The 143,600-nt window shown below is 51.9% G+C and overlaps 1 protein-coding gene across 1 annotated transcript; it reads right to left on the bottom strand.

Moving 5' to 3' along the window:
* Positions 1–53,428: 53,428 nt before the first annotated feature.
* Positions 53,429–137,545, bottom strand: RTN4RL2 (reticulon 4 receptor like 2). The gene is made up of 3 exons (XM_086953365.1): positions 136,880–137,545; positions 61,901–62,388; positions 53,429–55,905 (listed from the first exon to the last, which is right to left on the bottom strand). Exons 1-3 carry the CDS (start codon positions 136,908–136,910, stop codon positions 55,081–55,083), a joined length of 1,344 nt encoding a protein of 447 aa, XP_086809491.1. The 5' UTR covers positions 136,911–137,545; the 3' UTR covers positions 53,429–55,080.
* Between the last annotated feature and the right edge of the window lie 6,055 nt (positions 137,546–143,600).

The raw sequence follows: 143,600 nt of genomic DNA, 5'->3' as shown, positions 1-143,600 counted from the left end.
TCAGTGCTAAAGTGGAATGTGTAGTGTATGAACAATAGGGGTGGGTGGAATGTTCCGTTCCGCACTTGGAATAGGCAGAATTTTGGCCACTTCACTTTACTCTTTAACACGGAGTTCTGGCCAAATTACGCCAATCGCCGTCGGGTGGAATTTTTCGCCCACGAGGCTCCAGAATATGTGAGCTAGCAAGCACGAGCGAGATTTGGTGTCCGCAGCGTGATTTTCTAACGCTGGCGGTCACTGGCGTTCGCTAGAGAGTTGTTAGTCAAGACTCGAGTAGATTTGCTGTACACTCGAGTAGATATGCTGTACTCTCGAGTAGATTTGCTGTATGCTGGAGTAGATTTTCTACTCCAGCGGCAGCAAAATGAACTCGAATGGTTGTTTGCTCTTGTGCAATGCATAGTGCCCTTCTTTTTTGAGGGGTTGATGTGTTGAGTTTGAGTGACATGACTGCTTCGGTGCAAGGGTGGTGATGAGGCTTGTGGAAGTCACATGACGCCTTCTTTTCTGAGGAGGTGATGTGCTGAGTCTGAGTGACATGACTGCTTCGGTGCAAGAGTAGTGATGAGTCGTGTGGAAGCCACATGACAGCATTGGTGCTAAGGTGGTGATGAGTTGTGTGTTCTCAATGTGACTCCTTCTATTCTGAGGGACTGATGTGTTGAGTTTAAGTGACATTACCGCAAGGTTGGTGATGAGTCATGTGGAAGTCATATGACGCCTTCTCTGCTAAGGTGGTGATGTGTTGAGTTTGAGTGATATAACGGCTTCGGTGCTCAGGTGGTGATGAGTCATGTGAAAGCCACATGACGCTTCTGTTCTGTGGTGGTGATGTGTTGAGTTTGAGAGACATGCCGGCTTCGGTGCTCAGGTGGTGGCGAGTTGTGTGTTATCCACATGACTCTTTCTATTCTGAGGGGGTGATGTGCTGAGTTTGAGTGACATGACTGCAAGGGTGGTTATGAGCCATGTGAAAGCCACATGACGCCTTGTGTTCTGAGGTAGTGATGTGTTGAGTTTGAGTGACATAACTTCTATGGTGCAAGGGTGGTGATGAGTAGTATGTAAGCCACATTACGCCTCATATTCTTAGGTGGCGATGTGGTGAGTCTGAGTGACATGACTGCCTCTGTGCTAGGGTGGGGATGAGTCACATGTAAGCCACATGACACCTTGTGTTCTGAAGTGACAATGTGTTGAGTTTGAGCGACATGACGGCTTTAGTGGTCATGTGGTGATGAGTTGTGTGTAAGCCACATGATGCCTTGTGTTCTGAGGTGGTGATGTGTTGAGTTTGGGTCACATGACAGCTTTGGTGCTAAGATGGTGGAGTCATGTGTAAGCCATATGACGCCTTGTGCTCTGAGGTGGTGATGTGTTGAGTTGGGTCACATGACTGCCTCTGGGCTAGGGTGGTAATGAGTCATGTGTATGCCATGTGACACCTTGTGCTCTGAGGTGGTGATGTGTTGAGTTGGGTCACGCGACTGCGTCTGTGCTAAGGTGGTTATGAGTTGTGTATTAGCCACATGACAGCTTTAGTTCTAAGGTGGTGATGTCTTGAGTTCAAGTGACATGACTGCTTCGGTGCAAGGGTGGTGATGAGTCGCATGTAAGCCACATGAAGCATTGTGTTCTGAGGTGGTGATGGATTGAGTTTGAGTGACATGCCTTCTTTGGTGCAGGGTGGTCATGAGTCACGTGTAAGCCACATGACACCTTGTTTTCTGAGGTGGTGATGTGTTGAGTTTGAGTTACATGACTGCTTCGGTGCAAGGGTGGTGATGAGTCACGTGTAAGCCACATGACGCCTTGTGTTCTGAGGTGGTGATGTGTTGAGTTTGAGTGACATAACTTCTATGGTGCAAGGGTTGTGATGAGTAGTATGTAAGCCACATTATGCCTCATATTCTTAGTTGTCGATGTGGTGAGTCTGAGTGACATGACTGCCTCTGTGCTAGGGTGGGGATGAGTCACATGTAAGCCACATGACACCTTGTGTTCTGAAGTGACAATGTGTTGAGTTTGAGCGACATGACAGCTTTAGTGGTCATGTGGTGATGAGTTGTGTGTAAGCCATATGACGCCTTGTGCTCTGAGGTGGTGATGTGTTGAGTTGGGTCACATGACTGCCTCGGGGCTAGGGTGGTAATGAGTCATGTGTATGCCATGTGACACCTTGTGCTCTGAGGTGGTGATGTGTTGAGTTGGATCACATGACTGCGTCTGTGCTAAGGTGGTTATGAGTTTTGTGTTAGCCACATGACGGCTTTAGTGCTAAGGTGGTGATGTCTTGAGTTCAAGTGACATGACGGCTTCGGTGCAAGGGTGGTGATGAGTCGCATGTAAGCCACATGATGCCTTGTATTCTGAGGTGGTGATGGATTGAGTTTGAGTGACATGCCTTCTTTGGTGCAGGGTGGTCATGAGTCACGTGTAAGCCACATGACGCCTTGTTTTCTGAGGTGGTGATGTGTTGAGTTTGAGTTACATGACTGCTTCGGTGCAAGGGTGGTGATGAGTCACGTGTAAGCCACATGACGCCTTGTGTTCTGAGGTGGTGATGTGTTGAGTTTGAGCGACATGCCTTCTTTGGTGCAGGGTGGTGATGAGTCACATGTAAGCCACATGACACCTCGTGTTCTGAAGTGACAATGTGTTGAGTTTGAGTGACATGACGGCTTTGGTGGTCATGTGGTGATGAGTTGTGTGTAAGCCACATGACGCTTTGTGTTCTGAGGTGGTGATGGATTGAGTTTGGGTCACTTGACAGATTTGGTGCTAAGGTGGTATTGAGTTGTGTGTTATCCACATGATTCCTTCTATTCTGAGGGGGTGATGTGCTGAGCTTGAGTGACATGACTTCAAGGGTGATAAGTAGCATGTAAGCCATGTGACTCCTTCTTTTCTAAAGTGGTGATGTGTTGAGTTCAAGTGACAGGACCGCTTCAGTGTTAAGGTGGTGAGGAGTCATGTGTAAGCCGCGTGACGCCTTCTGTTCTTTTTTTTGTTGGGTTTTTTTTGGTAAATATTTTTATTTTTATGCCATCAGGTACATCATAAAGAACAAAGAAAAAGTATTTACACTTCTGAAGTCATTTCTTACATTATATTACAATATTACCATTTATTTCTTCAAGTTCATGAACAAACTTTGAAAAAAAAAGAAAAAGAAAGCATCAAATTAAATTGTTTTCATTTTTTCCCTACAGGTAAAAACGTATAATACCCAATTCCTATTCTGTTCTGCAGCTCCCCGTGACTTTTTTTGAGCCAGTTTGTCATAGGTGCCCAGATCTTATCCCCTTTCTCTCTGGCTCGGTGACCCTTGTTCTTATAGAGAGCCATCTCCAGAGCATGTATACTCAATAGGCGATGAAGCCAGGCAGTATATATTGGTGGTTCCGAGTCTTTCCAAGCTGTGGCTATTAATAATCTTGCTACCACTATTGTAGCAAAAAGAAAGCCCTGATGTGCTGGTGCTCGCCCAATTTCTCTATTGTATCCTAATAGCATCATCGGGGAACTAATCTTGATCGCACAATTAAGTGATTCGTGCCAGAATTTTTCTATACCCTTTTTTAATGGGATCAGGAACTTGCACGCGTAAAACATATGAATGATATCAGCAGGGCTATGGCGACATCTAGGGCATTGATCACTATCTCGTTTCCCCCAACCAAAACGTTTTGCTGGAGTATAGTATAAGTTAAATAGGGTTTTATAGTGTTGTGCTTTAAGGTTTGCCAGAGATATTTTCTCACCCAGTTTTAATGACATATCTAGGTCTATATCATCATCCCCTAGTTTTGAGCCCACCTTGTCTCGGTTTTATCTAAATCTTCAGGTATGGTTTCCAATATTATTTTATAAAACTCCCCAATCCTCCCATCTCCCCGGTATACCTTGTCCATTAGTGGTAATGCTTGAAAGTTATCCTGTCTGCCAGCTAGATTCTGTAAACATCCCCTTATTTGGATATATTTCAAATATGATCTATTAAGAATCCCAAATTTCTGAAACAGTTCTGTAAAAGGCAATATTTCTGAATTGAGAATACAAAAAGGTGCTGGGCCATTCCTGGGTTAAGAAGTAAATACGAGTCACGTGATGTGTAGGATATTAGAGGGTATTGAAGATCTGCCCTTGGGCATCCATATTGTTGGATGTAATGCCCTCACACACCTTTGCAGGTGTCATGCTTCATCATTTGGGCCTGCTCCTCGTTGGGTCGGCGGTGCAATACCCAACGGGCGACACCTCAAAGAGGGGCTCTTTAGCAGAGATCTTTTTCCAACTGCTGTATAGATGAAGTGCGGGTGTGGGGCCAGAAAAATTGTAGACGTACAGGTGTGGGTTAAAATAAAGCTAGGGGTACCAAGGAACAGTTTATTCTGGTGGTCCGCTGCTCTCATTAAAATTAAGTCTGAATGGTACTCGCTGGAATGTTATGCTGCCAGTGGCGAGTATCCTTCCAGATGGTGCTATTGTTCGGTCGACATGTTTCTCGGTTGTGTCTATTAACTAGCGATTCTTCAGGACCTATGGAACTACTACAGCAAGTATCTAGGATGTTCACTGTCTACATGAATGTGTTATTTACTAGTGTATTCGGCATGTGTACAGACTAGTGCATTTCCTAACAGAAAAAATGGAGTGATTATGTGTTATCCTTTTTCCGTAGAAGTACCTGTGTTAAGCTGCAACTACCTGGTAGGGAAGAAAAGAAGCAAATCGCAACAGGTATTAGACATAGCATCAGGTGACTTCGTATGAAAAGTGTGTTGCATGCTCGTTTGTGTATTTCACGAGCCTGTACCGACACACTAAAAATAGTGCACATGCACTCTCCTCAGTGAGCCACAAAGTGGGCGTGCTCCTGTGGATAAAGAGGGTAAAATCCATTCTGGAATAAAAACAGACAAACAGCAATAATAATAAATGCAGCATTAATCGCGTTGGTGATGTAGTGTTTAACTCACCTAATCAGTGTAGTGTTCAGGTAACAACCGTATCCAGCGGGTAAAGCATCAGGTTAACTCATCCACCATTTGGCTAGTCATAGAAGGAATCCATAGTTAAAATCCTGACACGAGTCTGACCTCCTGCTGCTGGACGAAACTCCGGCAGGGGAGGCCTGGACAATAGGTTTCCTGTCCAAGGAGGTGCCAGCACCTCCCTAGACAGGCAGATGTGTATTGGGGCAGGGTAGGATGCATTCAGTCAATGCGTTCCAGACACTGCCTGGGGCACACTAGGTGCTCCATGCATTTCCCAGTTCAAACCGGTTGCTAGGTGTGAGAAGTTGGTCTGATATGTGGTGTTTCCAATTCTGGAACCACCTTGTATCAGTGCAAACAATCCCTTATGGTGTCTGGTTGTAAGTCAACCTTGTTAGACAAGCTATCCTAGTGGTAGCATGGACTAAGCAGCCTTAAAGGCTTAACTTAAGAGGTCGTGTTAAGCGAGCTGTTTTACCACATACAATCCTGTAATCAAATGAAAGGACACCACACAAGTATATATTATAAAAATATATGTGTTTATTTCTAAATTATTCCCCAGTACTCTTTATGAGCAAAGGGGCACAAGCATTAAATCAAAAGCACAGTATAACATACAAAGTTGCACAATTATGGATGAGGGCGGGTGGCCACTCAAACCATTTATTAAAAAAGTGGTATAAGAGATACCGATCGAACAGTGGTTGGGCCTAGGGCCTAGGGAATCGCTGGGAGCAGTCGGGACTAGCAATGCTGAAGTCGGGAAAAGCCCGCGGGATTCGTGTGTAGCACTTAAATTGCGGCTTGCACCAATGCAATGTCAATGGTGCGTAACTGTTACACAAATATAGTTTAAGGACACTTCCGCTGAACCTAGAAGAACCAAACTTTAGACACAGACCCTAGAGGTGTGTACCAGTGTGGGAACACCAGCGTTGCAATGTTACCTCACCCACAGGAAGCGGGTGCATAGGGTCGAAGTGGCGTCGGGTTTTGACACGCAGGCTCTTGGTGCTTGAAGCTGAAGATGCTGCAGGCGATGTGAAGGAGAAGTGTCCGGTGGATCCAAGGGTGGATCTGAAGTGGTGAAGACCTGAAAGCAGAGGGGACAATGTTCAAAGTCACTGACCAGTGACCACCGTGGAACCAGATTGGAACCAGGCAAAGTCGGGTGCAAACAGGTGAGGAGGTGTTGCTTCTCTCTGCAGCCACGTGGACACGAAGAGGTCAAGGACATCCAGGAGTCGATCACGAGTTGTCCTACAAAAGTTCTAGCTGATGGCGGTGTCGGCAACTTGATTGAAGCAAACAGGCCTTGGATAATGCAACCCATGCAGAAAGTAAAAAAGGCTTATTACTCAAACCAGCAAGGTCAGAGCAGGTGCTCCTTTCTACAGGAGCGAGGGCAAGTCTAGAGCAACTAGACCCACAGTGTAAATTGTAGGTCTTATTGTCAAGATGGCCGCCGACCACGTGGCAAGTGGCCGGGATGGCGCGTCAAGTGGCACAAAGCAAAAGGGCCCCACGCAGATCGTGGAGATGCTGGAGGGCTGATCTTTGGTGCAAATGCTGCTCAGTTACGGGGCTTCTCGAACCCCAAAGCACAGAGTCGAGGGTGCCTGGGGTGCAGAGCAGTCAGCGTCTCGGGGGCCTTCCAAGATGTCCGGTCCCACGTCTCTCGGTGCCTCCACGGGTCCCTTCTTTGCAGGGACTGTGGATCGGGCTGTGAGAAGTCTGGAAGTCTGGGTCTTGTCAGGCTCTGCACTCGGGCTCCGGCGGGAGGCGGCGGCAAAGCAGATGTCGAGGTGCTGGATGGTGCCTGTGTTCACAGGGTGGCCCCTCCTAGGCCACAAGGGAGATGCTCTTCAGTCTGCTATTCATCAGAATGTCGCAGTCCAGTCGTCTTCTTAGTTTAAAGTTGATTTCAGGATGATCTGAGTGCTTTGGCACTGCTCCCATTCTTATACCAATCTGAGGGGTGGATCTCCTGCTAGGTCCCTCCCTATGGGTGGGAACAGGAAGGGGGGCAGTTACACCCCCTTTCCTTTGTCCAGGTCACACTGGAGCTGGGGCTGGTCTGCCCCAGAACCGGCTTGACCGGATTATGCAAGGGGAAGCCTTGTGCTCCCCAGGCACTGTCTGGTTTCTTTCAAACCTCCCTGCTACAATCCACTATCTCCTGTCTGGGGTGGTGTGACACCTCCCTGCGACAGGAAAGCCTTTGTCCAGGCCTCCTCTGCTGAGTTTTGGTCAGCAGCAGGAGGTCAGACATGTGTCTGTGGCAGAAGCATCCATTTTGTGGATCTGAGGCTCTTTTAGAAATCAACCGCGTTTTAGCAAAAGTAACATGTCGTCCCCTCTAGAGGGGTGGAATGCTACCCCCGTCGCCAGGACTGGCGAGGGGGTAGTATTCCAATTCGTATGACACCTTACACGACATGTTTTGATAAAGCCAAACCAAAGTTGACAAATAACCGTGAGGATTATAATGCACTTAATAGTATATGGTTTGGCATTATCCCGGAACAGCTAAGGGAATTGGTCCTGACAGCTGCAGACAGGCTCAGCTCATGCTAGAGCACCATCTCACATTAAACCACGCACTCTGCCTTCAGGATTGTTGAGGCCTGCCATAGGAGTGGCTCACAGGTTTATATGTGTCCAGATAGGTTTAGATATAGGCATACTATATCTAAGCAAGGGGTGATTACACCACCTTGCCCCAGCTGAGTGATCAGCCAGTTGTGTCAATTTTAGATAGCCAGCCAGGGTTGGCAAAAGAAATGCTGCAGCCCCTGGTAGGCCTTGGATGCACCTATGCCCTGTGCACCTATAGTGCTCTGTACAGGGGCTGATAAGGTGACCCAAGCCAATCTAGTTATGCACCTAGGGTACATGGAATCGATTTTACAGAGAGAGCAGATAGCCTGGGGCCCTGATTAGCAGGGAACCAGGCCAAATAAGTCGAAAACCAGCTAAACACAAGGCAAAAAATCTGGGGTAACCATAGTCAGGTAGCCACCTTCCTACACTGGGGCACTCCAGCCCCAGCTCTGGCGCAAAACTGGACAAAGGGAAAGGGGTTTAACCACCCCCTCCACAGGTCCACCCATAGGAGGGACCTTAGAGTTAGTCCAACTCCTAAACGCCCTTGTGGTCAAGGAGTGACCACCCTGTTCAAACAGGCACCAACAGCCTCTGAGTCCTGCAGTATCTGCGACACAAGACACAGACTTCCCGGCATCATTTATCCCAACCTTCGCTCACAGTAAAGCTGAGACCCATGGCGGACACAAGAGATGTGGGACCGGAACTCCTGGTCATCCTGCATTTTGCTACCTGCACCTACTTTCTGAGGTATTTCAAAGTTGTGCATTGGGGTGCTTGAAGCCCCAACCCCAAGCACCATTTGCACCGAAGCCCAGAGGCCCACACTCCCGGGTGTTCCGTTGGCCCGCTTTGTGCATTTCCGCTTGACGCGTCTTCACGGTTCCTGGCCCGTTGGCTAGTGAGCCCCCAAGAAGACCAATCTTGAATCAACCTTGTTTTCCTGGTTGCTTCATGCTTGCTCCAGCTTCCCTGCAAAGGAGAAGCACCACAGACCTTGCTGGTCTGCAATGAAGCCAATCTTGACATCCTGCTTGGGTTGCGTTTGCCAAGGCTTGTTGGGTTCAATCGGATACCGACACCGTGGTCAACTAGATCCTCCGTGGGACAGCTCAAATCCAGCTCCTGGTTGTTCTCGACGCCTCCTGGACCTCGTGGCTGAAGAGACAAACTTTATATTTTCACCTGAAATCACCCGACATTGGCTGGCAGCTTTCCATCTCCATCCTGGTCACTGGCAAGTGACCCAGACTCTGTCCCTTCTGCTTTCAGGTTCTTCAGATCTTCGATCCACCCTTGGATCCACCGGACACTTTTCCTCTGGTCGCCTGCAGCACTTCTTCGCAGCTCTCCATTGGAGTCGACGACCAAACCCGACACCAAAAGACACCTATGCACCCGGCTTTCGTGGGTGAGATAACATGAGTACTCTGGTAGTCTCGAGGGTATTGGCCCTCCTAGTGTCTAAGTCTAAAAGGGTTCCATCGTAGTTCATTTAGAAGTGTCCTTAAATTGTAAATTTGTAACTTGTTCGTTTCCCTTAGAAAGTCAATGGTAACCTGCGGCTGTGTTTAGACACTGCACAAGTCTCCCATGGGCCTCCAACTTCCTAACCTTGGGCTGTTCTTAGAAGCCCCAGGGATTCCCTAGGCCCTAGGGCTACTTTCTATACCAGACGTTGTTCTTATACCACTATTTTAGTATATGGTTTGTGAGGCCCCTAGGGCATAATGTGTACTGTGCAACTTATCGTATGCTAATTAAGTTCCTTATATTGTACTTTTACCTTTGACCTCATAAAGAGTGCAGAGGGTTTGTGTTTAGAATAAATACATATATATTATATATATACCTTGTGTGGTGTGCTTTCATTTGGTACTCAAGGGATTATAATTGGTAAAACAACTAGCTTAATTCGCTCTCTGAAGTCTTAGCCTGATGACTGCTGGTCCACGCTACCCTCAGGATAGCTTTCTATAAGGTTGACTTTACAACCACCATCAATAAGGGTGGATTAGACTGGTGCAAGGTGCCCACTATAACTAGTGGACATCAAATGCCAGCATAACTTCCCACAATGAAATATTATTATATCTGTTTCCTGCCAGGACTGAGGCGGGATCCCTCCATATTGAACATCTAAAGAAAGTTCCTGAGCAGTGCGGCCGGATCACTCTGAAGGTCTCAGTTGTCGATGTGTTGTGTGAGAGGGGCATGGCGGCATTGGTGGTGGTGTGATCTTGTGTTTGATTGGTGGGGCAGTAGAGGTGCAGGTAGCTGCGACTGGAGATGTTGGGATTGTTCAACTTGAGATCTGTGCTGCCTGCAGCTTTGGTTGTGCGAGTGTGATGTTGGTGTGTCTTGTGTGTTCAGTTGAGTTCCTTGTGTTGTGAGCCTCCTTGTGTTTCTTTGACCTATTGTTTAACATTCCTGCTGTACCTAAAATGGACAACAGACAGGTGTATTCCAATGGGATGAATGGAGCACTAGGAGGAGCTGTTTGGACGTCAGTGTGCTCTATCAATGTTATTCATTCATTCACTTATCACCGTTAGACGAGAAATGATTGCAGGCGGGCCTTGGACCCTCCGGGCCCGATTCACAGAATGGACTTAAGACTCAATCCTAAACTTACTACTATTTTGGTATTCACAGAAGTTAGGATGTTGTCTTAAGTCTGTCTTAAGACAAACTTAAGACAAAATCCTAACTTCTGTGAATACCAAAAGTAGTACATTCATTCTGTGAATGCCAAAAGAGGTAAGTGCATTCTGTGAATACCAAAATAGTAGTAAGTTTAGGATTGAGTCTTAAGTTCATTCTGTGAATCGAGCCCTCGGTGTCGAAGGATGTGGAAGGCTGCAGGAAGAGAACTGCTGCTCCAAGTTCCCCCTACTTACAGAGGTCCTCCTGCCTGGACACTGGGCCGAGGGTGCGGATATGGATGATGTGAGCTCCCTCGGATGAATGAGGTCCTCCTGGGTGGACACTGGGCCGAGGGTGCAGATATAGATGCTGTGAGCTCCCTTGGATGAATGAGGTCCTCCTGGGTGGACACTGGGCCGAGGGTGCGGATATGGATGATGTGAGCTCCCTCGGATGAATGAGGTCCTCCCGGGTGGACACTGGGCCGAGGGTGCGGATATATATGCTGTGAGCTCCCTGGGATGAATGAGGTCCTCCTGCTTGGACACTGGGCCAAGGGTGCGGATATAGATGCTGTGAGCTCCCTGGGATGAATGAGGTCCTCCTGGGTGGACACTGGGCCGAGGGTGCGGATATAGATGCTGTGAGCTCCCTGGGATGAATGAGGTCCTCCTGGGTGGACACTGGGCCGAGGGTGCGGATATAGATGCTGTGAGCTCCCTGGGATGAATGAGGTCCTCCCGGGTGGACACTGGGCCGAGGGTGCGGATATAGATGCTGTGAGCTCCCTGGGATGAATGAGGTCCTCCTGCTTGGACACTGGGCCAAGGGTGCGGATATAGATGCTGTGAGCTCCCTGGGATGAATGAGGTCCTCCTGCTTGGACACTGGGCCAAGGGTGCGGATATAGATGCTGTGAGCTCCCTGGGATGAATGAGGTCCTCCTGGGTGGACACTGGGCCGAGGGTGCGGATATAGATGCTGTGAGCTCCCTGGGATGAATGAGGTCCTCCTGGGTGGACACTGGGCCGAGGGTGCGGATATAGATGCTGTGAGCTCCCTGGGATGAATGAGGTCGTCCTGGGTGGACACTGGGCCGAGGGTGCGGATATAGATGCTGTGAGCTCCCTGGGATGAATGAGGTCCTCCTGGGTGGACACTGGGCCGAGGGTGCGGATATAGATGCTGTGAGCTCCCTGGGATGAATGAGGTCCTCCTGGGTGGACACTGGGCCGAGGGTGCGGATATAGATGCTGTGAGCTCCCTGGGATGAATGAGGTCGTCCTGGGTGGACACTGGGCCGAGGGTGCGGATATAGATGCTGTGAGCTCCCTGGGATGAATAAGGTCCTCCTGGGTGGACACTGGGCCGAGGGTGCGGATATAGATGCTGTGAGCTCCCTTGGATGAATGAGGTCCTCCTGGGTGGACACTGGGCCGAGGGTGCGGATATGGATGATGTGAGCTCCCCCCGGATGAATGAGGTCCTCCCGGGTGGACACTGGGCCGAGGGTGCGGATATAGATGCTGTGATCTCCCTTGGATGAATGAGGTCCTCCTGGGTGGACACTGGGCCAAGGGTGCGGATATAGATGCTGTGAGCTCCCTGGGATGAATGAGGTCCTCCCAGGTGGACACTGGGCCGAGGGTGTGGATATAGGTGCTGTGAGCTCCCTGGGAGGAATGAGGTCCTCCCGGGTGGACACTGGGCCGAGGGTGTGGATATAGATGTTGTGAGCTCCCTTGGATGAATGAGGTCCTCCTGGGTGGACACTGGGCCGAGGGTGCGGATATGGATGATGTGAGCTCCCCCCGGATGAATGAGGTCCTCCCGGGTGGACACTGGGCCGAGGGTGCGGATATAGATGCTGTGATCTCCCTTGGATGAATGAGGTCCTCCTGGGTGGACACTGGGCCAAGGGTGCGGATATAGATGCTGTGAGCTCCCTGGGCTAAATGAGGTCCTCCTGCCTGGACACTGGGCCAAGGGTGCGGATATAGATGCTGTGAGCTCCCTGGGATGAATGAGGTCCTCCTGGGTGGACACTGGGCCGAGGGTGCGGATATAGATGCTGTGAGCTCCCTGGGATGAATGAGGTCCTCCCAGGTGGACACTGGGCCGAGGGTGCGGATATAGATGCTGTGAGCTCCCTGGGATGAATGAGGTCCTCCTGCTTGGACACTGGGCCGAGGGTGCGGATATAGATGCTGTGAGCTCCCTGGGATGAATGAGGTCCTCCTGCTTGGACACTGGGCCAAGGGTGCGGATATAGATGCTGTGAGCTCCCTTGGATGAATGAGGTCCTCCTGGGTGGACACTGGGCAGAGGGTGCGGATATAGATGCTGTGAGCTCCCTGGGATGAATGAGGTCCTCCTGCTTGGACTCTGGGCCGAGGGTGCGGATATAGATGCTGTGAGCTCCCTGGGATGAATGAGGTCCTCCTGGGTGGACACTGGGCCAAGGGTGCGGATATGGATGATGTGAGCTCCCTCGGATGAATGAGGTCCTCCCGGGTGGACACTGGGCCGAGGGTGCGGATATAGATGCTGTGAGCTCCCTGGGATGAATGAGGTCCTCCTGGGTGGACACTGGGAGCGGATATAGATGCTGTGAGCTCCCTGGGATGAATGAGGTTCTCCTGGGTGGACACTGGGCCGAGGGTGCGGATATAGATGCTGTGAGCTCCCTGGGATGAATGAGGTCCTCCCAGGTGGACACTGGGCCGAGGGTGTGGATATGGATGATGTGAGCTCCCTCGGATGAACGAGGTCCTCCCAGGTGGACACTGGGCCGAGGGTGTGGATATGGATGTTGTGAGCTAACCTGGAAAGACCGAGGTCCTCCCAGGTGGACACTGGGCTGAGGGTGTGGATATGGATGATGTGACCTCCCTGAGATGAACTAGGTCCTCCCGGGTGGACACTGGGCTGAGAGTGTGGATATAGACGATGTGAGCTCCCTCGGATGAACGAGGTCCTCCCGGGTGGACACTGGGCCGAGGGTGTGGATATGGATGATGTGAGCTCCCTGGGATGAACTAGGTCCTCCCGGTTGGACACTGGGCCGAGGGTGTGGATATAGATGCTGTGAGCTCCCTGGGATGAATGAGGTCCTCCCGGGTGGACACTGGGCCGAGGGTGCAGATATAGATGCTGTGAGCTCCCTGGGATGGACGAGGTCCTCCTGGGTGGACACTGGGCCGAGGGTGCAGATATAGATGCTGTGAGCTCCCTGGGATGGACGAGGTCCTCCCGGGTGGACACTGGGCCGAGGGTGGGGATATGGATGATGTGAGCTCCCTCGGATGAATGAGGTCCTCCCTGGTGGACACTGGGCCGAGGGTGGAGATATGGATGATGTGAGCCCCCTCGGATGAACGAGGTCCTCCTGGGTGGACACTGGGCCGAGGGTGCAGATATAGATGCTGTGAGCTCCCTGGGATGAATGAGGTCCTCCTGGGTGGACACTGGGCCGAGGGTGCGGATATAGATGCTGTGAGCTCCCTTGGATGAATGAGGTCCTCCCTGGTGGACACTGGGCCGAGGGTGGAGATATGGATGATGTGAGCCCCCTCGGATGAACGAGGTCCTCCTGGGTGGACACTGGGCCGAGGGTGCAGATATAGATGCTGTGAGCTCCCTGGGATGAATGAGGTTCTCCAGGGTGGACACTGGGCCGAGGGTGCAGATATAGATGCTGTGAGCTCCCTTGGATGAATGAGGTCCTCCTGGGTGGACACTGGGCCGAGGGTGCGGATATGGATGATGTGAGCTCCCTCGGATGAATGAGGTCCTCCCGGGTGGACACTGGGCCGAGGGTGCGGATATAGATGCTGTGAGCTCCCTGGGATGAATGAGGTCCTCCTGGGTGGACACTGGGTGCGGATATAGATGCTGTGAGCTCCCTTGAATGAATGAGGTCCTCCTGGGTGGACACTGGGCTGAGGGTGGGGATATGGATGATGTGAGCTCCCTCGGATTAATGAGGTCCTCCCAGGTGGACACCTGGCCGAGGGTGGGGATATGGATGATGTGAGCCCCCTTGGATGAACGTGGTCCTCCTGGGTGGGCACTGGGCCGAGGGTGCGGATATAGATGCTGTGAGCTCCCTTGGATGAATGAGGTCCTCCTGGGTGGGCACTGGGCCGAGGGTGCGGATATAGATGCTGTGAGCTCCCTGGGATGAATGAGGTCCTCCTGGGTGGACACTGGGCCGAGGGTGCAGCTATAGATGCTGTGAGCTCCCTGGAATGGACGAGGTCCTCCTGGGTGGACACTGGGCCGAGGGTGCGGATATAGATGTTGTGAGCTCCCTGGGATGAATGAGGTCCTCCTTGGTGGACACTGGGTCGAGGATGCGGATATAGATGCTGTGAGCTCCCTGGGATGAATGAGGTCCTCCTGAGTGGACACTGGGCCGAGGGTGCAGATATAGATGCTGTGAGCTCCCTGGGATGAATGAGGTCCTCCTGGGTGGACACTGGGCCGAGGGTGCGGATATAGATGCTGTGAGCTCCCTGGGATGAATGAGGTCGTCCTGGGTGGACACTGGGCCGAGGGTGCGGATATAGATGCTGTGAGCTCCCTGGGATGAATAAGGTCCTCCTGGGTGGACACTGGGCCGAGGGTGCGGATATAGATGCTGTGAGCTCCCTTGGAGGAATGAGGTCCTCCTGGGATGACACTGGGCCGAGGGTGTGGATATGGATGATGTGAGCTCCCCCCGGATGAATGAGGTCCTCCCGGGTGGACACTGGGCCGAGGGTGCGGATATAGATGCTGTGATCTCCCTTGGATGAATGAGGTCCTCCTGGGTGGACACTGGGCCGAGGGTGCGGATATAGATGCTGTGAGATCCCTGGGATAAATGAGGTCCTCCTGCCTGGACACTGGGCCAAGGGTGCGGATATAGATGCTGTGAGCTCCCTGGGATGAATGAGGTCCTCCCGGGTGGACACTGGGCCGCGGGTGTGGATATAGATGCTGTGAGCTCCCTGGGATGAATGAGGTCCTCCTGCTTGGTCACTGGGCCAAGGGTGCGGATATAGATGCTTTGAGCTCCCTGGGATGAATGAGGTCCTCCTGGGTGGACACTGGGCCGAGGGTGCGGATATAGATGCTGTGAGCTCCCTGGGATGAATGAGGTCCTCCTGGGTGGACACTGGGCCGAGGGTGCAGATATAGATGCTGTGAGCTCCCTTGGATGAATGAGGTCCTCCTGGGTGGACACTGGGCCGAGGGTGCGGATATAGATGCTGTGAGCTCCCTGGGATGAATGAGGTCCTCCTGGGTGGACACTGGGCCGAGGGTGCGGCTATAGATGCTGTGAGCTCCCTGGGATGGAGGAGGTCCTCCTGGGTGGACACTGGGCCGAGGGTGCGGATATAGATGCTGTGAGCTCCCTGGGATGAATGAGGTCCTCCTGGGTGGACACTGGGTCGAGGGTGCGGATATAGATGCTGTGAGCTCCCTTGGATGAATGAGGTCCTCCTGGGTGGACACTGGGCCAAGGGTGCGGATATGGATGATGTGAGCTCCCTCGGATGAATGAGGTCCTCCCAGGTGGACACTGGGCCGAGGGTGCGGATATAGATGCTGTGAGCTCCCTGGGATGAATGAGGTCCTCCTGGGTGGACACTGGGAGCGGATATAGATGCTGTGAGCTCCCTGGGATGAATGAGGTCCTCCTGGGTGGACACTGGGCCGAGGGTGTAGATATAGATGCTGTGAGCTCCCTGGGATGAATGAGGTCCTCCCGGGTGGACACTGGACCGAGGGTGCGGATATAGATGCTGTGAGCTCCCTGGGATGAATGAGGTCCTCCCATGTGGACACTGGGCCGAGGGTGTGGATATGGATGATGTGAGCTCCCTCGGATGAACAAGGTCCTCCCAGTTGGACACTGGGCCGAGGGTGTGGATATGGATGATGTGAGCTCCCCGGGATGAACGAGGTCCTCCCAGGTGGACACTGGGCCGAGGGTGTGGATATGGATGATGTGAGCTCCCTGGGATGAACTAGGTCCTCCCGGGTGGACACTGGGCTGAGAGTGTGGATATAGATGATGTGAGCTCCCTCGGATGAACGAGGTCCTCCCGGGTGGACACTGGGCCGAGGGTGTGGAAATAGATGCTGTGAGCTCCCTCGGATGAATGAGGTCCTCCCGGGAGGACACTGGGCCGAGGGTGCAGATATAGATGCTGTGAGCTCCCTGGGATGGACGAGGTCCTCCTGGGTGGACACTGGGCCGAGGGTGCGGATATAGATGCTGTGAGCTCCCTGGGATGGACGAGGTCCTCCCGGGTGGACACTGGGCCGAGGGTGGGGATATGGATGATGTGAGCTCCCTCGGATGAATGAGGTCCTCACTGGTGGACACTGGGCCTAGGGTGGGGATATGGATGATGTGAGCCCCCTCGGATGAACGAGGTCCTCCTGGGTGGACACTGGGCCGAGGGTGCAGATATAGATGCTGTGAGCTCCCTGGGATGAATGAGGTCCTCCTGGGTGGACACTGGGCCGAGGGTGCGGATATAGATGCTGTGAGCTCCCTTGGATGAATGAGGTCCTCCTGGGTGGACACTGGGCCGAGGGTGCGGATATGGATGATGTGAGCTCCCTCGGATGAATTGAGGTCCTCCCGGGTGGACACTGGGCCGAGGGTGCGGATATAGATGCTGTGAGCTCCCTGGGATGAATGAGGTCCTCCTGGGTGGACACTGGGCCGAGGGTGGGGATATGGATGATGTGAGCTCCCTCGGATGAATGTGGTCCTCCCAGGTGGACACTGGGCCGAGGGTGGGGATATGGATGATGTGATACCCCTCGGATGAACGAGGTCCTCCTGGGTGGGCACTGGGCCGAGGGTGCGGATATAGATGCTGTGAGCTCCCTGGGATGAATGAGGTCCTCCTGGGTGGACACTGGGCCGAGGGTGCGGATATAGATGCTGTGAGCTCCCTTGGATGAATGAGGTCCTCCTGGGTGGACACTGGGCCGAGGGTGCGGATATAGATGCTGTGAGCTCCCTGGGATGAATGAGGTCCTCCTGGGTGGACACTGGGTCGAGGGTGCGGATATAGATGCTGTGAGCTCCCTTGGATGAATGAGGTCCTCCTGGGTGGACACTGGGCCAAGGGTGCGGATATGGATGATGTGAGCTCCCTCGGATGAATGAGGTCCTCCCAGGTGGACACTGGGCCGAGGGTGCGGATATAGATGCTGTGAGCTCCCTGGGATGAATGAGGTCCTCCTGGGTGGACACTGGGAGCGGATATAGATGCTGTGAGCTCCCTGGGATGAATGAGGTCCTCCTGGGTGGACACTGGGCCGAGGGTGTAGATATAGATGCTGTGAGCTCCCTGGGATGAATGAGGTCCTCCCGGGTGGACACTGGACCGAGGGTGCGGATATAGATGCTGTGAGCTCCCTGGGATGAATGAGGTCCTCCCATGTGGACACTGGGCCGAGGGTGTGGATATGGATGATGTGAGCTCCCTCGGATGAACAAGGTCCTCCCAGTTGGACACTGGGCCGAGGGTGTGGATATGGATGATGTGAGCTCCCCGGGATGAACGAGGTCCTCCCAGGTGGACACTGGGCCGAGGGTGTGGATATGGATGATGTGAGCTCCCTGGGATGAACTAGGTCCTCCCGGGTGGACACTGGGCTGAGAGTGTGGATATAGATGATGTGAGCTCCCTCGGATGAACGAGGTCCTCCCGGGTGGACACTGGGCCGAGGGTGTGGAAATAGATGCTGTGAGCTCCCTCGGATGAATGAGGTCCTCCCGGGAGGACACTGGGCCGAGGGTGCAGATATAGATGCTGTGAGCTCCCTGGGATGGACGAGGTCCTCCTGGGTGGACACTGGGCCGAGGGTGCGGATATAGATGCTGTGAGCTCCCTGGGATGGACGAGGTCCTCCCGGGTGGACACTGGGCCGAGGGTGGGGATATGGATGATGTGAGCTCCCTCGGATGAATGAGGTCCTCACTGGTGGACACTGGGCCTAGGGTGGGGATATGGATGATGTGAGCCCCCTCGGATGAACGAGGTCCTCCTGGGTGGACACTGGGCCGAGGGTGCAGATATAGATGCTGTGAGCTCCCTGGGATGAATGAGGTCCTCCTGGGTGGACACTGGGCCGAGGGTGCGGATATAGATGCTGTGAGCTCCCTTGGATGAATGAGGTCCTCCTGGGTGGACACTGGGCCGAGGGTGCGGATATGGATGATGTGAGCTCCCTCGGATGAATTGAGGTCCTCCCGGGTGGACACTGGGCCGAGGGTGCGGATATAGATGCTGTGAGCTCCCTGGGATGAATGAGGTCCTCCTGGGTGGACACTGGGCCGAGGGTGGGGATATGGATGATGTGAGCTCCCTCGGATGAATGTGGTCCTCCCAGGTGGACACTGGGCCGAGGGTGGGGATATGGATGATGTGATACCCCTCGGATGAACGAGGTCCTCCTGGGTGGGCACTGGGCCGAGGGTGCGGATATAGATGCTGTGAGCTCCCTGGGATGAATGAGGTCCTCCTGGGTGGACACTGGGCCGAGGGTGCGGATATAGATGCTGTGAGCTCCCTTGGATGAATGAGGTCCTCCTGGGTGGACACTGGGCCGAGGGTGCGGATATAGATGCTGTGAGCTCCCTTGGATGAATGAGGTCCTCCTGGGTGGACACTGGGCCGAGGGTGCGGATATAGATGCTGTGAGCTCCCTGGGATGGACGAGGTCCTCCTGGGTGGACACTGGGCCGAGGGTGCGGATATAGATGCTGTGAGCTCCCTGGGATGAATGAGGTCCTCCTGGGTGGACACTGGGTCGAGGGTGCGGATATAGATGGTGTGAACTCCCTGGGATGAATGAGGTTCTCCTGGGTGGACTCTGGGCCGAGGGTGCGGATATAGATGCTGTGAGCTCCCTGGGATGAATGAGGTCCTCCTGGGTGGACACTGGGTCGAGGGTGTGGATATAGATGGATGGTGTGAGCTCCCTGGGATGAATGAGGTCCTCCCGGGTGGACACTGGGCCGAGTGTGTGGATATAGATGCTGTGAGCTCCCTGGGATGAATGAGGTCCTCCAGGTTGGACACTGGCCCGAGGGTGTGGATATGGATGATGTGAGCTCCCTGGGATGAAGGTCTCTGCAGGGTGATGCTTCCTCCATTCTGGTGTAGAATTGCAGATGCTCCTTTCAATCACCCTCCTTAAATCTCTCATGGTTTAAATCTTCTTTACTAGGGCCCCTGCTTAAGTTATTGTTAGACGGGGACCTGGAGGGTCGGCCGAGGACTAGGGCAGAGGCCTCCGGTGAGGGCCGTCTCCAGCGATCGTACAGACAAGTAACTTCACCCCCACAGATGGACACCACACAAAGATAAGGCTAACGCTCTTTATATGCAGTTCTTGAAGTAAGGTAGTACGGTACAATGAGATCAGGACACGAGGATCCTCTTAATTCTAGTCTCTGGAAGGGAAAGGGGGTAGCGGGACAGTCTTGTTACCAATCTGGTATTTGAGATGAGATGATGGGTAGCTCACAATCCTCGAGCTCGGCGTTCGGGAAGGTCGGTCCGCGGCAGCGCCAGCAGGTCCCGAGAAGGTCGTAGGTAGCAACGGGCCACGGCAGCGCCAGCAGGTCCCGACGAAGATGGTGGTTGCAAGAGGCCGCGGCAGTGCCAGCAGGTCCTCACGAGGATGCAGGTTGCAAAGGGCCGCGGCAGCGCCAGCAGGTCCCACGAGGATGAAGGTTGCAGAAGGCCGCGGCAGCGCCAGCAGGCAGGACGACAGTTCACAAGGCAGGGCTGCGGCAGCGCCAGCAGTCCGTCAAGGATGAGTTCTTCACGGTGTCTCTCGACTCCAGGATACCACTGCCTTCCTGCTCTGGAGCTGCCTCAGTTATAGGTCTGGCGCCCTTTGATGTCCGGACCCTCGCACTTGGAGGTCGGGAGGTCCGGGATGATGGAGTCCAGACACCCAGCAGGGGGGTGGAGCCAGCGCCCGGGGAGGCTGGGGGCGATCGGCACCCGGCGGGAGAGAGCCATCGACACTTCTTTCTCCCATTGACCTGCCAAGTGGTCCGTTCACCTCCTGGGTGGATGGTGGTGCCGGGATGTCGGGGCCTGGCCAGGCCCAGGGTTGGGGTCGAGCTGAGGCCACGCGGCCTCGTGGTGCAGTGTCCAAGATGGCGGCTGGGCCGGGCAATGGTGCTGACGGTGGCCCGGGCCAGTGATACAGAGATATCCGGGGGCAGGCGTCCCGTAGGGGACGGGTTGCGGGTTGCTTCTATGGGTAGCACCTGGAGAGCCGGTGTCCGGGCCCTGTCATGCGGGGAGGGAGCGAGCCCTTCATGGGGCCTGTCCAACAGTTATCAATGTGCTGTATTACGATGCTTTTGCACCCTAAGCTCGCCCGTTCAGCAGTGAACCCTGATTTTACACCTGGGTTGGCGTTGGGGTGAAGGGGTGAAGGGAGCTAGACCCCGATATCTGGCCAGTCTTGCTGATGGGAGCTGCAGGGCGGGTGCTGATGGAGTGCTGACTGCCTCGGTCTATGCTGAGAGTGTCCTGCAGACACCACTGTGATCCTCTGCAGTTTGATGATCTCATTTCTCCCAGATTCCTTCTCCAGCATCCCTGTAGCCCCCCATCCTTCACTACACGAGGGTGCTGGCTTGTCTTGGTACTCATGGCACATGCCAGAGGCTCCATCGCTTGTGGTTTAGTAAGACAGACAGCATTGGTGCCAGGTGGGCATGGTCCTGCCTTCTTTGGACCCCGGAGTCCTGCAAGTGATGTGAGCCTGTGTCTGGCCAGTGCTTGTCTGTGACAGCCTCCCCCCCCCCCCCCCAGACACAAGCAGAGTTCACTAACTGCTTCTTGGCGTGTCGTGTGCTGGTGTTCGGATCTTATTAGGCCCCCTGTGTCTTCAACAAGCCTTGGTTTCTTCAACGAGGCATCGATCCACGTGAGCAGACCTCCCCCTGCATGTTTGGCTCTCTTTGCCTTCATGCCCAAGCCAGGGTGTCTCCTGCTGTAAGTTCTTCCATCATGGGGCTGAAGAGCCTGCAAGGGCTGTCTCCACCGACCTGGGGGCCTCAGCAGCAGAGGCAAAGACACGTCTGCTGACGATATTGCAACAACTATTACAATATATTCCCACCCTGTGGTTGTACACTCATCAACGGAATCACATTAAATAAACAAATTCTAATAAACACAAAACAAATTACAATTTAGACTAAACGCCTTACCAATCTCAGCAATTATATAAACATTGCAACAAATAGAACCATTACAGCAACTCGGCTGAAATGAGCAGTTATCAGGCAAACCCTGGCCGAGTCCACAAGGCACAAGAAACATAAAGGCACCTTAACCCCTGCTGAGCACGGACTATGGCTGCCCTGGTAGGCGTCAGCCGGGGCTCAAACGAGATAAGGGTTTAACCTCCCGAGTGGGGGGACGCCATGTTCGAAAATCATTGACAACGCCATTAGGGTTCGTCTACGCAAGAGCTATTGGGTTTGTCAATGTTTGTTTAGATGTTTCACAGCTTTGAAAGTGATCTGCTGTACAAAATAGCTTAAACTTAAAAAAAACTAAAAACTATCACGCAGTCAGAGCTGGCCGCGTCATAGGGCTTTGTTTTATTGCTGAGCAACATTTAAAGAAGCACTGAAAAAGCCAATAGATCTTACATAGGTGCAACCTACTGGCTTTGACAATGCTTGTTCTATAAAAAAAATCCGGAGTTTTATATAGCACAAACTTGACCCAAAAGTATTGGGTATCAGAGCGCTTTACATAGCACCAGTTGCGTTACACAAGGTCACATTCATTTTGTTAGGCACGGGGAGACGAAGGGGCAGATTTACAAGCCTCTTGCGCCGCAATTACATCACTTTTCCCTTGTTAAAAATGACGCAAAAGTGGCGCAAGGGGCTGGTAAATCTGCCCTAAGTGATTTGCCCAGAACCACAGGATGTAGAGCGTCATTGCCGAGACTCAAACCCGGTTCTCCAGATTTGAGTTTGACCTCCCTAGCCGTTATGCCACATCCTCTTCATTTTGAAAGAGGACACTGCAAAGGATGGTTTCTCAGTCGTCAACATGGCACACAGCCCGTGGCAGATACCATCGCCAGGTAGTGGACAAGTTGACATGGTCTGGTGCCAGAGGTAGCGCAGGGCAAGGGCCGCCAAGGTAGGGGGACGATGACCAGCACGCTGAGAACAAGTCATTGAGGTCAGTACAGCGAGATCTGCAGAAGGTCAATCAATCTACAATCATGAGCATTTGTATAACGCGCTACTCACCCGGGAGGGTCTCAAGGCGCTGGGGGGGGGGGGGGGGGGGGGGTTTCTGCTACTGCTCGAAGAGCCAGATCTTGAGGAGCTTCCTGAACGAGAGATGATCCTGGGTCAGCCGGAGGTGGATCGGGAGGGAGTTCCATGTCTTGGCTGCCAGGTAGGAGAAGGATCTTCCCCCGGCGGTGGCTTTGCAGATGCGTGGTACGGCGGCGAGGGCGAGGCTGGTCGATCGTAGCTGGCGGGTGGGTGCGTAGAAGGTCAGGCGGTTGTTGAGGTACTTGGGGCCCAGGTCGTGGAGTGCCTTGTGTGCGTGGGTGAGGAGCCTGAACGTGATCCTCTTGCTGACGGGGAGCCAGTGCAGGTCTCTCAGATGGCCGGAGATGTGGATGTGTCGGGGGATGTCCAGGACGAGTTGTGCAGAGGCGATCTGGATGCGCTGGATTCTTTTCTGAAGTTTGGCTGCGGTTCCGGCGTAGAGGGTGTTTCCGTAGTCCAGTCCGCTGGTGACGAGTGCCTGGGTGACCGTCTTCCTGGTTTCGGTGTGGATGCATCGGAAGATCTTACGGAGCATGCGCAGGGTGTTGAAGCATGATGACGAGATGGCGTTGACTTGTCTGGTCATCGAGAGGGAGGAGTCCAGGATGAAGCCCAGGTTGCGTGCATGGTCCATTGGTTTGGGGGTGGTGCCCAGGGCAGGGGGCCACCAGGAGTCGTCCCAGGCGGAGGGCGATGATCTCAGGATGAGGACTTCCGTCTTGTCTGAGTTCAGTTTCAGGCGGCTGTTCTTCATTCATTCGGCGACTTCTTTCATCCCTTCGTGTAGGCTGGTTCTGGCGGCGACGGGGTCGTTGGTAAGGGAGAGGATCAGCTGGGTGTCGTCGGCGTAGGAGATGATGTTGAAGTTGTGTTTGCGTGCGATGGCTGCGAGAGGGCTCATGAAATGAAATGAAATGAAAATGTGACTTGTAGAGCGCTGCAGCTGCCCTGAGGCGTCCAGGCGCTAAACGTCATGTAGACGTTGAAGATGGTTGGGCTGAGTGATGACCCTTGTGGTATGCCGCAGATTACTTTGGTGGCCTCGGATCTGAACGGGGGAGGCGGACTCTCTGGGTTCTTCCGGCGAGGAACGAGATGATCCACTCCAGTGTCTTCTCTTGGATTCCGATGTTGCTGAGGCGCTGTACTAGGGTGCAGTGGCAGACAGTGTTGAACACTGCAGAGAGGTCCAGGAGGATGAGGGCCGCTGTTTCCCCGTTGTCGAGCAGGAATCTGATGTCGTCAGTGGCTGCGATGAGGGCGGTCTTGGTGCTGTGGTTGGCTCTGAAGCCCCCGGACTGCGAAGGGTCGAGGGATCCGTTCGTCTCAAGGAAGGCGGCAAGCTGTCTGTCTGATCTTTTTGATGACTTTGGCAGGAAAAGGGAGGAGCGAGATGGGGCGGTAGTTCTTGAGGTCGGTGGGGTACGCTGTTGGTTTCTTCAGGAGGGCGCTGAGCTCGGCGGGCTTCCAGGTCTCCGGGAAGGTAGCGGTGTTGAAGGAGGTGTTGATGATGTCCCGGAGTTGGGGTGTGATGATGGAGTCGGCCTTGTTGAAGACGTGGTGGGGCAAGGGTTGGTTGGTGATCCGGAGGGGATGGTGTTCATTGTGCGGGTGGTGTCTTCGGTGCTGATCGGGGTCCAGGCTCAGAGGGTGGTGGTGGGGGGCGTTGGTTGGGTGGTTGGGTACGTGGTTGGTGCGCCGAAGCTGTTGTGTATATCAGCGATCTTGCGGTGGAAGAACGAGGCGAGTGAGTCGCAGAGGTCTTGCGAGGAAGTGATGTTGTTGTTTCCGCCGCTGGGGTTGGAGAACTCTTTGACGATGCTGAAGAGTTCCTTGCTGTTGTGGGCGTTGTTGTCCAGTCTTTCTTTGAATGCTGTCTTCTTGGTGGTGCGGATCAGCTGGTGGTGTTTGCGGGTGGCGTGCTTGAGGGCCGTCATGTTGTCCGTGGTCTGGTCATGGCGCCAGGCTTTCTTGAGGGTGCTGCAGTTCTTCTTGGAGGTCTTGAGTTCGTCGGTGAACCAGGGGGCTTTCTTACTGCTGGGTCTGCTGGGAGGGTCCTTCAGTGGTGAGAGGTCATCTGCGCAGTTGGTGAGCCACTGTGTGAGGTTGCTGGCTGCTTCGTTGGGGTCCATTGTTCTGGTGGGAGGGTTCTGGCGGAGGCAGGTGGTGAGCTGCTCGGCGGTGATCTTGTTCCAGCTCCGGCGAGGACCCTGTTGCGGGTGGTGGTGGGTCGTGGTTTTTCTGAAGCTGAAGTGGATGCAGCTGTGGTCAGTCCAATGGAGTCCAGTGGAGTGTCTGAAGGAGATGTGCTTGCTGGAGGAGAAGACGGGATCAAGCGTGTGGCCGGCATAGTGGGTGGGGGTGTTCACCAGTTGCTTGAGTCCGAGGTTAGCGAGGTTATCCAGCAGGGTGGCGGTGTTGCGGTCCTTGTTGTTCTCCAGGTGGAAGTTGAGGTCCCCGAGGAGGATGTAGTCGGCGGAGGGGAGGGCGTGCGGGGTGATGAAGTCGGCGATGTCTTCACTGAATTGGGTGCGTGGTCCCGGGGGTCTGTAGATGAGGGTGCCTCTGAGGGTGGTCTTGGGGCCGGTGTGTATCTGGAAGTGGAGGTGTTCGGCGACGGTGAAGGTGTCATCGGGGTTGGTCGTGATGCGGATGGTGTTCCTGTGTACGATGGCGATGCCTCCTCCAGTCTGGTTTACGCGGTCCTTCCGGGTGATCTTGTATCCGTCCGGGATGGCTATGGCGATGTCAGGCGCTGAGGAGGCGTTCATCTAGGTTTCTGTGAGGAAGGCGACGTCTGGTGACGTTGTGTCGAGCAGGTTCCAGAGTTCGATGGCGTGTCTGTGGACGGAGCGGGTGTTGAGCAGGATTCACTTGAGGTGGTTGTTGTTGGTGCTCGGCTTGTCGGGTGCGGTGCAAGTCCGGAGGCAGGTGAATTTGCAGGCTTATCAGGTAAAGGGTCCATGGGAGCGTTTCGGGGTGGCTCAGTAGCAGGCGGGGTTTCGGCCGGCGTTGAGTGCGTGGAGGGTTGCGGCGTCGTAGGTCTGTCGTGTGGTCTGGCGTCGTCGGGGGCCAGGGCCCTGGCGCTGGGCGTGGTCCAGGCACGGACGGGCGCAGACGGGCTTGCCTTTGGTGCGCCTTCGGCGCACAATCGGCGCGCCCGCTGCACGTGACCGCGGACTCCTATGGAGCCCGCGCAAGATTCATGTGAACTCAGTCGTTGTTTGTGATCTCCCATGCTTTACAAACAAAAAAAGTAGGTCCAGCAACAAAAGCCGCGGATGACCACACCATAAGGAAGAGGGACTTGGTCCATGCTCCAGCAGAAACACAAACACAAACAGGTCAATGAAGGGAGACAGGAAATCAACAGGAAATGGCACACAGTAACCAATGAAGAGAAAGGAAATAAGAGTGTCAATAAAGCTAACAGATGGTGGGCGGCCTGTAAGCCCCTTTTACGTTTTTACATTTTTTTATTTATAAGACATTTCAGGCGAAACGTAAAAAGTAAAATGACTGGGGGTGGCCTTGCTCTGCCCTTTCTGTTATTGACAGGAGTAGGAAGACCTGGCCTTGGTCCCTGCTTCCTCCGGAAATGGCCCACGCGATCCTCTAGTAGCAGAAACATCAAGCGCGTTATCGTGCACAGCTGAGGGCCCGCCTCCTCCTCCTGCCCCAACTCCTCCAATCAGTAGCAAGGTTCCTGTCGCTTGTAGTCCCTGCGGCAGTCGAAAATGTCCCGCCCAGCGGGGATCGTCAAGCGCTAAGTATCAAATTAGACAGGAAACGCGACCTTGTAAATGTGGCCCGCTTTCACGCCTTACTCTGCCTGAAAGAGGCATTCCATGGGTGTTGCTGTGGGTATTGTCACACAAGACCCAGGCAATCTGATGTATTTCCAGATTTACAAGGTTTCATAAACCTGCAAATGCATCAGATTCCTATGCCGGGGATGCATAAGGAAGGCGCAATGAGGGGAAATACCTTTATTTCACCTCGTTTTTCCTTTTTCTAGGTGGGCTGCATTTCACCCCTTCCTGCACAAATACAATCACCCCTACAATGCAGATGCACTTGCACCATGCTTCCATGGTGTCTGCCCATTGTGCGCCAGCGCAGAGAAAATGGATAGGAATGCGCCGTATCTTGTACATTGAGGTGTTTCAAGTATCACTAAACAGTGATCAATTGAATTTGTGTCCAGCTAAGAAAGTGCCGATACTTAAGCGCTATAGTGTTCTGAGTCTTTAGGCGAACCCTTTAAATTAATACAAATGAGTTTGAAATGCGTTGACTGTTTACTTACATCCAAACAAGTGTATTACGTATGATGTTACTGTGGCTCTCAACCGATTGTGAAAGACTTGTGATCTCTCTCGGAGCCCAGTATGGACATTTTTTGGTTCTGGCCCATTAAAAAAGCAGCAGAATTTATTGAATAATGGAAGCTCCATGGGTTTTGTTGTAAATAACCTGAAACGACAGAACCTAGGCTCTGTGAATTGCGCCACATGCAAAATGGGATTCTTTTTGTTTGTCTTGTGTAATTTTATGTCACTCTGGGATTTGTTCTTTTCTTGTATATACTATTCATGTTTTCTCTGTGTAGTGATACATGTGTACAACTTGTTCATGTTAATTGAGAATATAAAATACTCCTAAAAAAGGTTTCAAAGAGTTAAAGAAAAAGAAAACAATGAATCCATTTCTGATGGTCATGACGTGTGTGTGATCTCAGTGGGGAATGATTGTGTGAAAAGATATCAGTACTGGCATTTGTGTTGTTTCTTTCATTAATATAGGGCCTAGCCTTACTGATTATGAACCTAACCCTGTGAGGTTTCATTGTGTCTTGTAGCTATGGCACATTCCCGCCCTTTTCTTTTGATGCACGGCAGCGCTGCAAGATTTCTCGAGGCACTGTCCAGCGCCAAACCTTGTAATTGAAGCCCAAAGTTGTTGAGTCAAAAAGAGGGTGTTAAGATTGACAGAATTATATTACCACATTCAGTCGATTGACAGTTGAGAGTAGCTGCCAGGACTGAGGACATCTCTGGTTTATCAGGGCCTTCGCCCTTCGCGATGAACCGAAAGATCTCAACGCAGGTGCTTTATCCAACCAAATGATATGAGTTTCTAGAATTACTGGCACAGTTGGATCATTGTTTATCTGAGCGTAAATCAGGAAAGACAGGAGTACTGGTAGGCCATCCGAGACAGACGAGAATATATAATATAGACACTCCTGACCCAACGTCAAGAGAGGAAGGAAGAGAATCAAAGGTGTGTGCTTCTTTTGTGCCAGGGCAGGATATTTTGTAGAAGGCTTCAAGGGTTAATCCAAGACTTTTAAAAATCAGGTGGTGTCGCTGCTGCCTAGGACAGGATACAGATGTTGGACTGACCTTAAGTCAATTCTTGGGTGGGTTGTAAACACTATGGAAACAGCTTTGGTGCACATGGTAATTCTTATGAAGATGATTTTGCCAGAAGGACTAGAAAATGTGGGTTTGGGATTCTGGAGCTCCTGGGAAACATATGGTCTTACAGTGCTCAGTCTTCACACATGTCTGCCTGTAAGAAAAAGGCCACTGAGCAAGTGAAGGCAGAGGAGGGTTTCATTTGATTTCTATGGTTTGTAAAGACTCAGCAAATGTTTTAAGAGCCTCATTTATGAAAAGTGTTGCATTGCCACGTGAAAACAGCGACCAACACTTTCCAGTTCGCCCTCCTTGCGACACCATGGATGCGTTGTATTTATTGTACGGTATACGGGTGGGCGGGGTTGACGGAGTGGCACTACATGGAATCCCACAGAGTTGCCTAAAAACTCCTTGGAATTTCACTCCACCCGATACACGCAGCAGACCTGGAGGGTGCCTGACCCCAGACTGCCCCCTGCTGTACGGCTTACCTCAGTCTGCTGTGGCGATGATCTGCAGTGTTTCCAGTCATTCCTGGGCCATAATGAAAGTGAAACTACTTTGCTGCAGGACTTGCGAGGACTGTGCATACGCACGCATGGGGAGTGGAGGCATCAACCCGGTCTCCACTCTCCATGCACATGAATGCACGGTCCTTGCGAGTCCTGCAGCGTAGGGGTTTTCCACCACTGAGGATGAGGAGACAGGAGGAGGACAGCCCGGTCAAAGAGAATGTCACGCCGAGATCCAGGTAAGGAGGACTCGGGCAGGAGCAGGGCTGTAGGGGTGGGTAGCAAAGGCAAACACTACCACATGGTGGACTCTGAGTTTTTTGCCAAACTCCGTGCTCCACTGGGAGCGCAGAGTCAGAATAACTCTGCAAATTCCACTGGCGGAGCGGAGTTCACCACCCACCCCTAGTACGATGCTCCATGTCGCAAGGATTTACAGATACGTCAGTTTTCCTGACACAGTCTGTAGGCACCAAAGTGGTGCATTGCTGGGGTTTGTATGAAAACAGATGAAACTCCAGCAATGTGTCCTTTTACATGGGCAAGCCTCATGTGAAAGGGCCTGAGTCAGCCTTACGCCTGCTGTGAAGCAAGCGTATTGATTTGACGCAGTGGTGTCCAAGGAGCGTTGCAGTGTAATCTCATATTTTTCACGGCAACACTTCTACGAGCCTTTTTTGTGGTTGAATGTCCACTCTGCATACATGATACCTGACACAGGTATAATGTAGCGCAGGGGTTTACATAGTGATACGCCTGCTTAGATGCGTCACTTTGTAAATATGTCGCAGTGTGGCACATATTTTACACTGCCGGTGAGTGACAAAAAGTGATGCACCAGCAGTACAAGGGGCTCATAAGGAAGCCCTTAAGGGGCTTATATAAAAAAAACTTGCGTCGCTGGTGCCTCACTTTTAATAAGTGAAAAAGTGATGTACGGGTGGCGCAGGGGCCATGTAAATAAGTCCCTAAGTCTTAGGTATTCTCCTCTGTTTAAGGTGATTCTGGGGTGCCATGGTTAACCCGACATCATCCTTACATTTCAAAAGGGGGTGGGGTCGCACACCACTCACTCACCAGCGGGATCGCCCCTAAGGACTATGGTCAGTGTAGTTTAGTATTCCGCGATGTATCCTTCTTCGCCATCCCTGGACACGTGTTTCGGGGTATTTACCCCTCATCAGCAGGGAATAGGCCATCTTCTTATCTTCTGGGGTTGCCGGTGGCTGCCAAATATTGCCAGGTCTAGTACCACACAGGCGCGCAGGTGCGGGGTCCCAGGCTCGTCAGCCCGACAGCTCGAGGGAGCTTTAAACATTTCAAAAGGGGGTGGGGTCGCACACCACTCACTCACCAGCGGGATCGCCCCTAAGGACTATGGTCAGTGTAGTTTAGTATTCCGCGATGTATCCTTCTTCGCCATCCCTGGACACGTGTTTCGGGGTATTTACCCCTCATCAGCAGGGAATAGGCCATCTTCTTATCTTCTGGGGTTGCCGGTGGCTGCCAAATATTGCCAGGTCTAGTACCACACAGGCGCGCAGGTGCGGGGTCCCAGGCTCGTCAGCCCGACAGCTCGAGGGAGCTTTAAACATTTCAAAAGGGGGTGGGGTCGCACACCACTCACTCACCAGCGGGATCGCCCCTAAGGACTATGGTCAGTGTAGTTTAGTATTCCGCGATGTATCCTTCTTCGCCATCCCTGGACACGTGTTTCGGGGTATTTACCCCTCATCAGCAGGGAATAGGCCATCTTCTTATCTTCTGGGGTTGCCGGTGGCTGCCAAATATTGCCAGGTCTAGTACCACACAGGCGCGCAGGTGCGGGGTCCCAGGCTCGTCAGCCCGACAGCTCGAGGTGGTACTATACCTGGCAGATATTGGCAGCCATCGGCGACCCCAGAACACTGCCTATCCCTGCTGACGAGGGTTGAAAACCCGAAACACGTGTCCAGGGATGGCGAAGACAGCGAAGATAGCAAGATCGAAAGATGATGCATCGCGAACACTCTACTACATTGACCAGAGTCCTTAGGGGCAACTTCCGCCGGTGTGTGAGTAGTGTGCGACCCCACCCCCTTTTTGTAACTTAAAGCTCCCTTGAGCAGCGGGCTGACGAGCCTGGGATCCCGCACCTACGCGCCGGAGTGGTACTATACCTGGCAGATATTGGCAGCCATCGGCGACCCCAGAACACTGCCTATCCCTGCTGACGAGGGTTGAAAACCCGAAACACGTGTCCAGGGATGGCGAAGACAGCGAAGATAGCAAGATCGAAAGATGATGCATCGCGAACACTCTACTACATTGACCAGAGTCCTTAGGGGCAACTTCCGCCGGTGTGTGAGTAGTGTGCGACCCCACCCCCTTTTTGTAATCATCCTTACATTGTTAACAAGAGTCCAGTGATGTTTTTGACTCTACTCTGCACCACGGCACTCAACGTCACTCTACTCCACACCAGTTTACACCACTGCACTCTATGCCACTGCACTTTACAACACTCTACTCTGCAACACTGCACTCTATGCCACTTTAATCTGCACTACTGCATTCTATGCCAAAGCACTCTATGTCATTGCACTGTACTCGGCATCACTCCACTCTACGCCACTAAACTCTGCAGCACTCCACACCACTGCACTCTATGCCACTGCACTTTACAACACTCTACTCTGCACCACTGCACTCTATGCCACTGTACTCTACGGCACTATATTCTACCCTGCACCACTCAACGCCACTGCACTCTATTCCACTCTACTTTTCCCTGCAGCACTGCACTCTACGTCACTGTACTCTACGCCACACTACACTACTCTGCACAACTGCACTCTGCGGCACTGTACTCTACTGTGCAACACTCTAGTCTATGCCACTGCACTCTACGCCATTGCACTCTACACCACTATACTCTGAAACACTCTACACCAATGCACTCAACACCAGTCCACTTTATGCTACTCCAATACACAAATCTTTCTGCCCCTCCACTCTACAACACTCTACTCCACCTTTCGCCATTCCACTGTACCACACTCCACGCCACTGTCCTCTATGACCCAAACATTTAGCCATGCTGAACAAAGGCGATGCTGGTGCACAACATGGCTAAAACACATTGGCAAAGTCAATAGCTCTTGCATAGGCAAGCCCTATTGGCTTGGCGAATGCTTGTTGATATTTTGCTTCAGCACATACGACAATCAAGTGTGTGCACTGAGGGCTCCCCTGTGACATGGAATGGTGCCAAGGGTGGGGCTCTTGTCTCTGGAGGGCCACGCCTTGTGCATCCATCTTTTTATGAGTGTGACAACCATGAGTTGCCGGCGGTGGAGCGCCAACAGTGGTCGCAGCAGAAAGATTGTCATTGCAGGATATGCCTTTCTTTACCTGTGCAGCCTCATGGAGAGGGCACGCTCCTGTTGAAAGGGGTTCGTCACTCCCATGCAACCAGGTCCTTCATGTCATCCAAGATGGAGATGGATGTCACGTGATGCATGTGTAGTAGGAAGAACTTGAATCATGTGTTTGGATGGCTGGTAGTTAGCACACTGGAATCCATTTTGAGTTGCATTGCGTAAGCGGAACATACGATGGATGACTGGAAGGAGCCTGCCAGACACCAGATGTAGTTGGCAGGGCTCTTCCAATGCAGTCCTGATGCCTTTGCAGTGCTCCAAATGTTAGGGTGTGGAAGGGTGGAGTCGGAGGGCCTTTCCTGATTCATCGTACCATGACAGTGCTACTTCTAACCAGTGTATACGTAGGCGTGTGGGGCAAAGTCTACCTCCTTTGTACCCTGATTTTGAGTTTCCTTTGACATGAGACTCCCAGAACCACCACACTTTCCTGTTAACACCTGAAGACAAAAACTGTGGCTAAACCAGTCTGGGAAGAATACGAAATAAGCACGAACTACACAGAGCCGGTCCCTGAATTTGACTCTTTTGTAATACCGGATGGCTAGACTAGTTTTCTTTCAAGACCTACAAATACTTGGTGAGAATGACTACAAGGAGACCTGGTAGATCTATCCACAATCAGGCAGTAGTCACAGCCCACAACAAAGGGATGAGTAGGCAAAGCCAGTTACAAGCCTCAACTATTGTCTTTACCTGTGCTTGTTTTTTTAAAGATGCTAACTTCGTTTTTACAACGTTTTAGTGTTATGGCTGTGGTAAATGTTATAGTGTTGCTTTGTGGCTCAGCTTGTGTCAGTCACACAAGCACTCCAGATCTGTAACGAGGAATAGAAAAGCCTGCGTTGTAAACGGGGTCCTGTGAGTCAAGCGGGCGGCTGGTACCCAATCCGATCCGATATACCAGTAGAGCTCCAATAACGAAGGATCAGATGTAGATCTTCATATTGAAGACTTTGCATCAGGATGAGTCAGCACAGAAGATTGCTAAGGACTGACTCATATGCAATGTATCAATCAATTATAAGAATAATTGAGCTTTGAGGAGTGTTTTATTTACCAATGAGTAGAAGCCCTGCGAAAAGGGAGCGGCAGCTCATTTAAGTTTTTCTGTAATAGGATTTTTTCTATTGCAGTACCCTTGAAGCCTCAGGCAAAGAAAAACATCAGAGACGAACATTAAAAGTTACACACCATTTTGGAAAATGTGCACAATCGCCATGTTGGAATAGTAGTACGCCCATCCATCTTGCAAAAGTAGTGCACCCGCCATGTTGGATCAGTAGTACGCCCATCCATATTGAAAAAGTACTGCACCGCCATGTTGGATCAGTATTACACCCATCCAATTTGGAAACACAGTACACCTGCCATGTTGGATTAGTTGGACACCTATCCATGTTAGATCAACATCAGACGCTTGTGCTAGATCATTGTACACTTACCGTATTGGATCAGTAGTACACCTGCCAGGATATATCAGAGGGAGATCCATCCATATTGGATAAGTAGTAAAACTGCTATATTTGATCAGTAGTACACCCATCCATGTAGGATCAGTAGTACGTCCACCATGATAGATCAGTAATACACCCACCATGATGGATCAGTAATGCACCTGCCATTTTGGATCAGTAGTACACCCGACATATGAGATGCGCAGTCAGTCAACGCCTAGCTTATACAGACAGCCGATACCATTGCCCATTTAAACCTAGGGAGGCTTCTTCCATGCTCGAGCGACAGTCTGAGCCCTGGTTCAACGAAGTATATTTTTCAAGACAAGGGGACCCCACAATTAAAGAGTCTGAGGTATATGAGGTATGTTTGTGAACAGTGCTTCAAAGACGAGCCCATGTTCATGTACATGTTCTTTTTCCATGAAAAGGAAAAACAATTAGAAATAGGTTCTGTACGTTTTTGATCTGGACTCTACAATCCACAATGTAATGGAAATGCAACACTTCATAAAGTAAAACAGTCTCCAAACAATTTAGGGGCTATTTACGAGCCCTTGCGACACTTTTGTGCGGCCAGTGCGTCACTTTTTGTGACGCACTGGAGGTGTAAAACATTTACAACGTTGCACCCTGTTTACAAGGTGGCGCATCTAGGTAGCTGAATCACTTTGTAAACCCCTGTGCTACATTATACCTGCGTCAGGTATAATATATGCAGGGTGGGCGTTCCCCCGCATCAAAACGTCGTTGAAGTGGCGCATTGAAATCTATAATATTTCAGTGCGCCACTTCTAGGACGCCATTGCCTGAAAACCTTACGCCTGCCCCATGGCAGGCGTAAGAGTGACGCTGGCCCTTTCTCATGGGACTTGCCCCATGTGAAAGGACACATTGCTGGAGTTGCGTCTGTTTTCAGACACACCCCAGCAATGCGCCACCTTTGCGCTGACAGATACATCAGGAATACTGACGTATCTGTAACTCCTTCCTCTCTCAGTCTTTCTTTCTCTCTGAATCCCTCTCACTCTTCTCACTGTCTCTCCCTCTCTCTTTCTCTCTCTCTCCCTCTCTCTCTCCATCTCTCTCTCTCCCTCTCTTTCTTTCTCTCCATCTCTGTCTTTCTCTCACTCTTCTCTCTCTCCCTCTCTCCATCTCTCTCTCTTTCTCTCTTTCCATCTCTCTGTCTTTCTCTCACTCTTCTCTCTCTCCCTCTCTCTCTCCATCTCTCTCCATCTCTCCCTCTCTCTCCATCTCTCTCTCTCCCTCTCTCTCTCTCTCTCTCGCTCACTCCCTCTCTCTCTCCATCCCTCTCACTCTCTCCCTCTCTCTCCATCTCTCTCCATCTCTCCCTCTCTCTCTTTCGCTATCTCACTCTTCTCTCTCTCTCACTCTCTCACTCTTCTCCCTCTTGTGGTACTGAAAATTTTGGACTCGTGTCATAAACATCGTTGTATCCTGACGATTTTGGTACAAGCAGACCGGTAATGACTTAAATACTATGCATAAGCATTTTCGTCATGTTCGAGTGACGAAGTCACCCTGAAATCGAAGTTTTCGTCTTGAACGCTCGGGTTCCATTTTGTGAACGGCAGCCATTTTGTGGTTGCCCTCACATAGCCAAATAACTAAGGCCGAATTCGATCTGAAGGACACGTACACCTTTGCTGACTCCTCTGTGACCTGGGCAAGCTGACTCCACTGCCTGAAGCCAAACCTGTTCGGCCAGCTCCTCTCCTTGTGGCCGAAGGAGATTAGTATCAGGGCGCAACATGTCGTAAACCATTCATCGCACACAAACTATGCCTAATCTCACACACACCTGTCCCTGTTTCTTCTTTATGACCTGCTTTACGAGGAGGAGGTGCCCGTTTTTATTGGGGGTTCGTCAATATCTGATGAAAGTTCTGGGCCTTGCCGGGTAATTGATCATGGACTGGACAAACTAAAATGTGGGCTTGTCATCATGACTCTGCTTTTTCTTTGTATTGAAAATATGTGTATGGTCAACTGTAAAATAAGGAATGTTTGCCTGAAGCATATTATTTTGTATAAAAGGAGAAGACTGGCTTTGTAATTTTGAGCAGTCTCCTGAGAACATACATGTTGTTGTACTTCTAGGATACCTGTTACTGGCTGCAGCCAATAAATACGATCTTTGACTTCACCAAGAAGACTCTGTGTTTCTGTAGTCTGAAACAGGAAGGACTCAAAGTCTTTGGGTGTTCTCCCTGGCACCGCTGGGTTCTTAAAAACCCGGTACTTCAGTTGGCGCCCAACTTGGGGCGGTATCAGCGGTACCGGTCCAAGTCAGAGGTTCGTGAGGAGCTTCGTGTGAAAATTCTGGAGGAAGGCCAGCCACTTCATCGACCCCTGCATGTCGACGTGGTCCGAAAGTCTTTGCAGCGAGGTTCCCCGCATCTTGGCGGCTACAAAGGACTGCTGCCCTGACTATCGCCCTGTTTTGGACCCTTGATGTTTGGTAGAGCGAAACGATAGACGAGTCTTCTGGTGACGTCATCGATACCTCAGTTAAGTATAAGTGGAGCGTCTCCCAGTCCTTAGTTTGGTTCTTAGTTTGGTATCCCCTTGGGATCGCTTTGATTTGGAACTTGCAAGCGCCAAAGCCGAAGGACTCGTGTATTCACGAGAATATCGTATTCGATAATCCTTTGAAGTTTGAAGCTAGACTAGAGAGCGAAGATGCCTGGTCTTAGCAGACTTGGAAACTTGTTTTGTCTAGGTTGTAATAGGGACTCCTGGTTGGAGGACTCGTGTCCGGTTCCTCCAATTGGAACTCCGACCTATGAATTATATGTGAAACATGGCGTAGGCCCTATCACATATAACGAAGTATGGATCCGATACACCAGAAAGGATGGTGTTTTAAAATAGCCCCAATATGGTAGCTTTGACACAGAGATTTTGGATAATCTAGAAGTTAAACTTTTTAAGAAGAAAGCCCGGCCGGCGATGTTTGACTCTTTCCGCTTATGGCGTAAGGAAGCCAAACAGAAGGAAATTAAATTAGCAAAGAAAAATAAGAGAGAAAGGGGTATCTCGATAATGCAAGCTGCTACCCAATTTAAGGATAATGAAGAAGAACAGGCAAGTGAGCAGTTGCACAGGCAACGTAAAATGGCGATTGATAAATGTTATCCAGTTTTGCCGCCTCTTCAGCAAGATGTAGCAAAAGAGCTTGAAAAAGATCCTTTAATGTCACACTTGTTGAGCTCGCCACCCCCTTATGCACAAAATGCTACGGCACCTCCGCCACCAGTCGTGGCCGTACAACTTCCGAATGTTGTGCCACCTGTGATTCCTCCACAACCAGCTCCTCTTCCGTTGGTTACTGTTCCTTTGGCGCAGCCTCCTCAGGGGCCGCCAACTTTGCCTTTGCCTACTACTTCTACGGCTGTTCTTAACGCTCCTCCTGCTCCAACTCTGGATTCTTCTCCGTCTTCCCTTATTCTTTCTTCTTCTCCTTCTACCAGACAGCGAATGACTGCTGCCTTTTCTGGTTTCTTTTCTCCTTGGTTGGGACAATTGGGTATGTCCCCTGCTACAGAGCGTAGACAGTCACGCAGTCAATTGCCTGATTCTAGAGAAAAGGAGATATTGGATCATTTGGCGCATAAATGGGTTACAGATCCGGTGCGATATGAGCTAGATTCTATTATGGATGTCTTCCATCAGTGGGAAGCATCGAAACAGAGATACGTTTTTGAGAAAATGTGTGTTTTCCTTTGCGAAGAATTGGAGGAAGATAATTTGGAACGCAATATGTCTGAGTTGTATCGAATACGGTTCGAGTTTGCAAAAGGCACAATTGTAGGTTCTGATGTTAAGAAAGCGGTTGCAACACTATTATCGTTTAGGAGCGAGAGTATTTCTCAGTCGTTGTTTGAGCCCGATTTTTCTGTTGAGAAGAAGGCAAGGCAATATCCCATGAGAGAAGTTCCTCCGGTGTGGAAAGAAGAGGTGCCTGCTGGTGTAGGTATTAATCCGCCACTTGTACCGGCTCAATTTCAGCGCGTCTGGGTGCATGTCCCATGGAAGCATGCTGAAGTTTTAGCTATCAAGCAGTCTTTACCTGATCCACGCAAAAATCCAGCAGGGTACTATAAAGAACTGACTCAGACTGTGGGTTCGTGTATTATGAATTTAGCGGACATTGACATGTTGTTTGGTAATGTTGTTCCACAACCTATTTGGAGTAAGATTCGTCATACGGATCATGTGGTTGAATTGGGTGATACATGGGTTAATCTTAGAGACGCCGATAATAGACAAGTAGGCGGTGCTAAGCCTGAGAATCTGATTACTAAACTCCCTGATAAGATTAGTACGTATATGATGACTTTAATGCCCGAATTGCGTGTTAATTGGGACAAGTTGTCTGTGCGCAAACAGAAGAAAGATGAGACTGTGTCTGACTTTTTCACGCGGTTTGAGGAAACCTTCGTCGATCATAGTGGTCAGGATATGTCTACGGATGGTGGCCAGAGATTGTTTGTTGACAAATTTGTACATAATTTGCACACTGAACTGTGTAATAAGTTGAAGGATTCAGAGAGTGCTTCGGCTGTTTCCACGTCAGCACAGATTTTAGCTACGGCCCAGCACTATGCAAATAGGAGCAAAGATGAGTTAGAGAAAGCGGATAAAAAGACTAAGGAATTGAAGACTAAAGTTCTTTTACAGCAAGCTTATCCACCACTTACTAATAATAAGAGCGATTATCAGCAACCTCAGCAATATTCGAGAAACTCGAAAAGAAACGAGTCTTATCAACAACGCTTACCGTATGGACCCAATCAGTGTGCGTATTGCAAAGAAGAGGGTCATATCAAAAGTAGTTGTCCGGTTTTGTTACAGCGTACGAATGGTGCTTCTGGTGCAAGAGGTCGAGGAGTTCAACAAGCTCCTAGAGGTAGGGGTCGTGGAAATTTCCCCCAGAACGCTCGTTCCTTCCCGCCTCAGAATTCGATGAATAGTTTTGACCAGCAGAATAACGTGTTTGCTAGGACGACTCAGTACTGCGCTGATGACTACTATGCAGAAAATGAGAATATGGAAGGTGATGTTTGCTAGGACAGCCATGGACAGAGAGAGGGAGTTGTTTCAGTTCCAGTAGATCAGAGTGGACCTTATGTTGAGGTGATTACATCAGGTGTGTCAGAGCCTTTTCTGTTGGATACTGGTGCTACAAAGAGTTCTATTATGCACTCCAAACTCCCGGGCGCACCTTTGTCTGGCAAAATGAACGTTTCAGTAGGTTTTTCTGGCGCCCCAGTTAGGAACCCGATTTCTAGTCCTATGTCCCTTTTTTGTTGGACCTTGCGAATTCGAAGCACCCCTTATTCTTACAACAGGTTGTGGTGAAAACTTGTTGGGATTGGATCTGCTGAAAAGATTATATGCAACTTTGTACTGTTCTCCTTCGGGAGTACAACTTACACTGGGTAAGAAAGTGGTTTCTCCGATGTATTTGTCGAAGGATAAACTTCCGACAGAATTGTCTTCTCTTCCGGATATTCTTTGGGCTACTGGTCCTAATGATGTGGGTCTCTTGGAAATAGCGCCATATGTTGTGACATTGAAAGCCAACGCGAGTATGCCGCGTATTCCCCAATATAAGATCTCTAGCGAAGGTGAAAAGGCGTTGTTAGCGATCATTTATCATCTGATTGAAAAAGATGTAATTGAAGAGACAAGAGGCAACGTTTGTAATAGTCCTGTTCTGCCGGTTTTGAAGCTTACTGATCCTTCCCAGCCACCTGTTTACAGGTTTGTGATTGATCTTAGGGAGATCAATAAAATAGTTGTGCCACAGTTTCCAGTTGTCCCTGATATCACTGCCCTATTGACTATGATTCCAGCTTCAGCCACTTGGTTCTCAGTGATTGACTTGAAGAATGCTTTCTTCAGCATCCCGATTGCAGAGGAGAGCAGGGATATTTATGGCTTCAGTTTAGGAGGCCGAAGTTTCCGCTTCAAACGCGCTCCTCAAGGCTACTGAGAAAGTCCATCAATATATAGTCAAGCTTTAAAAACACAGCTTGATACAATTGTTTTACCTGACGGCGCTACCCTTGTTCAGTACGCTGATGATTTGCTAATCGCTGCAGATACTGAGGAGATTTGTAAAGAAGCCACATTGTCGTTGTTGCGTCATTTGTGTGATCTACACCACAAAGTCTCTATTTCAAAATTGCAATATTGTCAACAAAAAGTGACCTTCTTAGGTCATCTCTTATTGAAGAAGGGAAGGAAACTGACCCCAGAAAGAATTCAGGCAATTGCAAAATTGAGTGTCCCAAGGACACAGAGAGAAGTGCGTGCTTTCTTGGGCATTACATCATATTGCAGACAATGGATACCGATTTTTTCCATATTGGCCAAACCTTTGGTGGCATTAACTTGTAAAGATACACCGAATCCCATTCCATGGTCTGAAGAGTGTCAGAAAAGTTTTTCCGAATTGCGTGGTGCATTGTGTTCGGCTCCTGTGTTGGGTACCCCCGACTACACTAAGCCCTTTACATTGTATGTCCATGAGAAAGAAGGTTGCGCATTGTCAGTTCTGACACAGTCTTTTGGGGACAAACAGCGTCCATGCGCGTATTTTTCGGCGACTTTAGATCCGGTGGCTAAAGCGTTGCCAAGTTGCTTGAGAGGCACTGCAGCAGCAGCTGTTTCTATCCGACAGTCTGCTGGGTTAGTGATGAATAACATGTTAATTGTAATGGTTCCACATGCAGTAGATATTCTGTTAAACAGAACAAAGACACAGCACTTAACTAGTGCTCGATTGTCAGGTTATGAGCTGACACTGCTAGCAAGTCATGTGCACATTAAGAGGTGCACAGCGCTGAATCCAGCCACGTTATTGCCAATTTCAGTAGAAACAGATGAGGCCGAAGAGCATGATTGCTGTCTTAGGACAGAAGAAGAAACGAAAGGGAGAATAGATCTTAGGGACACCCCTCTTCCAGAATGTGATGGTACTTTGTGGGTTGATGGTTCGTGTTTCAAGTTGCCGAATGGTGATACGACTGCAGCATATGCTGTGACGACTTTGCATACGATTGTTGAAGCTGCACGTATCCCACACAATTCAGCGCAAGCAGCAGAGTTGATTGCACTTGCAAGAGCGTGTGTGTTGACGAAAGGAAAACGAGTGAATGTGTACACGGACAGCCAGTATGCATTTGGTGTGGCTCACAGTTTTGGACGATTGTGGAAAGAACGTGGGTTCCTGACTTCGCATGGTGCTAAGATCCAGCATGGTCAGTTGGTGAATGAGCTTCTTGAGTCCCTGACCTTGCCGTTACAAGTTGCGATCGTGAAATGCAGTGCGCACAAAAAGGTTACTGATGATGTTGGTCGCGGAAATGCGTTTGCGGATGAAGTTGCGAAAGAAACTGCAAGGAATGTAATGAGTCGAATGTATGTTGCAGGCCCTGCAAGATGGATTGGTGACGTTGGTATGTGTGAAGATACGATTGAGAGCGTGAAATCCATTTAAGCTGAAGCCACAGAGAAGGAGTTGAGTGAATGGAGAGAGAGTACGGGTAAATTGGATGCGAATGGTTGTTGGGTTGAATTGTCAGAGCATCAGCGATGGTTGTTACCCGATGCGTATGTGCTTGCAGTGGTGACAAAGGCTCATGGAATGGCTCACATCAGTGTGAAAGGGATCTGTAAGTTGCTAGCTCCAGTATGGCAGAATGGTGGGATCCCTAAATGTGCAGAGAATGTGGTCAAGAATTGTATGGTTTGTCTGAAATACAATCCTGGTAGGGGAACCCCAACTCCAGCTGGTCATTTTGCGCCTCCAACGAATCCGTTCGAGGTTTTGCAGCTAGATTTCATCCACATGGAAAGGTGCAACAATTTGAAATACGTACTCGTTGTTGTTTGTGCCTTTTCAAGATGGGTAGAAGCATATCCCCTTAAGGATAATACTGCCTTGTCCACAGCTAAAGCCCTTGTCAAATAATTTTTCCTCAGATTTGGAATGCCGAGAATGGTTTGGAGTGATAATGGGAGTGAATTTGTGGGTCAAGTGATGAAGAAAGTGTGTGAAGAGCTAGGTATACAGCAAAAGTTCCACGCTGCAAATCACCCCCAATCAGCTGGACTAGTAGAGTGCTATAATGGCACGCTAAAACTGAAACTGGCCAAGATTCAAGCGAGCACAGGCCTTAATTGGCCTGACGCCCTGCCCTTGGCACTCCTATCAACGAGAATGACTGTTCACTCAAGAGTGGGACTTAGTCCTTATGAAATAGTGTTCGGTCGCCCGGCCAACATATGGGGAGTGCCAAGGCCAACTAGGTTTAGCGAGATTGAATACCCTGTACTACTTGACTATCTGTATGAATTGACGGCTAAATTGCGTGTTTTACACCAACAGGTCCACAACACTCTGCCTCAAGCCTCTGAAGCTCCAGGACATCCGATCGATCCTGGATCCTGGGTGCTGATTAGGAATTTTCAGCGAACAAAGAATGACCAGCCCCGGTGGACTGGCCCTCATCTAGTCATTCTCTCAACAAGATCAGCTGTTCGAGTGGAAGGAAAGAAACACTGGATCCACAGCATCCATTGTAAAAGGGTCCCACTGCCTCTTCCGTACGACCGGTGGGCCTAGGAGGGGATCGCTGACTCTGAAACTGAGACTGTACCTCGATTCCTACCTTTTAGTGATGCGCGTGTAAAATGAACAATTTCTGAAAAGGAAAGCGACAACGTCTTGCAAGAAGCTGTGCCTCTGTCAATTCGATTGAACACCACAGAGCCTGAACTCTTGTTCCAAGATCACACAGCACCTGGAAGAAACCGTTACAATTTGAGGCCGTGAACTTTGACTATGGACAAATAAAATATTTCTTTTTACTTTTTGTACAGCTCTCTCATCTGAGAAACTTGCTCATTTTTTGATTTTTCGAACCGCCATCCGGTTCTGCTGCTAGGGTCGCGGTTGCCCAAGTCTTTGGAGTGCAGCTGAAGATGGTTAGGTCGACAGTTCTGGTCGGTCTAAGGGAGTTGCCCTGGACTGACAGAAGCATTCTTTAGCAGAAACACCCTACCACCGCGGGTAGCAAATTAGAGAGGATGGACTTTTTCAAGATGGAGAGACCTGCCAAACAAATGAACTTTAAAGCCAGAATTTGTATACTTATGACGAAGAAAAGATTTTTGATATCATGTATTTGCATGTTACTTGGTGTGATGACGTTTTTAGTAGGATATGTTTTATTCACTTTTCAAGTGACATTTGCACCCACTGCACAGCCCCATACCTCCTCCTACTGGTTCCTCGCACTCTTTTCACCCTCTGCCTGAACATGAGTCCTCTAGAAGATTAGAGTTTATTAATAACTCTTTCATTCAACTTTTACACCAACACCAACTAGTAGTAAACACAACTAACTGCTGGGTGTGTGGTCTTATGCCGCATACGACAGATAAGGGCATCCCATACTTGGTCTTACCATTTAGCTACAATGGTTCTTTGTGGGCATTTCAAACGATGTTCATATTTGCCATCGAACCATATTCCCCACTTTCCACGAAAAGTAACTCAAGCAACAAAGCATTGGTAGTAGGAATTGCAAATATGAGCAGAACAATTGACTCGTACAGAACGATTCCTAGAGATGAGTTGCAAGCTTATCTTAAATGGAATATAACAAAATATGGAGTTGCTTTGAGTGAGAACCAGCGAGCAAAGAGATCCTCCTCGATTTGGATTGTACCCCATCAGGGTCACCTATGTCTGCAAAGTAATGGCAAAAATCTCAGGGCTCAGTTGGGAAAGAGCGTCTGCACTGAAACATATGTTTTTGCATCTCGGACTTCCCCTTCGTTCCTAGCAGCTAAGGGTACCTATTTCATCTGCCATGATAGAGCCTATACATGGTTGCCCCCTGACTTCTCGGGCACATGTTTTGTCTCGTTCCTGTTGCCTCCCACCTACACGGCCGCAGCAGATTACCATAAGACAAGGATAGTTAGAGGTGTCATCAGTAAAGAGGACACTGCAGGACAAGAATTTGGAGATTTTGTAAAGGGTTTTCTGCCGTTTTGGGGGCCTATGGTGAACAGCGGGAACATAAGGCAATTGACAAGGGTGGTTGAGTCCACTATAATTGAAACTGCCGGTGCCCTTAGTAATTTGACTGCTGAGCTCCAGTCGGATCGCCTTATGACTCTTCAGAACAGGGTCGCGTTAGATGTCATACTTGCAGACCCGAGTTGCAGTGGCGTCACTAGGGTTGGTGTCACCCAGTGCGGGTAACTCATGGTGTCACCCCCTCACGACTTACCCCATGAATCCATGATGGACCTCCTCGAGGAGATGTATTCATCTGTGCAGCACCCACGGAGGAGGTCCTTCTTCTTCTGGGGCCTTTCCAAGCCCACTCCTCTACACCGGGGTCTAAAGTACTGCAGAGGTGTTACCCTTACGCCTGCCCCATTCCAATGTGTGGCGCTTCGCATCATGCTCACCAGACCTGACTGGAGTTTACTTAAAAACAGTAGCTCTGCACCTGTCAACGGTTACAACGCCAATTGTCTTACCAGGCACTGTGTAATTGCTATTCATTCTGCTCAAGACATCACTCAACCACTTTCTTTAACAAGGAAGACGAGAGGGCAAAAATATTGCCAAATAAATAATACAGGGCACAAGTAAATTGTTTGAGAGCCTGTAAATCTATTAACTAATTGGTTTCCATCACCAAAGAAAGTTACAAGATAAAAATGTATGCTACTTTTTTATTTATATTCAGAAGTGCAGAGCCAGTGTTCACCTTTCCACTCTTCCTTTTCAGTGCATTATTTCTCACGCACTGAGCAGCAGTGCCACTCGTCTTGACACAGGGGTGCAGGTGTATGTGGTTTGCGTGAGTGAAAGTTCATTGCACTCTGTCACGATATGGTAAACTAGTGTAAGAAAGGGGACGCATTTGAGGAAAGGTCGGTAACTCTAGCGCCTTACACCCGGACTTTCCTGGCGCTTGTCATTTAGAAGACAACTCTGTGCAGTTCACATACATCAACGCGTCTGGCGGGTTTTCAGTTGAGTCTCTCCTAAATGTAGCAGCGCCTTCAAGCAACACTCTGAGCGCTATCCAAACCCCAGCAATGCACATGCTACATTTGCACAAACCATCAAAGTGCAATAGAGCTCGAGCACCGAAGCGCTTTAATTAAGGTAGATTGCTGAAAGTTGCAGCAGTTTAATTGAGCCACACAAACCGCAGTGGCAGACAGGATACCCCTTTGAATCACAGTCACAGCGCTCAGCCCAGTCAGAGATACAATATAGAGAAGTCACTCATGCAATAATATATCGGATTGCCAATCAACAGGTCTGAGCGTGAACTGTTTTTAAACTTAAAGCGCGCTCACTACAGTGCACAGGTTATCCTAGGACTGTGTTCCTACATCTCACACCGAAGGAGCAGGACACACATAATATACTTTTTCAGAATGGGCAGCGCCCAGCCCCGGTACGTATGCATCACTTTGTGCTGTAGTGCAAATAAAATAATGTATTCGAATTCCACAATTACCCAGAAACAAATCTTCAACACCACTTTATTCCCACATGTACCTACCTCTAAACTCATTTGCAATATCAAAGTATCTGTGCGGCGGTGCATTTGCTGCAGTGACCTCGATTTAAACTCAGGTTTTTCTTTCTACAGTGAAATACGAGATACTCTATAGCCCTCTATTACATATGGTGCTTAAACACAAGCTGGACGCCACATGCATGCCAGGCGGACATGCAATCAGCACTTGGGGGCAGCAGTATCGAACTGGCAGCCACGGTTGCTGGATCTAAAGAACTCAAAAGTACAACCAAAAACAAAGAGAGAACGTAAACAAAAACAGAGCCAGAATTCCCAGTGGGAAAATGGGGAACATATTTAACATACAGCTGCCCCTGACAGGGCAGAGTGATTAGGACGGAGTCACTCTAAAAACAGGGTGAAATGAGTTGCATGAGGAGGGAAGGCTGGGGCAGAGTCAGTTAATCCCTTCCCCTTTACCATTAAGAAGCATATAAAGCGCAGCGACTGTGCTCTAGGCGCTTTCTGGCATCAGCAGCCACATGTGAGACCACTGTCTCTGCCCCAGCTGGATGGGCCTTTCCAATGCATGGCCTTAGCAAAAGTGCCCTCCCCCTCCCATGAACCAATCTGCATCTTTCGGGCAGCACAAAGAGTAGCGAGGCCTGCTAACCTGCCAGGCTGTTTTAATAGTCCACCTCGATGCACTCCACAATCTGCCTCTGCTCGGCGGTCAGAGCCCCAGAGGGGGCCCCTCCGGGCTGGGGCAGCAGCAGCCTGTGAAATTTGCCCTGTGAAATTTGGGGAAGGCAGAGGCACATACTGTAACTTTAGGAAAGCTGTGTGTTAAAAGATGCTGTTTGCGGCACGACGTTGTACCCGTTTTTCCGGCTCCCAGTTCAAAGGGCATACTTCTAACACACACAGAGAAGGGAAGAATGGGGGTGCCACTTACCAGCTGAAGACAAGCGTGCACCTGGCGCTGCAATTGCAAAACCCCACGGGCATTGATGAACACGGCGGGACGGGAGCTACATCACACGAGAGTGACGTTTACGAACGTCGTTGACGTCCTTACGTCTATGCCTTAGCCTAATTGGACAATAATCTTGGCCGGCGGCCGGGTAACGTTCGGCAGACAGTAATATTATTTTGCATTTTGATGTGCAAAATAATATTACTGTCTGTCGAACCTTACCTGACCGCCGGCCAAGATTATTGTCGACACGGACCACGGTGTCACCCCAGGGGAAGGTGTCACCCGGTGCGGTCCGCACCCCCCGCACCCCACTAGTGACGCCACTGCCGAGTTGCTGCTTATTCATCCCAGACAACGCTCCAACAGTATACCAAGCCATCTCCAAACTGCATAAGATCTCTGAATCCATTCATGTGGATGAAGGAGACTGGTCCTTGATGGGGTGGTTCTGGGAACTGATATCTGCCTGGGGATGGAAGATTCTGTTAGTCGTTGGGATGATCTTAGCCATTCTTTTCCTGTTCTGTCTGTGTGTACAGTGTGCTGCTGCAGTATGTGGCCTCTGTGCTGCATCATGTGTAAGGAAACCTGTATCAAGAAACGAACTAAGTAATAGGATGATGCTACAGCAACATCTCAATGACTTTATGAATATAGACCTGGACTCAGATTAGCGTGAGTATAGGTTATTGCCTATGTAAGGGCAAAAGGACTGGACTAAAGCCGCCATCTAGCTCGCCCTCTGCCATTCACGACTAGGCCATCAGGATGTTTCAGCGCCATGATGCTCCCTCCGGAGCGACCGTTGCGCTCTATAAATACCCCTTCCAAATTCCAAAAGGAGGGTCTGTGGTACTGAAAATTTTGGACTCGTGTCATAAACATCGTCGTATCCTGACGATTTTGGTACAAGCAGACCGGTAATGACTTAAATACTATGCATAAGCATTTTCGTCATGTTCGAGTGACGAAGTCACCCTGAAATCAAAGTTTTCGTCTTGAACCCTCGGGTTCCATTTTGTGAACGGCAGCCATTTTGTGGTTGCCCTCACATAGCCAAATAACTAAGGCCGAATTCGATCTGAAGGACACGTACACCTTTGCTGACTCCTCTGTGACCTGGGCAAGCTGACTCCACTGCCTGAAGCCAAACCTGTTCGGCCAGCTCCTCTCCTTGTGGCCGAAGGAGATTAGTATCAGGGCGCAACATGTCGTAAACTGTTCATCGCACACAAACTATGCCTAATCTCACACACACCTGTCCCTGTTTCTTCTTTATGACCTGCTTTACGAGGAGGAGGTGCACGTTTGTATTGGGGGTCCGTCAATATCTGATGAAAGTTCTGGGCCTTGCCGGGTAATTGATCATGGACTGGGCAAACTAAAATGTGGGCTTGTCATCATGACTCTGCTTTTTCTTTGTATTGAAAATATGTGTATGGTCAACTGTAAAATAAGGAATGTTTGCCTGAAGCATATTATTTTGTATAAAAGGAGAAGACTGGCTTTGTAATTTTGAGCAGTCTCCTGAGAACATACATGTTGTTGTACTTCTAGGATACCTGTTACTGGCTGCAGCCAATAAATACGATCTTTGACTTCACCAAGAAGACTCTGTGTTTCTGTAGTCTGAAACAGGAAGGACTCGAAGTCTTTGGGTGTTCTCCCTGGCACCGCTGGGTTCTTAAAAACCCAGTACTTCACTCTCTCGCTCTCTCACTCCTCTATCACGCTCTCTCACTCTTCTCTCTCTCTTTCTCTTTCCATTTCTCTGTCTCTGTCTCTGTCTCACTCTCACTCTTCTCTCTGTCTCTCCCACTCTCTCCCTCTCTCTCCCTTTTTTCTCCTTCTCTCTCTCTCTCTCCCTCTCTCTCCATCTCTCTATGCCTCTTTCACTCTCTCTCTTTCTCTGTCTCTCTCTCAATTTCTCTCCATCTCTCTCAGTCTTTCTTTCTCTCTGACTCCCTCTGATTCTTCTCACTGTTTCTCCCTCTCTCTTTCTCTCTCTCCCTCTCTCTCCATCTCTCTCTCCCTCTCTTTCTTTCTCTCCAACTCTCTGTCTTTCTCTGACTCTTCTCTCTCTCTCCCTCTCTCTCTCTCTCTTTCTTCCCATCTCTCTGTCTTTCTCTCACTCTTCTCTCTCTCCCTCTCCATCTCTCTCCATCTCTCCCTCTCTCTCTCTCTCTTTCCTTTCTTCTCTCTCACTCTCTCTCTCCCTCCTACTCTCTCTCTCTTTTCTCTCTCTTCACTCTCTCTCCGTCTTTCCTTCTCTTTCTCTCTCTCTCTCTCTCTCTCTCTCTCTCTCTCTCTCTCTCTCTCTTTCTCTCTCTCTTTCTTTTCTTCTCTCTCACTCTTTCTCTCTCTCTCTTTTCTCTCTTTTTTCTCTCTCCGTCTTTCCTTCTGTTTCCATCTCTCTCTCTCCTTCTTTTTCCATCTCTCTCTCTCCCTCTCTCTCCTTCCCTTCTTATGCTCTTTTTATTGCCTGGGTCCTTCAAAGCCCCTTTTTCTACTCATATCTTCACTCAAGCGACGGCTGTCATTGGCCATGAAGTTGAGTCTCTCAGTAACACTCCTTCGCTGAAGCTCCTGTCCCCTGTCAATGGAAGGACGTCCCACTTCCGGTGACCCTCGGGGACCCAGCACCTTTGCCCAATATCTCTTGTGCCCTTTCCACCTAAGATACCTGGAGGGAAGGAAGTGAATAAGCAGCTGCCAGGTGTCCTTCTTGCTGAAGCTCAGGGTGTTTGGTCCTTTGCACCGCACTGGGGGGAGGGTGCCCTAAAGGCAGAGGCTGCTGGCCACAGGGGGAGGGGCTCTGGCACTGGTGGTCTTCAGGCTCTGGACACTGCTCTGGTTCTCACCCCACTCTACTCCACAGTTCACACTCTCGATCCCTGCTGAGGGGGGTCCTGTTGGCCTTTGTTCTTCTTTTTGAGCATTTCATGAGATGTGTTTTACTCCCTCCGTTCTGGCCCTCTCCGGAGGCCTCTTACCTCTGCCCCCACCGGGTGCATCCCTCAGCCCTGTGCTCCAGGTGCCCTGATGCATGGATTTGGTTTCTCCTTCATGTCAAATGTGGATGATACTCATTATATCAGATATTTCTCAGAAAGCTCCATTGTTGCCTCCACCAGCTGCGCCTGGATGTCTTACTGTGCGAAGGGCCTGGGTGGAGACCGAAGCCCCTGAACCCAACAGCGAGAAGATTGAGGGGTCGGTCTTTGGGGGTCCCTCCTCTCTCAAGTCTCGCTTCTGGTGGCTTCGACTTGGACTGATTTGAACCGCACCAGTAAACATGTATTACAACGCAGACATTACAACGTAGTGCCTTTACAGCGCAGTCAGTACCACCAATGTGACGTTACTACGAGTTCCATTGCAACGCAAGTCAATACAGAGACTTGCTTTACGAAATGTGGCGTTGGACTGGGGTTGGATATGAAGTCCTACACCTTCCCTACTCATAAACCAACTGGAGTTGGAATAGTCATTTAAACTATTCTAAGTCCAGCTCTTCCCTAAAGCAAGATCTTGTAACGACTTGTGTTGTGATGGAACTCATGGTAACGACACAGTCATGGTATTGACTGCGTTGTAAAAGCCACGCGTGGTTTTGCCACGCGTGGTAACAGATACTATTCAGTTGCACCTCTACCCATGGACTCAGCAGAAGGTTTGGCCATCGTGTGTGACTCCCGGCTCACCCTCACCCAGCAGCTCAACTCTTTGACACTGTCTTGCGTTTCCCATCAGCGAATCACCCAACTCTTGCCTGCAGCACGTCGTGAATTTGTAGTTAAGGCAACTCTCCTCCTACGTCTAGACGACAGCCTTTGCTTATACCGTGATCTTCTTAAATGTGACTCCAGTGGAGTCAACCTCTCCCAACCCTTCTTGGGTTGCATCTTGGTTCCTCCTCAGAGCCCAGGGCTGGCACGCGGGCTCTGCTCTCAAACCTCCTTGTATCTCCAGCTGAATGCTGGCCAAGGGTCCGAATGTACTCTCATTGATTTAGGAGCACACAAGGACTCATCTTGTGCCCCTTTATGGGAGTACAGTTTGCAATTTGTGGATAGTTTGACTTCCCCCTGTCCTGAGATTGACTTGGAATCTCATGTTCTGTTTACTTGCAGCATTTACCACAGCCTGTCAATGTAAAGAAGAAATAACATGAGGGTGTTTCACTTGGTATTATGTATTAAGTAGAAGTGAGACGAGTAAGAAGAAGTACATACAATAATAAACAGGTTAGCTTTGTCAGGTGGCCTTTTCCGCAGGACAAGAAACCCTTCCAGTAGCCTATATATAAACAAAAAAAAAAAACTGGGAAAATTGCCATCCGTAAAAGCCGAGGGTTAGAAAGTACGTTGTAAGTTAATATTCTCTGCATGTTGGGATAGATTTGTAGGCAGTCACAATTGACAATATTTTTTCTCTTTGTATTCTGTAAAATTAGATATTTCTTTTTGGGCCAGTGTGCATATATTAAGGGTGGGCTGCCCAGTGAACTCGATTGCCGATTAATAAAACAGAAACTTCACATACCTTTGATTATATAGTCATCTCACAAAAGTGAAAATGAAATACAGAAAGCAGTGAGAGAGGTGATGATTTTGGGATCCTCCCTAACCTGGGCAGAGAACCAAGCAGATGCCTTGAACACAAAGAGCACATCATGCTGAGCGATTCAGTGATGGTCCCATCCGCCTAGGACCACCCCATGCACAGTTATGGGCAAAAATACAATCCCAACCAAAGGCCCTGCAAAGAATTATGGGACGAAGTGAATATTATAGTATCCAATATCAAAACACTCCTCAAGGGGCAGGCTCTCCCGGCTCAGCTGAGAGTTAATACTATAATATTCACTGCACTCTAGAATCTCATCCCATAATGCATTGCTGGGCCTTTGGTTGGGATTTTATTTTTGCAAATAACTTTGCTTGGGGTGGTCCTAGGAGGATGGGACCACCACCGAATCGTTCAGCATGATGTGCTCTTTGTGTTCAAGGCATCTGCTTGGTCCTCACCCTAGGTTAGGGGTGACCCCAAAAACATCACCTCCCTCTCATTGCCTAATATTTCCAAAGTTCACTCTTGTGAATTGGTTATGTGCTTTTTTTAGCATGTAAAGGTTACGTTGTTTTATCAAAGAGTTGTGGGTACAGTAGCTACCTTTGCTATTAAGACTGCCAGTGCCTAAATCTCTCCCTGTAAATTTTGTGAAAAAGTGGAGAAGGCCTTGCTTCTTCCAGAAAATAAAATATCATGGTGCCTCTTCATTGTTTGCTGAACTGCTGGGAATAGCTAGCCAATTATTCAAATAGTTGCATATAAAAAGTTTCAAACAGGGGTGCTCGATAAAGGCAAGGAGCATGCTAATGGCAGTCTTGATATTAACCAGGGTGTATGTGATTTTAATTTATTGAACTGTATTTAATTGTACCTGCCTGCATGGGCTAAACATGTGGATAGATACTGCCTGCATGGGTTGAACATGTGGATAGATTCTGCCTGCATGGGCCGAACATGTGGATAGATTCTGCTTGCATGAGCAAGTGTTGAACACCTCTTGTTTAAAGTGAGAATCCATTGATAGATCATATGGAGGTTTTAGGAATGATATTAGGTATTTGTACAAATCACAAAGACATTTTCTTTCTGGAAGGCAGCCTAGTGTCTGCTAAGCATGGGTGAAGTTCGTGGAGATCCGCTGTGAAGTGTAAAAAAAACTCTGCCGTGCCACGCGGAGCTCCGCAAGCGGCAGAGTGGGTTGGATAAATGCAGTTTGTGGTGATTTTCAGTGCCAGGTGCTTGTCCGCACCATGCACATCACAAGTGAGTGCAGCTTCCTTTCTGTCTCTTGAGTCAAACAGACAATTTCTCAACGTGAGCTGTTGCGATCATAAGCGACCTGTACCAATGAGAAATCTGACCGCCCGCAATGAGAAATCTTGGTGGGAGGTTGATTTTCCATGCTCTTGCTGACCAACTTGATGTTGACAATCGCGAACGAGGAAAAATGTCGCCTGTAGGTGAATTTTCCTCGCTCACGCTCAACTTGACATTGACGAGCGCGAGCGAGGAAAAAAGTAAGCTCCCTGCAAGCTCCACATAATGCGGGGTGCGGAAAACTCTGCAAACTCCGCGGGTGGAGCGGAGTTCACCGCCCAGACTTAGTTTCTACAGCAGAAATCATGGAAGCATGTCAACAAACAGCTTCTTGAAAACAGCAGCACAATTAAACATTAACTCCAACAGAAACAGTGGTGTTAATTAAACACGCCACAAACAGACCTGCAAACATATCACCTTTTAATAGGTCTTCAGTCCTCACAAATACGTTAGACAGCAGTCTATATTCGTTTTGCATGAAAGTGAAGAATGAATGTGATAATGTCTGTAGCACGCTCCCAGCTCCTCATTAAAGCCAATATGTGTTTGTCCTTGGCTCGGATATCCACAGGACTCCAGTGGAGGTCTTCAGGCCACCGCAGCTCTATGTAAAGCCCCCAAAGTTCATCAATATACAAAGTTTGTGGGGCAGACTTTCTGAATTTTGCGATAGGTTGCTTGGAGAAGCATGTAAGGTGATTATAGCCCTCTTCAGTGATGAAAGAAAGATGCTTATGGTATTACAAAAAGAGTTTGATTCATTTTGTTATAGATGCCCCTCTTTACACACAGGATCATGTTTTAAACCAAACACCCCTGGATAAATCTCTCATATTCAGCACCGCTTTATTCCAGGAGAATGTTATGATGCTCCGTTCCTTCTTCGCGCCCCATGTTCTCCTCATTGGAGCAGTGTCACTGTCCATTGCATCGCTTTTACTGTTTACAAAATGGGTTCCTCCTCAGCAGCCACTGATCACATCCTCAGCACACTCCTCTTTGAAAACTTATCTGTATAAGTTATCGATGACCAATGACTGACCGGCAGCCTGAAGTTCAGTCCGCCCAGGAACTGAATGGGATCATGTGATCCTAAACTTGATGAGAGTAATAAGTATTTTGTAAAGCGCTTTAATCCCAATGGCTAACACGTTACTGTCATCCTACTGACTGGTACTTACATACATGCCAATTTTGGCAGAGATCTCAAGACTCACTCATTGCGAGTGAGACTCACACATTGGAGCCTAGATTCAATTCTCACTGATAGCAGTTTATGTCATGTCATACCAATGCCATACCTGGTGGAATGGCTAGAAATGGAACTCTACAAGTAGAGCTGGACAGAGTTGCATGCACAAAAGCTTCCGGGGATGAAACGGCTACAGGAAGCACCACAGGGGAGCCCTGCGGCTGACCTCTTCTATGGATAGGAAGAGAAGATTTTGACACATCAGAGTGGTGCTCGACTGCCTTTGGAAGCCTTGACTCTACTAAAGTGAGGTTTGATGATATTCAATTTTTTATATATATTTTTATTTTATTTTTTATTTCTCTGATGTCACTTCCAGTCTTGTCAATAATGTCCACACTTTTGTTCTATTATTGTGTATAATGTTAAGTATGCTAATTAATATGTGTCACTCTTAAACACTTTAAAACTCACGAGCTCTGAATTTGAGAACGTATAACTGATATATGTAGAAAGAAAATTGGGAAAATTTTATTTTCGCATTAACTGGCATTTAGATCAAGGTGGAGAACTTAAACTACTGTCCTTTTCACAAAAACAATTGTGTGTTTCCTGCCTAAACTGTATGCCTTGGGATTTGTGTACTCTTTTTTTTGAAGCTCAGAAAGTGAAACCCTGAGTAAGGAGCACAACAATTTGTGTGAGATCTTACGCAAAGATGTGTGATGGGGCAACAGAGCTTTGAATCTTCACCAAGTTGAGTCGCCAATTGTTGTTGTTAATAAACCTCTGCGGGCTGCTGTTTGCCTTTACTGACAGTGCTCCTCAGACACTTGTTCCACTCACACTGCCCTTTGTGCAAACTTTAGTCAAGGTGAAATGTCAAAACGCAGCATGCTTCTGTGGCGGCCATCTTGCCATGGAGAAGCGGGGAGGATTCTGGGATACCATTGGAAGCCAAGATGTCTGTTAGCCCTTATAAAGGCACAATGCGGGGCATGATCGCTAAGAATGGCTCGAAATGTGGATAGCAAGGCAGCCATTTTGGGCAACGTGCTTCTACATTGACGCAACACGAGTGGGTCAGGTACGCAAAGAAGAAACAGAAATGTCTTCTTTATATGACTAGCTAATGAGTGTTTTGAAAAAATATAGCTGCTATTTCTTAGTATTTGAAAAGAATGTAAGGAAGTTCCAAAGTGACTTCATCTTTTTAAAAGGTTAGTAATTACTACTTGTTTAATGGAATCTGAAAATAAATACTGCTTCATAGAGCTGGAGCATCCCAAGGTTTTCCGCTAAAATAACAATTCAATATTTAGAAAAATACTATGTTCCACAATGGCGGCTAGATAACCTTCAATGGAGTCTAAAAATAGACCACAGAGTCAAGTTGAACTCTCAACCACTTGTAAGCTGCGCCATCTTGTAATGGCTTAGATCCCTTACAAACCAATGTGCACCTCTGAGATTAAAAAACATATTAATTTAATGAAAAGGTCATCTTCAACCATTAAACATTCCTATTTCTGTAAGATCCATTACTACCACTAGTGCCATTAAATGTGATGTAACAGAAGGCCACAGTTCACTCTAAGTTTCTATAGCAGCTTCTCGTTGACGGGAGAGTTTCAAATAGCAGCTTCTCGCTGACGGGAGATGTTTTGACGACAGAGGTAAAACGGAGTACGCATTTATGTCCTGAATTCAAAGTTTCTAGAGAATAGACTTCAAAAAGGCAGTTCTTGAATATGGAAAATCAGTTTCCTTGACAAATTTGGTCCATTTTCTATTTAAAAAAACAGCTCTTTATATGTAAGACTCTCTCTTGCTTTGGGTTTGCTTGTGCCAGCCCAGTCTCTCTTCCTCCTGCAGACCAAGTCGCAGAAAGGGCAGGCCGATTCATGCCCTTTGGCCTCTCCCACCGCAGGGGTCCGGCCTGTACCCAGAGTTCCAAAGGTGCAGGGCAGCCGGGACTGATCCCAGGTTGGATCAAAGCTCTCGTCGGTTCAGTACCAGGAGGCAGAGGTGAAGCAAGATGATGAGTTGCACGGTCCAGGCGCTCGCTTGGGAAAGGCTTAAGCTACCGTCAATGGGACAGTCCAGCCCAATGCAGTTCTGCAGTTCTCCCTCACTCCCGTAGCCCGCCCAGTAGTCCTCCTCCGTAGGGCCATCATACTTTGGGCTGTAGATGTCATTGGATGGAAGATCCTTGTAGAGAGTCGACGGGTTTGGAACACTGCCATCAGCTCTCCCATCCCCCAGCCCGTAGAGGTTGTTGGATGAACCATTGACCCTTGTGCCGCCATTTGCAGTTTGAGCACCGCCGTTGCCATTAATGACCTTGGGCTTCCACTTGGCCTTCACACCATTCTTACCTTGGCCGGTGGTTGACCCTGGACAGGAGACAAAGTCCTCCTCTGATAGGAAGCGAAGATCCATTCCGCGGCGCTCAGGTGGCGACACGCAGAGAACATCAGAGCTGGAGATGCGGAATTGGCGGTACCAGGTCCAGAGCGAGCGTGCACGGCAGTCGCAGGCCCAGGGGTTGCCGTTGAGACGCAGAAACTCCAGCGACGGCAGGTCCGCCATGGTATCGCCAGATAGGTTGGTCAGGCTGTTGTTGAAGAGGTAAAGAATGGTGACTTTGTAGAGATCGCGGAAGGCCCAGCGGTGGATGACGTGCAGCCGGTTCATGTGCAGAAGCAGGCGGTCCAGGCTCATCAGTCCACGGAACACATTCTCGGAGAGTACCCGCAGCCGGTTCCCATGCAGGAAGAGATGAGTAAGGTTTGAGTTATCAATGAAGAGATCGTCCTGTTACCAAGAGAAAAGAAGAAAGAGTTTGAGAAAGGTGCACCTAGAGGAGAAGACACAACTTTGGTCATAGCAGAGCTACTTCCATCAGACCTAGTGTTTGCGTTTGCTATGTTACAAGTGTATGTGGGAGCTCTATTGGTCTGACCCCTGGATTTTCCAAACCACTTCCGTACACATGAACTCCCTGGGTTCCTTGAACCCAGAGCAGTAAACAAGTCTGACCATTGGCAACTGGCAGAAACAGGGTGAAAGGTGCAAGGTCTATGTGAACATAGTGACATGAAAGATGAGGCTTTACAAAAAATGCCCCCAGAATCTGGTGGGCCCCTCCTTATGCTATACTCCTCAACCTTTTGACTTGTGGGGATCCCCAAGTAATCATTACTGGAACCCGGGGTCCCCCAAGCTTTAGAATCTGGGGACCCCCCCACTGACTCATTACTGGTAGCCGGGGGCCCCCTCCTAAGCAAAGTCGATGATTTGAACCGCTAAACAATACACAAAAAATGCAGAAAAAACATTTATCAAACAAATACACAAATCATGACATTTCATTTAATTTGTAAACACATATAAATAAATAAAAATCAACATTTTCATTTTAATTGAAAGGTTGGAGCTTTTCAAGATTCAATTGAGGAACTTCATCCTCCATGTGATATTGTATTGGATGCGCGTGCACTGCTCCCACAAATCAATCTGAGACATTTAATTTAATTTGTAGCCTCTAGTTTCAAATTCCTACACATTTACAGGACGTTTTCAATTTTCAATTGTACATTTAGGTTCTTCATTTATATACGCTTCATTAATCTGTTAATAATATTTAATTTTCCAAGTAGTCGCTGACTCCCTGGGGAGGCTCCGGAGACCATCAGGGGCCCCTGAACCACAGGTTGGGAGCCACTGTGATATAGTATAAAGGTCATTTTTCAGTTCTTTTGTTACATTTGGTGCCCACCTAGGGGGAACCCTAGGCCTGCTACCTTACATCACCTTAAAGAAGCGCCAGACTGGGAATGTAGGGACTATAGCCCGGGCCAGATCAGGTCAGCCGACCCTGAAGCAAGGGGCGCCAGGATAATACTAGGACTGCCCACCGTCCACCACATGAGGAGGTTTTGTGTGGACCCTTGCGGACATCACTGGTAAGATCCACAGAGCTATGAGAGCAGTGAAGAGTTAAGCAGCACTGCAGACAGGTCAGACATGTTTCCTTTCTTCTAAGAGAGGGTTTACACAGACTCTATACCCTGCTGGTGGCTTACCAGCTGCACCATGGTGGCCTTCCTGAACATCTCAGCGGCAGTAAGGTTAAAGGGAGGCTTTCAGTGGCATATTTACAGAAAAGTCACTCGGCGCAGCAAGTCAGCATACTGCGATGCGCTGCGTGACAGGGAAAAGGCAGGAATGTGCTGTATTTAAAGAATTTGATACATTCCTGTTGTTGTCCCTGTGCTGGTGCCATTTTGGCAGCCAAGTGCCAGCATAGGCACCCTCGCACCATGGTGTAAGGGTGCCTGCGTTGCAGACAGGGTTGTTTTTATGCAGGAAGTAATGCCTTCCTGCACAAACACAATCCACAGAGGCGTTTTCCTCTTTCAGGGGAAGTAACAAGGAGAAATGAAGATATTTGAGTACATCAAGGCCGCTATTTGCGCTGATTTACCTTGCTCAAGATTTGCGAGGCCACTCAAAGCCAACGCAATATTGGGTTCATAAATCTGACTCGAGCCTTGCGTCATGCACGTACCACTTTGTGTGGTACAAACGCGACACAAGGCTCATAAATATGTCTCACTGTATTGTGCAATTGTGCACGACATGGAGGCACGTGCAACTTTACATGAGATAAAGGAACCCTAAGGGCATCATTTATTGGGTTTTGGCGTAGGGCAGCCCAGCAAGTCTCCTTGCTCTGCTGCCCTGCGTCAAAGTGAAAGAGCAGCTATGCACCGTATTTATCTAACATGGAGCATTGCTGTCCTTTTCCCTGCTCTGGTGCCGTTTCGGCAGCCTAGCGCCATCGCAGGCATCCTTGCACCATGGTGCAAGGGTGCCTGAGTTGTCAGCAGGGTTATTTAAGTGCACGAAGGGGCACTGCTTGCACCGCCCATGGTTCCACTCGTGCCAAGCATGCCCCAGCCCCCTCCTTTCTGCTGCACCCAGTAATGGGGCGATAAGTGGGAGCACTGACTGTTCAGATGTGTTTATGCTTCTGGTGAAAATCTAATTAAACGCTTCTAATCCAATCTGAACAGACCCCGTGAAAGTGATCCCGCCTGGAGCCGAGACAGCAGATAACTGTGTGTGGTGAGCCCCGGACAGTGGAGGAGTCAGGGGAGGCGGGGATGAGAGAGGCTTCTCTGAAAAGGAGGAGTCTGCTCTACTTTTATCATTTCAGGAAGGATTGGAAGAGAGGAGCAAAGCAGCCTGATTAGAAGCACTGTTTGGTTAAAGGGGGTACCTCGTACTGGGGTCCAGCTCTGTCTGCAGTGGGCCAGGCCAGGACCACCACAGTGACATAGGCCCCCACATAGGCCACGCCCTCCACCCCTCCAGCAAGGAGCTCAACCGCAACCTCCCTGCCAATGAGTGATCCTCTGCATCCCTCAACACGAACACATCACCCAACACCTGCGAGACCTCCACTGGCTCCCCGTCGAGAAGAGAGTCACCTTCAAGCTTCTCACCCATGCCTACAAATCCCTCCACAACATCGGACCCAAATACCTCAACGAGAGAGTCGCCTTCAACGTACCCAAAAGAAACCTCAGCCACGCTGATCTCTCCTTGGCAGAGACCCCCGCATACACAGAAACAGAACTGGCGGGAGAGCCTTCTCCTACATCGTGGCAAAGGCCTGAAACAAGCTCCCGCTCAACATCGGACGCTCCCCAATCCTGCACACCTTCAGAACTGGCTGTTCGACTGATCCTGAGCCGCACCCCCCCACCCCAGATCCTTGAGACCCTTACGGTTGACTAGCGTGCTTTACAAACCCCCTGGTTGAGTGATTGATATTAAATGTGGCATGACAAGACATTAAACTCCAGAAATCACTCGCAATGCTTGACAAGATGGAGAAAGCTGCAATCAACAATTTCAAGACGATATACCTCATAATTTCTCCAGCAAAAAGATTTAAACCCAACACCCGGGAAGACTTTCCAGGCACCTCTTTGCTGATAAATATGATAGTGGCCGATATGGAAAGAATGAATCTGACCTTGGCTTCTTTACAAGCAACACTACCTCCTGGTCCAGCATTCCACAACAGACTCAATGCGAGATCTTGTACTCACACATCATGGCCGCAAGCTTCACGACTCCCCCTGCTCCGTGGACCACCAGTGTCTCCGCCTACAGTGAGGAGGAGGTTTGGAGTTCATCCACACATCTGCACTTTTCACTCTTTGACCACGTTCTTTCCCCGCTCTCCCCAGTACCCTACTAGAGGCTTCCTCCATCACACCCTGACTCCCCTCAAATGCCATCTTACCCCACACGCTTGACTCAACCCACACTCCAACCCCCCACCAATCCAAAAACAGTGCTCTTGATACCTGCCCCTAACAGGGTACCTCGATTCTCCTAACCATACTGCAAACATCCAACTACTCTCCCCCAAAATTACTCCGGGCCCGATTCACAGAATGAACTTAAGACTCAATCCTAAACTTACTACTATTTTGGTATTCACAGAATGAACTTACTACTTTTGGTATTCAAAGAAGTTAGGATTTTGTCTTAAGTCTGTCTTAAGTCTGTCTTAAGTCTGTTTTAAGACAAACTTAAGACAAAATCCTAACTTCTGTGAATACCAAAAGTAGTAAGTGCATTCTGTGAATGCCAAAATTGTAGTAAGTTTAGGATTGAGTCTTAAGTTCATTCTGTGAATCGGGCCCTCCATTCCCTACTCCCTCCTGTTTACCCAATCATGTACTTCTCCTCAACGCCTCACAACTAGTAGCAGCCCACCAACTAGAGCCCATTGGCATGACCCCTCCAGCCGGGTCACACACAGACCAGCCCATCCTACCATACTCCACACTCTCATGTCCATGTACACTCCCACTCACCTTGCACACACACACCTCATCTGATGACTCCTGCTCACAATAGCCCACCTCATGTTATATTTCACAAGAATTCTCCCCCTACACTGAACCCACACATTTACAACCACACCCCTGGCTTACCTCGCTGCCACCCGCTGACAGGATCAATCAACCTCTCCTGAATCTACTGGTCCGTTCATATGTCTCCTGTAAGGAGACACAGGACAGGGTGCATCCCCTCAATCATTTCTAATGTGGGGGGCTACAGCGGCGGGCTCTCCTGTAGAGACAGGCACTGTATGCTGGGTGAGGTACGAGAACTATGATTTTTAAATATCCGCCTATAGTGGTACTGACTCCTAGATAAGACGCAAATGTGACGTCAGAAAAATAATGCACATATGTGACGTAAGAAGAGTGACTCTACCTGCACCTACACATGGCTACCTTGATGATATTGTGCAGTGGGTCTGTTCTTTCAGCTTGGCATTTTATATTCCATATATTGAAATACAAGCTCAGGATGCAAATATCTCTCGCTAGTGGGGACAGTGAGACTATGGTCCCATGACCCCTTGCCTGCTTCCCTCTATAGATCATTCCTAGGGGTGACTGGTGGCTTTTACCTGTAGATAGCTCAGCAGGTTCTCACAGGCTGCTCAGGTCTTCTGTAATGTGATACAGTGAAACTCGGGTCCTATGACCCCTTGCCCCCTTCCCTCTATAGATCATTCCTAGGGGTGACTGGTGGCTTTTACCTGTAGATAGCTCAGCAGGTTACCACAGGATGCTGAGGTCTTCTCTAATGTGATACAGTGAAACTCGGGTCCTATGACCCCTTGCCCCCTTCCCTCTACAGATCATTCCTAAGGGTGACTGGTGGCTTTTACCTGTAGATAGCTCAGCAGGTTACCACAGGATGCTGAGGTCTTCTGTAATGTGATACAGTAAAACTCAGGTCCTATGACCCCTTGCCCCCTTCCGTCTACAGGTCCTATGCACCATGACTCATTGCCCCCTTCTGTCTATAGGTCCTATGCACCATGACTCATTGCCCCTTCCGTCTATAGGTCCTATGCACCATGACTCATTGCCCCCTTCCGTCTATAGGTCCTATGCACCATGACTCATTGCCCCCTTCTGTCTATTTGTCCTATGCACCATGACTCATTGCCCCCTTCTGTCTATAGGTCCTATGCACCATGACTCATTGCCCCTTCCGTCTATAGGTCCTATGCACCATGACTCATTGCCCCCTTCCGTCTATAGGTCCTATGCACCATGACTCATTGCCTCCTTCCGTCTACAGATCCTATGCACCATGACTCATGCCCCCTTCCGTCTATAGGTCCTATGCACCATGACTCATTGCCCCCTTCTGTCTATAGGTCCTATGCACCATGACTCATTGCCCCCTTCCGTCTATAGGTCCTATGCACCATGACGCATTGCCCCCTTCTGTCTATAGGTCCTATGCACCATGACTCATTGCCCCTTCTGTCTATAGGTCCTATGCACCATGACTCATTGCCCCCTTCTGTCTATAGGTCCTATGCACCATGTCTCATTGCCCCCTTCTGTCTATAGGTCCTATGCACCATGACTCATTGCCCCCTTCTGGTTCCCCAATCCCCAGTTGGCCTCCTGTATAGGTGTCTGGAACCCCTCTAACCTGCAGGCACTACTAACTTTATTGTACTGCAACATGTACTTAGGGCTTACCCCGCCTATGTGGGGTGCTGAAGCACACGCTACACTGTGTAGTGTGTGTGTTTGGAAGTGTGTTGTCTTTGTTTTGATCCTACATGGGAAGTGTTGCGATGCCGTCCATGCTAGAGGCCTCCTTGAAGGTGGCACAGTAAAACTCAGGTCCCAAGTCCCCAAACTCTATGACACTATGTCTCCCCCATTGACCTCCTGAATGAGCTCACCTGCAGGTACAGGAGTAGGTTATCCTGTAGATAGAGGTACTGCAGACTGTACAACCTCCTGAAGATCAGGCTGGGTAGGCTGGTCAGCTGGCAGCGGTACAGGTGCAGCGACTGAAGCCTGGACAGACCCCGGAAGGTGTCGGCGTCCAGCGCCCTCAGGTGGCGGTTGTCGCCCAGGTCCAGCTCCTGCAGGCTGCGCAGGTCCCAGAAGGCCCCGGTCTGGATGTTGGTCACGTTGTTGGAGTAGAGCCAGAGTTTGACGGTGTGGGGGCCGAAGACGCCCACCCGCAGGTCACTGATGAGGTTGTTCTGAAGAAAGATGCGCTGGGCGTTGGGCGGGATGCCCAGGGGCACCTTGGAGAAGTTATGGGACTGGCAGCTGACGGTGGGGGGTGAGAAGTAGCAGGTGCAGAGGCTGGGGCAGGTGGGCAGGACAGGGTGGCAGGCCAAGAGGAGCAGCAGGATGTGGACAGTGGCGCGAACTGGGCCTGGAATGGACAGAAAGAGAGAGAGAGATATTAATCAATGAATCAATCAACATTTGTATAGCAAAGCACTGTCACCCGTAGGGGTATCTGGGCACTTTCATCAGTCTGCCTTCCAGTCAAACAGGCCCTGGCTCTCAGACACAGGTTGTTATGGACACTCAGTACTCACTGCATGCTCTCTGCAGGCCATGCTGCACTACTTCACATGTCAAAGGTCAAACAGAAACTCTGAGCTACAACAAGACATGGGCCATCTAAGGCAAGATGGACATCTGTGTCTCACAACTGTCTAGTGATGCCAACCTGGGCACATAGGCTCCTAAAGTGAGTGGAAGGCAAAACAAGATGCACGGCCCTCGGCCATGCCCTCAGTACGCACCCCAAGTAGAATACAAAGAGACTCACTCATCCCATTAAAACGGGATACTTGTCTCGTCTGTTGCCTTCCGCGTCTCCCGCCCATGACAAAGATGGGGAAGGCGGCCTCCTCTGCGTCCCCTACCCATAATAAAAATGGAGGATGGGGATAAGGTCCGCGCCCCCATCCATGACAAAGTTGGAGGACGGCAGCCTCCTCTGCGTCCCTTACCCATAATATAAATGGAGGATGGTGGTAAGGTCCGCGGCCCCATCCATGAAAAAGATGGAGGACGGCGGCCTCCTCTGCGTACCCCACCCATGACAAAGATGGAGGACGGAGGCCTCCTCCGCGTGCCCAGCCCATGACAAAATGGAGGACGGGGGTAAGGTCCGCGGCCACCATCCATGACAAAGATGGAGGACGGCGGCCTCCTCTGCTTCCCCCACCCATGACAAAGATGGAGAACTGGTTGTGCCACCTGTAGGAAGGTGGATACCTGACTATGGTTACCCCAGATTTTTTGCCTAGTGTTTAGCTGGTTTTCGACTTAGTAGGTCTGGGATCCTGCTAATTAGGGCTCCAGGCTATCTGCTCTCACTTTAAAATGGACTCCTTGTATGTTAGGTACATCTCCAATTGGATATTGGGTCACCTTATGAGCCCCTGTACAGTGCACTATAGGTACCCAGGGCATAGGTGAACCCAAGGCCTACCAGGGGCTGCAGCATGTATTGTGCCACCCCTGGCTGGCCATCCAAACTGACACAACTGGCTGATCACTCAGCTGGGGCAAGGTCGTGTAATCACCCCTTGCTTAGGTATAGTATTCCTTTACCTACTAATATATAGACACATTATTTATTTATTTATTTATTGAGTTTATAAAGCGCGACAGCTCCCCGAAAGGGTTTCCCGACGCTGAGAAATGACAACTAGCAGTAGGCACATGAGGAGGCACAGTTATTGGTTAAAAAGCCAGGTCTTCACTGTTTTACGGAAGCGAGCATGAGAGTGCTCAGAGCGAATGTCTAGCGGAAGAGAGTTCCATAACTTAGGCCCTAAAAAAGCAAACGATCGTCCGCCCATTCTGGACAGTCTAAACTTAGGTACAGAAAACAGAATTTGAGAGGAAGAACGAAGAGAACGGGCAGGGAGTACATGTGAACAAGGGTCTGCAAGTAGCTAGGAGCAGTTCTCATCTTAATCTTATGCATATAACTGAGCGCTTTAAACTTCACTCGGCTGTCCACCCTCAGCCAGTGAAGGTCACGAAGACGTCCAGCTATAAGATCAGTCTTACGACTAACACTAAGCAGACGCGCTGCGGCATTCTGCACTAATTGAAGACGTCTAGTGACTGCCCCGGTCGCCCCCAGGTAGAGTATGTTACCATAGTCCAAGCGGGAGGTGACCAGGGCATTCACCACAGACCACCGAGTGTCGCTAGGCAGCATCCATATGATTTTCTTCAGCCAACGCAGGATGGTAAAGCAGGTAGAAGCAACTTTATTGGCCTGACAATGCAATGTCAGGCCACTGTCAATGAGCACTCCCAGATTGCGCACATGCTCAGCTGGAACCGGAAGCGGGCCCAAATCAGAAGGCCCTATAGTAACCTATAAGTCCCTCCTATGGCAGGCCTTAACAATCCTGGAGGCAGAGTGCTTGGTTATGTGTGAGATGGTGCTCTACCATGAGCTGAGCCTGTCTGCAGCTTTCGGAACCATGTCCTTATAGCTGTTCTATGATATTGCCATACCATATACTCTTAAGTGCATTATAATCATCGGGGTTAAATGCTAACATTGGTTTGGCTTTATCCAAACATGTCGTGTAAGGTGTCATACGCTTTGGAATACTACCCCCTCGCCAATTCTGGTGACAGGGTAGCATTCCACCCTTCTAGAGGGAGAAGACATGTTATTGCTACTATCCCGGTTAAAGTTAACCAGAGCCCCAGCGTCACAAAATGGACGCTGCTGCCACTGACACAAGTCTGACCTCCTGCTGCTGGGAGTCCTTCCAGTCATGGAGGTTTGGACAGTAGGTTTCCTGCCTGGGGAGGTGTGAGCACCACCCCAGACAGGACTTTGTGTATTGGGACAGGGAGGGCTGAATTGAATGAGACACTGCCTGGGGCGCACTAGGTGCTCCTTGCATACCCCAGTTCAAACCAGTTGCTGGGGCACTCCAGCCCCAGCTCTGGCATGAAACTGGACAAAGGAGAGGGGGTGTAACCACCCCCCTTCCTGGTCCCACCCACAGGAGGGACCTAGTCAGTAATCCAGCCCCTTTTAGTTGTATAAAGGTAGGAGCTGAGTCCTGAGACTTTAGATTAGATCCTGACTGAAACCCGAAACAAAACTCTGGACCTTCGATGTTCTGCTGAAGCTGAAGACTGAAGAATCTCCCTTGTGGCCAAGGAGTGACCACCCTGGGCAACCAGGCACCATCCAGCAAATATACGGCTTGCTTTGTCGACGTTCCCACCGGAACCCGAGCACAGAGCCTGACAAGACCCAGACTTCCAGACCTCTCTGACCCTCTCTTCACGACTGCAGCATAGCTGAGATCTGTGGAGGCGATGAGACACGTGGGACCGGACATCTTGAAAAGCCTGCAACTTGCTACCTGTGCAGCTCCTGAGGCACCCTCGAAGCTGTGAACTGGGGATTGAGAAGCCCCTATCCCTAGCTCCATCTGTGATGAAGATCAGACCACCACACCCCACGAGTCCTGCGTGGGGCCCTTCTGCATTTGTTCTGCTCGACACGTTGTCCGGTTGCTGGCCCGTTGGCTAGTAGCCTCTGTGACAACAATCCTTTTGAACCACCTTGCTGGTCTGGTTGCTCCAGACTGGCCCTTGCTTCCCTGCAAAGGTGACGCACCTCATACCTTGCTGGTCTGCACCAGAAGCCTTTGTTGTATCCTGCGTGAGTTGCCTTTGCCAAGGCTTGTCGACTCCAATCCAGAAGTCAACCCCTCAATCTGCGAGAACCTTTGTGGGACAGCCCGTCTCCAGCACCTGGTTGTCGTCGACGCCTCCTGGTCCACGTGGCTGCCAAGACAAGCTTCAAGACAGCATCTGAATGCTCCTCGACGTCGTCTGGTTCCTTCCTGGTTCCACCCGGACACTGGTAGTGACCCAGACTCTGTCCCCTCTGCTTTCAGGTCCTCTTTGTCCTCGATCCACCCTTGGATCCACCCAGACATCTTCCTCCTGGTCGCCTGCAGCATCTTTACTCCAGGTCTCCATAGGATCCAACGACGAAACCCGACATATCTTCACACCTATGCACCCGCCGTCCGTGGGTGAGGTAACGCGAGTACTTCAGTGCTCCCAAGGATATTGACTATCCAAGTGTCTAAGTCTCTAGTTGTTTCCTCCTAGCTCAACCGGAAGTGTCCTAAATCCTTCTATATCTAACTTCTAAGTTCCCATTTACTTTGCATTGAATCCCGTTTGTGTGTAAAGACACTGCATGCGCCGCCTGTGGGCCTCCTACTTCTAACCTAAGGTTCAGATAGTGTAGCCCCAGCGATTCCCTAGGCCCTAGGCCTTTCCTTTTCTCGTGACGTGGTACTTATACCACTTTGTTAATATATGGTTTGCTTCGCCCCTAGGGCCTAACCGTAAATTGTGCAACTTAACGTATACTAACTAAGTGTCTTGTTATGTGCTTTGGCCTCTGAACTCATAAAGAGTTCAGAGCAGTGTGTTAGAAATAAATACATATATATTTTATATATATCCTGTGTGGTGTCCTTTTATTTGGTATTCAAGGGGTCACATATGGTAAAACAGCTGGCTTTACACGCCCTCAAGAGTCTTTTAGCCTAAGACTGTTCTGTCCATGCTACCACTAGGATAGTTGGTCTATAAGGTTGACTTGCAACCATCACCATAAGGGTTGTTTGGACTGGTGCAAGTTGATCACTAGAATAGTGAACACCATATACCAGGCCAACTTCTCACACCACCCACAGAAGTAGATGATACAATATTGCTCATGCCTACCATTGCAGAGCCTGTGTGCAGCCTGGGGCTGCCATGTCAACTTGTCAAGTGCACACACTTGCCAGTCCCTAAACTTTCCCTTTTCTACATGTTAATCACCCCTAAGGTAGGCCCAATTGAGGGTGCATTGTATGTAAGAGGTAGGACATGCCCTAATGTGTGTGGCATGTCCTTATAGTGAATTACAGCCTATTTCATGTTTCACTATGGCAAGTCTATCTGTTCCCATAGGCCAGAATGGGAAGTTTGATTATAACATCTTATAATTATAACTGACCCTAGGAACAAGATAAGAAAATAAAGTTTAGTATGCCTGAACTCAGAATGTTAAACTACATTTTTTGTTGTGGGTGATTTTTACATTCTGTGTTTGAAAATACCACTTTTAGAAAGTCTATATTTTCCTGCCTAGCCATCCAGCATGCCTCTGCTGGGTTTGCGTATTCCATGTCTAGTTTGTGAGTGACAGGGGCCTGGAGAGAGCCTTGGCTCCAGCAGTCTGATGGGTCAGGGCTAGGCTGAATAGGACCTGCATTGATTAGAGAGGGAGGGTGGAGATCTATTTTCACTGACCTGAGCTCTCATAAAATAGAAAGTTGGGGGAGGAGATTTCCTTTAAGCTACCTGGGCCAGGTCTGCTTACAACAATGCTGTCTCCACCTACTGCCAGGAAGCTGCACAGAACTTGTTTTGGCTGGGCACAGGCACCCTCTGCCTTTAGAGGACAAATGATTTACTGGTATAAATATTGGGGGCCAGACCCCAGAACTTTAGATCACTTCAGGGAATCAAGACAAACCTTTGCCATGGAGAAGAACCAAGGAAGCTGAAGGAGGAGATTGCCCATGTGCTGTTTTGCTATTTCTGGGGTTGGCCTGCAGTGGTGACTTTATTGCCAAGGAAAGGAGAAAATGAACTTTGTGCGTACTTTTACTATCTTGAGGAAGAACTCCAAGGGCTTGAAGCTGAGCTTGTCTCCTGTTCTGAAGTCTCAGGGACACAAAGATTTCCCCATCAGCTCCCCTGAATTTTCTTGCTGGGAATTCTACTTGCAGAGAAATGAAATGAAAAAGAAATGTATAAAGCGTAAAACATTCACCCAAGGGTGTCAAGGGGCTAGCTCATCAGACAAAAGATACCGGACAGATTTTACCACATCAGAGATTAAAAAGCCACATTTTGTATGCCTTTCTGAAGGCCAACAGATGTTAGTTTTTTTTAGCCTTAGTGGAAGTGAGTTCGAAAGTCGGGTAGTACCGACCAGGAAGCTTCTTCCTCCCCAACAATATTTTTTGAACCTGGGAACTACCAGATTATGAGCATAAGCTGAGCGGAGACGACGGCCTGGGATGTAAGGTTGCAAATTCTATTTTAAAAAGGCAGGTCCGATGTCATGAATAGCTTTAAAAGCTATGCAGAGGACCTTAAATTTGACCTGTATCTTCACTGGCAACCAGTGTAGCTCTTTAAGCGTCATAGAGACAGATTTGTGTTTTGAGATGTTCAACAGTAGACGTGCTGCTGCGTTTTGCACAATCTGTAACCTTGTCAGACATTTATTCTGAAGGCTGATAAAAAGGCCACTACAGTAGTCGGCTTTGGATAAAACAAGAGCCGAAACCACTAATTTCCGCAGATTGGCCAGACTAAATGGAAGAATCCTTCTAAGTAATTTTAGAGTGTAGAAGGATGTTGACGTAACCTGGTTCACTTGACCCTCAAAAGAAAGCATAGAATCAAACATGATTCCTAAATTCTTTACTTTATTCACTGGACTAGGTCGGGAGCCCAGCTCCAAGGGCCACAATGCAGGAGACCAAAAATGTGTGTGGCTGCCAAAAAGTAGCACTTCGATCTTCCCGGAGTTCAATTTCCGACAGTTCGCTGACATTCAGTCCCCGACTTGACGAAGACAGGTGTGGAACTGCGCTGCCGTGTCTGATGGTGAACCTGTCACTGACACCACAATCTGGGTACCATCGGCATAGGAGATAGCAGAGACGCGCCCAGAGATCGAATAAGCCTTACGAACTGAGCAAAATAAATATTAAAAAGAGTGGGGCTTAACGAAGAGCCTTGGGGTACTCCACAGTGCAATGTAAAGCTAGGTGACTTAAAATCTGAAAGAGCCACAAACTGTTCCCGCTCCGCCAGGAACGACTTGAGCAAAGCAAAAGCTTTCCCTTTAATACCGATCCTATCTAAAGCTTCCAATAATTTTTGATGATTCACAGTATCAAAAGCGGCCGAGGGGTCAAGCAGCACTAGTGCTGCACTGCCTGCCGTATCAACTGTCTGCTTAATCAACTCGGACGATGAAATCAATGCCAACTCAGTACTATGATGCTTTCTAAAGCCAAACTGAGTGGTATCCAAAAAGGAATGCTTTTCAATATAGTCCGATAAAACGTAATTCATGGATTTTTCAACCATTTTTACAGGCAGAGGGAATCTTGAGATAGGGCGGAAGTTACTAGGATCCGTCCCATCAAGGTTTGCTTTCATTAGGAGGGAAAGAACAGATGCCAGTTTCCAATTAGTCTGGAACATGGGTACTCACAAACTTTCTCTCGGGGGCCAAATTGAAAGTGTGGTTTGTGGCCGAGGGCCGCACCAGTGGGGCGGGGTCAGTGGGGGCGGGGCTAGAAATGGGGGAAAAAAATTGCTGCCGTTTCAAAACCTTACTAGACAATGCTGTATTTCCAAAGCAGTTGTAACTACATGGAGCACATGTTTATAACATGTTTTTATTAGCAGACAATAGCAATCTTAAGTGGGATTGCATGGCAATTTGCAGTAACAGGGTGATGGAAATGAAGCTGGTCTTGGAGATGGAGGCAGATGTGGTGATAGAGCTGCTGCTAGCCAAATCCAAGTGGCGAAGACTCAGGCAGAGAAGTGGCTTTGGGGCGAGAAGACGCTGCAGTGGATGATTAGAAGCATTAAAGCAGAAATGGAAAGACATAGGACACGCCCCTTTCAGAGGCCCTTTTGGGTTTTTTATCCCCCTTAAAGCCCTGAACTTGAGTACAAGACACAACACACACGACTTCCAAGTAAACAATACTCGCCATACATCACCTATGCTTGCTCACATTAATGCTAACAAACAGGTCCTCTGGCAAACACGGGTGTAAGAATGCAGTTTGTTGTTCTAGAAAAGATCATGCCACAGACAGACAGTTTTGGATGGCTCATGACAGACATTTTCACTCTGCAACATTTGCAGTCACTTCTTGCATTTTGGTAAAAACTTGCTGTTTTTCAGGGACAGAACATCAGTCACAGAAATACAAACCTTTTCAGATAACCGTCTTCTACATCAGTAGAGCTAAAGCAATTGTTTTGCAATGTAGCAGGGTTTTCAAAATGCATTTGCAGGGAAACAAAGGTAATGCGTCAATGTCCTTTTCATGTAAGGAATGAGGAAAGGAGCATTAACCGCTAAAAACGCCATATCTGTCCTCAATGATGATTTCAACATTTCAACATGAAAAAGAGTAGAAGTTAATCTAATATTCAGCTGCATATGGCAGGCGCCTTAGAATTTTCCTCACTGCAGACATTGAACAACATAATATGCTCCTATTCTTAATGCGGTCTGCCATTTGAGGACATATCAGTCTGCAAATCATTTGGCAATTGGCGGGCATAGAAACACAAACAAACATATGCCCCTCAAACAGCAGAGCCAGTGCACATTGAGGATAACGAAGGTATGTGTGGCTTATATTTAGGGAAAAACTAGCTGGCAAGCAACTGAGGGATGTCTCTTTACCGCCTTTTCACTGTTCTCTCTTCTTCCCTCTTCTTCATCTTTATCCACCTCTCTTATTCTCTCCTGTTCCCTTTTCTCTCAACTAATCACCTCTTTCACATTCCCTCCCTTGCTCTCCTAATCCCTTCTTCTCTCCCTTATTCCTTTCTTCTCTCTCGTGTTCCCTCCCTTTCCCTGCTATTCCCCAATTACCTTTGGTGTTCCCTCATTTTTACTCTGTTTCCCCCTTCCACCTCGAGCTGTTTTCTCTTCACCCTTGCTTCTTCTCTATTCTGTTTGCATCCTTTCTTTTCCCTCATGTTGTGTCTCCTGTTCTTGCCAGGACAATTGTTCATATAGATTGCTATCGCATGCAAACACTGCGTGTGTGTCGTGCTCTGGCAGGCTGGGATGGGTTTAGCAGCGGCTGCGGACAGGATTCATGAAGCACTGCGTGTAGTAGAGTTTAAAACAGCTCCATAACTGCTGCCGCTCGTTTCGTGTTGCGACTAGAAATAAATAGAAATGAAAAAGCAAAGGGGGTCGTCAACAAAACTCCCCCCCCCCCCCCCACCACCACCACTCCCCTACCCTACCCCCCCTCCCGCCTGCGGGAGGAAAGCAAAGGTGTGCTGAATCATGAAATTGAGTTTCAATTCACCTAGGGATGGCGTGAAAATGCAGCCATTCGTCTCCCGCCAACATTAAATATTTTACATTACAAACGCCCGGGACTTCTGGAACTAACTGCACATACAATTTGTGGCCGCTCGTGGACGGCGGCACGTGCCTCTCACCACAAGACTTTGCATTAACACGGTGCAGGTTATCTCCTGTCCTTTAAAAGTCAGCTGTAACAGCGCTAGTTACAGCTGACTTTTAAAGGGTCTGTGCTTCGCGCCGTGTGTGACGTCTCTGAAGCTCAGGCCAATCGGAGGCAAGCATAAACAGAGAAGATGGTCGCAGGAGCAAACGTTGTGAATACGTATTGAATACGTATGCTCCTGCGTTCGGCCATCTTCTCTGTTTACTTTACAGGTACATATGACTCGCATGGCAAAGAGGTCCGCGGGCCGCCAGTGAAGGCCAGGCGGGCCGCAACTGGCCCGCGGGCCGTACTATGAGTATCCCTGGTCTGGAAGATACCAGAGCGAAACATTTGATTAAAAATAAAAGGCAGATGAGACACAAAGGTTTCTGGAAGTAGATGGAACATCTTGAGTGGGCATGGATCCAGTGGAGAGCCATATTTGGTAGACAGCAGAAGGTTATTGACCTCATCAACAGAAAATGGAGGGAAAACAGTTAATTCAGGAGGGTCACCAATATCCGAAGTAACTGGCGGCAATTCCCTTTCCACCCAAGGTTTTGTTCCGGTCTTTGAAGAGGATAATCTCTCTTGGGACAACAGTTGGGAGAAGCCACTATAAACTGCACTAACTTTGTCTTGGAAAAACGTGACCAGTGAGTTACAGAAGGTCTGATTCATTTGTTAATCTATCACCTCCGGGTATTTGGCTAATTTTTTCACTGTGGAAAATAGTTCCTTGGTAGAGTTTTTTGCAGTTTTTTGCAGTTGTAATCCTAAGCCATTTCTCAAATGAGGCAGCAGACCCATTTGGATCCTCTATGAGGATAGGAGGGTTCTGGGACAAGGAATTTTCGAAAGTATCAATTGCAATCTCGTTCCAAGTCGAACCCTTCTTGGCTGATTATTTTTCAATTTTGCTGTCTGCAAATTTTGGAGGGAGAGAGAGAACATAACAGCTCTATGATCTGACCAGAGAGGTGCCAACTGTTCTTTGGGCCCTCTGAGAAGACTGCGTGTCGCTGGGAGCTGGAAGGGCGACCCAATGAGGAGAAGCATGTCGCTGCCGCAGAGGTCACCGTCGGGCGTGCACCCATTGCATCCAACGTTATTGTATCGCATCAAAGGCCCCATTTTGTCGCATTGCACCGGATTGTCACATCGCACCGAGACACCATCTTGTCGCATCGTAACCGTAACGCAGTAAGAAACAGAGGCATCACCTCTTCTCCAGTAAGGAGCCAACGCATCACCTCCCCTGCGACCCTCTTGTTTGTAGTGCGTGACGCATCCAAGGTACTTTGAGAGTAAAGTGTTGCATCTACTATCTACATTGAACTAAGCTATTTCTACCATCTGAAAGGAATATTTTTGAATACTGTGGATTTTTGTCGTTTGGTCTTGTGTTAAGTCTAGTAAAGATTACTTATTCTTCTAAACCTGTGTGGTGCCCATTTGTAATGTTTTCACTGTATTACTGTATGTGTTCACAAATGCTTAACACACTGCCTCTGAGATAAGCCTGTCTGCTCGTGCCAAGCTACCAAGGGGGTGAGCAGGGGTTATACAGGAGTGTACCCCCCTTTCCTTGACTAGAAGCAAGGGTCCCTATTTGGGCAAAGGTACCTATCTCTGCCAAATAGAGACCCTCCGTTCTAACACTTGTGATAGGTTAGACTAGGAATGCATTCTAGCCTACGGTACATGTAGTGGGATAGACGATGCATCTGTTATGTTCACATGTATGTACTCTGTCCACCAAATCTAAAGCAGACCCATGGTCTTGTTAAGTTGATAGTTCCTTTCACGCCCTTAGCGCCTAGACGCCCTTGGGCATTCGAGCGCGATATAAATCATAAATTCATTCAAGAAGGGTCTCTTGTAAAAACCCAATATTATAGAATCTTGTTATTGTACTTAGGAATTAACCAAATCACACACGCCTGCTCAGCGCCAGCGGGGGATTAACCAACCTACCCTAGGCGGGGGCAGGCTCAGTGCCAGGATACCCCCGCCCATCAGCCCCCATCGACGGTAGGAAAGGACGAGGGAGGCCTCCAGTGGGGGGCCCTCGCACCGTGCGGCCCCCACTCGCCCTTTGCCTGCTCTCCCACCCTGCAGATTGCCCCCCAAACCCCCACAGTGGTGTCCACAGAAACAGCATGAACCTCAGAGCGACAAGATACAAAATAAAACAACTGAGGAGGAAAGCGCACAGCGCCTCGAGGACTGGCTTGAAAGTATGGGCGCCACAAAGGACGCCCCGTCTGATGTTGGATGACATATATTATTATTAGCATATGGAACTCCAATTCATTATTTTGTTTCCAATATGGCTCAGGGCTTCCGGCCTGGCGCTTTCCCTCTCAAACGTGTCGGTGTTTGTATCGTTGATGGCGGCGCCGGGGCCGTAAAATGGGCTCTATAAAAATAAAATTAAAATTAATTAAAATATTCATATGAGTGGCTTGTTTTTTGACGCCGCTCGCTGGCACCTGGACGGTGAAGCATGGTGACTGGTACAAGTGGGAAAGGATGCGGTGGCACGGGGGCAGCGCCTCGTGCCACCGGGAGCTGGGGTGGCGCTAGTGACGTCAGTCAGTCCACTCCAGGGCTGGCATCAGGCGTGAATGAACACCCGTTTCCAGGCGCTTTCTCACACATGGGGGCGGGCCCTGCACCTCAGCAGGTGAGAAGCTGTCACCACAGCCCACTGCGTCTCGTGAAAGCTCTCACCACTGGCAGCGCACGGGGAGGGGGGCACCGGAAGAGGGGGGCACCGGAAGAGGGGCATGCCACGACATCCCTGCAGGTCACGCCAGGCTAGTGACGGATGGGCTCGCGCTGCCTGGCCAGTAGTGGTACGCAACAAAAGAAATGGATGGATGGCGGGGTCTAGACGAATTGCTAATACTGCATTCCATTCCATGGTAGATATGTCTTATCGGTGCCATCATGCAGTGGACCACCCACGTGAAAGCCAGTCCTGCCCCTACCCCTGGCTTCCTTTTGTTTGTGGCATGTCTGGCAGTCCAGACTGGACTCTACATTTTGGGATAGAGGCTTCTATAATTTGGATAGACAACATTAAAATAATGGAAGAGAATGCTACAGAGAGGACTTCATGGTGGTTTACAAGTGCTGGCTTCCATGTTTACATTTTGGAAAAGTGCCGCCGTATAGTCGATGCATTTACAGTGCCTCGCACCCCTGACGAGGCCTCGAAGCGCACTTTGCTGGGTGGTTCCCACTCCGCCGAACTGTGGAGCGAGCGAAGACGAGGCTGACTGACAGATCGGCGGAAGGATAGGATACTCCGAGAGCCCCTCTGCCGTGAGGGTCACCTCGCCCTGGACCCTCTCCCATCTCCCCCACACACACGTGCTGTCCCCCCGCCTGCCTTCTCTGTCCCTCCCCCCCCCTCCCAGCCCTCAGATTGCCAGCTCTGCCCCTCTTCTGACCTACATAAAGCGCGCAGATGCTGTAATGTTATGTTATGTTACTATTTGTTTTGTAGAGCGCTCAGCTGCTCCAGAGAGCGTCCCGGCGCTAAAGATCAGCATCACCAAATACCAGCAACTAACATAAAGCCATTACAGCGCCAAAAATAACCATAACAGCATTACAGGGCGAAAAGATAAGTTTTAAGTCCCTTCCTAAAAACAGAGAGATTGGTGCACGTCCGCAACGTCAGGGGCAGTGTGTTCCAGAGACGGGGTGCAAGGTAACTAAAGGAACGACCTCCACAGCGAGCACGCTTCACTGTGGGGACGATAGCCTTGGCCTGGGCAGCAGATCTCAGAGCTCTAGATGGGAGATAGAAATGGACCCTTCTCTGCAGATATTCAACGCCAAAATTGTGAAGCGCCCTAAAAGCTGTAGTTAAGGTCTTGAAGGAGATGCGCTTACGAATCGGCAGCCAATGCAGAGAGACAAGGAGATTGCTGGCCCTAGCTCTTCTGGTTAGACCAAAGATTGCCCTGGCTGCTGAACTTTGAACTATCTGCAGACGAGTCAGCAGATATTCAGGAAGACCTAAGTAAAGGATGTTGGCGTAGTCTAGGCGCGAGCCTATTAATGCTTGTAAGCAACTGCTTTGAGGGCGGCGCTATATACCGTCACATATCAATTGGGAACTGTTGGACAGGCCACATGACGGGCCGCTCTCCCCCGGCTCGACCAGGCCCGAGCCCAGTCACGCAAGCACCACACACCACCATTGCACGTCCTACGTCCCCTCAGGGACACCTGCCCTCGAACATGATAACCTCGTGGGTCCGATCCACTGCCGACCCATGCGCCCAGCCTGGGCCGCCATCTTGGACACTTCGCCACGAGGCCGCCTGGCCCCCGATCGACCTCAACCCTGGGCCTAGCCCGGCCTCAGACATTCCGGCACCACCCTCCACCCAGGAGGTGAGCGAGCTACTTGGCAAATCAATGGGAGAAAGAGGTGTCGATGGCTCTCCCCCGGCCAGTGCCGCTCGCCCATCGCCTCCCCGGACGCTGGCTCCACCCCCCTGCTGGGTGTCTGGACTCCCTCATCCCGGACCTCCCGACCTCCAAGTGCGAGGGTCCGGACATCAAAGCACGCCAGCCCTAACTGGGGCAGCTCCAGAGCAGGAAGGCAGTTGTATCTTGGAGTCGAGAGACGAAAGAAGAACTCATCCTGGACGGACTACTGGCGCTGCCGTAGCTCTGTCCTGTGCACCATCGTCCTGCCTGTTGGCGCTGCCACAGCCGTCGTAACCTTCATCCTTCACCGTCGTCCGGATCTGCTGGCAAGGCCGCGGACCGTTGTAACCGTCATCTGCATCGGGACCTGCTTGGCTTCTCCACGGCCCGTCGACCATCCTTCATCCATCTCGGGACCTGCTTGGCTTCTCCACGGCCCGTCGACCATCCTTCATCCATCTCGGGACCTGCTTGGCTTCTCCACGGCCCGTCGACCATCCTTCATCCATCTCGGGACCTGCTTGGCTTCTCCACGGCCCGTCGACCATCCTTCATCCATCTCGGGACCTGCTTGGCTTCTCCACGGCCCGTCGACCATCCTTCATCCATCTCGGGACCTGCTTGGCTCCTCCACTGCCCGATCAGCAAACACGCCGAGCTCGAGGATTGAGAGCTATTTAACTCATTGGTAACTAAGACTGTCCCGCTACCCTTTTCCTCAACCAGAGATCAGAACCGAGGGGACCCCTGAGTCCAGACCTCCTTGTATTATATCAACGTAACCTAAGAATTGCATATAAAGTCTCGTTAACCTTCAATCTTGTGTGGTGTCCGTCTGTGGGGGGGGAAGTTACTTATCTGTACAGTCGTTGGAGACGGCTCTCCCTGGAGACCTCTCCCCGTAATCTCGGCCGACCCTCCCGGTCCGTCTAACATTGGTGGCCAGCGGCGCGATCCGAATCACCGCATAACGTACAGAGAGTAGCTCACCCCACAACGAACAACAATGTCGACTAAAGAGAGCGGATCAACTGAGAAGTTCCAAATGGAAAAACTAGAGGAATACAGCCATCGTGAACTAAAGCAGTTCTGCATCGAACTAGGTATCGCTACCACCGGACTGAGTACCAAGGACGATTTTAAGCATGCCCTAGAATCTTGGGCAGAGACCGGGGATGTCGAAGCCCCTGAGCAAAGCACCGCGAAAAATACCAACACGGCCCCTGAGGGGCAAAGAACCAGTCTCTCGCAAGACGAGATCCAAGAAAGAGAAAAAGCCCGACTACACGAACTCGAAATGGCCCGACTCAAGATGGACATAGAACTCAAATTGGCCGAGCAAAAAATAAACTTAGAGCACCTTCGCCTCCGAGAAGAAAGAGAAGAGAAACAGAGGCAAAGGGAGCTCGAGGAAAAAAGACTAACGTACGAGCACGAGCGGAACCTAGCCGAGATCAACCTGCGCAAACAGAATAAAGAGTTAGGGGTGCCCGACAGACCGTCCACCCCAGGGACCACGGAGAAAAAAGTGCACATCCCCAAGGATGTGGTCCGAGAGTATTTTCGAGAAGTCGTCAGTGACAGAGGCACGAACTTTATTTCCAAATATATGAAGTCCCTCTGGCAACAGTGTGGGGTCACCTACCGCTTCACGACCCCCTATCACCCCCAAGGAAACGGACTCGTTGAGCGGTTCAATCGCACACTAAAAGGGATGATCGGGGGATTGGAAGAGCCCCTCCGTCGCCAGTGGGACGTGCTGCTGCCGTGCCTCCTCTTCGCCTACCGGGAGGTCCCACAGAAGTCCCTAGGCTTCAGCCCATTCGAGCTGCTCTATGGGCACCCAGTACGGGGGCCACTCAGCCTGATCAAAGAAGGCTGGGAGATGCCTCCGGCCAAGAGTCCTCCAGATGTCTTCCGGTACCTCCTCACCCTCCGCAACCAGTCCCGGCGGTTCAGAGACCTAGCAAAAGCCAACCTAGAGGCCAGTCAAGAGGACATGAAGAAATGGTATGACCAGAACGCCTCATCTATTGAATTCGAGCCGGGGCAACAGGTCTGGGTAATGTCCCCCACAGAACCGTGCGCTCTCCAAGACAAATGGACGGGACCCTTCAAGGTAATCGAGCGCAAGGGTCCTGCCACCTATCTGATCGATATGGAGGCCGCCCGGAATCCGCTCCGAGTCCTCCACACCAACAGACTGAAACCCCACTTTGCACGAACAGAACTCAGCCTCTTGATGGCCACAGACAATGGGGTTGAAGACGACTCCGAGCCTCTCCCTGACCTCTTGCGGACCCAGGAGCAAGACGGCTCCGTGGATGGGGTCCGACTCTCGGAGACCCTCACCCGAGAACAACGCCAAGAGTGCCAAGCCCTCCTATCACGATTTGCCAGTCTGTTCTCCCTCACCCCAGGTGTCACTTCCTGGTGTGTGCACGATGTGGACACCGGAGACAGCCCTCCTATCCGCCACCGGGCCTACCGCGTACCTGATCGGGTACGGGCCTGCATCCAGGCGGAAGTAGCTAAGATGCTCACGCTCGGGGTCATCGAGCCCTCAGACAGTCCATGGGCCAGCCCGGTCGTACTGGTCCCCAAAGCAGCCGCCCCCGGAACCACACCCGAACTCCGGTTCTGTGTCGACTACCGGGGCCTGAATGAAGTCACCAGAACGGACGCACACCCCATCCCCCGGGCAGATGAACTGGTCGACCGAATGGGCGCTGCCCGCTACCTCAGCATCTTCGACCTGACGGCAGGCTATTGGCAGATCGGCCTCACACCCCGAGCACAAGAACGTTCTGCCTTCTCCACCCCCGATGGCCACTATCATTTTACGGTCATGCCCTTCGGCATGAAAAATGCCCCAGCGACTTTCCAACGGCTCGTCAATCAGGTCCTGGCGGGGCTCGAAGAGTTCAGCGCCGCCTACCTGGACGACATCGCTGTGTACAGCCACCATTGGACCGAGCACCTCCACCACCTCCAAGCAGTGCTGCAAGCCCTTCAGCGAGCTGGCCTCACGATCAAGGCCAGCAAATGTCAAATTGGACAAGGGTCGGTGACCTACCTCGGACACCAGGTGGGAAGCGGCCTAGTGGCCCCTCTACAGCTGAAAATTGCCGCCATCCAGAACTGGCAACCCCCTATCACTCAAACTGAGGTGCGAGCCTTCCTGGGCCTCACGGGCTACTACCGAAGGTTCGTGAAAGACTATGGTACCATCATGGGGCCTCTCACCGAACTCACGTCAAAAAATCAGCCCAAGAAGGTGAACTGGACCCCAGAGTGTCAAGCGGCATTCGAACAGTTAAAGGCCGCCATGTGTTCCGCTCCTGTGCTCCAGGCCCCAGACTACAGCCGGGAGTTCGTCGTCCAGACGGACGCCTCCGACCAGGGCATTGGGGCGGTCCTGTCCCAAGTGAACACCGAAGGCCTTGATCAACCAGTGGCCTTCATCAGCCGGAGACTCCTACCACGGGAACAACGCTGGAGCACCATAGAGAGGGAAGCCTTCGCTGTGGTATGGGCCCTCAAGAAGCTCCGACCCTACCTTTTTGGCACCCACTTTCGGGTGCAGACTGACCACCGACCCCTGCAGTGGTTGATGCATATGCGGGGGGAAAACCCAAAACTGCTACGCTGGTCCATCTCCTTGCAAGGTATGGACTTCACCGTTGAACACCGGCCTGGGTCCGACCACGCCAACGCGGATGGCCTGTCCCGGTTTTTCCGCCTCGACGAAGAGAGTCCCCAAGAGGATGGGTAACTCTCCCCGCCTTCAGCTGGGGGGGACGCATGTTGGACAGGCCACATGACGGGCCGCTCTCCCCCGGCTCGACCAGGCCCGAGCCCAGTCACGCAAGCACCACACACCACCATTGCACGTCCTACGTCCCCTCAGGGACACCTGCCCTCGAACATGATAACCTCGTGGGTCCGATCCACTGCCGACCCATGCGCCCAGCCTGGGCCGCCATCTTGGACACTTCGCCACGAGGCCGCCTGGCCCCCGATCGACCTCAACCCTGGGCCTAGCCCGGCCTCAGACATTCCGGCACCACCCTCCACCCAGGAGGTGAGCGAGCTACTTGGCAAATCAATGGGAGAAAGAGGTGTCGATGGCTCTCCCCCGGCCAGTGCCGCTCGCCCATCGCCTCCCCGGACGCTGGCTCCACCCCCCTGCTGGGTGTCTGGACTCCCTCATCCCGGACCTCCCGACCTCCAAGTGCGAGGGTCCGGACATCAAAGCACGCCAGCCCTATAACTGGGGCAGCTCCAGAGCAGGAAGGCAGTTGTATCTTGGAGTCGAGAGACGAAAGAAGAACTCATCCTGGACGGACTACTGGCGCTGCCGTAGCTCTGTCCTGTGCACCATCGTCCTGCCTGTTGGCGCTGCCACAGCCGTCGTAACCTTCATCCTTCACCGTCGTCCGGATCTGCTGGCAAGGCCGCGGACCGTTGTAACCGTCATCTGCATCGGGACCTGCTTGGCTTCTCCACGGCCCGTCGACCATCCTTCATCCATCTCGGGACCTGCTTGGCTTCTCCACGGCCCGTCGACCATCCTTCATCCATCTCGGGACCTGCTTGGCTTCTCCACGGCCCGTCGACCATCCTTCATCCATCTCGGGACCTGCTTGGCTTCTCCACGGCCCGTCGACCATCCTTCATCCATCTCGGGACCTGCTTGGCTTCTCCACGGCCCGTCGACCATCCTTCATCCATCTCGGGACCTGCTTGGCTCCTCCACTGCCCGATCAGCAAACACGCCGAGCTCGAGGATTGAGAGCTATTTAACTCATTGGTAACTAAGACTGTCCCGCTACCCTTTTCCTCAACCAGAGATCAGAACCGAGGGGACCCCTGAGTCCAGACCTCCTTGTATTATATCAACGTAACCTAAGAATTGCATATAAAGTCTCGTTAACCTTCAATCTTGTGTGGTGTCCGTCTGTGGGGGGGGAAGTTACTTATCTGTACAGTCGTTGGAGACGGCTCTCCCTGGAGACCTCTCCCCGTAATCTCGGCCGACCCTCCCGGTCCGTCTAACAGGAACAGATAGCGCCTCTCTCTCTCCTTGAGGAGCACTTCAGGGACTGCCTGCCCTCGTACCAGTGCTGTAGCATCCATGGTACCTCAAGGTATATTTATGGCATTGGGGGGAGAGGATGTAGAGTTTGGGCCAGAGCTGCTTCTGTGGAACTGAGGAACGGTTGGAGTCCCGGCGTCAGCTCAACATCCTGTGATTCTGGACAAATCACTTAGGAGGCCATGCGTCAGTTTTGCGCTTCCGATGCGTCACTTTTTGTGACACATTGGCGGCGTAAAACATGCCTCCTGTTGCGCACTATTTACAAAGTCAAATGTCAAATGTCAAATGTCATAGGCTTTTATATAGCGCAACAAATCACCAAAAGAGGTCTCAGGGCGCTTCGCAAAAAGAAGGCAACAACCCTGAGGGAATATAGAGCGTGACGAAGCATTAATTAGGGAAGAGCCAGGTCTTCAAGCTCTTACGGAAAGCTTGGTGATTGGAGAGAGACCAGAGATGCGCAGGTAACGTATTCCACAATTGCGGAGCTAAGTACGAAAAACCTCCACCATTTCTGGAAGTGCGAGCTTTAGGCTGGGAAAGTAGAGACTTCGAGTTGGAGCGCAAGGTTCTGGCGGGTCTAAACCAGACTAGTTTTTTTGCAAGGTATATGGGGCCTGTGCCACGAAGACATTTATGAGTGAGGCTCAGGATCTTAAATTGGCATCTCTGGCGCACAGGAAGCCAGTGCAATTTTTTGAGAGTAGGAATGGATGCAGAGCGTGGAGGTAGGCCCAGTACCAGTCTTGCGGCCGTGTTCTGAACAATTTGTAATTTGGTCAATAGGCCCTCATTAATCAAAACGAACATAGCGTTTCCATAGTCTAAACGGCTAATGATAAGCCCCCGAACCAGAGGCTTTCTTGCCTCTAAAGGAAGCCATTTAAAGATTTTGCGTAACTGTCTAAGAATTCCATAACAGATTCCAGAGACTTGTTTGACATGAGCTTTCATGGAGAGAGCGCTGTCAAGCATAATGCCCAAATCGCGTACCACTTCTTAAGGTTCTGGGCACAGGCCCAGTTCCTGAGGCCACCATTCATGAGACCAGATAGTTTTGGCCTTACCAAATAGCAAAATTTCAGTCTTGCTATAATTGAGTTGGAGCTTAATATCACTCATCCAATTACTAATGTGAATCATGCATTGCTTGAACCTTACACAGGTGTCAAACGACTGAGAACTGCAGGTGATTAACACCTGCGTATCATCAGCATATGATACTGTAGAAAAGCCATAAGATTTTATAATGTTGGCTAAAGGGGTCAAATACAAGTTGAACAACAGGGGGCTGAGAATCGACCCCTGAGGCACCCCCACGGTAAGAGGGATGTTCTTGGATGCCAGGGTGTTCATCTTGAGATAGGTGTAGCGTCCAGTAAGATAATCCCTGAACCAGGCTAGGGCATTGCCCCTGACACCAATCTCCCACAGCCGATGTATCAAAATGCTGTGGGAGATGGTGTCAAAGGCCGCCGATAGATCTAACAGGACCAAAATGGCAGACTCCCCTCTATCCAGGGAGAGTCGGATGTTATCAACTACCTCAATTACTGCAATCTCCGTTCCATGGGCGGCCCGAAACCCCAACTGTGAAGAATCAAACAGTGCATGTGTTTCAACATAGGTGGAGACACGTTTGTCTAAGCAGATGCGTCACTTTGTAAACACCTGCGCTACATTATACCTGCGTCAGATATAATGTATACAGGGGGGGGCGTTGCCCGGCAAGAAGCCTGGTAGAAGTGATGCAGTGAAATCTATGAGATTTCACTGCGTCACTTCTAGGACGCCATTGGGTCAAAATCTTACGCCTGCCTCACACGTAAAACTGACGCAGGCCCTTTCACATTGCTGGAGTTGCGTCACTTTTGCGCCATACAGATACGTCAGAAATACTGACCTATCTGTAACTCCTTGCGGCATGACGCGTCATACAGTAAATATGATGCATCAGGAATGTGGCAAGGAGTGCGCACTGAGAAGTAACGCATCGCTGCTTTCACACAGCGATGCGTCTTTTCTCATAAATGAGGTCCTTAATCTCCCCTGTCTACGAAAACGAAACGTGTCCTTATGTAATGTAATAGGTGTAAAGCGCTCGATTACCTTCAGGACAAGTTCCCGCCATGTAAAAGTGCAAAAAGTAAAATAAATAATAGTAGCTCCTAACCCTTAGGGGGCAGGTTCAAGTCGGAGTTGTGTTGCCCTTGCGCCGGGGAGGGAGGGGGGGGGAGGGGGCAAGAGAGACGCAACTCCGAATTTTGATCTAGTGGCCTTGCGTGGCTTGATAAGTCTAGAGTAATGCAACACCGCACTAGCAGTTGCACTGCGCTGCCCCAGGGCGGCGTTGCAAGGGTGGAGCGGGGGTGTTCCCACGCACCCACCCATGGATTTTTGTCGCATTCCCAGATGTATCGTCAGTGGTGAACCCGGGAATGCATTAAAATGCTGCCCCTCCCCAGCTGAGGCGTGACGAGGAGAAACGGAAACCTTTCCTTCCCGCGGCTGATATCAAAGCAGCGAGTCAGTCACTTGTGATTTCGAAATTAGACTATGACAGCGCAATCTCGTGCGCCGTCCAGAAATCTATCCCGCTCCTCTGCAGGCGACCTCGGAGGCAGCAGCAAGACTCATCACGGGTTCAAATAAAGGGAGCATATCACCTCTGACCTCTGTTCTCTAAAAGGGCGGCTACCCTACCCTTGTGGAGAAGTGTGGCTCAATGGTTAGAGCGGCAGACCCTGATGCAGAGGTCTAGCCCGGGACCAGGGTTCAATTCCCGCCTCAGCGGGTCTTGGACTCAATTCTGGCCTCGGTGCCTATTCTAATCATGGGTCCCACTCTGTGACTCTGGGCAATAGCTTGCTTAATCTCCACAACGGCCCCAGCAGCGCTCGGATGCCTGGCTTCACCATGGGGGTGCCCAGGAGTGGATATCTCACAGGAAAGCCAGGAAGGGTTCCACAGCGGTATGAATACAGTGCTACAAGACCTCTGGGTAGAAGGCGCTATATAAATACAAACACATTTACATTTACCCTACAAGGCTATAGCCCAACTCAAAATGGCACATGTAACCCACAGAGCGCAACACCACAGCACCCCGTCCTACCCGACCCAGACTCCGACCCTGCCTGGCAGCGCACCGCCACCACAAGGTCCTGTTTCTTACTTCTTAAGACAAAAAAATTTAACAAACCTAAACCTACAGGAGATTCTTCTCTGGTGTGGCCCTGAAATCTGGAACTCCAGCGATTAGATGCAGCCCGTCCTCATTCAGTTACAGGAAGGAAGTAATAAATCTAGGATCCGACTGACTTTGCTAAACCACCCATCATCACTTTGTTACCATCAAGTCTCACCTTTTCTACTTAGCCTGGTGCCGACTCGGCTGCTCCCCAGCCACTACTACGCTCTAAGTGGACTCAGTGACTTTCGGACTGTGTTTTTTTTGTACTGTCTTTATTTCGTTGTCTTATACTATGCATATATATATTACTATTATAACTTGTATTTGTACCTACCTCTGATATTCCTGTAAAGCGCTCTGTCACCCTCCCGGGTCATGTTCGCACTATATAAAACTCTAAATAAATACATATCTTTATTTCTCCTTGTTGCTTCCTCTTTCTACATGTGCTGCGTTCTGCAGCACAGACCGACAGGTGACTACGCCTCAGGGGATTGGTTTTGTGCATCGCCAACCAACTCGTTTAAAGGCTTCAAACGACTGCGAAAGCTGTTGCCAGACTCATCCTGGACACCCCCACATCGCTCACATCACCCCTCGCCTCGCAGAGCTCCACTGGCTACCCATACAGGACCAACGCCCCTTCAAGCTACTCAACCACGTCTACGAAGCCTTCAACAACGCCGGACCTGCATACCTCAACAGCCGTTCTCACTCCTACCGACCTTCCAGACGACTAAGCTCAGCACCTCACTCTCTAACACGAGTTCCCACATCCACAAAAGCCGTTCTGGTGGACAGTCTTTCTCCTACATCGCAGCTAAGCCCTGGGACGACCTCTTGCAGCCATTAGGATGTCCCGTCCCTTCCTGGCCTTCGGAGCTAAGGATATGGCTGTTCGCCTAGGAGGTCAGTAAGGCCTACACTACTTCTTAGAGCCTGGATACCCTCATGTGTGATTAGCTGCACTTTACAATTTGTATTAACAGCATATAACAGAGCTTGTCTATTGATGGCTGGGTATCAGAGGTTGGTTCAAAGTTAGATTAGGACAGCGGTATGTTCTACAGGGAGACTAAAAGCTGAACCCCCAAAGCTGGCCTGTACCTCAGTTTTCAGTAACGCGATGTGAAGCATCTGTGTGTCCCGTCAGTGAACAGCAAGGATTGGCCTCAGAAAAACTGATGCTTCACAGGTGTAGGCAGGGCCGGATTGGCCGCAGCGGACACCAGGCATTTCCCTGGTGGGCCGCCAGGGCTGGGGCCGGTTTTGGGCCCCAGGGGGGGCGATTATGTTGCAGGGCCGTTTTTGCAGCATAGCTGTAAAATCAGCCGCAGTAACAAAATCGGCTAAAACCGGCCCTAGTAAACTGCTCTGCCTCACCCCCCACCCCCTAGGGGGCCGGCCAAGCACTTTGCCAGGGCCGGTTTTGGTTCCCAGTCCGGCCCTAGGTGTAAGGTTAGGACAGGGTGATAATCAGCCAGATCGGCCCTGAGCAGGTGAAACATCCCTCCACCTGGCTCAGCTGTGAGTTTCCATGTTGTTGATAAACTTGGCAGTGAGAGGGAATAGCTGACTATATCTCGGGCCCTAAAGATGCTGGAGCCTCACACTGTGGATTGGGTGCACAGCACAACCAATCACAGCCCTCCTAGGCGGTCCAGCCTTTCAGTGACAGACCAATCCAGAGCCTCCGGCATTGAAGGGGAAATGCACCGATGAGGTCTCCAGCTCGTGCTGCCGTCACCAGAATACTGAAGGCCCGATACACAAAGGTAAACACACACTTTTGTGTAACTTTACTACATCCCTACATTCACAAAGGTAAACACACACTTTTGTGTATCTTTACTACTTCCCTACATTCACAAAGGTAAACACACACTTTTGTGTAACTTTACTACTTTTCTATATTCACAATGGTACACTTAGACCAAAAGTCTAACTTTACCACTTTTCGGTATTCACAAACGTAAACTTACACTTTTGTGTACGGTTACTTCTTTTCTGTTTTCACGGAGTTAACTTAGACCAAAAGTCTAGCTTTACTAGTTGTAACTTACCTTTGTGAATACTGAAAAGTAATAATAATAATAATAATAAATCTTTATTCGGTTTTTAGCGAAGCAAAACCATAAAAGTTATCACAACATACAAAATTCATGAGTATTTATATAAAAGCAGTTATTACACAATTTAAAAAAAAAAAAATATGATCAGATTCCGTGCAAATTGAGTAAAAGATAAGACAATGGTAACCCTCTGAGTTTTTTCTTCTATTTTTCAAAGGTTATTCCTATGTCTCATAATGCACTTTAGGAAGTTGAGTACGTGGTAACAGGTACGTTCAGAATCCAACGTCTGTAGTGCTAACATGGCTGGGCGACACTGTCTATAACCCCAATTTTTTAATAAAGGGATTAGCCAGATTTTTCTATGGGTGTGAAAAAATTTGCAAAACAAAATTGTATGAATGGTTGACTGTTGAGACAAATCGTCACATGGACAAGGGGCCAAGTTTATGTTCCAATTGTTTTTTTCTGGAAAAGTCACTAATCTATAAAAGAGATTCAGTCTGAACCTTGTTAGGAGCATCTTATCATATGTTGTAAATTCTAGAGTCAGATAAAGCTGGATTTTCGGTGAGTGCTGTATCATATTCGCATGGGTCACAGATTTTTTGGTCGACAGCAAAGTCAGTCTCAAGGACTCTAGATGGCTCAGCGCAGTTTGTTTCAAGTCTTTCTTAGATATTTCATTTAGTTTTTCTGGGCTGAAATAATACTTTTGTAGTCCCAGGTCGGAAAAGAAGTGTCTGATATAGGAGAGCCATGCTATTTTATGTACATGATCCAATTCCATGGAGTCCTGTAAGATGCTTTTGGTCAGCAGGTTTTTGTCCGACAACCAGACGCGCCTCCAGAGTAAAAGTGGTTGGATCTTTATTAAGTCTTCGATATATGGGATTCCCAATTCTATATGAGAGGCATAGATGGAAGAGCCTTTCGGCGTGGACAAGAGGAATCTCATGAAAATATTTTCTTCTTTTTGCAGTGAACCAGTGGCTGTGTGTCCCCAAATCCCTGCCCCGTATAGTGCGATGGCCTGGCATTTTGCAGCATAAATCTTTAACAGTTCGACTGGTGGTCTCTTTCCAAGTCTTTTTGAGAAGTTCATCAGTGCTAGAATTGCTCTTTTGAACAGATGTCTCCTGGCCTCAACAGCAGCCTTCCAGTTTAGGCTTTCATCAATCATGATGCCCAAGTAAGGATACTGTGAGGTCTTTTCAATTTTTTGATCTTTTAGATAGATGGTCTTTGTGGCTTTTCGTTGCCCACCCGCTACCATAACAAATGTTTTTTTTACATTAATATGTAAGTCCAGGGCACCCATGAAATCAGCGTACTTGGATAAAGATTTCTGGAGCTCGATAGGAGTGCGTGCTAAAATAACTGCGTCGTCCGCATAGAGCAGTGCGGGGATCAGGCGATGTTTCAGTCTGGGCAGGTCCTGCCCCCCCCTCAACATAGTCTCCTCCAGTCCGTTGGTATACAGGGAGAAGAGGAAGGGGGCTAGGACACATCCCTGCCTTACTCCTCTCTCTACCCTAAATGGTGCAGTTAGCTCTCCTTTTGTTCCATATCTCACTCTTGCGGAGGCTTCGCCGTATAGCTCCCTTAGAAAATCCAGGAGGGGAGGAAAAGTAGTAAAGTTAGACAAAAGTGTAAGTGAGGTCTTAGGTGAGGTCTTAATATCTGATGTCTGCCTCCTGAGGTGAACAGCCAAGGTTCCCACGGAGGCTGATGTTTAGTTTGTGATCACTTCGGAAGCTGCGCAGAGGGTGAAGGCGAGGTTTAATCACACTGGGCTCGCTCGGTTGCCCCCTGGCTCCTTTTTACCCTGTTTTGCTCTAGACACCTCCTGGCCAAGGAGGAGTGGTCCCCAGGTGGAGTAACCTTTGAAGGGGCGGTAGCCTCCGAGGCAGCCGGTTGGCTTGGTCTTCAGCAAACTTGCAGCAGTTTGTCAAACTTCGGGCACGAGCCCGGCGAATCAGCTCCGCCAATCATGAAGCAACCTCCGAAGCACTCCCTGTCCGGAGTAAATACATCTGGAGCAGGGCACAAGTCCAAAAAAAAGAGAAATGGGAGTCCTAACCAGGCTAGGCAGTATGCACGTGAAATCTGGACACATGCCATCACAGCGTATGATGTCACTAAGCAACACTGCACGTGACATCACAAGGAAGTGCCCTCACTGGAAGTGACATCACAAGAAGCGACATCAGATTTTAAGTAATGTCATGATAAAGACACTATTGGCCTAATTTAGATCTTGGCGGACGGGTTCCTCAGTCACATCAGTGATGACTCTGCCGTCCGCCTAAATATAAATCCCATTATATCATTTGGGGTTTACATTGCGGGTGACGGGATATCTGTCTCCCTTGTGGCAGAGTTACCCGTCCGCCAAGATCTACATCGGGCCCTAAGACAGACGTATTTGTTGTGATAAGTATCCGTGAACGTCACTCGGCTCTTAAGGGTGGATTGTTTAGTGTATACGCATAACTAAAACCTGCCGATAGGTATTTTGTTAAATACTGTCTCACAGATTCCCACAGCAGGCACTGGTTTTGGTGGCGGTTACCCCTCCTAGTCGAGATAGTATTTGCTTCGTTGATTGTGAATGTGTGTGCCTCTCTTGCTTTATGACTGCGTATCTGGTTGCCTCGCTGACTGTGAATGTGTGCGCCTCTGTTACTTTATGACTGCGTATCTGGTTGCCTCGCTGACTGTGAATGTGTGTGCCTCTCTAGCTTTAAGACTGTGCATCTGGTTGCTTCGCTGACTGTGAATGTGTGTGCCTCTCTAGCTTTATGACTGCGCGTCTGGTGGTTGCTTCGCTGACTGTGAAGGTGTGTGCCTCTCTAGCTTTATGACCGCACGTCTGGTGGTTGCTTCTCTGACTGTGAATGTGTGTGCCTCTCTAGCTTTATGACTGCGCGTCTGGTGGTTGCTTCGCTGACTGTGAATGTGCGCGCCTCTCTAGCTTTATGACTGCGCGTCTGGTGGTTGCTTCGCTGACTGTGAATGTGCGCGCCTCTCTAGCTTTATGACCGCGCGTCTGGTGTTTGCTTCGCTGACTGTGAATGTGTGTGCCTCTCTAGCTTTATGACAGCGCGTCTGGTGGTTGCTTCGCTGACTGTGAATGTGTGTGCCTCTCTAGCTTTATGACCGCACGTCTGGTGGTTGCTTCGCTGACTGTGAATGTGTGTGCCTCTCTAGCTTCATGACAGCGCGTCTGGTGGTTGCTTCGCTGACTGTGAATGTGTGTGCCTCTCTAGCTTCATGACAGCGCGTCTGGTGGTTGCTTCGCTGACTGTGAATGTGTGTGCCTCTCTAGCGTCATGACCGCACGTCTGGTGTTTGCTTCGCTGACTGTGAATGTGTGTGCCTCTCTAGCTTTATGACCGTGCGTCTGGTGTTTGCTTCGCTGACTGTGAATGTGTGTGCCTCTCTAGCTTTATGACCGCGCGTCTGGTGGTTGCTTCGCTGACTGTGAATGTGTGTGCCTCTCTAGCTTTATGACCGCACGTCTGGTGGTTGCTTCGCTGACTGTGAATGTGTGTGCCTCTCTAGCTTTATGACCGTGCGTCTGGTGGTTGCTTCGCTGACTGTGAATGTGTGTGCCTCTCTAGCTTCATGACAGCGCGTCTGGTGGTTGCTTCGCTGACTGTGAATGTGTGTGCCTCTCTAGCTTCATGACAGCGCGTCTGGTGGTTGCTTCGCTGACTGTGAATGTGTGTGCCTCTCTAGCTTCATGACCGCACGTCTGGTGTTTGCTTCGCTGACTGTGAATGTGTGTGCCTCTCTAGCTTTATGACCGTGCGTCTGGTGTTTGCTTCGCTGACTGTGAATGTGTGTGCCTCTCTAGCTTTATGACCGTGCGTCTGGTGGTTGCTTCGCTGACTGTGAATGTGTGTGCCTCTCTAGCTTTATGACCGTGCGTCTGGTGGTTGCTTCGCTGACTGTGAATGTGTGTGCCTCTCTAGCTTTATGACCGTGCGTCTGGTGGTTGCTTCGTTGATTGTGAATGTGTGCGCCTCTCTTGCTTTATGACCGTGCGTCTAGTGGTTGCTTCGCTGACTGTGAATGTAAGTGCCTGTCGAGCTTTATGACCGGGCATCTGGTGGTTGCCTCACTGACTGTTAATATGTGTGCCTCTATAGCTTTATGACTGCGCGTCTGGTTGCTTTGTTGACTGTGAATGTGTGTGCCTCTGTAGCCTTACAACCGCGCATCTGGTTGCTTCGCTGACTGTGAATGTGTGCGCCTCTCTTGCTTTATGACCGTGCGTCTGGTGGTTGCTTCGCTGACTGTGAATGTGTGCGCCTCTCTTGCTTTATGACCGTGCGTCTGGTGGTTGCTTCGCTGACTGTGATTGTGTGCGCCTCTCTTGCTTTATGACATCCGTCTAGTGGTTGCTTTGCTGACTGTGAATGTGAGTGCCTGTCGAGCTTTATGACCGGGCATCTGGTGGTTGCCTCACTGACTGTTAATATGTGTGCCTCTATAGCTTTATGACTGCGCGTCTGGTTGCTTTGTTGACTGTGAATGTGTGTGCCTCTGTAGCCTTACAACCGCGCATCTGGTTGCTTCGCTGACTGTGAATGTGTGCGCCTCTCTTGCTTTATGACCGTGCGTCTGGTGGTTGCTTCGCTGACTGTGAATGTGTGCGCCTCTCTTGCTTTATGACCGTGCGTCTGGTGGTTGCTTCGCTGACTGTGATTGTGTGCGCCTCTCTTGCTTTATGACATCCGTCTAGTGGTTGCTTCGCTGACTGTGAATGTGAGTGCCTGTCGAGCTTTATGACCGGGCATCTGGTGGTTGCCTCACTGACTGTTAATATGTGTGCCTCTATAGCTTTATGACTGCGCGTCTGGTTGCTTTGTTGACTGTGAATGTGTGTGCCTCTGTAGCCTTACAACCGCGCATCTGGTTGCTTCGCTGACTGTGAATGTGTGCGCCTCTCTTGCTTTATGACCGTGCGTCTGGTGGTTGCTTCGCTGACTGTGAATGTGTGCGCCTCTCTTGCTTTATGACCGTGCGTCTGGTGGTTGCTTCGCTGACTGTGAATGTGTGTGCCTCTCTAGCTTTAAGACTGTGCGTCTGGTTGCTTCGCTGACTGTGAATGTGAGTGCCTGTCGAGCTTTATGACCGGGCATCTGGTGGTTGCCTCACTGACTGTTAATATGTGTGCCTCTATAGCTTTATGACTGCGCGTCTGGTTGCTTTGTTGACTGTGAATGTGTGTGCCTCTCTAGCTTTATGACTGCGCGTCTGGTTGCTTTGTTGACTGTGAATGTGTGTGCCTCTCTAGCTTTATGACTGCGCGTCTGGTTGCTTTGTTGACTGTGAATGCCTCTCTTGCTTTATGACTGCGTGTCTGGTTGCCTCGCTGACTGTGAATGTGTGCGCCTCTCTTGCTTTAGACTGCGCGTCTGGTTGCCTTGTTGACTGTGAATATGTGTGCCTCTCTAGCTTTATGACTGCGCGTCTGGTTGCCTCGCTGACTGTGAATGTGTGCGCCTCTCTTGCTTTATGACTGCGCGTCTGGTTGCCTTGTTGACTGTGAATATGTGTGCTTCTCTAGCTTTATGACTGCGCGTCTGGTGGTTGCCTTGCTGACTGTGAATCTGCACGCCTCTCTAGCTTTATGACTGCGCGTCTGGTGGTTGCCTCGCTGACTGTGAATGTGTGCACCTCTCTTGCTTTATGACCGTGCGTCTGGTTGCCTCGCTGACTGTGAATGTGTGGGCCTCTCTAGCTTTATGACAGCGCGTCTGGTTGCCTCACTGACTGTGAATGTGTGTGTCTCTCTAGCTTTATTTCGGCATATAGGAAGGTGGAATCTGACTCTATGGTTACCCCAACTGTTTTTTGGGTGTTTTGCTGGGTTTCGACTGCTATTCAGGGCCCCAGACTATCTGCTTTCTCTATAAAATGGTACATACCAGATTGGTTACTGGGTCACTCTTGTGAGCCCCTGTTTAGTGTAACATAGGTACCCAGGGCATAGGTGTACCCTAGTCCTACCAGGGGCTGCAGCATGTATTGTGCCACCCCTGGTTTGCCTTCCAAACTGACACCACAGGTCTGTTCACCCAGCCTGGGTAAGGTGGTGTAATCACCCCTTACTTAGATATAGTATACCTATATCTACCTTATATATATACACATATGCACCTATAAGTCACTCCTATGGTAGGCCTCGACAATCCTGGAGGCAGAGTGCTTGGTTTTATGTGAGAGGGTGCCCTGGCATGAGCTGAGCCCCTCTGCAGCTTTCGGAACCATCTCCTTATAGCTGTTCTATGATATAGCCATGCCATATACTCTAAAGTGCATTATAACCCTCGCGGTTAATGCTAACTTTGGTTTGGCTTTATCAAAACATGTTGTGTAAGGTGTCAAACACTTTGGAATACTACCCCCTACCAATTCTGGTGGTGGGGTTAGCATTCCACCCTTCTAGAGGGAAAAAACATGTAAGTTGCTGCTTTACCCGGTTAAAGTTAAACAGAGCCTCAGCATCACAAAATGGATGCTGCTGCCTCAGACCCGAGTCTGACCTCCTTCTGCTGGACGAAACTCCAGCAGGGGATGGCCTCGACAATAGGTTTCCTGTCCAGGGAGGTGCTGGCACCTCCCGAGACAGGGGTTTTGTGTATTGGGACAGGGAGGGTTGCATTCAGAGAATGCATCTAGACACTGCCTGGGGCACACAAGGTGCTCCGTGCATAGCCCGGTTCAAACCAGTTGCTGGGGCACTCCAGCCTCAGCTCTGGCATGAAACTGGACAAAGGGAAAGGGGTGTAACCACCCCCTTCTCAGGTCCACCCATAGGAGAGATCTAGGCTGGTAATCCAGTCCCCATCCTTAGTATAAGTATAGGAGCTGTGTCCCCAGGACTTCAGATTATCCTGAACGAAACTTTGATACAGAACTCTTGGACCTTCGACATTCCATTCTGACTAGAAGACGGAAGACATCTCCCTTGTGGTCAAGAAGTGACCACCCTGTTCAAACAGGCACCAACAGCAACTTTACTGGTCTGTTTCAAGGCTCCCTTTGGAACCCGAAGACTCTGCGACTCAAGAACTTGACTTCCTGACTTCTCTGACCCCGACCCACATCCACAGCAAAGCTGAGACCTGTGGCGGACACGAGAGATGTGGGACAGGACATCTTGGACATCCTGCATTTTGCTACCTGCACTCCTTTTCTGAAGCCTCAGTAAGTTGTGCATTGGGGTACGAGAAGCCCCAGCCCGAGCCTCATTTGCCCTGAAGCCCAGGCCCCCACACTCCGCGAGTGTCCCGTGGGCCCTGCCTTCACATTTGTGCTCAATATGTCTTCCCAGTTACTTGCTCATTGGTTAGTGAGCCCCCTGAACACACCATCTTGAATCTAACTTGCGATCCTGGTTGCTCCAGGCTCGCACCAGCTTCCCTGCAAAGGAGAAGCACCACAGACCTTGCTGGTCTGCAACAGAGCCAATCTTGACATTCTGTATGGGTTGCGGTTGCCAAAGCTTGTTGGGTCTAATCTGGATACTAATGCTGCAGTCATCTAGATTCATCATGGGACAGCTAGAATCCAGCTCCTGGTCATCGTCGATGCCTCCTGGACCTCGTGGCTGAAGAGACAAACTCACCTTCTTCACCTTCAAGCACGCAACATCGCCTGGTTCCTTCCTGGTTCCTTCCTGGTCACTGGCTAGTGACCCAGACTCTGTCCCCTCTGCTTTCAGGTTCTTCTCATCTCCGATCCACCCTTGGATCCACCCGGACACTTTTCCTCTGGTCGCCTGCAGCACTTCTTTGCAGCTCTCCATAGAAAACGACGACAAAACCCGACATCACAAGACACCTATGCACCTTGCTTCCGTGGGTGAGGTAACACGAGTACTCTGGTAGTCTCTAGGGTATTGGCCATCCTAGTGTCTAAGTCTAAAAGGGTTCCGTCCTAGTCTATCCGGAAGTGTCCTTAACTTGTAACTTTGTAACTTTTACGAACTCCATAGAAAGTCAATGGCAGCCTGCGCCTGTGTTTAGACACTGCACGCGACTCCCGTGGGACTCCTACTTCTTAATCTTTGTGCGCCTCTCTAGCTTTATGACTGCGGTCTGGTTGCCTCGCTGACTGTGAATGTGTGTGCCTCTCTAGCTTTATGTTGTGCGTTTGGAGGTTGCTTCGCTAGCTGTGAAGGTGTGTGCCTCTCTAGCTTTATGACTGCGTGTCTGGTTGCCTCACTGACTGTGAATGTGTTTGCCTCTCTAGCTTTATGACCGCATGTCTGGTGGTTGCTTCGCTGACTGTGAATGTGTGTGCCTCTCGAGCTTTACGACCGAGCGTCTGGTGGTTGCTTCGCTGACTGTGAATGTGTGTGCCTCTCGAGCTTTACGACCGAGCGTCTGGTGGTTGCTTCGCTGACTGTGAATGTGTGTGCCTCTCGAGCTTTATGACTGCGCATCTGGTGGTTGCCTCGCTGACTGTTAATATGTGTGCCTCTATATCTTTATGACTGCGCCTCTGGTTGCCTCGCTGACTGTGAATGTGTGTGCCTCTATAGCTTTATGATGGTGCGTCTGGTTGCCTCGCTGACTGTGAATGTGTGCCTCTCGCGCTTTATGACCGCTCATCGAGTGGTTGCTTCGCTGACTGTGAATGTGTGTGCCTCTCAAGCTTTATGACTGCACGTCTGGTGGTTGCTTCGCTGACTGTGAAGGTGTGCGCCTCTCTAGCTTTATGTTCGCGTGTCTGGTGGTTACTTCGCTGACTGTGAATGTGTGTGCCTCTCTAGCTTTATGACCGCACGTCTGGTGGTTGCTTCGCTGACTGTGAATGTGTGTGCCTCTCTAGCTTTATGACCGCACGTCTGGTGGTTGCTTCGCTGACTGTGAATGTGTGTGCCTCTCTAGCTTTATGACCGCATGTCTGGTGGTTGCTTCCCTGACTGTGAATGTGTGTGCCTCTATCGCTTTAAGATGGCCCGTCTGGTTGCCTCGCTGACTGTGAATGTGTGTGCCTCTCTAGCTTTATGATGGCGCGTCTCGTTGCCTCGCTGACTGAATGTGTGTGCCTCTATCGCTTTATGATGGCCCGTCTGGTTGTCTCGCTGACTGTGAATGTGTGTGCCTCTCTAGCTTTATGATGCGCGTCTGGTTGCCTCGCTGACTGTGAATGTGTGTGCCTCTCTAGCTTTATGACAGCACGTCTGGTGGTTGCTTCTCTGACTGTGAATGTGTGTGCCTCTCTAGCTTTATGACCGTGCGTCTGGTGGTTGCTTCGCTGACTGTGAATGTGTGTGCCTCTCTAGCTTTATGACCGTGCTTCTGGTGGTTGCTTCGCTGACTGTGAATGTGTGTGCATCTCTAGCTTTATGACCGTGCGTCTGGTGGTTGCTTCGCTGACTGTGAATGTGTGTGCCTCTCTAGCTTTAAGACCGTGTGTCTGGTGGTTGCTTCACTGACTGTGAATGTGTGTGCCTCTATAGCTTTATGACTGTGCGTCTGGTGGTTGCTTCGCTGACTGTGAATGTGTGTGCCTCTCTAGCTTTATGACCGTGCGTCTGGTGGTTGCTTCGCTGACTGTGAGTGTGTATGCCTCTATAGCTTTATGACCGTGCGTCTGGTGGTTGCTTCGCTGACTGTGAATGTGTGTGCCTCTCTAGCTTTATGAACGTGCGTCTGGTGGTTGCTTCGCTGACTGTGAATGTGTGTGCCTCTCTAGCTTTATGACCGCGCGTCTGGTGGTTGCTTCGCTGACTGTGAATGTGTGTGCCTCTCTAGCTTTATGACCGCACGTCTGGTGGTTACTTCGCTGACTGCGAATGTGTGTGCCTCTCTAGCTTTATGACCGCGCGTCCGGTGGTTGCTTCGCTGACTGTGAATGTGTGTGCCTCTCTAGCTTTATGACTGCGCGTCTGGTGGTTGCATCGCTGACTGTGAATGTGTGTGCCTCTCTAGCTTTATGACCGCGCGTCTGGTGGTTGCTTCGCTGACTGTGAATGTGTGTGCCTCTCTAGCTTTATGACCGCACGTCTGGTGGTTGCTACGCTGACTGTGAAGGTGTGCGCCTCTCTAGCTTTAAGACTGTGCGTCTGGTTGCTTCGATGACTGTGAATGTGTGTGCCTCTCTAGCTTTATGACCGCGTGTCTGGTGGTTGCTTCGCTGACTGTGAATGTGCGCGCCTCTCTAGCTTTAAGACTGTGCATCTGGTTGCTTCGCTGACTGTGAATGTGTGTGCCTCTCTAACTTTATGACCGCGCGTCTGGTGGTTGCTTCGCTGACTGTGAATGTGTGTGCCTCTCTAGCTTTATGACCGTGCGTCTGGTGGTTGCTTCGCTGACTGTGAATGTGTGTGCCTCTATAGCTTTATGACCGTGCGTCTGGTGGTTGCTTCGCTGACTGTGAATGTGTGTGCCTCTCTAGCTTTATGAACGTACGTCTGGTGGTTGCTTCGCTGACTGTGAATGTGTGTGCCTCTCTAGCTTTATGACCGCACGTCTGGTGGTTGCTTCGCTGACTGCGAATGTGTGTGCCTCTCTTGCTTTATGACCGTGCGTCTGGTGGTTGCTTCGCTGATTGTGAATGTGTGTGCCTCTCTAGCTTTATGACCGTGCGTCTGGTGGTTGCTTCGATGACTGAGAATGTGCGCGCCTCTCTAGCTTTTTGTCCGCGCGTCTGGTGCTTGCTTCGCTGACTGTGAATGTGTGTGCCTCTCTAGCTTTATGTCCGCGCGTCTGGTGGTTGCTTCGCTGACTGTGAATGTGTGTGCCTCTCTAGCTTCATGACCGCGCGTCTGGTGGTTGCTTCGCTGACTGTGAATGTGTGTGCCTCTCTAGCTTTATGACCGCACGTCTGGTGTTTGCTTCGCTGACTGTGAATGTGTGCGCCTCTCTAGCTTTATGTTGGCGTGCCTGGTGGTTGCCTTGTGGACGTCTACTCTAAGGCTTCCGTGGTTATTGTGACAATCCAGTGCTGAAGGCTACAGACCTATTGTTATATTGTAATGCTATGATGATGGCACGAGGCCTGGTGTAGTGATTGTGAAAAGGTGGAGTTATATGTCAAATTCAACAGGCATTTAAGGGTGGATTGTTATTTCTCTGTCTTAAAGTGATCACATAGATAAGTTGTGAAATGAAATGTCACAGATTACCTTTGTAGGGAGTGGGGATTGATTTTGGATCCCACCTCTGCAAACCCTAGGGGGAAAAGATTTACACTATAATAATTCTTGCTAGAATTCCATCTTAGCTGTCTGCCTGGATCTTGCAAAAAAGTTAATTATTAAATAATATATCCCTCCCGTCAATGCTGCTTCTGTTCACCAGCTCAGTCAGCGCCGGTTCCGTGAGGCCAGACACAGAGTGCTGGTTCTGTCTGTGAGTCCAGCCAGCACGGGTACTGTCCATCAGTCCAGTCAGTGCTGGCTCTTTCTGTGAGTCCAGTGAGAGCTGGTTCCGTGAGTCCAGTCAGTGCTGGTTCTGTGAGGCCAGACAGACAGACCTAGTTATGTGAGTCCAATGAGTGCTGGATATGTATGTGAGTGCAGTAGTGGTGGTTCTGTGAGCTAGGACAGACAGACAGTGCAGACTCTGTCTGTGTTTCCGGTGTGTGCTGGTTGTGTCTGTGAGTCCAGTCAGTGCTCGTTCTGTGAGTCCAGTTAGTACTGGTTTTGTGAGTCCAGACAGACAGCGCTGGTTCTGTGAGTCCAAACAGCGCTGGTTCTGAGTCCAGTTAGAACTGGTGCTTCGAGCCCAGAGATGCAGAGCCTGGTCTGTCCGTGATTCCAGCCAGTGCTGGTTCTGTAGGCCGGCTCTGCTCTCATGGCTGTAACCTGACTCCTCCTTTCATCATACATAATGCAGTCTGTGGTCGGACGTGGTGCGGAGCTGACAGCGTCCAAGGCTATGAATAGGCCAGAGAGGGAGGGGGAGCGGGGGAGGGGGGGAGGGATGGAGGGTGGGGGGGCAGAGGAAGAGATCGACAGAGGGGGGCAGAGGAGACAGAAGCCGACAAAAGGAGTGATGCTTGCATGGGGTGAAATGTGTGTCCATGCCCAGGAATGTGTCCGTGTGTATTTGTGTGCATGGCTTGGAATCAGTGTGGGCATCTGGGCTGAGGGTCCCTGTGGTGCTGGGGCCCGGGGCCCTGGGGTGGACAGGACCCCCATGCAAGAGTCCTCTGTCCAGAGGGCCGGGGTGAGGGCTCTGCTTGGACCAGGGGCCCTCCGCCCTGAGGTGGGTGGGCGCCTCGTGTCCGGAGCCAGCACCAGTGGGGTCTGCTGTGACGCGTGTGCACCACTCGCGGGGGCTCCCGGCGGCGCCTGGAGAAAGTGCGGTGGTCCATGCACGAAACTGGGGGCCGGAGGTATCTCAACCATAACCAATCAGAGCCGGGGGTGGGGGTCCCTGTTGCGACCACAAATATGGGAGGCACCTCGCTCAGACACCACTCCCTAAAGCCAGGGGTGCCGAGCTCTCTCAGGCACCAGGGCCCGGCCTGTGCGTCACGCATCTTCAAAAGAATGAAAACAAAGAGAATCATCTACAAAGCCATCCAGACTGGCACCCCTGCTGGCAGGCCAGGACCCCTGCTGCCAGGTTGGCACCCCTGCTGCCAGGCTGACACCCATTGCGGCCAGGTTGGCACTCCTGCTGCCAGGGTGACACCCCGGCTGCCAGGCTGACACCCATTGCTGCCAGGTTGACACCCCTGCTGCTAGGTTGGCACCCCTGCTGCTAGGCTGGCAAGCACCCCATCTCTGTTGACTCTTGGCAGACCCGCAGCGGGCACCATCACCTGGAGACCAAGTGTAAAAACACAAGACAGCAGGACTTCTGCGCCCTGCACCCATAGTCTGGCCCGCCCTCACCCCATCCACGGATCGCCCCAATCCTGCTGCCAAAGACGCGCCCTTTCACCCAGGCTCTGCCCTGCTGGGACCCAGAAACCGCCCTATAACCTCTGTTCACAAGGGGTCCGTAGAGACGGGACGGAAATCTGTGCAGCCAGCAGCATCTCTGCAGCAGGTGCACACCGACCCGCCGGGCTGCCTCCACCAGACAAGTGGCAGAGCAGTGACACCAGCACACGTCACACCGAGAAGGTAGGGGGTGTATCACAGCGAGCGACCCGTCCCAGGGGTGTACTCGCCAGACCGTGTACTCCCCTCGCCGACTTCGGAAGGACGAACGGCTGAGCCAGCCTTGCCCAGATATCAACGTACGCCGCCGCAGCCAGCGCATGGACCCGCCGTGCTGTCCGAGGAGCCGCACGTGCCTCCTGCGGGGGAGGGCTGTCACGTGTCGTCTTGCTGTCGGAGAGAGGAAATTACTGAACAGATTTCTCTCAAACTTGGCATCAAAATCCCGGTCTGTCCGTAATCCGAGTGTGGGCAGCCTTGAGAGACTGGGCCAAGGGGTGGGGGAGGGGTGGACGGGGACTGAGGGCAGAGGGAGACAAGGAACCGTGGGGGGGGGGGGGCGGCAAGGAGCCCTGGGGGGGGGCATGGAGTGGGTGGAGACTAGGGTGGAGGTCTTAGATGGGTGGAGACAAGGAGTGGGTGGAGGGACATGGGGTGGATGGAGACAGGGGCAAGGAGAAGGGATGGGCGGAGGGGCATGGGCCGGACGCGGGTCTTGCTTTGGTGGGCGAGCCGGGCCCTCGCCCAGGGCGCCCTTCTTCAGAGGGGCGCACGGAGCTGTCCGCATGAGAGTGGTGCAGACATCAGCCCCCTCTTGACTCCAGTGATGGAGACTGAACCACTTTTCATCCTTTCCACCTGCTGCAGCCAGGGGCCGCTTTCCACCCCATGAGCCCCCTCCCTTCTCCTCTCGCCCCCTGCTGGCACACCTCAGGGCCGCCATTCGCACCTCCAACAACGTGGCACCGGCGTGACCCAGCTACACTGCGAGGAACCCGGAGATTTGGGGGGATCCGAGAGGTGTGCGCTCAGAGGCCATGGACTGCAGTGATGGGTGAATGACGTGACACAAAATGGACCCCCTTCCCCCCCATCCCCCTTCATTATTTCACAGGGCCCAAGTGTGCTTCCGCCCAGGGCGCTTTCTTTAGAAGGTTCTAGAATAGGGAGGAGGGGGGGGGGGGGGCATGGGAGACAATGGAGCAGGGGGGCCTTCAAGGGAAGGGTGAAGGGATAGGAGGGGGGGCAACCATGGACATCATATAGGGGTCACCAGGGGTCGCGGCTCCTGGCAGTGCCTTTGCGACCCCTGGCCACAGAGGTGGCAAACTCAGTGCCCGGAACACAGTGGCAGCCTGCCCTTATGGACGTCGGATGGGTGGAAACAAGGCCAGGGTGAAGGGATGGTGGAGGCCATCTGATGGGTGGAGACAGCGGGAGGATGGAGGGGTGGGGAGACAAGGGGCAGGGATGGGTGGAGAGACAGGGTCAACCTATGGGAGGAGAGACAAGGGCCAGGGATGGGTGGAGAGACAGGGTCCACCTATGGGAGGAGAGACACAGGCCAGGAGTGTGTGCCTAGAGAACCAATGGATGGGAGGAGACGCAGTCTAGGAATGGGTGGAGAGACAGAGCCAATTGGAGGAGAGACACGTTCTAGTGATGGGTGGAGAGAGAGCCAATGGATACGAGTAGAGACGCAATCCAGGAACGGGTGGGAAGACAGGGCCAATGGATGGGCAGAGACTCATGGTCCAGGTATGGGTGGAAAGACTAGGGCCAGGGATGGGAGGAGAGGAACGGGTGGAGAGACAGAGCCAGCAGTGGACGGATGGAGTGACACGTGCCAGGGATGGGTGGGCAGACAGAGCCCATAGCCGGCCAGAGACAGAGCTTCAGAAGCTCAGAGATCTGACGGGGGCGACGAGGCACCAACATCAATTTCCTTCAATTGCGAGGCAACCTCCGACCTCCTCCCTTCTCTTTATAATTGTATTTATATAGCGCTTACTACCCCTGACGAGGCGTCAAAGCGCTTTTCGGCAGCTGCTCTGGAACGCAAAAGGATCAGGGGTGGGTTAGTATAGGGAAACCCGAGTGCAGTGTCAGTAGGGGGAGGCAAGAGTTCACCTGAGCCGGGACACCGGAGTCTGTTGGTTGCATTGAATGGGGGGATGGAAGAGGAAAGAACACCGGAAGTGTGAGCCGGGAGACCAAGCAGTAAGATGAGGCCGGGGAGGAGTAAAGGAGAGAGGGAGGAGGGGGGGCCTGTAGAAGGAGATTAGAGAGAAAGAGAATCAGAGTAGCAACATTTGGGGCCCGATTCACAGAAGTAACTTAAGACAAAATCCTAAACTTACTACCAGTTATCATTTTGGTACTCACAGAAGGCACTTACTCATCAATGAGTAAGTGCCTTCTGTGAATACCGAAATGAGTAAGTGCTTCTGTGAATACCAAAATGAGTAAGTGCTTCTGTGAATACCAAAATGAATAAGTGCCTTCTGTGAATACCGAAATGAGTAAGTTCATTCTGTGGGTACCGAAATGAGTAAGCATGGGCGGAAAATCCGTTCCGCTCACGGATTTTGCGGATTTTCGGTAAATTCGCAATCCGCGAACGCTCGCGAATTTACCGAAAATCCGCAAATTCGCACGCAGCGGATTTTTTTTTCTTGGTGATACAATTTTGCGGCGTGCGGTGTAAGTTCGCAATTGTGAACATGTAGGTGCGGCGGGCAGCAACAATTTCGCACTCGCGAAATTACAAAAATTGCAATTCTGCACAAGAAATCCACTAGCAAGCAGCATAGACCTTCTGAAAATGATGATTTTTATCAGAATAACTCCTCAGGTTGACATTTGCCTGCACTTTTTTGGATTTGAGGCCTTTTGACTTTCTTTGGATCACGTTTGGATTAGAAATCAACTTTCTCATATAAGCTTGTTTGGGGCATTACAGTTGCTGTAATGCTGTTCTGCAGAAAAACGAGTTTTGCAAAAGTGAAAGCATTCAGCAGGTGCAAAAGTTCAAACTCATCATTAGTAACCATTCCCTGTAGTGTTACCTGACTGGGGCCCCTCCAGAGTTCAGTTGCTAGTTGCAACAATTGTATGACCCTGCTCTGACCCTCACAGCCTCCTACAAGTAGACCACAAAGGTCCTGGAAAAAAAAATGCACTGCAACAGAAAGCAAATTACAGATAAGGAAGCAGGTGCCAGACTGGAATTTTAAAACAGTGACACATTAATAAATCAACCCCAAATTAATTCATGTCAGTTGAACCTGGTGTGCTTGCTTTTTCCCCCCATAATCTACAGTGATAATGAACCAGAGTGTGGCATTGATGTACCAGAGGGTGGCATGGGTGAAACAGAGGGTGGCAGGGGTGAAACAGAGGGTGCTGGGAACCTGTGATGATGAACCAGACGTAGAAACAACATAATCGCGACCGTTGCGAGCCGACATGTAAGTTCGCAAATGCGAACTGGTACAAAACCCTCGCGAACTGGCAGAAATCCTTGCGAACACAAAAAAAAAATCCGCAAATTCGCAGTTCAGTTGCTAGTTGCAACAATTGTATGACCCTGCTCTGACCCTCACAGCAGGCTCATAGAATAGCTACAAGTAGGCCACAAAGGTCCTGGAAAAAAAAATTGCACTGCAACAGAAAGCAAATTACAGATAAGGAAGCAGGTGCCAGACTGGAATTTTAAAACAGTGACACATTAATAAATCAACCCCAAATTAATTCAGGTTAGTTGAAGCAGGACAGGTGTGCTTGCTTTTTCCCCCCATAATCTACAGTGATGATGAACCAGAGGGTGGCATTGATGTACCAGAGGGTGGCATGGGTGAAACAGAGGGTAGCAGGGGTGAAACAGAGGGTGCTGGGAACCTGTGATGATGAACCAGACGTAGCAACAACATAATCGCGACCGTTGCGAGCCGACATGTAAGTTCGCAATTGCGAACTGGTACAAAACCCTCGCTAACTGGCAGAAATCCTTGCGAACACAAAAAAAATCCGCAAATTCGTGAGAATTCGTGGATGTTGCGGATTGCGAGTTCGCAAATTCGCAAAATTCGCGAACGCCAGATTCGCAAAATTCGCCCATGCTTAGAAATGAGTACGTTCATTCTGTGGGTACCGAAATGAGTAAATGCCTTCTGTGAATACCAAAATGAGTAAGTGCCTTCTGTGAATACCAAAATGGTAGTAAGTTTAGTATTTTGTCTTGAGTTAGTTCTGTGAATCAGGCCCAAGGTGTGGGATCAGTCAAAGAAGAGGTAACATGTGGGAAAAGTTAGTCAGGCTGTTTGGGAGATCAAAGTAGTAAACAGATGTTTGGGGGGAGCCAAGGTGGGACAGAGGAGGGGAGTGTAGGACCGGTTATTTTGGGGAATCCTAGAAGTATCAGGGGTTCAGGATGAGAGAGAGTGAAGCGAGAGGATACATTGATAGAGGTGCAGAGTGATTGGAGGGCAGAGCAACGCTTTCCAGAGAGTGCTCGCTTTTCTTCTTCTTTCACAATAGAACTAAAATAATACAAATAAAGACACATTGTAAGGGAATATATGTGTAGAGAATAATATTGATCGCGATGTGTGTGTTTTGTTTTTGTGGAGTAGTGAGAGCAGATATTGGTGCAGTGGTTTTCTGTGACAGGTTTGTGTGTGACGTGCTTCTGGTGAGTGGTTTGTGAATAGTATGGGGGTGAAGTGCTTTGGAGAAGAGTATGTGGTGTATAGGAGGGATGGACAGAAGTTATGAGCGTTTGTCTTAGGTTTGATCACAGGAATGGGTAATGTGTGTGGTGGAGTGGGTGCAAGGATTGTATGATTGTGTGTGATTGGTAAAAAGAGGAGGCAGTGTTGGTGGATGGTGTGATGGAGACTGAGTGTAGGCTTTGTCGTGATAAAAGGGGATTTATTACGAGCAAGCAGGGGATAGAGCTGGTGTTTTGTTTGACCAAGAAGTGTGTGTCTGGATGCATTAAAGTTGTGCATTACGTGACTTTATGATGTGTTGGTGATGTGTTAGCAGGGTAGGACAGAGTTGTGTATTATGTGAGAATGCAGGTGCCATAGTGTTGTAACTGGGGTAGAATTGTGTGTAGGTGTGGGTTGTGAGGTGTTGCCCCTGTCCTCTCTGTCAAGCCCAAACAGGCAACTGCCCTAGTCCTCTCTGCCCAGCCCAGACAGGCATCTGCCCTTGTCCTCTCCATCCACTCAGCCCAAACAGGCACCTGCCGTCGTCCTCTCTGTCCATCCAAACAGGCAACTGCCCTCGTCTTCTCTGACAAGCCCAAACAGGCAACTGCCCTAGTCCTCTCTGTCCAGCCCAGACAGGCAACTGCCCTAGTCCTCTCCATCCACTTAGCCCAAACAGGCACCTGCCCTAGTCCTCTCTGTCCACCCAAACAGGCAACTGCCCTCGTCTTCCCTGACAAGCCCAAACAGGCAACTGCCCAGGTCATCTCTGCCCAGCCCAAACAGGCAACTGCCCTAGTCCTCTCTGTCCAGCCCAAACAGGCAACTGCCCTTGTCCTCTCTGTCCAGCCCAAACTGGCAATTGCCCAGGTCCTCTCTGTCCAGCCCAAAATGCCAACTGCCATAGTCCTCTCTGTACAGTTCGAACAGGCAACTGCCCTTGTCCTCTCTGTCCACCCAAACAGGCAACTGCCCTCGTCTTCTCTGACAAGCCCAAACAGGCAACTGCCCAGGTCCTCCCTGTCCAGCCCAAAATGCCAACTGCCATAGTCCTCTCTGTACAGTTCTAACAGGCAACTGCCCTTGTCCTCTCTGTCCAGACCAAACAGGCAACAGCCCAGGTCCTCTCTGTCCAGGCAACTGCCCTCGTCCTCTCTGTCCAGCCCAGACAGGCAACTGCCCTCGTCCTCTCTGTCCAGCCCAGACAGGCAACTGCCCTTGTCCTCTCTGTACAGACCAAACAGGCAACAGCCCAGGTCCTCTCTGTCCAGGCAACTGCACTTGTCCTCTCTGTCCAGCCCAGACAGGCAACTGCCCTCGTCCTCTCTGTCCAGCCCAAACAGGCAACTGCCCTAGTCCTCTCTGTCCAGCCCAGACAGGCAACTGCCCTAGTCCTCTCCATCCACTCAGCTCAAACAGGCACCTGCCCTAGTCCTCTCTTTCCACCCAAACAGGCAACTGCCCTGGTCTTCTCTGACAAGCCCAAACAGGCAACTGCCCTAGTCCTCTCTGTCCAGCCCAAACAGGCAACTGCCCAGGTCCTCTCTGTCCAGCCCAAAAAGGCAACTGCCCTAGTCCTCTCTGTCCAGCCCAAACAGGCAACTGCCCTAGTCCTCTCTGTCCAGCCCAAACAGGCAACTGCCCCTGTCCTCTCTGTCCAGCCCAAACAGGTAATTGCCCAGGTCCTCTCTGTCCAGCCCAAAAAGGCAACTGCCCAGGTCCTCTCTGCCCAGCCCAAACAGGCAACTGCCCTAGTCCTCTCTGTCCAGCCCAAACAGGCAACTGCCCCTGTCCTCTCTGTCCAGCCCAAACAGGAAATTGCCCAGGTCCTCTCTGTCCAGCCCAAACAGGCACCTGCCCTCGTCCTCTCTGTCCAGCCCAAACAGGCAACTGCCCTCATCCTCTCTGTCCAGCCCAGCAGGCAACTTCCCCAGTCCTCTCCACCCAGCCCAACAGCCTTTCCAGCAACCCCTGTGACAACAAGAACCACCTAGAACCACACTTAGCCCCTGTAGAGCACACAGCACCATGCTTTTGCAAGCACTACATAGATCAGAGCGGAAGTTAAAAAGTCGTAGAGTTCTTACATGCTAGTACTTTGGGACCTGCCCTGCTCCTTACCCAAGGCGTGAACGACTGGGAAGCAGACTTGGCTCCCAGTGCCCCCCAGCCCGCCCCATCTCTCCTCTCTCTCTCCCCTCCGCACGGTTACCTAGCTCTGCCCCAGGCACCTGATCTCCCCCGGGTCCCTCCCTTCTCTCCTGTTTCTCAAACTCAGCAACAATCCCAGGCACAGAGCAGGACAAACAGCATCTGGTGCAGAGACACCAAGTCCTGCTCTCCCATGTCTCCACCGAGAGGTCAGACCCCTCTCTCTATGGAGGTCAGACACCAGCCTCTGCTCGGTGCAGAGGTCAGACACCAGTCTCTGGTCTAAGCAGCGGTCAGACACCAGCCTCTGGTCTAAGCAGCGGTCAGACACCAACCTCTGGTCTAAGAGCAGAGGTCAGACACCAGCCTCTGGTCTAAGCAGAGGTCAGACACCAACCTCTGGTCTAAGTAGAGGTCAGAAACCAGCCTCTGGTCTAAGCAGAGGTCAGACACCAGCCTCTGGTTGGTGCAGAGGTCAGACACCAGCCTCTGGTTGGTGCAGAGGTCAGACACCAGCCTCTGGTCTAAGCAGAGGTCAGACACCAGCCTCTGCTCGGTGCCGAGATCAGACACCAACCTCTGGTCTAAGCAGAGGTCAGACACCAGCCTCTGGTCTAAGCAGAGGTCAGACACCAGCCTCTGGTCTAAGCAGAGGTCAGACACCAGCCTCTGCTCGGTGCAGACGTCAGACACCAGCCTCCGGTCTAAGCAGAGGTCAGACACCAGGCTCTGCTCAGTGCAGAGATCAGACACCAGCCTCTGGTCTAAGCAGAGGTCAGACACCATCCTCTGGTCTAAGCAGAGGTCAGACACCAGCCTCTGCTCGGTGCAGACGTCAGACACCAGCCTCCGGTCTAAGCAGAGGTCAGACACCAGGCTCTGCTACGTGCAGAGATCAGACACCAGCCTCTGGTCTAAGCAGAGGTCAGACACCAGCCTCTGCTCGGTGCAGAGGTCAGACACCAACCTCTGGTCTAAGCAGAGGTCAGACACCAGCCTCTGGTCTAAGCAGAGGTCAGACACCAGCCTCTGGTCTAAGCAGAGGTCAGACACCAGCCTCTGGTCTAAGCAGAGGTCAGACACCAACCTATGGTCTAAGCAGAGGTCAGACACCCGCCTCTGGTCTAAGCAGAGGTCAGACACCAGTCTCTGGTCTAAGCAGAGGTCAGACACCAGCCTCTGGTCTAAGCAGAGGTCAGACACCAACATATGGTCTAAGCAGAGGTCAGACTCCAGCCTCTGGTCTAAGCAGAGGTCAGACACCAGCCTCTGGTCTAAGCAGAGGTCAGACACCAGCCTCTGGTCTAAGCAGAGGCCAGACACCAGCCTCTGGTCTAAGCAGAGGTCAGACCCCAGCCTCTGGTCTAAGCAGAGGTCAGACACCAACCTCTGGTCTAAGCAGAGGTCAGACACCAGCCTCTGGTCTAAGCAGAGGTCAGACACCAGCCTCTGGTCTAAGCCGAGGTCAGACAACAGCCTCTGGTCTAAGCAGAGGTCAGACACCAGCCTTTGGTCTAAGCAGAGGTCAGACACCAACCTCTGGTCTAAGCAGAGGTCAGACACCAGCCTCTGGTCTAAGCAGAGGTCAGACACCAGCCTCTGGTCTAAGCAGAGGCCAGACCCCAGCCTCTGGTCTAAGCAGAGGTCAGACACCAGCCTCTGGTCTAAACAGAGGCCAGACACCAGCCTCTGGTCTAAGCAGAGGTCAGACACCAGCCTCTGGTCTAAGCAGAGGTCAGACACCAGCCTCTGGTCTAAGCAGAGGTCAGACACCACTCTATGGTCTAAGCAGAGGTCAGACTCCAGCCTCTGGTCTAAGCAGAGGTCAGACACCAGCCTCTGGTCTAAGCAGAGGTCAGACACCCGCCTCTGGTCTAAACAGAGGTCAGACACCAGCCTCTGGTCTAAGCAGAGGTCAGACACCAGCCTCTGGTCTAAGCAGAGGTCAGACACCAACCTATGGTCCAAGCAGAGGTCAGACTCTTGCTTCTGGTCTAAGCAGAGGTCAGACACCAACCTCTGGTCTAGGCAGAGGTCAGACACCAGCCTCTGGTCTAAACAGAGGTCAGACACCAGCCTTTGGTCTAAGCGGAGGTCAGACACCAGCCTCTGGTCTAAACAGATGTCAGACACCAGCCTTTGGTCTAAGCAGAGGTCAGACACCAACCTCTGGTCTAAGCAGAGGTCAGACACCAGCCTCTGGTCTAAGCAGAGGTCAGACACCAGCCTCTGGTCTAAGCAGAGGTCAGACACCAGCCTCTGGTCTAAGCAGAGGTCAGACACCAACCTATGGTCTAAGCAGAGGTCAGACTCCAGCCTCTGGTCTAAGCAGAAGTCAGACACCAGCCTCTGGTCTAAGCAGAGGTCAGACACCAGCCTCTGGTCTAAGCAGAGGTCAGACACCAGCCTCTGGTCTAAGCAGAGGTCAGACACCAGCCTCTGGTCTAAGCAGAGGTCAGACACCAGCCTCTGGTCTAAGCAGAGGTCAGACACCAGCCTCTGGTCTAAACAGAGGTCAGACACCAGCCTCTGGTCTAAGCAGAGGTCAGACACCACTCTATGGTCTAAGCAGAGGTCAGACTCCAGTCTCTGGTCTAAGCAGAGGTCAGACACCAGCCTCTGGTCTAAGCAGAGGTCAGACACCCGCCTCTGGTCTAAACAGAGGTCAGATACCAGCCTCTGGTCTAAGCAGAGGTCAGACACCAGCCTCTGGTCTAAGCAGAGGTCAGACACCAACCTATGGTCTAAGCAGAGGTCAGACTCCAGCCTCTGGTCTAAGCAGAGGTCAGACACCAACCTCTGGTCTAGGCAGAGGTCAGACACCAGCCTCTGGTCTAAACAGAGGTCAGACACCAGCCTTTGGTCTAAGCGGAGGTCAGACACCAGCCTCTGGTCTAAACAGATGTCAGACACCAGCCTTTGGTCTAAGCAGAGGTCAGACACCAACCTCTGGTCTAAGCAGAGGTCAGACACCAGCCTCTGGTCTAAGCAGAGGTCAGACACCAGCCTCTGGTCTAAGCAGAGGTCAGACACCAGCCTCTGGTCTAAGCAGAGGTCAGACACCAACCTCTGGTCTAAGCAGAGGTCAGACTCCAGCCTATGGTCTAAGCAGAAGTCAGACACCAGCCTTTGGTCTAAGCAGAGGTCAGACACCAGCCTCTGGTCTAAGCAGAGGTCAGACACCAGCCTCTGATCTAAGCAGAGGTCAGACACCAGCCTCTGGTCTAAGCAGAGGTCAGACACCAGCCTCTGGTCTAAGCAGAGGTCAGACACCAACCTCTGGTCTAAGCAGAGGTCAGACACCAGCCTCTGGTCTAAGCAGAGGTCAGACACCAGCCTCTGGTCTAAACAGAGGTCAGACACCAGCTTCTGGTCTAAGCAGAGGTCAGACACCAGCCTCTGGTCTAAACAGAGGTCAGACACCAGCCTCTGGTCTAAGCAGAGGTCAGACACCAGCTCTGGTCTCAGCAGAGGTCAGACACCAACCTATGGTCTAAGCAGAGGTCAGACTCCAGCCTCTGGTCTAAGCAGAGGTCAGACACCAACCTCCGGTCTAAGCAGAGGTCAGACACCTGCCTCTGGTCTAAACAGAGGTCAGACACCAGCCTCTGGTCTAAGCAGAGGTCAGACACCAGCCTCTGGTCTAAACAGAGGTCAGACACCAGCCTCTGGTCTAAGCAGAGGTCAGACACCAGCCTCTGGTCTAAACAGAGGTCAGACACCAGGCTCTGCTCTAAACAGAGGTGAGACACCAACCTCCGGTCTAAGCAGAGGCCAGACACCAGCCTGTGGTTGGTGCAGAGGTCAGACACCAGCCTCCTCTCTCTGCTGAGGTCAGACACCAGCCTATGGTTGGTGCAGAGGTCAGACACCAGCCTCTGGTCGGTGCAGGGGTCAGACACCAGCCTCCTCTCTCTATGGAGGTCAGACACCAGCCTCTGGTCTAAGCAGAGGTCAGACACCAGCCTATGGTCTAAGCAGAGGTCAGACACCAGTCTCAGGGGCGGGCAGGGAGGTATCAAGAATGGGTGGAGAGAGCTGCGCAGCGATGGGTGGACAGACAGGCTCAGGGGTGGGCAGGGAGACGGTATCAAGAATGGGTGGAGAGAGACGCGCAGCGATGGATGGACAGACAGTCTCAGGGGTGGGCAGGGAGACAGTATCAAGAATGGGTGGAGAGAGAGACGCGCAGCGATGGGCGGACAGACAGTCTCAGGAGCGGGCAGGGAGATAGTATCAAGAATGTGTGGAGAGAGAGAATCGCAGCGATGGGTGGACAGACAGTCTCAGGGGTGGGCAGGGAGACGGTATCAAGAATGGGTGGAGAGAGAGCCACGCAGCGATGGGTGGACAGACAATCTCAGGGGTGGGCAGGGAGACAGTATCAAGAATGGGTGGAGAGAGAGACGCGCAGAGATGGGTGGACAGACAGTCTCAGGAGCGGGCAGGGAGACAGTATCAAAAATGGGTGGAGAGAGAGACGCGCATCGATGGGTGGACAGACAGTCTCAGGGGTGGGCAGGGAGACAGTGTCAAGAATGGGTGGAGAGAGAGAGACGCGCAGCGATGGGTGGACAGACAGTCTCAGGGGCGGGCAGAGAGACGGTATCAAGAATGTGTGGTGCCCACTACACTTTGGTGTTTCATTGGGCTGCAAACTATGTCAGGAAGGCCACATACTACTGGCATGATATAGTGCTGTGAATATTGTGGCGCTGGTATTGCTGCAGGTTGATAGTTTGTACCTCGATATCCCGACATAAAGCCGCGGAGGGACACATGACCCACATGTTTCAGTAGACAACTTCTCAGCACCATGGCTTCATCTTCATATGCATTGCCAGAGCTCTAACACGTGCCATGTCATATGTGTGCCATGTCATATGTGTGCCATATCATATGTTCTCCATGTCATACGTGTGCCATGTCATATGTGTGCTATGTCATACATGTGCCATTTCATATGTGTGCATTGTCATACGGGTGCCATGTCATACACACTGCCAGAGCTTTCACGTGTGCCATGTCATACGTGTGCCATGTCATACGTGTGCTCTCCACACCACTGGAGTCAAGCTATCCAGGCTGATTGGAGGCTGATAGCCAGAAACCGGTCCTTGGATGCTTGATTCCGGTCTGGGAAAGACATGGCTTGGTAGTCCGGGCTGGACTGGTCCCATGAGGCACAGGGTCAGAGCTGATATGCATATAGCCAGTGTCTAACCCAGGGTGGTGTGGAGTGCAAAAAAACGATGGATTTAGGCCCAGATCCTTGTACTGGGGTGAATGTATGACATTGTTCTACATTCTGTCCATCAACTGTGTTTTTTGCAATTTTCACCCCGAGTGGGCTGGGTATGCTCAGACGTGAGCCCCAGGCCCTCCACACCACTGGAGTCAAGCTATCCAGGCTGAATGAAGGCTGATAGCCAGAAACCGGTCCTTGGATGCTTGATTCCGGTCTGGGAAAGACATGGCTTGGTAGTTCGGACTGGACTGTACCCATGAGGCACAGGGTCAGAGCTGATTTGCATATAGCCAGTGTCTAACTCAGGGTGGTGTGGAGTGCAAAAAAACGATGGATTTAGGCCCAGATCCTTGTACTGGGGTGAATGTATGACATTGTTCTACATTCTGTCCATCAACTGTGTTTTTTGCAATTTTCACCCCGAGTGGGCTGGGTATGCTCAGACGTGAGCCCCAGGCTCTCCACACCACTGGAGTCAAGCTATCCAGGCTGAATGAAGGCTGATAGCCAGAAACCGGTCCTTGGATGCTTGATTCCGGTCTGGGAAAGACATGGCTTGGTAGTTCGGACTGGACTGTTCCCATGAGGCACAGGGTCAGAGCTGATTTGCATATAGCCAGTGTCTAACCCAGGGTTGTGTGAAGTGCAAAAAAACGATGGATTTAGGCCCAGATCCTTGTACTGGGGTGAATGTATGACATTGTTCTACATTCTGTCCATCAACTGTGTTTTTTGCAAATGTCACACATGTGCAGCACATCCTGTCCTGGATTTCTCTTCCTATTGCAGTACAGCATTGACATAGTGCTTACTACCACTTTGTGGGACATTGAAGCGCTTGTATGCAGCCAATTGTAGTTCTACATTTATATAGTAAAATGAAATACTACAAGTACCAGAATGCAAAGGAAAACAAGACTGGATGAGCTTGTCACCTGTGTCTAATGAAGTTTAAGAGCCCTGGTGCAGAGATGAAAGTGCTGCGAACAATCTAAGGAACACAGATGGGCCCTGAGACAACTGACACCTCTATTACCTTTACTGGAAATACCTCTCATACATGTACAGCACTTGTTTTTATATATTTTGTGAGCTCACATAAACAAACCCGTTCTAGAAAACCAATTTGTGTAAAAACAAAATCATTTTTTTCTTTTGATATTTCTCTTTTTAGCACATATTACTATTGTATTTTATGCATACAACTTTTTCAAACATATAACGATATAAACATATACCGATGGACATATAACCATGTGTTCTCAAGGTCAATCGTACAGGCTTACTGTAAAACAATAAGCGAACATTATATAGTCCTTTTCATTAATGTGCATTTGTATGTCCACTTCATATACGTACTCAACATATTCTGTTGTATTACTTTCAAAATATTTTTAAATAGAACTAGTGTACTCGGAGCAAAAGAACAATTGATCAAACGAGAAAAACAGAAAGTGAATGTGCACCGGTTACTAGCAAAACCTTCCAAAACTACTTAGGTTGCGCCTGTCTATATGTATTCAATATGGGTTATTGTTTGTCGCTGTTCGTTGGGCCTCTCATTTAAATGTATTCCCTATATAGGTCTTCATACCTTGGCTTCTTTTCCCTGCCCCCTTCTTATATTTCACTCTCTTTGCGCCCTGAAGAAGGGTGGCAGAACGCATTTCTGTTTTGCACCGAAACGCGTGTCGGCGCTAATTGAATGTGATCCAGAAGTCCATATCAACCTTGAGGAAATATAAGTGTGATGTACAGAAGATGTATACTAAGACAATGCATTACCTCTATGAAGAAGTCTACTATTAGAATGCATGCCTCTATGTACAACTGAAAGTCTGTACAATGTGAAAGTAATACAATAGAATATGTGAGTACGTAGATGAAGTAGCGGTGGACGTACAAATGCGAAATAATGAAGAGGATAACATTGTGTTTGCATATTATTTTGCAATATTAATTTCAAGTTGCTATATGTTGTGGTCTGTCCCCCGGTCCTTTACTTGTGGATTTTAATCATTTATGCGGTCAGTCGCGGGATGCAGAAGGTCTGACAGAGATGTGTTTGAGGTATGTTGAGATGTTAGTATGTGACAGAGTAGCTTTATTTGCATGATTAATTAAAACATTTGCAATAATGTGCAGAAAATAACGATTAAAAACAAGAGTCCAAAATTGTAAGATCAGCTGTGACGGGTTGGGTTAAATTTCTGTGATCTGCCGGCGTTGTATGCAAATGAAATGGTTTCAAACAGTCCATGTTGCGACCTTGCTAACTGGAGTAATCTTTTGCTCGCAATCGGTTACGGTTAGAGAGTTTGGTGCAAGTTGTATTAAAAATGTGTTGAATAAAGGCAGTTATAATGTGTAAGTTATGTCTCTACTTTGCAAGTGAGGCACATAAGGTGCGTCCTGTACGTCGCAGTGTTATAGATCAGGCATCTCTGACACAAATTAACTGGATAAACTACTCTCGGGACCCCAGCGGAGAGGGAGCATTGTGCAAATTATGCGATTCTGTGCAAATTAGCAACAGCTGAGTTTTGTAGGTTGTGTTTTGACGATACAGATTAGGCAATTATGGTGCTAATGGAGGCATTGCAGAAGTTTTTAAGTTTGTTTTGTATCCGAGTGAAGTCACTTTTTATTTCCTTCTTGAGACTTTTGGCCAGCATGTGTCAGGCAGCGCCTGGTTGGTGGAATTCATGTATTAGACGGAATCCACAGTGTTCGGACCGAGATCCGTCTTGTTCTTCAACGGCTTCATACTTTCTAGCCTTTGTAGGTCGAGCATTCGTGACCTCTTGTATATATGTTAATATATGCTTGTATGTGTATGTAGTTTGTGGGCTCTGGAGATCAGCCCTAGGACTTGTCTACTTCCGCTTAAGGACTATTTTTTCTGTTCAACTGCCTTTATTTTACTGTCTTGATGAAAAATAAACAGCAGAGGTCAGTAAAATACTAGAATCTCTTTAGCGTTCTCTAGATTCCAGTCTATAGAAATTGTCTTCGACGAGCCCCCATAGACAATAATATTTTTTTCAAATCTTGTATTTTCAGTGATATGACCACCGAAGACCCAGATTTTATATTAAAAGAAAAGCTTTGGACCATACCATTTACTGATGAAAGGCAATATTTATCTCCATGTGTTCCCATACATGGCGTGTCACACAGTTTGGTGCTTACTTTCCCTCCATGTTAGATGTTTCAGCACCCAGGCTCATGTGCTGCATACATAGCTAAATACATATAAGGTCCCAAAGGCGAGACCGATTGCATTGCAAATGCTTGTTTCTACTATGCTCAGGAACCTTACCAGATGGCAACTCTGTTGTATGTCCTCTCAGAGAGCGGTCCTAGCAGTGCTCTGCGTTCGCACAGTATTCCCCTGGATATGCACAGCAGATGTATGTCATCCCTCTCCTCCCCACATAGCCGGCAACAAGAGGTAGTGCGGGGCTTGGCCAACGTGACCGAGGGTCATTAGCTTCGACGATACCGCAGACATTTGTCTTTAGAAAGTTTGGTAAAGCCGGTGCCTCAATAATAAAGTGTCAATAGCATTTTTGTTACCTTATATAACCAAGAAGATTTATATAAAGCGCTCTGATATCCTTCGGGATCAAGTTCGCGCTATATAAAACTTTACAAATAAATAAATAAATGTGTCCACTCTGCGAGCTGAGCCGGCCACGAGCCCGTGCTGCTAGGGCTGCTTCATCTTCTAGCAAGGAGCCTCTGCAGATATTTTTGTTCACCAGTTTTTTAAAACATTCCTGTGTCCCCGAGGTCTCTCAGAGGCCCTGAAGGCCCAGCTCTTCCAAGGAGTCTTCCAGAGAGACCCTGGCGGGGCCCTTCCCATTGGGTGATGGTTCAATCCATAGATGAACATTTAGGGTCCTTGGTTCCCCTTTTCTGGTCTTATTTAAGCCTGGGCATAGTTCGCAAAGTTTTGCTATGTGGAACTCCACGAAGTTACAAAAAAACTCTGCGAAGTCCGCTAGTGGCGTAGTGTAGTGCGGACTGCTGTTCGCGGAGGTGTTTCTGCGGCTCGGGTAGAAATTCTACCCGAGCGGCAGCTCGCGCTCGCAAACTTACCATTCGCGAGTGCGAGTGGGGAAAAAACTCTACTGCACTACGCGAAGCAGTGTTTTCTGCACTCCGCGAGCTTCGCAAAGTGCGGAGTGCAGAAATCTCTGCAAACTACGCGAACAGAGCAGAGTTCAATGCCCAGACCTAGTGTTATGCCAGCATTTAAAGTATGCTCCATTGCGGGCCAGCACTTGCCTCTATAAACCAAATTTTCTAATCTACTTTGTGCTGGAGATGTGTATCTGTGTAGACCAAAGACCATTCACAGAGCTGCGGTTATGGTGGCATCTCATGCATGCGGGTCTTAGCCATTTGTGTCTGGGTTTTACATAGGCCGGGCATGCAAAGAAGAAATGGGCGATACTTTCAGTGACACCTTTACAGGTTGGGCTGTCAGGTGAGGTTTGGTATGGGGGCTTCCACTTGCAAGTGTACTCATGGAGGGGGAGGTTTCCCAACCTGAACTGAATAAACAGGGATCTGTCTCTTGGTTTCTTAATGAAATCCAGGTAAGGCTCCAAGCGGGGTTTTGGTTTGTGCTGTTTAAACTCTTCAGTCAACCTTCCTTGGGATGGGTTTCTTAGATCTTGCTCATCAACCCAATTCCAGTAAACTCGCTTAATTTCGGCTTTGGATAAAGGAACTCCAAGCTCCCAATCAATTGGCAAGCCAGTTTTGTGCAGAAGCTTCTTTAAGTTGCGGATCCAATTAATTTTATGGGCGCCGTTAAGGCTTATGACCTCTTTCAGACCATCTAAGTACTTTGAGAGCTCCGGGGTCCGCCATAACCTAGCCCAATATAGAAGAGGCCGTAGCCTGGCTAGGTCCTGAATGGAGTGACGACCCAGATCACTCAAAAGTGCTTTTATGGGGGTGCCCCTTGGGAGGGATACCAGCTCCCTAAGGAATTTGTTCTCAGATGTGATCAGGCTGTTAATGCAATTGAAACCCCCACAACTCTGCACCATAGAGGGCGCTGCCCACAGTTAGTTCTATACTATTACCGTAGCAATTCTTTGTTGATGGCTGGCAGAAGTTTAATTTATTTGAATGTGCTTTAGTTTGGTCGTTTCCAATACATCACATTGTTATTTTGTGAAATCATTTTTGAATTGTGTCCCAAATGTATTTGTTTTCACTTGTTTGTGTTTAAATTGTGAATTTGTGTAAATGGTGAAGTGTTGTCCTTCTCTTCTTGCATAATATGTTAATGAAAATATTAATGAGAAAATACATAATGATTAAATGATTGGATCATCTTACTAAAGATATTGTTCTTAGTCTGTCAAACAGTTGACAGCACATTAAATGGACAGCTAAATACTACTTTTTCTAATATTTTTACTGTCCCAATCTAGCTGTATGGTACAGGCCCCCCTTTTGCTTATGTTTATGTTCCAGGAGCAGCGACGCAAGATGTTTTTTGCCTTCGTTGGAGTGTTCCTGGTTTATAAAGTGTTTCGGTTTCTGACATTTATTGTCCTGGCTAGCCAACTCCAGTCGTGTAAAGCCCGGGGTCCTGGGGAAACTGTTCAGGGCCAGGCAGCGCTATGTCATCTCTTTGCATCTAGGGAATGTGCTACGAGCCCCCCGGAGCACGGAGCGTGATGGAGCCAAGAAGGGTCATGGCTCAGAACTCGATGGTTCTTGCGCCCGATTAGTCGGGGCTCTGGGTCTCCTGGTTATAAGAAGGGCATCCGTTCGATTGCCCCAGCACTGAGGGCCCGATTCACAGAACTAACTTAAGACAAAAGCCTAAACTTACTACCGTTTCAGTATTCACAGAAGGCACTTACTCATTTTGGTATTCACAGAAGGCACTTACTCATTATGGTATTCACAGAAGGAACTTACTCATTTCGGTATTCACAGAAGGCACTTACTCATTTCGGTATTCACAGAAGGCACTTACTCATTTTGGTATTCACAGAAGGAACTTACTCATTTCAGTATTCACAGAACTTAGGATTCCTAACTTTACTACTCCTAAAATGAGAAAAATCCTAACTTTAAGACTCTCGGTATTCACAGAAGGCATTTAGGACTCCTAACTTCTGTGAATACCGAAATGAGTAAGTTCCTTCTGTGAATACCAAAATGAGTAAGTGCCTTCTGTGAATACCGAAATGAGTAAGTGCCTTCTGTGAATACCGAAGAAGTTAGGAGTCCTAAATGCCTTCTGTGAATACCGAGAGTCTTAAAGTTAGGATTTTTCTCATTTTAGGAGTAGTAAAGTTAGGAATCCTAAGTTCTGTGACTACTGAAATGGTAGTAAGTTTAGGATTCTGTCTTAAGTTAGTTCTGTGAATCGGGCCCTGAGTTCTTCCTGTTCTTTCAGAATCTTCTTTGCTGGTTCAGGCGAGGCCCAGCCTGCGATGTGCCCCAGTCCCTGCAATCCCATGTCTCCATGATTTCTATTACTTCCAGATCACGTGATCTTACGCCCTCCCATCTGCTGATTGGCGCTAGCCGCCGCTGGATGCCCCCCTGCTTCAGATGTCCCTCGGCCTTTGGGCTTGGATTCAGCGAGGGCTGTCTCGGTTGAGGCTGGGGTCTCCTGGGTGACTTTGCTGGTTCAGCCTGAGCTCGATAGATATTTGAGTATCATTAGGGGGCAGGCTGGGATTAACCTTGAGAAAATACAAGGTTATATGTCCATTGGTACATGTTTATATTAAGTTAAATGTTTGAACAAATAGTATAAACGAAGTACAGTAGTAAAATGTGCTAAAAAGATAAATAGCAAAAGAAAAAATAGTAAATGAACGGTTTTCTGACAAATGTGTTTTCTAGGCTGGGTTTCTATATGTGGCCTAAAGTATTGGATAAAAAGACGGGCTGTCTCTCCAGTAAAAGGAACAGAGGCTGCTGTCTACTGGGCTGAGATGGGGGTACCCGGGTCCTCCCCCCCCACGGCGGTAAGACCCTCACTGTTTTGGGAATCAGCGCTCTGGGGGTCATCTGGAGGGTGTCCGCACAGGAGTGGAGCTGGGCACTGGACGGGCCAGTTAGATCCCGCTGGGCTGCTGAGCATCTCACAGCAGACACCGCATAACATGAGAGGCCAAGTGGCGTCTGCTGAGCATCTCACAGCAGACGCAGCATAACATGAGAGGCCAAGTGGCGTCTGCTGAGCATCTCACAGCAGACAGCATAACATGAGAGGCCAAGAGGCGTCTGCTGAGCATCTCACAGCAGACAGCATAACATGAGAGGCCAAGTGGCGTCTGCTGAGCATCTCACAGCAGACGCAGCATAACATGAGAGGCCAAGTGGCGTCTGCTGAGCATCTCACAGCAGACTGCATAACATGAGAGGCCAAGTGGCGTCTGCTGAGCATCTCACAGCAGACGCAGCATAACATGAGAGGCCAAGTGGCGTCTGCTGAGCATCTCACAGCAGAGCTGCATAACATGAGAGGCCAAGTGGCGTCTGCTGAACATCTCACAGCTGACAGCATAACATGAGAGGCCAAGTGGCGTCTGCTGAGCATCTCACAGCAGACAGCATAACATGAGAGGCCAAACAGCGTCTGCTGAGCATCTCACAGCAGACAGCATAACATGAGAGGCCAAGTGGCGTCTGCTGAGCATCTCACAGCAGACAACATAACATGAGAGGCCAAGTAGCGTCTGCTGAGCATCTCACAGCAGAAGCTGCATAACAGCATAACATGAGAGGCCAAGTGGCGTCTGCTGAGCATCTCACAGCAGATGCAGCATAACATGAGAGGCCAAGTGGCGTCTGCTGAGCATCTCACAGCAGACACCGCATAACATGAGAGGCCAAGTGGCGTCTGCTGAGCATCTCACAGCAGACAGCATAGCATGAGAGGCCAAGTGGCGTCTGCTCAGCATCTCACAGCAGACAGCATAGCATGAGAGGCCAAGTGGCGTCTGCTGAGCATCTCACAGCAGACAGCATAACATGAGAGGCCAAGAGGCGTCTGCTGAGCATCTCACAGCAGACAGCATAACATGAGAGGCCAAGTGGCGTCTGCTGAGCATCTCACAGCAGACGCAGCATAACATGAGAGGCCAAGTGGCGTCTGCTGAGCATCTCACAGCAGACTGCATAACATGAGAGGCCAAGTGGCGTCTGCTGAGCATCTCACAGCAGACGCAGCATAACATGAGAGGCCAAGTGGCGTCTGCTGAGCATCTCACAGCAGAGCTGCATAACATGAGAGGCCAAGTGGCGTCTGCTGAACATCTCACAGCTGACAGCATAATATGAGAGGCCAAGTGGCGTCTGCTGAGCATCTCACAGCAGACAGCATAACATGAGAGGCCAAACAGCGTCTGCTGAGCATCTCACAGCAGACAGCATAACATGAGAGGCCAAGTGGCGTCTGCTGAGCATCTCACAGCAGACACCGCATAACATGAGAGGCCAAGTGGCGTCTGCTGAGCATCTCACAGCAGACAGCATAGCATGAGAGGCCAAGTGGCGTCTGCTCAGCATCTCACAGCAGACAGCATAGCATGAGAGGCCAAGTGGCGTCTGCTGAGCATCTCACAGCAGACAGCATAACATGAGAGGCCAAGAGGCGTCTGCTGAGCATCTCACAGCAGACAGCATAACATGAGAGGCCAAGTGGCGTCTGCTGAGCATCTCACAGCAGACGCAGCATAACATGAGAGGCCAAGTGGCGTCTGCTGAGCATCTCACAGCAGACTGCATAACATGAGAGGCCAAGTGGCGTCTGCTGAGCATCTCACAGCAGACGCAGCATAACATGAGAGGCCAAGTGGCGTCTGCTGAGCATCTCACAGCAGAGCTGCATAACATGAGAGGCCAAGTGGCGTCTGCTGAACATCTCACAGCTGACAGCATAATATGAGAGGCCAAGTGGCGTCTGCTGAGCATCTCACAGCAGACAGCATAACATGAGAGGCCAAACAGCGTCTGCTGAGCATCTCACAGCAGACAGCATAACATGAGAGGCCAAGTGGCGTCTGCTGAGCATCTCACAGCAGACAACATAACATGAGAGGCCAAGTAGCGTCTGCTGAGCATCTCACAGCAGAAGCTGCATAACAGCATAACATGAGAGGCCAAGTGGCGTCTGCTGAGCATCTCACAGCAGAAGCAGCATAACATGAGAGGCCAAGTGGCGTCTGCTGAGCATCTCACAGCAGAAGCTGCATAACAGCATAACATGAGAGGCCAAGTCGCGTCTGCTGAGCATCTCACAGCAGAAGCTGCATAACAGGATAACCTAAGAGGCCAAATGGCGTCTGCTGAGCATCTCACAGCAGACGCAGCATAACATGAGAGGCCAAGTGGCGTCTGCTGAGCATCTCACAGCAGAAGCTGCATAACAGCATAACATGAGAGGCCAAGTCGCGTCTGCTGTGCATCTCACAGCAGAAGCTGCATAACAGCATAACATGAGAGGCCAAGTGGCGTCTGCTGAGCATCTCACAGCAGACAGCATAACATGAGAGGCCAAGTGGCGTCTGCTGAGCATCTCACAGCAGACAGCATAACATGAGAGGCCAAGTGGCGTCTGCTGAGCATCTCACAGCAGACGCAGCATAACATGAGAGGCCAAGTGGCGTCTGCTGAGCATCTCACAGCAGAAGCTGCATAACATGAGAGGCCAAGTCGCGTCTGCTGAGCATCTCACAGCAGAAGCTGCATAACAGCATAACATGAGAGGCCAAGTGGCGTCTGCTGAGCATCTCACAGCAGACACCGCATAACATGAGAGGCCAAGTGGCGTCTGCTGAGCATCTCACAGCAGACACCGCATAACATGAGAGGCCAAGTGGCGTCTGCTGAGCATCTCACAGCAGACAGCATAACATGAGAGGCCAAGTGGCGTCTGCTGAGCATTTCACAGCAGAAACAGCATAACATGAGAGGCCAAGTGGCGTCTGCTGAGCATCTCACAGCAGACGCAGCATAACATGAGAGGCCAAGTGGCGTCTGCTGAGCATCTCACAGCAGACGCAGCATAACATGAGAGGCCAAGTGGCGTCTGCTGAGCATCTCACAGCAGAAGCTGCATAACAGCATAACATGAGAGGCCAAGTGGCGTCTGCTGAGCATCTCACAGCAGAAGCAGCATAACATGAGAGGCCAAGTGGCGTCTGCTGAGCATCTCACAGCAGAAGCTGCATAACAGCATAACATGAGAGGCCAAGTCGCGTCTGCTGAGCATCTCACAGCAGAAGCTGCATAACAGCATAACATGAGAGGCCAAGTGGCGTCTGCTGAGCATCTCACAGCAGACAGCATAACATGAGAGGCCAAGTGGCGTCTGCTGAGCATCTCACAGCAGACACCGCATAACATGAGAGGCCAAGTGGCGTCTGCTGAGCATCTCACAGCAGAAGCTGCATAACATGAGAGGCCAAGTGGCGTCTGCTGAGCATTTCACAGCAGAAACAGCATAACATGAGAGGCCAAGTGGCGTCTGCTGAGCATTTCACAGCAGAAGCAGCATAACATGTGTTAGACGGACCGGGAGGGTCGGCCGAGGTTACGGGGAGAGGTCTCCAGGGAGAGCCGTCTCCAACGACTGTACAGATAAGTAACTTCCCCCCCACAGACGGACACCACACAAGGTTGAAGGTTAACGAGACTTTATATGCAATTCTTAGGTTACGATGATGGATACAAGGAGGTCTGGACTCAGGGGTCCCCTCGGTTCTAGTCTCTGGTTTAGGAAAGGGGTAGCGGGACAGTCTTAGTTACCAATGAGTACAAAATAGCTCTCAATCCTCGAGCTCGGCGTTCTAGATGATCGGGCCGTGGAGGAGCCAAGCAGGTCCCGAGATGGATGAAGGAAGGACGACGGTCCGCGGCGGAGCCTGCAGGTCCCGGTAGAAGATGACGGTTACAACGGTCCGCGGCCACGCCAGCAGATCCCGACGACGATGAAGGATGAAGGTTACGACGGCTGTGGCAGCGCCAACAGGCAGGACGATGGTGCACAGGACAGAGCTATGGCAGCGCCAGTAGTCCGTCCAGGATGAGTTCCTCTTTACGTCTCTCGACTCCAAGATACAACTGCCTTCCTGCTCTGGAGCTGCCCCAGTTATAGGGCTGGCGTGCTTTGATGTCCGGACCCTCGCACTTGGAGGTCGGGAGGTCCGGGATGGGGGAGTCCAGACACCCAGCAGGGGGGTGGAGCCAGCGCCCGGGGAGGCGATGGGCGAGCGGCACTTGGTGGGGGAGAGCCATCGGCACCTCTTTCTCCCATTGACTTGCCAAGTAGCCCGCTCACCTCCTGGGTGGAGGGTGGTGCCGGAATGTCTGAGGCCGGGCCAGGCCCAGGGTTGAGGTCGATCGGGGGCCAGGCGGCCTCGTGGTGGAGTGTCCAAGATGGCGCCCCAGGCTGGGCGCGTGGGCCGGCAGTGGATCGGACCCTCGAGGTCGGCAGGCTCGAGGGCAGGGGTCCCTGAGGGGACGGAGGACGTGCAATGGTGGTGTGTGGTACTTGCGGGACTGGGCTCAGGCCTGGTTGGGCCGGGGGAGAGCGGCCCTTCATGTGGCCTGTCCAACATGCGTCCCCCCCAGCTGAAGGCGGGGAGAGTTACCCATCCTCTTGGGGACTCTCCTCGTCGAGGCGGAAAAACCGGGACAGGCCATCCGCGTTGGCGTGATCTGGCCCAGGCCGGTGTTCGACTGTGAAGTCCATACCTTGCAAGGAGATGGACCAGCGTAGCAACTTTGGGTTCTCCCCCCGCATATGCATCAGCCATTGCAGGGGTCGGTGGTCGGTCTGCACCCGAAAGTGGGTGCCGAAAAGGTAGGGCCGGAGCTTCTTGAGGGCCCATACCACAGCGAAGGCTTCCCTCTCTATGGTGCTCCAGCGTTGCTCCCGTGGTAGGAGTCTCCGGCTGATGAAGGCCACCGGTTGATCAAGGCCTTCGGTGTTCACTTGAGACAGGACTGCCCCAATGCCCTGGTCGGAGGCGTCCGTCTGGACGACGAACTCCCGGCTGTAGTCTGGGGCCTGGAGCACAGGGGCGGAACACATGGCGGCCTTTAATTGTTCAAATGCAGTTTGACACTCTGGGGTCCAGGTGACTTTCTTGGGCTGGTTCTTTGACGTGAGTTCTGTGAGGGGCCCCACTATGGTACCATAGTCTTTTACGAACCTTCGGTAGTAGCCCGTGAGGCCCAGGAAGGCTCGTACTTCGGTTTGGGTGATGGGGGGCTGCCAGGCCTGGATGGCGGCAATTTTCAGCTGTAGCGGGGCCACTAGGCCGCTTCCCACCTGGTGTCCGAGGTAGGTTACAGACCCTTGCCCAATTTGACACTTGCTGGCCTTGATCGTGAGGCCAGCTCGCTGAAGGGCTTGCAGCACTGCTCGGAGGTGGTGGAGGTGCTCGGTCCAATGGTGGCTGTATACAGCGATGTCGTCTAGGTAGGCGGCGCTGAATCCTTCGAGCCCCGCCAGGACCTGATTGACGAGCCGTTGGAATGTTGCTGGGGCATTCTTCATGCCGAAGGGCATGACCGTGAAATGGTAATGGCCATCGGGGGTGGAGAAGGCAGAACGTTCTTGCGCCCGGGGTGTGAGGCCGATCTGCCAATAGCCTGCTGTCAAGTCGAAGATGCTGAGGTAGCGGGCAGCTCCCATTCGGTCGACTAGTTCATCTGCCCGGGGGATGGGGTGCGCGTCTGTTCTGGTGACCGCATTCAAGCCCCGGTAGTCGACGCAGAACCGGAGTTCGGGTGTGGTGCCGGGGGCAGCTGCTTTGGGGACCAGTACGACAGGGCTGGCCCAGGGACTGTCTGAGGGCTCGATGACCCCGATCGTGAGCATCTTGGCTATTTCTTCCTGGATGCAGGCCCGTACCCGGTCTGGCACGCGGTAGGCCCGGTGGCGGATAGGGGGGCTGTCCCCGGTATCCACATCGTGCACACACCAGGAAGTGACACCCGGGGTGAGGGAGAACAGGCTGGCGAACTGTGATAGGAGGGCTTGACACTCCTGGCGTTGTTCTCTGGTGAGGGCCTCTGAGAGCCGGACCCCATCCACGGAGCCGTCTTGCTCTTGAGTCCGGAGGAGGTCAGGGAGAGGCTCGGAGTCTTCTTCAACCCCAGTGTCTGTGGCCATCAGGAGGCTGAGCTCTGTTCGCACAAAGTGGGGCTTTAGTCTGTTAGCGTGGAGGACCCGGAGAGGGTTCCGGGAGGATTCCATGTCGATGAGATAAGTGGCAGGACCCTTGCGCTCTATTACTTTGAAGGGCCCCGTCCATTTGTCTTGCAGGGCGCATGGCTCAGTGGGGGACATCACCCATACCTGTTGGCCAGGTTCGAATTCAATGGATGAGGCATTCTGGTCATACCATTTTTTCATGTCCTCTTGACTGGCCTCTAGGTTGGCCTTCGCTAGTTCTCTGAACCGCCGGGTCTGGTTGCGGAGGGTGAGGAGGTACCGGAAGACATCTGGAGGGTTCTTTAGCGGAGGCATCTCCCAGCCTTCTTTGACGAGACTGAGCGGCCCTCGCACTGGGTGTCCATATAGCAGTTCAAATGGGCTGAAGCCCAGGGATTTCTGGGGGACTTCTCGATATGCGAAGAGGAGGCACGGCAGCAGCACATCCCACTGGCGACGGAGGGGCTCTTCCAACCCCCCGATCATTCCCTTTAGCGTGCGGTTGAACCGCTCAACGAGTCCGTTCCCTTGAGGGTGATAGGGGGTTGTGAATCTGTAGGTGACCCCGCACTGTTGCCAGAGGGACTTCATGTATTTGGAAATAAAGTTCGTGCCTCTGTCGCTGACGACTTCTCGGGGGAAGCCCACACGGGAGAAGATCCCCATCAGGGCCCGGCCGACCACCGGGGCTGTCACAGTTCGCAGAGGAACAGCCTCAGGGTAGCGGGTGGCGTGGTCCACTAGCACCAGGATGAATCGATGTCCTTGTTTTGTGCGTGGGTCCAAGGGCCCCACAATGTCTATTCCGACTCTCTCAAACGGGGTAGTGACCACGGGAAAAGGTTGCAGGGGAGCCTTTAGTTTGCGGCCGCTCTTCCCACTGGCTTGGCACGTGGGGCAAGATCGGCAATGCTGGTGCACATCGTTTCTCATTTTGGGCCAGAAGAAGTGGGTCACTAGGCGACTGTAGGTTTTATCTTGTCCCAGATGTCCTGCCAGGGGGACATCGTGGGCCAGGTTTAACAGGAAGTCTCTGAAACGGAGGGGTACCACTAGTACTCGGTTGCTCCCCAGCTCGGCGATTCTTTGCTCGCTGTACAGCAGATCATTGTCCCAGTAGACCCAATGAGTTCCGGGGGTATCCCCTGCGCTTTGGGCGAGCGCTTGCTGGCGGAGTCCCTCGAGGGAGGGACAGGTCTTCTGTTCTTTGCGAAATTGTTCTTGCGTGGGCCCCCCTTCTTGAGGCCACTGGTCGAGGTTAGCGAGGTCGGTAGGTTGAGCTGGTTCGGCGGGAATGTTACGGTCGGTGTTTTCGGCTGGGGCGACCGGAGGCGGTGGCGCCGGCCATTCGGGTTCTTCTGGCTGGTGGTTGGCACGGGCGGCCATGGAACGGGTGGTGACGCACGCCCAGTCTGGGACGCCCAACATCCCCAGGTGTTCCTTTCGCTCCACGGCGGCCCACGGAGAGCTTTCCAGGTCATTGCCCAGGAGGCAGTCTACGGGGGCATCGTCTCGGACCGTCACTTTCAACATGCCGGAGACCCCCCCCCATTCGAAGGGGACGCAGGCCATCCGACACAGGCTCTCCGAGTTATCGGCTGATCGTACAGGGCAGAGAATGTTCGGTAGATACTGTTCTGGGGCCACCAGGTGACAGCGGACGGCTGTTACACTGGCCCCGGTGTCACGAAGGGCTTCGGCCTGGTGTCCATTGATGCTCACCCATTGGCTGTACTTCTGGGTGTTAGCGGGTAGGGGGACCCGCGGGACCATGTCTTTCCCCCCTAAGCAGGCTAGAGTCATGGCGGCTGGCTCCCACTCTTGATGCTCTTGTTCGTACTCTTCCTGTTCCTCGGAGATCTGTTCTTCCCCTAGGGCTGCAGCGGCCACTTGGCGGGGTCTTGGGCTCTGGTACTGCGGGCAGTTTGGGTCGTTCGCATAGTGGCCGACTCGTTGACATCGGTGACACGTGACATTGGCTCTGTACCCCGGTCGCGCTGGGGTGCTGCCCCGGTTGGCCGGGGGGGTGGTGTTGGTAGCGGGGGCGACCGGGGCGTTGTCTCTTCCTCGCCCTTGGCCCCCTCCTCCTCCTCTGGGTCGGTGCTGACCATTGTTGTTCCGGTTCTGTTCGTAGGACCCATTCCGGCCCACTCTGGTGATCTCCCACCGGTCAGCTTCGGCTGCGAGCTGCCGGGGATCCGTTAACTTGCTGTCGAGGAGGTGTTGGCGGAGTTCAATGAAGCAATTGTTCGACAGATGCTCCCATACCATCAGGTTAAATAGTTGCTCGTAGGTCGTGACGTTGCTTCCTCGGATCCAGCCCTCGAAGGCTCGGCTAAAGTATGTTACATAGTCCACCCAAGTTGTACCCGGGATGCGGGTGCAGTCTCGGAACCTCTGACGGTACATCTCGGGTGTGAGACCATAGCGGGTGAGGAGGGCCGCTTTCATATGGTCGTAGGAGGTCATCTGGTGGTCCGGGAGCTGTAGTAGGGTGTCGCGGCCCTCATTGAGGAATCTTCCCCAGAGACCGGCTCCCCAGTCGCTTCTATCGATCCGGTGTGCAGTCATAGCGATTTCATAGGCTTTAAACCATTGCTGGATGTCGTCCTCTCTGAAGTATTCTCGGACAACATCCTTGGGGATGTGTACCTTTTTGTCTGTGGCCCCTGAGGTGGGGGGTCGCTCGGGTACCCCTGCTTCTTTATTCTGCTTGCGTAGGTTGATCTCGGCTAGGTTTCGTTCGTGTTCGTACGCTAGTTTTTTTTCCTCGAGCTCCCTTTGTCTCTGTTTCTCCTCTCTTTCTTCTCGGAGACGCAGGTGCTCTAAGTTGATTTTTTGTTCGGCCAACTTAAGTTCAACGTCCATTTTAAGTCGGGCCATTTCTAGTTCGTGTAGTCGGGTCCTTTCTCTTTCCTGGATCTCGCCTTGCGAGAGACCCGTTCTTTGCCCTTCCGGGGCCGTGGTCGTTTTTTCTACGGTGCTTTGATCAGGGGTTCCGGCAGCCCCGGTTTCTGCCCAAGATTCTAGGGCATGCTTAAAATCGTCCTTGGTACTCAGTCCGGTGGTAGCGATACCCAGTTCGATGCAGAATTGTTTAAGTTCACGATGGTTGTACTCCTCCAATTTCTCCATTTGGAATTTCTCGGTTGATCCGCTCTCTTTCGTGGTCATTGTGACTTCGTCGTGGGGTGAGCTACTCTCTGTACGTTTATGCGGTGATTCGGATCGCGCCGCTGGCCACCAATGTTAGACGGACCGGGAGGGTCGGCCGAGGTTACGGGGAGAGGTCTCCAGGGAGAGCCGTCTCCAACGACTGTACAGATAAGTAACTTCCCCCCCACAGACGGACACCACACAAGGTTGAAGGTTAACGAGACTTTATATGCAATTCTTAGGTTACGATGATGGATACAAGGAGGTCTGGACTCAGGGGTCCCCTCGGTTCTAGTCTCTGGTTTAGGAAAGGGGTAGCGGGACAGTCTTAGTTACCAATGAGTACAAAATAGCTCTCAATCCTCGAGCTCGGCGTTCTAGATGATCGGGCCGTGGAGGAGCCAAGCAGGTCCCGAGATGGATGAAGGAAGGACGACGGTCCGCGGCGGAGCCTGCAGGTCCCGGTAGAAGATGACGGTTACAACGGTCCGCGGCCACGCCAGCAGATCCCGACGACGATGAAGGATGAAGGTTACGACGGCTGTGGCAGCGCCAACAGGCAGGACGATGGTGCACAGGACAGAGCTATGGCAGCGCCAGTAGTCCGTCCAGGATGAGTTCCTCTTTACGTCTCTCGACTCCAAGATACAACTGCCTTCCTGCTCTGGAGCTGCCCCAGTTATAGGGCTGGCGTGCTTTGATGTCCGGACCCTCGCACTTGGAGGTCGGGAGGTCCGGGATGGGGGAGTCCAGACACCCAGCAGGGGGGTGGAGCCAGCGCCCGGGGAGGCGATGGGCGAGCGGCACTTGGTGGGGGAGAGCCATCGGCACCTCTTTCTCCCATTGACTTGCCAAGTAGCCCGCTCACCTCCTGGGTGGAGGGTGGTGCCGGAATGTCTGAGGCCGGGCCAGGCCCAGGGTTGAGGTCGATCGGGGGCCAGGCGGCCTCGTGGTGGAGTGTCCAAGATGGCGCCCCAGGCTGGGCGCGTGGGCCGGCAGTGGATCGGACCCTCGAGGTCGGCAGGCTCGAGGGCAGGGGTCCCTGAGGGGACGGGGGACGTGCAATGGTGGTGTGTGGTACTTGCGGGACTGGGCTCAGGCCTGGTTGGGCCGGGGGAGAGCGGCCCTTCATGTGGCCTGTCCAACAACATGAGAGGCAAGTGGCGTCTGCTGAGCATCTCACAGCAGACGCAGCATAACATGAGAGGCCAAGTGGCGTCTGCTGAGCATTTCACAGCAGAAACAGCATAACATGAGAGGCCAAGTGGCGTCTGCTGAGCATTTCACAGCAGAAGCAGCATAACATGAGAGGCAAGTGGCGTCTGCTGAGCATCTCACAGCAGACAGCATAACATGAGAGGCCAAGTGGCGTCTGCTGAGCATCTCACAGCAGAAGCTGCATAACAGCATAACATGAGAGGCCAAGTGGCGTCTGCTGAGCATCTCACAGCAGACGGCATAACATGAGAGGCCAAGTGGCGTCTGCTGAGCATCTCACAGCAGAAGCTGCATAACAGCATAACATGAGAGGCCAAGTGGCGTCTGCAGAGCATCTCGCAGCAGAAGCTGCATAACAGGATAACCTAAGAGGCCAAATGGCGTCTGCTGAGCATCTCACAGCAGACGCAGCATAACATGAGAGGCCAAGTGGCGTCTGCTGAGCATCTCACAGCAGACGCAGCATAACATGAGAGGCCAAGTGGCGTCTGCTGAGCATCTCACAGCAGAAGCTGCATAACAGCATAACATGAGAGGCCAAATGGCGTCTGCTGAGCATCTCACAGCAGACGCAGCATGACATGAGAGGCCAAGTGGCGTCTGCTGATCATCTCACAGCAGCAACATAACATGAGAGGCCAAGTGGCGTCTGCTGAGCATCTCACAGCAGAAGCAGCATAACATGAGAGGCCAAGTGGCGTCTGCTGAGCATTTCACAGCAGAAGCAGCATAACATGAGAGGCAAGTGGCGTCTGCTGAGCATCTCACAGTAGACAGCATAACATGAGAGGCCAAGTGGCGTCTACTGAGCATCTCACAGCAGACGCAGCATAACATGAGAGGCCAAGTGGCGTCTGCTGAGCATCTCACAGCAGACGCAGCATAACATGAGAGGCCAAATGGCGTCTGCTGAGCATCTCACAGCAGACAGCATAACATGAGAGGCCAAGTGGCGTCTGCTGAGCATCTCACAGCAGACAGCATAACATGAGAGGCCAAGTGGCGTCTGCTGAGCATCTCACAGCAGACAGCATAACATGAGAGGCCAAGTGGCGTCTGCTGAGCATCTCACAACAGAAGCTGCATAACAGCATAACATGAGAGGCCAAATGGCGTCTGCTGAGCATCTCACAGCAGATGCAGCATGACATGAGAGGCCAAGTGGCGTCTGCTGATCATCTCACAGCAGACAGCATAACATGAGAGGCCAAGTGGCGTCTGCTGAGCATCTCACAGCAGAAGCAGCATAACATGGGAGGCCAAGTGGCGTCTGCTGAGCATCTCACAGCAGACGCAGCAAAACATGAGAGCCCAAGTGGCGTCTCCTGAGCATCTCACAGAAGAAGCTACATAACAGCATAACATGAGAGGCCAAGAGGCGTCTGCTGAGCATCTCACAGCAGACGCAGCATAACATGAGAGGCCAAGTGGCGTCTGCTGAGCATCTCACAGCAGACATAGCACAACATGAGATGTGCTTACGAGGATGGATTGGGGTAAAGTTTCAATCAGGCAGATTCTATGTCTTGTGTTTTACCTTTCCAAGGGGTTGGAGCACTTTTACTACTTTCATTGATACTTCTCATGATGCACTTCAGGGAGGACTGATACCAGGCACCTCATGAACACAGACAGCAAACTCCTATTACACATGATAGACTCACATTTCGTGATTCGTCTGACAATGCGGGTACACAACTATCATACAGGTATACAACTACCATACAGGTATACATCTATAATTCGGGTATACAACTACAATACGGGTATAAAACTACAATGCAGGTATACAACTACCATACAGGTATACAACTACCATTCGGGTATACAACTACAATACGGGTATAAAGCTACAATACGGGTATACAACTACAATGCGGGTATACAACTACCATACAGGTATACAACTACCATTCGGTTATACAACTACAATACGGGTACACAACTACAATATGAGGTATACAACTACAATGCGGGTATACAACTACAATGCGGGTATACAACTACCATACAGGTATACAACTGCCATTCGGGTATACAACTACAATACGGGTACACAACTACAATATGGGTACACAAGTACCATACAGGTATACAACTACCATTCGGGTAACAACTACCATACGGGTATACAACTACAATATGGGTATACAACTACAATGTGGGTATACAACTACCATACAGGTATACAATTACCATTCGGGTATACAACTACAATGCGGGTATACAACTACAATACGGGTACACAACTACAATACGGGAACACAACTTCAATGCGGGTATACAACTACAATGCGGGTATATAACTACCATACAGGTATACAACTACCATTCGGGTATACAACTACAATACGGGTACACAACTGCAATACGGGTACACAACTACCATACAGGTATACAACTACCATTCGGTATACAACTACCATACAGTACACAACTACAATATGGGTACACAACTACAATGCGGGTATACAACTACCATACAGTTATACAACTACCATTCGGGTATACAACTACAATACGGGTACACAACTACAATACGGGTATACAACTACAATGCGGGTATACAACTACAATGCGGGTATACAACTACAATACGGGTACACAACTACAATGCGGGTATACAACTACCATACAGGTATACAACTACCATTCGGGTATACAACTACAATATGGGTATAAAACTACAATACGGGTATACAACTACAATGCGGGTATACAACTACCATACAGGTATACAACTACAATATGGGTCTACTACTACAGCATTTTCATCATGCGTCAATAGCCCTGAGGAAGTCTTGAATAATGACAAAACGTGTTGGCTGTGTTTGAATCTGACTACGTGTTGTTTAAGCTTTTCTTGGGTTGTACAATCCGTCATTGCGTCTACTTTCATGCGGATCGCTCAATATATTGCTTTATAGCTATCATTGCATTCCGCGCCGTTGGGGCTGTGAATCTTTATGTCAAATAACATCTCTTGTCAATGAATCTTTTATGACAATAAGTCATGATTTGTGATTTGTAATGGTTTGCGCTCCAGACTTGTATTGAGCCTTCCATCTGTCATGGCCCTCTGCAGAGCTCATGGCTGTGCTCCCTTGCAGCTGCAGTGCTCTCTGTTGGAGCACAGAAGTAATCTGATTACTAACCACAATCTGCGGGGAGGGGGGTTCAGTGCTGCGTTTTTTTCTATTCTACTGCTGCTATTTGTAATAGGTATACTAGTGACTCTACGTCAGTGATTGCACGTCACAGACAAGGCCTGTCCATTTGCTAAGATCCCAGCTATCGAGGCCGGTCACCCCTGTGATCTGGGGCGTCCACTCTGTCTAAAGTGAGCCCCAGCATTTCAAATCATTTGTGTTACACTTGTTATGTGAAATGCTGAAAATGGTGCTATAATGCCAAGTCGTATAAAGACGCGTCGCTCATAGCAACTTAGTGAGCGCACAAGAACACCTGGAAGGGCAGGTGGCCGGGTGAGCGCACAAGAACACCTGGAAGGGCCGGAGGCCGGGTGAGCGCACAAGAACACCTGGAAGGGCCGGAGGCCGGGTGAGCGCACAAGAACACCTGGAAGGGCCGGAGGTCGGGTGAGCGCGCAAGAACAGCGCACAAGAACAACTGGAAGGGCCGGAGGCCGGGTGAGCGCACAAGAACACCTGGAAGGGCCGGAGGCCGGGTGAGCGCACAAGAACACCTGGAAGGGCCGGAGGTCGGGTGAGCGCGCAAGAACATCGCACAAGAACAACTGGAAGGGCCGGAGACCGGGTGAGCGCACAAGAACACCTGGAAGGGCCAGAGCCGGGTTAGCGCACCAGAACCCCTGGAAGGGCCAGAGGCTGGGTGAACCCCTCGTAGGGCCAGAGGCCGGGTGAACGCACAAGAACACCTAGAAGGACCAGAGGCCGGGTGGCGCACAAGAACCCCTCGAAGGGCCAGAGGCCGGGTGAGCGCACAAGAACCCCTCGAAGGGCCAGAGGCCGGGTGAGCGCACAAGGACACCTGGAAGGGCCAGAGGCCGGGTGAGCGCACAAGAACCCCTTGAAGGACCAGAGGCCGGATGAGTTCACAAGAACACCTGGAAGGACCAGAGGCCGGGTGAGCGCACAAGAACCCCTCGAAGGGCCAGAGGCCGGGTGAGCGCACAAGAACACCTGGAAGGACCAAAGCGCCGGGTGAGCGCACAAGAACCCCTCGAAGGACCAGAGGCCGGGTGAGCGCACAAGAACCCCTCGAAGGGCCAGAGGCCAGGTGCGCGCACAAGAACCCCTTGAAGGGCCAGAGGCCAGGTGAGCGCACAAGAACACCTGGAAGGACCAGAGGCCGGGTGAGCGCACAAGAACCCCTCGAAGGGCCAGAGGCCGGGTGAGCGCACAAGAAAACCTCGAAGGGCCAGAGGCCGGGTGAGCGCACAAGAAAACCTCGAAGGGCCAGAGGTAAGCATGGGTGGAAAATCCGTTCCGCTCGCGAATTTTGCGGATTTTCGGTAAATTCGCAATCCGCGAACGCTCGCAAATTTACCAAAAATCCGCAAATTCGCACGCAGCGGATTTTTTTTTCTTGGTGATACAATTTTGCGGCGTGCAGTGTAAGTTCGCAATTGCGAACATGTAGGCAGCAACAATCTCGCACTCGTGAAATTACAAAAATTGCAATTCTGCACAAGAAATCCACTAGCAAGCAGCATAGACCTTCTGAAAATGATGATTTTTATCAGAATAACTCCTCAGGTTGACATTTGCCTGCACTTTTTTGGATTTGAGGCCTTTTGACTTTCTTTGGATCACTTTTGGATTAGAAATCAACTTTCACAAGTAAGCTTGTTTGGGGAATTACAGTTGCTGTAATGCTGTTCTGCAGAAAAACGAGTTTTGCAAAAGTGAAAGCCTTCAGCAGGTTCAAAAGTTCAAACTCATCATTAGTAACCATTCCCTGTAGTGCTTCCTGACTGGGGCCCCTCCAGAGTTCAGTTGCTAGTTGCAACAATTGTATGACCCTGCTCTGACCCTCACAGCAGGCTCATAGAATAGATACAAGTAGGCCATAAAAGGTCCTAGAAAAAAAATTGCACTGCAACAGAAAGCAAATTACAGATAAGGAAGTAGGTGCCAGACTGGAATTTTAAAACAGTGACACATTAATAAATCAACCCCAAATTAATTCATGTCAGTTGAAGCAGGGCTGGTGTGCTTGCTTTTTCCCCCCATAATCTACAGTGATGATGAACCAGAGGATGGCATTGATGTACCAGAGGGTGGCATGGGTGAAACAGAGGGTGGCAGGGGTGAAACAGAGGGTGCTGGGAACCTGTGATGATGAACCAGACGTAGAAACAACATAATCGCGACCGTTGCGAGCCGACATGTAAGTTCGCAATTGCGAACTGGTACAAAACCCTCGCGAACTGGCAGAAATCCTTACGAACACAAAAAAAATCCCGCAAATTCGCGAGAATTCGCGGATTTTGCGGATTGCGAGTTCGCAAATTCGCAAAATTCGCGAACGCCAGATTCGCAAAATTCGCTCATGCTTAGCCAGAGGCCGGGTGAGCGCACAAGAAGCCCTCGAAGGGCCAGAGGCCGGGTGAGTGCACAAGAACACCTCGAAGGGCCGGGTGAGCGCACGAGAACCCCTCGAAGGGCCAGAGGCCGGGTGAGCGCACAAGAACACCTGGAAGGACCAGAGGCCGGGTGAGCGCACAAGAACCCCTCGAAGGGCCAGAGGCCGGGTGCGCGCACAAGAACACCTGGAAGGGCCGGAGGCCGGGTGAGCGCACAAGAACACATGGAAGGGCCGGAGGCCGGGTGAGCGCACAAGAACCCCTGGAAGGGCCGGAGGCCGGGTGAGTGCACAAGAACACCTGGAAGGGCCAGAGATCGGGTGAGCGCACAAGAACCCCTCGAAGGACCAGAGACCGGATGAGCGCACAAGAACACCTGGAAGGACCAGAGGCCGGGTGAGCGCACAAGAAAACCTCAAAGGGCCAGAGGCCGGGTGAGAGCACAAGAACCCCTCGAAGGGCCAGAGGCCGGGTGAGCACACAAGAACCCCTCGAAGGACCAGAGGCCAGGTGAACCCCTGGAAGGACCAAAGCGCCGGGTGAGCGCACAAGAACCCCTGGAAGGGCCAGAGCCCGGTGCGCTTCGGAGCACTTCTGGCGTAGGACCTTTTCTTAGCGCACAATGCATCCTTGCATCCAAAACACATTCTACCCTCAAATATAACGCTACATGCTAATTTCGCATTTTGCATTAATATGCATAATTTTGCATCATTTGTCCGAAATTGCTCGTAATAATGCTGAAGCAAATAATGCAAATTTTCCACATCCCTTGCCAGAAGCGGCTAGAGAAGGACTGAGGAGGGAGCGGGTCTGTGGGTGAAGGGCTGAGGAGGGGACTGGTCTGTGGGTGAAGGGCTGAGGAGGGGGCTGGTCTGTGGGTGAAGGGCTGAGGCGGGGCTGGTCTGTGGGTGAAGGGCAGAGGAGGGGCTGGTCTGTGGGTGAAGGGCTGAGGAGGGAGCTGGTCTGTGGGTGAAGGGCTGAGGAGGGGACTGGTCTGTGGGTGAAGGGCTGAGGAGGGAGCTGCTCTGTGGGTGAAGGACTGAGGAGGGGCTGGTCTGTGGGTGAAGGGCTGAGGAGGGGACTGGTCTGTGGGTGAAGGGCTGAGGAGGGGGCTGGTCTGTGGGTGAAGGGCTGAGGAGGGAGCTGGTCTGTGGGTGAAGGACTGAGGAGGGGAATGGTCTGTGGTTGAAGGGCTGAGGAGGGGCTGGTCTGTGGGTGAAGGGCTGAGGAGGGAGCTGGTCTGTGGGGGCTGGTATGTGGGTGAAGGGCTGAAGAGGGGACTGGTCTGTGGGTGAAGGACTGAGGAGGGGAATGGTCTGTTGTTGAAGGGCTAAGGAGGGGCTGGTCTGTGGGTGAAGGGCTGAGGAGGGAGCTGGTCTGTGGGTGAAGGGCTGAGGGGGGGCTGGTCTGTGGGTGAAGGGCTGAGGAGGGAGCTGGTCTGTGGGTGAAGGGCTGAGGAGGGGGCTGGTCTGTGGGTGAAGGGCTGAGGAGGGGACTGGTCTGTGGGTGAAGGGCTGAGGAGAGGGCTCGTCTGTGGGTGAAGGGCTGAGGAGGGGGCTGGTCTGTGAGTGAAGGGCTGAGGAGGGGGCTGGTCTGTGGGTGAAGGGCTGAGGAGGGGGCTGGTCTGTGGGTGAAGGACTGAGGAGGGGGCTGGTCTGTGGGTGAAGGGCTGAGGAGGGGGGTTGTCTGTGGGTGAAGGGCTGAGGAGGGGGCTGGTCTGCGGGTGAAGGGCTGAGGAGGGGACTGGTCTCTGGGTGAAGGGCTGAGGACTGGTCTGTCGGTGAAGGGCTGAAGAGGGGACTGGTCTGTGGGTGAAGGGCTGAGGAGGGGGCTGGTCTGTGGGTAAAGGGCAGAGGAGGGGGCTGGTCTGTGGATGAAGGACTGAGGAGGGGACTGGTCTGTGGGTGAAGGGCTGAGGAGGGAGCTGGCCTGTGGGTGAAGGGCTGAGGAGGGGGCTGCTCTGTGGGTGAAGGGCTGAGGAGGGGGATGGTCTGTGGGTGAAGGGCTGAGGCGGGGCTGGTCTGTGGGTGAAGGGCTGAGGAGGGAGCTGGTCTGTGGGTGAAGGACTGAGGAGGGGAATGGTGTGTGGATGAAGGACTGAGGAGGGGACTGGTCTGTGGGTGAAGGGCTGAGAAGGGAGCTGGTCTGTGGGTGAAGGGCTGAGGAGGGGTCTGGTCTGTGGGTGAAGGGCTGAGGAGGGGACTGGTCTGTGGGTGAAGGGCTGAGGAGGGGGCTGGTCTGTGGGTGAAGGGCTGAGGAGGGGGCCGGTCTGTGGGTAAAGGGCTGAGGAGGGGGCTGGTCTGTGGGTGAAGGGCTGAGGCGGGGCTGGTCTGTGGGTGAAGGGCTGAGGAGGGGGCTGGTCTGTGGGTGAAGGGCTGAGGAGGGGGCCGGTCTGTGGGTTAAGGGCTGAGGAGGGGGCCGGTCTGTGGGTGGAAGGCTGAGGAGGCGGCTGGTCTGTGGATCACTAGTTTAGACATCACCACACATAACTTGAGACACCCCCTCCCAGAAGAAGCGCTTACCAGGCAGGAGGCGCTGCGTCTGAAGGGCCATGGCTTCCAGGGATCCCGGTGTCTCAATCCTCTGGGGCCCTGTCCTGGGGCCCTGTCCCGGGGGCTCCAAAACCACCAAGACTTGTAGCCAAGGACCAGAAGCCAAGGATGCTGCAGCGCCTCGGGGTCACAGGTCACGCAGCTCGGGGTCTCAGCCTCAGGGGGTCTCCCTCTAACGTTGGGCGGGGACAGGCAGTCTGAGGGGGGGCTCCTTAAACTCTCGGTGTTCTGCAGGCGATGGGCTCTTCTCCAGATTCCGGGAGTGCGGCAGGTGGTCTCAGGTAGTCTCAGGTGGGTCTCTTCCAGCCCTCAAGGTTGGGGTGCAGCGGTCTCAGGTAGTCTCAGGTGGGTCTCTCCCAGCCCTCAAGGTTGGGGTGCAGGCGGTCTCAGGTGGGTCTCTCCTAGACCTCAAGGTTGGGGGTGCAGCGGTCTCAGGTGGTCCCTCCCAGACCTCAAGGGTGGGGTGCAGCGGTCTCAGGTGGGTCTCTCCTAGACCTCAAGGTTGGGGGTGCAGCGGTCTCAGGTGGTCTCTCCCAGCCCTCAAGGTTGGGGTGCAGGCGGTCTCAGGTGGTCTCTCCCAGCCCTCAAGGTTGGGGTGCAGCGGTCTCAGGTGGTCTCAGGTGGTCTCTCCCAGCCCTCAAGGTTGGGGTGCAGGCAGTCTCAGGCAGTCTCAGGTGGTCTCTCCCAGCCCTCAAGGTTGGGGTGCAGGCGATCTCAGGTGGGTCTCTCCCAGCCCTCAAGGTCGGGGTGCAGCGGTCTCAGGCGGTTTCAGGTGGTCCCTCCCAGACCTCAAGGGTGGGGTGCAGCGGTCTCAGGTGGGTCTCTCCTAGACCTCAAGGTTGGGGGTGCAGGCACTCTCAGGTGGTCCCTCCCAGACCTCAAGGTTGGGGTGCAGGCAGTCTCAGGTGGTCTCTCCCAGCCCTCAAGGTTGGGGTGCAGCGGTCTCAGGTGGTCTCTCCCAGCCCTCAAGGTTGGGGTGCAGCGGTCTCAGGTGGTCTCTCCCAGCCCTCAAGGTTGAGGTGCAGCGGTCTCAGGTGGTCTCTCCCAGCCCTCAAGGTTGGGGTGCAGGCGGTCTCAGGTGGGTCTCTCCCAGACCTCAAGGTTGGGGGTGCTGGTGGTCTCAGGTGGTCCCTCCCAGACCTCAAGGTTCGGGGTGCTAGTGGTCTCAGGTGGTCCCTCCCAAACCTCAATGTTGGGGTGCAGGCGGTCTCAGGTGGTCTCTCCCAGCCCTCAAGGTTGGGGTGCAGGCAGTCTCAGGTGGTCCCTCCCAGACCTCAAGGGTGGGGTGCAGCGGTCTCAGGTGGGTCTCTCCTAGACCCCAAGGTTGGGGGTGCAGCGGTCTCAGGTGGTCTAAGGTGGTCTCTCCCAGACCTCAATGATGGGGTGCAGGCAGTCTCAGGTGGTCCCTCCCAGATCTCAAGGTTGGGGTGTAGCGGTCTCAGCTGGTCTCAGGTGGTCTCTCCCAGACCTCAAAGATGGGGGTGCAGCGGTCTCGGGGTGCCCCCTTCTCTCCGGCTCGAGGTGGGATGCTCACGTCTTCTCCCCTCGCAGTGCCCGTGACTCTGAGCTCCTCGTGCTGAGAGCGGAGGCTCCACATGCGCTGGCCCAGCCTGGCACGGCCCCCTCCCTCTCCATGCACGCGTCCACGCCCCCCCCCTCCCTCCACGCACGCGTCCACGCCCTCCCACTCGCTCCCTCTCTCCCCTCCTTCCCGAGTTTACATTACAATACAGGAAATCTTATCTGCACGGAGAGGCGGGCGGGCGGGGCAGCCAGGGTGCCCCCGGGTGGGAGCAGGGGCATGGCAGGTGCCCCCGGGGGGAGCAGGGGCATGGCAGGTGCCCCCCGGGTGGGAGAAGGGGCATGGCAGGTGCCCCCGGATGGGAGCAGGGGCATGGCTGGTGCCCCCGGGTGGGAGCAGGGGCATGGCTGGTGCCCCCGGGTGGGAGCAGGGGCATGGCAGGTGCCCCCGGGGGGAGCAGGGGCATGGCAGATGCCCCCGGGGGGAGCGGGGGCATGGCAGATGCCCCCGGGGGGAGCAGGGGCATGGCAGGTGCCCCTGGGGGGAGCAGGGGCATGGCAGGTGCCCCCGGATGGGAGAAGGGGCATGGCAGGTGCCCCCAGGGGGGAGCAGGGGCATGGCAGGTGCCCCCGGGAGGAGCAGGGGCATGGCAGGTGCCACCTGGGGAACAAGGGCATGGCAGGTGCCACCTGGGGAACAGGGGCATGGCAGGTGCCCCGGGGGGAGCAGGGGCATGGCAGGTGCCCCTGGGGGGAGCAGAGGCATGGCAGGTGCCCCTGGGGGGAGCAGGGGCATGGCAGGTGCCCCCGGGGGGAGCAGGGGCATGGCAGATGCCCCCGGGGGGAGCGGGGGCATGGCAGATGCCCCCGGGGGGAGCAGGGGCATGGCAGGTGCCCCCAGGGGGGAGCAGGGGCATGGCAGGTGCCCCCGGGAGGAGCAGGGGCATGGCAGGTGCCACCTGGGGAACAAGGGCATGGCAGGTGCCACCTGGGGAACAGGGGCATGGCAGGTGCCCCGGGGGGAGCAGGGGCATGGCAGGTGCCCCTGGGGGGAGCAGGGGTATGGCAGGTGCCCCTGGGGGGAGCAGGGGCATGGCAGGTGCCCCCGGATGGGAGCAGGGTCATGGCAGGTGCCCCCGGATGGGAGGAGGGGCATGGCAGGTGCCACCTGGGGAACAGGGGCATGGCAGGTGCCACCTGGGGAACAGGGGCATGGCAGGTGCCCCGGGGGGAGCAGGGGCATGGCAGGTGCCCCTGGGGGGAGCAGGGGCATGGCAGGTGCCCCCGAATGGGAGAAGGGGCATGGCAGGTGCCCCCGGGGGGAGCAGGGGCATGGCAGGTGCCCCTGGGGGGAGCAGGGGCATGGCAGGTGCCCCGGGGGGAGCAGGGGCATGGCAGGTGCCCCTGGGGGGAGCAGGGGCATGGCAGGTGCCCCCGGATGGGAGAAGGGGCATGGCAGGTGCCCCCGGATGGGAGCAGGGGCATGGCAGGTGCCACCTGGGGAACAGGGGCATGGCAGGTGCCACCTGGGGAACAGGGGCATGGCAGGTGCCACGGGGGGGGGGGCAGGGGCATGGCAGGTGCCCCTGGGGGGAGCAGGGGCATGGCAGGTGCCCCCGGATGGGAGAAGGGGCATGGCAGGTGCCCCCGAAGGGGAGCAGGGGCATGGCTGGTGCCCCCGGGTGGGAGCAGGGGCATGGCAGGTGCCCCCGGGTGGGAGCAGGGGCATGGCAGGTGCCCCTGGGGAACAGGGGCATGGCAGGTGCCCCCAGGGGGACTAGGGGCATGACAGGTGCCCCCAGGGGGAGCAGGGGCATGGCAGGTCCCGGGGGGGGGGGAGCAGGGGCATGGCTGGTGTCCCGGGGGGGGGAGCAGGGGCATGGCAGGTGCCCCCAGGGGGGAGCAGGGGCATGACAGGTGCCCCCAGGGGGAGCAGGGGCATGGCAGGTGCCCCCAGGGGGAGCAGGGGCATGGCAGGTGCCCCCGGATGGGAGCAGGGGCATGGCAGGTGCCCCCGGGAGGAGCAGGGGCATGGCAGGTGCCCCCGGATGGGAGCAGGGGCATGGCAGGTGCCACCTGGGGAACAGGGGCATGGCAGGTGCCACCTGGGGAACAGGGGCATGGCAGGTGCCACGGGGGGGGGCAGGGGCATGGCAGGTGCCCCTGGGGGAGCAGGGGCATGGCAGGTGCCCCCGGATGGGAGAAGGGGCATGGCAGGTGCCCCCGAAGGGGAGCAGGGGCATGGCTGGTGCCCCCGGGTGGGAGCAGGGGCATGGCAGGTGCCCCCGGGTGGGAGCAGGGGCATGGCAGGTGCCCCTGGGGAACAGGGGCATGGCAGGTGCCCGCAGGGGGACTAGGGGCATGACAGGTGCCCCCAGGGGGAGCAGGGGCATGGCAGGTCCCGGGGGGGGGGGAGCAGGGGCATGGCTGGTGTCCCGGGGGGGGGAGCAGGGGCATGGCAGGTGCCCCCAGGGGGGAGCAGGGGCATGACAGGTGCCCCCAGGGGGAGCAGGGGCATGGCAGGTGCCCCCAGGGGGAGCAGGGGCATGGCAGGTGCCCCCGGATGGGAGCAGGGGCATGCCAGGTGCCCCCGGGTGGAGCAGGGGCATGGCAGGTGCCCCCGGGGGGAGCAGGGGCATGACAGGTGCCCCCAGGGGGGAGCAGGGGCATGGCAGGTGCCCCCAGGGGGGAGCAGGGGCATGGCAGGTGCCCCCAGGGGGAGCAGGGGCATGGCAGGTGCCCCCGGATGGGAGGAGGGGCATGGCAGGTGCCACCTGGGGAACAGGGGCATGGCAGGTGCCACCTGGGGAACAGGGGCATGGCAGGTGCCCCGGGGGAGCAGGGGCATGGCAGGTGCCCCTGGGGGGAGCAGGGGCATGGCAGGTGCCCCCGAATGGGAGAAGGGGCATGGCAGGTGCCCCCGGGGGGAGCAGGGGCATGGCAGGTGCCCCTGGGGGGAGCAGGGGCATGGCAGGTGCCCCGGGGGAGCAGGGGCATGGCAGGTGCCCCTGGGGGGAGCAGGGGCATGGCAGGTGCCCCCGGATGGGAGAAGGGGCATGGCAGGTGCCCCCGGATGGGAGCAGGGGCATGGCAGGTGCCACCTGGGGAACAGGGGCATGGCAGGTGCCACCTGGGGAACAGGGGCATGGCAGGTGCCACGGGGGGGGGGCAGGGGCATGGCAGGTGCCCCTGGGGGAGCAGGGGCATGGCAGGTGCCCCCGGATTGGAGAAGGGGCATGGCAGGTGCCCCCGAAGGGGAGCAGGGGCATGGCTGGTGCCCCCGGGTGGGAGCAGGGGCATGGCAGGTGCCCCTGGGGAACAGGGGCATGGCAGGTGCCCCCAGGGGGACTAGGGGCATGACAGGTGCCCCCAGGGGGAGCAGGGGCATGGCAGGTCCCGGGGGGGGGGGGAGCAGGGGCATGGCTGGTGTCCCGGGGGGGGGAGCAGGGGCATGGCAGGTGCCCCCAGGGGGGAGCAGGGGCATGACAGGTGCCCCCAGGGGGAGCAGGGGCATGGCAGGTGCCCCCAGGGGGAGCAGGGGCATGGCAGGTGCCCCCGGATGGGAGCAGGGGCATGCCAGGTGCCCCCGGGTGGAGCAGGGGCATGGCAGGTGCCCCCGGGGGGAGCAGGGGCATGACAGGTGCCCCCAGGGGGGAGCAGGGGCATGGCAGGTGCCCCCAGGGGGGAGCAGGGGCATGGCAGGTGCCCCCAGGGGGAGCAGGGGCATGGCAGGTGCCCCCGGATGGGAGGAGGGGCATGGCAGGTGCCACCTGGGGAACAGGGGCATGGCAGGTGCCACCTGGGGGGAGCAGGGGCATGGCAGGTGCCCCCGGGTGGGAGCAGGGGCATGACAGGTGCCCCCAGGGGAGCAGGGGCATGGCAGGTGCCCCCGGGGGGAGCAGGGGCATGGCAGGTGCCCCCGGGTGGAGCAGGGGCATGGCAGGTGCCCCCAGGGGGAGCAGGGGCATGACAGGTGCCCCCAGGGGGAGCAGGGGCATGGCAGGTGCCCCCGGGTGGAGCAGGGGCATGCCAGGTGCCCCCGGGTGGAGCAGGGGCATGGCAGGTGCCCCCGGGGGGAGCAGGGGCATGACAGGTGCCCCCAGGGGGAGCAGGGGCATGGCAGGTGCCCCCAGGGGGGAGCAGGGGCATGGCAGGTGCCCCCGGGGGGAGCAGGGGCATGACAGGTGCCCCCAGTGGGGAGCAGGGGCATGGCAGGTGCCCCCAGGGGGGAGCAGGGGCATGGCAGGTGCCCCCAGGGGGAGCAGGGGCATGGCAGGTGCCCCCAGGGGGAGCAGGGGCATGGCAGGTGCCCCCGGGTGGAGCAGGGGCATGGCAGGTGCCCCCAGGGGGAGCAGGGGCATGGAAGGTACCCCCAGAGGGGAGCAGGGGCATGGCAGGTGCCCCCGGGGGGGGGAGCAGGGGCATGGCAGGTGCCCCCAGGGGGAGCAGGGGCATGACAGGTGCCCCCAGGGGGAGCAGGGGCATGGCAGGTGCCCCCGGGGGGGGAGCAGGGGCATGGCAGGTGCCCCCGGGTGGAGCAGGGGCATGGCAGGTGCCCCCAGGGGGAGCAGGGGCATGACAGGTGCCCCCAGGGGGAGCAGGGGCATGGCAGGTGCCCCCGGGTGGAGCAGGGGCATGCCAGGTGCCCCCGGGTGGAGCAGGGGCATGGCAGGTGCCCCGGGGGGAGCAGGGGCATGACAGGTGCCCCCAGGGGGAGCAGGGGCATGGCAGGTGCCCCCAGGGGGGAGCAGGGGCATGGCAGGTGCCCCCAGGGGGAGCAGGGGCATGGCAGGTGCCCCCAGGGGGAGCAGGGGCATGGCAGGTGCCCCCGGGTGGAGCAGGGGCATGCCAGGTGCCCCCGGGTGGAGCAGGGGCATGGCAGGTGCCCCCGGGGGGAGCAGGGGCATGACAGGTGCCCCCAGGGTGGAGCAGGGGCATGGCAGGTGCCCCCAGGGGGAGCAGGGGCATGGCAGGTACCCCCAGAGGGGAGCAGGGGCATGGCAGGTGCCCCCGGGGGGGGGGAGCAGGGGCATGGCAGGTGCCCCCAGGGGGAGCAGGGGCATGGCAGGTACCCCCAGAGGGGAGCAGGGGCATGGCAGGTGCCCCCGGGGGGGGGAGCAGGGGCATGGCAGGTGCCCCCAGGGGGAGCAGGGGCATGACAGGTGCCCCC

Source organism: Lissotriton vulgaris, chromosome 1_2, assembly GCF_964263255.1.
Source record: "Lissotriton vulgaris chromosome 1_2, aLisVul1.2, whole genome shotgun sequence".
NCBI lineage: Eukaryota > Metazoa > Chordata > Amphibia > Caudata > Salamandridae > Lissotriton > Lissotriton vulgaris.
This window is presented reverse-complemented; position numbering and strand designations above follow the sequence as displayed.

What these genes read in the sequence shown, in the direction of transcription:
- RTN4RL2 (XM_086953365.1), bottom strand. Translation starts at nt 136,910, where the DNA reads ATGGCCCTTCAGACGCAGCGCCTCCTGCCTG. An exon ending in GACGCAGCGCCTCCTGCCTG is followed by an intron (nt 62,389 to 136,879) that starts GTAAGCGCTTCT and finishes TGTCCATTCCAG; the next exon opens with GCCCAGTTCGCGCCACTGTC. An exon ending in ACCTACTCCTGTACCTGCAG is followed by an intron (nt 55,906 to 61,900) that starts GTGAGCTCATTC and finishes TCTTGGTAACAG; the next exon opens with GACGATCTCTTCATTGATAA.